The 129774-nt window shown below is 39.7% G+C and overlaps 11 protein-coding genes across 18 annotated transcripts; 5 read left to right on the forward strand and 6 right to left on the reverse strand.

Annotated features, from left to right (window-relative positions):
* Nucleotides 1-5186: 5186 nt before the first annotated feature.
* On the forward strand, nucleotides 5187-21948 carry LOC128300765 (coatomer subunit beta'). Of its 2 annotated transcripts, none has more exons than XM_053036953.1 (15): nucleotides 5187-5291; nucleotides 14777-15128; nucleotides 15231-15741; nucleotides 15883-16016; nucleotides 17456-17555; nucleotides 17676-17875; nucleotides 18314-18416; nucleotides 18500-18647; nucleotides 18731-18900; nucleotides 18980-19383; nucleotides 19773-19929; nucleotides 20000-20201; nucleotides 20262-20393; nucleotides 20504-20722; nucleotides 20800-21948. In XM_053036953.1, the coding sequence occupies exons 1-15, from the start codon at nucleotides 5187-5189 to the stop codon at nucleotides 20836-20838; spliced, it is 2976 nt and encodes a 991-aa protein (XP_052892913.1). In that variant the 3' UTR covers nucleotides 20839-21948. The 2 variants fall into 2 exon arrangements, with proteins under 2 accessions (XP_052892913.1, XP_052892914.1); XM_053036954.1 differs by lacking the exon at nucleotides 5187-5291 and adding an exon at nucleotides 13710-13799.
* Nucleotides 21949-25890: 3942 nt separating this feature from the next.
* Nucleotides 25891-28277, forward strand: LOC128303696 (small glutamine-rich tetratricopeptide repeat-containing protein alpha-like). Its single transcript, XM_053040742.1, has 4 exons — nucleotides 25891-26017; nucleotides 26099-26638; nucleotides 26716-26845; nucleotides 26936-28277. The coding sequence occupies exons 1-4, from the start codon at nucleotides 26015-26017 to the stop codon at nucleotides 27049-27051; spliced, it is 789 nt and encodes a 262-aa protein (XP_052896702.1). The 5' UTR covers nucleotides 25891-26014; the 3' UTR covers nucleotides 27052-28277.
* A 467-nt stretch (nucleotides 28278-28744) lies between these two features.
* Nucleotides 28745-61336, forward strand: LOC128305199 (RNA polymerase II elongation factor Ell). Of its 4 annotated transcripts, none has more exons than XM_053042538.1 (12): nucleotides 28745-28769; nucleotides 32959-34129; nucleotides 44228-44502; nucleotides 47096-47605; nucleotides 47695-47765; nucleotides 47850-48006; nucleotides 48094-48306; nucleotides 48981-49115; nucleotides 49985-50173; nucleotides 50646-50820; nucleotides 50906-50979; nucleotides 51063-61336. In XM_053042538.1, the coding sequence occupies exons 2-12, from the start codon at nucleotides 33998-34000 to the stop codon at nucleotides 51163-51165; spliced, it is 2034 nt and encodes a 677-aa protein (XP_052898498.1). In that variant the 5' UTR covers nucleotides 28745-28769; nucleotides 32959-33997; the 3' UTR covers nucleotides 51166-61336. The 4 variants fall into 4 exon arrangements, with proteins under 4 accessions (XP_052898498.1, XP_052898496.1, XP_052898497.1 ...); XM_053042536.1 differs by lacking the exon at nucleotides 28745-28769 and adding an exon at nucleotides 29042-29135; XM_053042537.1 differs by lacking the exon at nucleotides 28745-28769 and adding an exon at nucleotides 29075-29205.
* Nucleotides 61337-62711: 1375 nt separating this feature from the next.
* Nucleotides 62712-64054, reverse strand: LOC128304606 (phospholipase A1-like). Its single transcript, XM_053041812.1, has 2 exons — nucleotides 63994-64054; nucleotides 62712-63927 (listed from the first exon to the last, which is right to left on the reverse strand). Exons 1-2 carry the CDS (start codon nucleotides 64052-64054, stop codon nucleotides 62780-62782), a joined length of 1209 nt encoding a protein of 402 aa, XP_052897772.1. The 3' UTR covers nucleotides 62712-62779.
* A 9073-nt stretch (nucleotides 64055-73127) lies between these two features.
* Nucleotides 73128-74402, reverse strand: LOC128303015 (phospholipase A1-like). Its single transcript, XM_053039867.1, has 2 exons — nucleotides 74342-74402; nucleotides 73128-74275 (listed from the first exon to the last, which is right to left on the reverse strand). Exons 1-2 carry the CDS (start codon nucleotides 74400-74402, stop codon nucleotides 73128-73130), a joined length of 1209 nt encoding a protein of 402 aa, XP_052895827.1.
* Nucleotides 74403-75726: 1324 nt separating this feature from the next.
* Nucleotides 75727-87682, forward strand: LOC128300886 (high mobility group protein 20A). 2 transcript variants are annotated; one of them, XM_053037124.1, is made up of 3 exons: nucleotides 75727-75863; nucleotides 86414-86680; nucleotides 86740-87682. In XM_053037124.1, the coding sequence occupies exons 2-3, from the start codon at nucleotides 86425-86427 to the stop codon at nucleotides 87474-87476; spliced, it is 993 nt and encodes a 330-aa protein (XP_052893084.1). In that variant the 5' UTR covers nucleotides 75727-75863; nucleotides 86414-86424; the 3' UTR covers nucleotides 87477-87682. The 2 variants fall into 2 exon arrangements, with proteins under 2 accessions (XP_052893084.1, XP_052893083.1); XM_053037123.1 differs by lacking the exon at nucleotides 75727-75863 and having other exon boundaries at nucleotides 86376-86680; nucleotides 86740-87680.
* LOC128300884 (ornithine aminotransferase, mitochondrial) lies at nucleotides 76871-82012 on the reverse strand. Of its 2 annotated transcripts, none has more exons than XM_053037119.1 (3): nucleotides 81225-82012; nucleotides 78211-78499; nucleotides 76871-78136 (listed from the first exon to the last, which is right to left on the reverse strand). In XM_053037119.1, the coding sequence occupies exons 1-3, from the start codon at nucleotides 81394-81396 to the stop codon at nucleotides 77152-77154; spliced, it is 1446 nt and encodes a 481-aa protein (XP_052893079.1). In that variant the 5' UTR covers nucleotides 81397-82012; the 3' UTR covers nucleotides 76871-77151. The 2 variants fall into 2 exon arrangements, with proteins under 2 accessions (XP_052893079.1, XP_052893080.1); XM_053037120.1 differs by lacking the exon at nucleotides 81225-82012 and adding an exon at nucleotides 78811-78896.
* On the reverse strand, nucleotides 82429-85991 carry LOC128300885 (stAR-related lipid transfer protein 7, mitochondrial). 2 transcript variants are annotated; one of them, XR_008287339.1, is made up of 6 exons: nucleotides 85432-85991; nucleotides 84745-85084; nucleotides 84508-84674; nucleotides 83954-84425; nucleotides 83572-83697; nucleotides 83173-83307 (listed from the first exon to the last, which is right to left on the reverse strand). XR_008287339.1 is itself a non-coding variant. In XM_053037121.1 (5 exons), the coding sequence occupies exons 1-5, from the start codon at nucleotides 85657-85659 to the stop codon at nucleotides 83102-83104; spliced, it is 1413 nt and encodes a 470-aa protein (XP_052893081.1). In that variant the 5' UTR covers nucleotides 85660-85991; the 3' UTR covers nucleotides 82429-83101. The 2 variants fall into 2 exon arrangements, 1 of the variants encoding a protein (XP_052893081.1); XM_053037121.1 differs by lacking the exon at nucleotides 83572-83697 and having other exon boundaries at nucleotides 82429-83307.
* Nucleotides 87579-88130, reverse strand: LOC128300887 (ATP synthase membrane subunit K, mitochondrial-like). The gene is made up of 3 exons (XM_053037125.1): nucleotides 88028-88130; nucleotides 87865-87946; nucleotides 87579-87781 (listed from the first exon to the last, which is right to left on the reverse strand). The coding sequence occupies exons 2-3, from the start codon at nucleotides 87943-87945 to the stop codon at nucleotides 87710-87712; spliced, it is 153 nt and encodes a 50-aa protein (XP_052893085.1). The 5' UTR covers nucleotide 87946; nucleotides 88028-88130; the 3' UTR covers nucleotides 87579-87709.
* Nucleotides 88131-116205: 28075 nt separating this feature from the next.
* On the forward strand, nucleotides 116206-116814 carry LOC128303016 (peritrophin-1-like). The gene has a single exon (XM_053039868.1). The coding sequence runs from the start codon at nucleotides 116206-116208 to the stop codon at nucleotides 116812-116814; it is 609 nt and encodes a 202-aa protein (XP_052895828.1).
* Nucleotides 116815-117798: 984 nt separating this feature from the next.
* Nucleotides 117799-118407, reverse strand: LOC128303017 (peritrophin-1-like). The gene has a single exon (XM_053039870.1). The coding sequence runs from the start codon at nucleotides 118405-118407 to the stop codon at nucleotides 117799-117801; it is 609 nt and encodes a 202-aa protein (XP_052895830.1).
* Nucleotides 118408-129774: the final 11367 nt, after the last annotated feature.

A 129774-nucleotide genomic window follows, 5' to 3' on the forward strand; every position in this document is an offset into this window, starting at 1 on the left:
CTGCTACCGACGCCAGCGAGTTGATGGGTTTGTTTGTACGATTCCGATTAGTTTCGCTGGTGTACGGACCGGGTACTGTGCCATCATGGTACGGGAAAATGATAACAAAAAAGTTCGTTTGGCAAAGGTTACGCACTAGTTTCTGCATCCGTGAAGTATGTAACGAGCAAGCCGGTTGTCAGGTTTTTCTTGTTAGGTATGCATTATTTTAGTAATAATATTTTACAATGGCATTGTTACTCCGGCCGTGGCATTGGCGGAATTCCGAAATAAGAAGGAGACTAATACAAATATTCTAATTATGTGTGTAATAATATAAAAATAGTTAAAACTTAAGTTTTTCTCAGTCGGAATTCCATTAACGGATCACAAAAACAGACTTAAGGTGTGTTCCACTAAGTATCTGGCCACTATATTCTATTATTACTCAACATTGGATGGAGATAGATGTAGTCTTTAATAAGTTTACTAGCTTATATTTATTTTTATCACAGAATAAACTGGTTGGAAACGACAGTGAACAGATGAATTCTTGTAATGAACGTTCACCCCGAGGTCTTGGTACCAATTAGACAACACTTGTCCATAGTGACAATGAACCATGCCTAATGCTTAAAGTTCTTGTACACACAGTAATAATAGCAAACAAACAGAGTCGTAAAACTCATTCTCCGAAGGGGACATTTCTTCCAGCAGACCATCATCTCGAATAGTATATGAGCATTCTGAACTTCTGAACAAGGGAACCAAATGTTCCTAGATAACCACGTCATGCTATTTTGAAGAGTTAGATAAATCGCTTGATTACACTAACAATAGTTTTTTTCATGATCACCAAAGGAAAAAACCGAAAAATTAACAAAAATCGTTCATCTGATATAATTGCTACTTCGGCAGATTAAGACATCACCAGATGTCAGTCAGTTTTAGCAAAGAATTTCTGTTTAAACTGTTGTGGAGCATCAATTTTTACCTCTTACCTGACTACGAACTTCCTAACGCAATCCTTCCGGGCAATATCCAAAAATCCTTGATATCCAGTTGAATCGCATTGATCGAGGTCTTGACACTCAATATCACCATCTCTCAATTGTTTCTAGCTCTTGGAAGCTATATTTATATAGAACGTTTACCGTAAACTTTCAAGAAAAAAATAGGCATACTTGGCAAATCAAATGTATGCTCAAACTTAATGAATTCACGGTGTATACTCCAGTGACTCCACTGTAGACTGCAATTAATGTACTAAGAATTCGTTCGTTGATTCTTGATTATGGACTAACAGGCATTATCCCTTGGAAAATGGTAATGTGCTTGCTCTTTTTGAATGAAGTTCTATAAGGGTAATGTTCAATCGTAAGATCGGTCTTTCAATTCTTCAGTTCAGTGTTGCCGGAATATGTCAAATTTCCTTTAGAACTGTCATTTCCGATCTGCACGGATAATCAGACTCCCGGATAATCGGAGCTGAACTGTAGCATGTTATAATAAGAATAGGTTTTCCTTTTTTTCTCTCAATTTTTTAGACGTAATTGATCTGCTGTAATGATCTGTGATTTTTTTTCCTTTGGCATTGACGGTACTGTTCCAATCCCTTTACAAAATTCCGAGTTCAATTTTCTCCATTTCCTAAAAAAAATCCCAACACAAATTCGAACCAGCAAGTAGAAAACAATCGTCCACCTCGTTACTCGTGGGTTGCGATATTTTGCGGCAAAACGCGCATTGTGCAGTGAAACAATGGTGACAATGCGCTCAACAAGCAGCGCGCTTGCACCGCACCGGGAAAAGTGCATTGTAAAACTTTCCATTCAATTCCGGGTGTCAATCGGCACAAAATTGGCGCGTGCAATAATGTCAACCGAAAATACACATACACACATGCGCGGGGGCTTAGCTTTAATCGGGGGCCCGTGTATCTGGTGGCCAGCAGTAGCGGGGGGGTTGATTGTTATTTTTGTCACCATCGTCTCAACAGGACGGTTGGGCGGATTATGGATCATTTTTATTGCACTCACCTTGGTACCTTTTCCTGGTGCGCCCATCTGGACGTACCAGAATGTCATCCATTAGGTAATGAATTGAAAATTGTGCGGTACATTAATTGTGAAACGATTCTATAGATCGTCGATGTGTGCAGTCAGATTGGTGTTTAATCACTATCAAAGCAGCCTCATTACTCAAATGGGTGCGAGTTTTTAGAACATAATTTCACCTGTTTCTGATAAGATGTTGCACTAGCGATCAAAGTCAATCACTTGAACAGGCGATCGAGAGGCTGGACCACTAGAGAAAGAGATATATTTATGTAAATGAAACACATAATGCCCTATCTTCCACTTCACACTGAAGCACCATTGAATGCTACTCAGCACCGAATTACAAGTATTATTTGTCGGCAAACAAAACAAAAATTCGCTACAACCCATAACAGTTGCGAGGGGGAATAAAGTCAACAAGATGTTTCCCCTGTTTTTGCTTGCCATTTATAAGATAGGAACCGTGTCTGCCGCACTGTTTTCGTTAGCGGAAGGCTAGAAGAAACAATTCTGCTCCCACACCCTAATCGGGCCACGCGAGCGACTGCCATCGTGTCCGTAATGCAGGGTGCATGTTTTGGTACACGCTGTAATAAACACATTTGGTTGAGTTGATTACAGCAACCGGAGCAAAGCGGGACCGTCGGTATGGTACGACATTAATAAAGACATTTGTTTCTGGTCCCATTCGGTTGGGGGGGGGGGGGACTCACGCGACAGATTGCCTATGGTGGTCATCGGTTGGAAAAAGTTCATATATATATGCCAACGTGCTTGCCACTTGCCATCCTCCGGGCCACATGGCTGAGCTTAATTACCATAAATTAAAAATTGATAATTCTTATGCCTTTTTGTGTGGGGCTGCAAGTCTAAGGGACTCTTGGTGGGTAAAAGCATTTATTTATCATCGTGTCATGTTACCATGTTTTGACATTTTTAACATGCATTTTAATGAAGATATTTTAACATTGTGTCAACAAGCTATACGAGGGAGAATTAGTGTGAATTAGATTGAATTAAAAAGGAGTTGAAATACAGGGGAATGTTAGGCATATCTAATTCAGCTTCATGAATCTGGATGAATCTTTTAACTGTGTGAAAACACTCTGAATCTTTATCTCTGAATGAATCTGAATCTCTATTCTGAAGATCCATGAATCATCTAAAATTCATGAATCATTCAAGATTAATGACCTCCACAGAGCTTGTCCGCTTTAGATTCTTTCATCCCCTTCCCCACCTCCCGCTCTTCGGTTGCCAAACTACATTTAAGGGGCATGATCTAACCTGAGGATTCATGAATCTTTTGAGAGTCAATACCTGACTCCAATGGCTCCTCGCTAAGAATTAATATGATACATTATTTTTAAATGATTCATTAAGCACAACACTAGTCTAAAAGTCATTTTGTATCGTTTATCTTCACAAACAAGATCTAAGGTTCCGTATTCCATAAATCGATCCAATTCTCATACAGTTCGTGGAACCTTTAAGTAGTGTAAACAATGTTCTAAAAATGTTTTTAAGGGCAATAAAGCGAAAAAAACAGTTCCCCATACTCCGATTAGATTGAATCAGTTCAAAATAAGAAGATTTCATCAAATTCCATCTCAACCACTTGACGGACATACACGAGTTCCTCAATCGCACAATGAGAATCTTCAAATCAGGTTCAAGTATATTAACCACTCGACGAGGGAAGAAAGGCCCAAAGGAGAGTAAATTAAAAATGAATAATATCATCCAACTGTTTATTTGGCAAAAACAACTCACACCGCCACGCGGGGGAAAAAATTCAAGTCCCACCCGATTGCAGCGTTTGCTTCTTCCCACCTTAGACTTCCCTTAAAACCGTTACTAATTGAATTTGCATACGGTTCCACAGCCACTTCGACAGTCGGATGGTACATTCCACGCCGGGTTCCCAAACGTCAACCTTTATGCTCGGGCAACCGTGTTTTTTGGGAGCAAATGTTCTAGCGTCGCACCATCACCCTTCCTAACCGACGTGGGCCCTACCGGTCTGGCATCTTTCATTCGAAAAGGGTACACCGGGAGTGTTTTCCCGGGATTTAGGCATCGCTCAAGCCGTACGCACTCACTGCGCTATCCGCCAGCCAGTTGACGGAGCGGGGGGAGACCCGGTTTGATATCGATTTCGGTGGACATGATGCGTAACGGTTGTTGGTCCTGCGCCGTCGGTCCATCCCGTAGCAGTTAGTTGGGTTAGGGTGCTGCAGCAGCACACCACACAAAACAACCCAGCACCGGGATTGCTAGTGCTGCTTAAAGCACACACACACACACACACGCAAACATATATAAAATTCTGGCATTCGATTCTGCCGCCTGTGAAACTGAGGCTGCGAAATTCGTTTCCGCAAATCATACGACCAACGCTGCACGCCACAAACGCCACCATAAATTCCACACATTCTCCGAAAGGTTGTACTCCGCGGTAGAATAGGGGATGGAATGGACAAATGTCCTTTCGCGCGGTGTTTTCCCTTCACTAACGTTGTACTTCTTACAGTTGGAAAATGCTGACTTTAAAACTATTATGACATTTGGATGAATTATTACCTTCTAACCCTGGTTGGCGGTCGGTGAAGAATAGCATTGTAAATTTACATCTACTCTTCGACTGCTATTGCGTATTGCAATTTCTTACCCAATCTTCAGCTGCAAATGCTTTTGCTATTCTTTCGATGGCATTTTGTGTTGCGTATTCTTTTTCTCGGCTCTCCAAATCCTCGATTTCTTTCGCGTAAAAGTCGCATCAACACGTTGCCGCCGCAAGATTTATCGATTTCCTTAAAGCGAAGCGTGTGCGCGACGACCTCCCGGAAGAAGGTGTCGTCTAAATGAAGGCAATATTTTAACCAACTTTTACGTGCGAGCTCGTGTGGCTGTAGTGATTTAATGGCAATAGACTACCCAGTTAAATGGTGGATCATTATATTACAACGATTGGATCAAAATCGATTTGCAAAAAGCTTAAAAAATGTTTGTTTTTTTTTTGTTGTACTAAATAATTTCAGGTGTTCTCGTTCGATGTTACAGAGTTTGAATAGACGGGATTCAACTACAGAAGCGGGTTTTTCGAAATCATCTCTACTGGTAAAACTGTGAAGCGTACTAAACATCATGGGACATTTGAGAAACAAGCAGCGCCGAAATCAGGCAAAAGAGGCAGCATTACAGCGAGAGGAACGATTGCGGCGGTTGGAAGAAATGGATCTGGAAAATATGGTAAGTTGCAGTTTGCAGTTTGCAGTACCATTTTATAAAAGCGTAATTAGTAGAATTCTTGACTGCAGCCTAAGAGGTCTTATTTAGTACAAATAGTACTAAATTTTTAGCATTTTTTCTCAGTGCTCTTTTACCTGAGGAATCGTTTATATTTCGCATTGTTTGATTTTATGTACAATTAGTTGGAGTCCTAAGTAAAGTGAATCGATTAAGTTGAGAAATAGTCCTGTAGTATGATACCCGACCTCGCTAGTACTAAAAAAAATACTTAGTACCTATTTTGTATTTTGACCTTCTGGAAGCAGTCCTTTAAGAGTCACTCACAGTGAGATGCAACCAAACCAACTCACTCACGTAGATTAGGAGTTTCATATACGATTAACAATCACAACCGAATGTTATTTCTTCACGATGCTAAGTAAGTTACTAATCACCGTGAACAGCCGACGCGCTTTGAGTCACAAAACCTATCCAGAGTTCCCAGATATTCAAAATAATTCATTATCTGGTATGGTTTAACTAACTCATTCATACTGATTCAATTAACCTCACTAATTGAAACAGAACACATCCACGAAGAGGTGTACTAAAAATCAGACAATCTTACTGATAAGCTGACAATCATAATTTTACTGTACAATGTCCAATCCTGCTTAGATTAAGTGTTATAATTCAAATAGCCTTTATTGATAGCTGCAGCTGCACACAATCAACACTCCGGGACACTTGATTTTGTGTGTATTGAAAGACTCGGTTCGCTTTAACGTACAACGCAACAATCGCCGAACAAAAGGATAGGCCACGTGCCCTGTGACGGTTGTAGATTTGTGGCGTGCTCGTTGCGTTTGCTGCAATATGGTTCCCCTTTTCGCTAGATAATACTTTCCACCGAGATCCACAAGAACTGCAACGGTTTAATGGTGAAAGTATAAAGACAGAATCCTATCGTCACCTGACATTTATGCAACACGGTACACGGTGTTGCCGCCGATTGTTTTGTTATTCACAACACCTTTTACGCTTCGAGGCCTACTTCGTTACTTCGTCGAGTTCTAGTGGGTGAAAAGATTTACGATTCTTTTGTGCAGAGGGAGTTTGAGTTCTATTCTTCGGTTCTTTATAAGCATGGAGTCGGGACACTCGCAATATAACACGTGTGTTAGAGATAAGGTAGTGATAGTAATTATCGCACCAAACTAACAACGTGAAGATCGTGTGGGCAAAAGTTCGTTCATTTTCAATTGGGTTCGCATTTCAATTTAGCTTCAATCCTACTACCTTCATTTAACTATCTACACCACGTGAATTATCCTGCCACTCAACGAGCAATCCGAGTGAGCAAATTAAATCATTTGTTTTTATTGTGCTAACTTATCACATTACACCGGTGAAGCCGAAGTTCGCACACATCGGAGCCCATTAGAACCGACCGTCCCTGACGGGCGAGTGGGAACCTCCCTCCTCCTTAGAGGTCGCCTCACCGGGCCGGAAAACTTCCGGAAAACAGGGAACAGAGGTTGCGCTACGCGGTAAAGGCGTTCATTGCCTCACACCACCAAGTCAAGTGCTGCAACCTGAGAATCTTTCACACCGTGTGGCGTGGGCACTTCTCGGATTTCATCGGATTGGTGTTTTTGTTTGTGCCCGCAAGGGGGATCAGACCGATTCAGCTATCCGATCCGGCACGGTCGCGCGGGTGGTTTTTGCGGTGGCAAAACCCTACCAGAATCACGCATTCTTCGCAATATGCTCGTCCGTAAGGCGAGCAGTAACTCTGGAGGTTTTCTTTTGTTTTTCCCTGCCGTACACAAATTGAAAATAGCTGTTTCCACAGGTGATTTTTGTGTACGGGCCCCCTTTTGTTTCCTGGGATATGTGTGGGATAGGTTGTGGTTCTCCGTTGTCGTAAATCGAGGGGTTAAACCAGTACGGTACCCACCTCACATGATGTGAGCCAGTTTTTAGTACAAGCGATTTGTAGAGACATTTGCTGTACAAGGACGATGGGATAAAGTTCTCAAATAACACTCAACTTGGTGGTGTAATGCCAGGCGGTGTAGATACGGAAGTTGGCCACAATCGTTCGTGGTGGTAATGGATTCCCATTTGAATTCGATTACCGAGACCTAGTGGGAGGAAGGATTTGTTTATAGACGCACAGCAGAAAAATGGATTCTTTTAACTAAAACCTGCGATTAATTTTCCGGGTAGAATAACTGAAGCACTTTGCTATGGACGATACCACTTCCACTGATACTACTTTCATGCTCCCGCGATAACTAACCGAACTCGACTCGGTTAAGGTTAGTCAATGTGAGGGGACAGTACAAAAAGACAGCTACCATGGTGACGCTTAGACACAGTGCGACACACAGGAACAGGAATTTCTTTTTGTGCCCGAAAACAGGCAAAACCAGCCAGAAGGACGTAAGCGAAATCGGATAAATGTGTGCCTTGATCTAATCTTGATTGTGCCGCCAATTGACAAGGCAGGGCGGCAAATGAGCGATGAGCAGGGATGCCGCACACTGCCGAGGGGATGGCCGCAGGGCTGGTATCAATTTGCGTTAATACGATTTATCAGCGGACAGCGCTGCAGGAGGGTACAGTGGCGCACAGCACGATAACGGCCGCAGGCGATGGCCTTTTTGGATAGTGTTAGAAAAGCCGTCAGCAGGCGAGGAACAATGCGGATGATCGTGAAGGACCGATAAGCGAATGGTTTCCTGCAGCAGGAGTAAAGTGTTACAAATGGTTTAGACAACAACAAAAAAAGATAGATAAGAGTGTCTCATGTTTGATGAATTTGCTACTGTATTCCTGTAAAAATGTGTGAGAGAGTTAGTTTGCTATAAAAATTGTTGTACTAAAATACTACTGCTGTACTAAGTAGTGTGTTTTCCTTAGAATAATTCATAAAGACGCAGTCAAAGTATCAAACTTCAAACGTGTTTTCGGATGCTACGTGGAAGTTCATGCAATCGCCCACAAAAGTAGTTGCCAGGATCGTATGGTTACGACACGGAATAAACAAATACTGCAGGTTAAATAGCGGTATCTTCCCGGGTGCCCTCCACCAACTGCGTGTTACTGACAGATAATTCTGAATAGCTTACACAAGTTTTCTTTTGTTAAAACCACACCGCACGCACACAGCAAAGCGCATGCAAAAGGATGCCATGACTTTTGCAGGGTTACTGTATCGACCAGGTTTGAGGTTATCCGTATGAAACCACGTGGCACACCCAAAGGGGGTCACGTGCCGACGATCAACACCTTCACCCAGGAATCAGAAATCCCAGCAGTGCATGTTGCTACTGACAGGAACACGCCACCTTACCCCGAGTGGTATCACCCATCCAAGCGGCCTGTTTTTTCTCTGTCGGTGCTCTTTTTTTCCCAACAGCATATGCCGCCCATGTCCGATGCTGATGCGGCAGATCTAAATCAAACGAACAAAGAAACACGAACGAACGACAATGGCCGTCAACGTTGCTTTCGGGGGATGTAATGTTTTCGACTTTATTTAATTAGTTTCATCGACGAAACCTACAGCCGGCTATCGGGCTATTGTCGATTCTTTCATGTTCTATGTTTTCTATGTGCTCAGTAGTCCTGAGCGAGTGTAAAACATGAGGAACCCTAACGGAAATTGGGTAGATCTGTTCCCTTAGTGCGACTGCAGTGATTATAGTGTTTGTTTGTTTGTGTTTTTTTCTGTTCCAAATGTTTTGTGATACTAATTGGATTGGGGCAGAGAACATCATCCATCTTTAACTTAGTTCATCTGTAATATGAACTTTTATCGTGATCTGTTTTAATTCTACTTAGAATATCATACGAAACAAAACCAAAAGCCAACAAGAGAGAAACACTACAGAGTTATTCACACAAACTACTGCTGGGTGTGTGTGGAAAACATTCCATTGAGGCTGAAAATGGATAACGGTAGCATTCCTTGGATTCCCAGTTGCTCAACACGACCAGTGTCAATATTGATAGCCACACACTCGCTCTCTGTGCGGCTCACCAAGGGGGGGGGGACCTACATCCAACGTATGCGTGTGATGTCAGACGAGTTACGGTTGGGGTAAGGTATTGAATTCCACACTAATGCGAATATTTCAGCTTTACTCAGGCAGAACGCTTTCGTCGGCCCCTTTTTCCGATAATTGGCATTGGCATCGTGTAATGCATTTACAATTTAAATGGCGTCTTGTACTACATCATGGACGCCTTTTATGGCAACATACGAGCGATACGAGCCTTAAAGGTTGATTGCATCTGCGTACTGTCCGGAAACTATCGACGGTTTATTCTGTGATATATTGATCGTCTAACTGCTGAGGTTTGATGGCAGTGGGAAATACAAATTCAGCACTTTAGACCTTAGTATTGTTCCTCGTCTTCATTATATATTGCAATGCAATGTTAGTGATTGATACTATGTTAGACGTGGTATTCCAGTAACTCAAACACAGTCTGTGTCACAGCTAGATACGTAAGAAAAGGATACCCTCTGTTTCTCTGTTTGAAAGATTCATGAATCAAAACAGTTGCATGATCTCCAGCTGTCTGGAACCTGTTCCTCCTCCTCCAATTCTACCCAACTACCATGGGCCCAACTACTATTCCTCTTCCAGGGACCACTGCTCTTCTGATGACTCCTCACTTCAGATCCATATGAATGGCTGTTTTTAAGAACGAAATGTTTTTTGCTGTACGTTTCATACATTGCAATGCAGTAATTGGACTCCTCTGTCTAGCAGAGTCTTATAACAGAGACCTATTAGGGTTAAGACTTACAAAATCAAGAAGAGACTATTGGACTTTAAAGATATCAAGATCTTCAGGAATAAATAGCTAAAGTTAATAGCTTATAGCAATGTCAGCTCTTAAGACTTTTAGGTATCTTCCAGAATGTTACCCAGAAATTAACATCCTTATAGCTATTATTTAATGATTGTGTCCTAAAGTTTGTATCAAACTTCCTTAAAACAACAAGAATGCAATAGGTGGCACAAGGAAACAAATGAGAATTCAAATTAGAAAAAGGATATAATCTTCACCAACTTCATTGCAAACTTTAAACTTGGCGTCAACGTCACTATCAGACCAACAGGCGCCACACACCACCTTTAATGCATTAAACACACCCGAACAACAATGGAACCAGCGCCGAGATTGCGTGCTGTTCTTGCCCAAAATTACATTATTAAACAATCTTAAACCCTTTCCTCCCTCCACGGATACAACACGCTGCAACACACCTTTTGCGAAACGAGAGTTTCGCACTGCACCTGTCAACAATGTGGCAAGCTTACCGCGCTGCCCTCAGGGAACATGGCCACTGCTGCGCGACAAGCGGGCGAAGCGGGCCCATTGTCGGTTCGCAAAGAAGCCCGGGCTCGGGCTACGGATTGCTGCATTCGCAATGGGTTGCCCACCAAACGGGAAGGGTTTTGCTGTTACCCATTATGTACCGGGGGCGAACAATGTAAAATCGATTATGCTGCAGCAACATTGTTACGACCGGCGGTTGCGAAACGTTCCGTCAGGCGAGCGAGTTTGCAAATTTAACAATGCCATTGTCGTTCATTGGTCCGACTTCTTCCGTACTGTCCACCGACCCTCGGCCACCATTCGTTCCTGGTTTGGGGATCAATGTATGTTTTTTTTTTCTTACTTCTCGTCTTCAGTTCGTTCTTTGTCAACCACACTCTTCAATCCGGGGTGCCGTTTCTCTACCGAAACTGGCACGGAAAGCGCCTCGCGAAGAATCACCGACAAGGATCCTCAAGTGTCAACACTTGAGGTTGGGTTGGTTGTTTTTTTTCTTACAGTGAACAGAAAGCACCATCAAACAACCGAAACAACAGGACACGCTTAGCATGGCTGCTCACAATACGTGAAAAGCGTTCTCCTGGTACCGTTTGCAGTCCGCGAAGTTCGCGTTTTCGGAAGGTGGTATATTTTTTTTCGTCTCCATTTGGACCATCCGGCATGCCCTTTAACCGGAAGTTGCTGTGTGGCGGCTTTTAACAAGCTGCTTAATTGGAAAAGTTCCAACAAAATCGGGGCGAAAGTCGTATATTCCTTTCGCCTCCGCTTGCCACCTTTACCTTTTAGCATCAAACCTGATCTTTCTATCCGATCCGGTCGGGATAGCAAAAGCAGCAAGCAGTAAAGTTTCCGTGTCTATCGCACGGGGAAAGACGCTAAGTGTCCCATCTTTCTTCGTTCTTTTGTTGGCGCTTTTTTTCTCTCTTTGTTGTAACAGGATGCATTCGGGCGCTGGTTTGGCGCTGGCAGCAACGCCAGCAAAGGGTCGATACTTTAACGGTAAAATGGCGATAAATTTCATTAAAGTGACACTAAATTACCGGACGGTGGCCGGAAAATCTGAAGTACCGCCGCGTCCTGTCTGAATTTAGTTGGTTTGGTTTTGCTGTGTATAATGGAATTGCAACATTTTTTTAAAATACATTAAAATTAACGATTTATTACAAAGCCCAGCAGTGAGATGTGTTTTACGCGGAAGAGTAAACAAGTACTCATGTGATGCTAGATGATATCAGCTATAACTTTACTTGACGAACTTAACATCAAAAGTACACCAAATGAAGTAGTTCTCCAATTGCTCCAACGTTTTAATGTTTTAAAGAAACTTTTTAAAGCCATTCTATAACACCAACTATACGTTCTTCCGTAAAAGATCACAAACCGATCAACTGCAAACCGATCATCTGATCACCATCGTAACAGCGTAAATGTTCCAGAATTCGTACAGGTCGCAGCATCCATTGCCACCTGCAGCGTTGCAGTACTGCAACTGTACGAACGTTTATCCCGCTGAGTCGTCAGCAAAGGTCTTTATCGTTTGGTGGCGTTCTTTTTCTCTCTCTCAGATCTTTTAAACATACTTTCAATACAAAGGGGGAACGCACATAATGGACAGTAAAAGATACAATTAAGCAAAAATCTTTCTCATAAGCCGTAGGATCGCGTTCCAGGCCACGTCGCCTGTCAACGTGTCAATTTTGCACCGAGAAGTAAGGGAAGAGATACAAAAAAATCATTAAAAAAATATTATTTTGATATCATAAGCAAACCTGCTACCAAAAAAAACCTGTCCTCTCACAGGGAGGGACACACAGCGCTCAGTAGGTGCAGCTGTATGCAATTATTGCGCTTCGTTCTTTCGTTCATTTACTGTCCCAAATTTTGATTTAATAAATGATGTTGCATTTATCCCGTCCCATTCGAAAAGGGCTCTTACTAGCGCAGAAGGTTTATAATTACTGAAAAATGTAATGAAAAGGAACGACATGTCGGAGAACAGCACATCACCAATGGTTAGAATGTAGGAAAGATCTAATGATCAGTTGTCGGTTGTCAACACCGGCCCAATGGACCGGGCTGACAGAGTGTCAGAGACTCCAGCAGGAGACACCTCCCGGTCTCGAGGTCCATAGTGCGATTTATTACGTGCGGGACACACGAGAACATTTCAATTCCCATGATGTTACCTCTCGATCCAACGCCTCCAACCAATGTCCAACGTCTCCATCAGCACTGACAGGCACGGTTCGAGTGGTCGCAAAAGAATGAACAGCACGCAGAGATATCAAATAACCGTTCGCCGTAATGTCTTGTTATTTGCCTGAGGTTTTCAAACGAAAGCGAATTTCACGTCAGTTATCGGTATTGCCAGTGTCAGTACCACCCAACGTGACAATCGATACGTATTCGGACAGCTTCTAAAGCGTCTTGCGTTAACATTCTTGCATGCATTACGTAGATTTTCTTTTTTTTGCAGTTAAGCAAGCATTGGCCTAATTACAAGAATAAAACACTGAAGCTTCGAGAAACGATCATATCGGGGAAGGATTCAACAAAAAAGATTTATTAAAGAATAATGTGTAATATACTTTACTAAATACAATATCTAATGAGTAAAAATCTTCAAAAATTTGCCCAAAATACCAACAAACTTGCGTTAAATTGCGTCTGGATTTTCCTGAACCTAAATTTAATTTCTAATAAAATGATTCTATTTGACGTTTTCTGGGTTGGTAAAAATTCTGGTAAATCTTTGATTCCGACATGAGTTGCAAATGGCAGAGATGCAATTCCCGTGCAATCTCAAAATCACTATTTAATGCATAAGTAACGAGCTTCTATTCCGTTACAATTTCAAATTCAAATAAATTTCGAACTTCGAACAACCATACGGGGAAAAAGAAGGCGGAGTCAAGTCGTTCGAAAATCCAAACTACGGGCAAATAAACTCTACTTCATGACCAAAATGCACTGTGAGAGTGCTAGTTGGCCATAAACGGGACAATGTTCCGCGCTGACATGTGTCACATCGTCATTCTTGGAAATGTCATTCATAGATGTCATCATACCTAGCCACGTCGAAACTGTGTTTTCATGTTGGTGCTGAATTTTGTTGAAAATCTTGTGTTAAACTGTTCGTGAACGTAGTACGATTATCCGAAAATGGTTAGTAAGCTTCTGGCGGATCGATTGTTGCACAATTTGCACGATTTTGTGTTTCTTTTACAATGATACTCCAACCCAACCCAACCCGGTGACTTACACAATGAAAGAGGCCCGAATGGATGGCTGCAAAAGTGGCAAAGATTGCTTCGTTGATCTAATGTACTCCTACGTGTGATTTGAATGAAAATGTGCCACTATTCGTATTAACACGACCAATCTAGTGTGCCACAATGTGTAATGTGCGTGTACAATTTGGTGACCGTCCGGTACCATTCCATCCGAATCAAAAAATGACCTCAAAACTGAAGACATCGTCATCACTTTTGCCGGAACATGCTCCCTGAATTATGTTGTTGTCGAGTGTGATAAGTGATGTGGAAATATGTTGGATTCCGTCAACCATCCGATGGACTCTTTTCCGATGCTGTTTATATGCTAGTGCTTTTCTGTATGTTTACGGTGTACGGGTGGACAGATGGGCTTGGGCGAAGAGTCTCAAACATACAGAATGACAGTGAAAATCATAATTACGTGGTCACTATTAGTTCATACGTTCGGCTAAAATTATCATTGCGTCGAGGATTGTTGTAAAATCTTTTCTAATAGTTTTAAAAACGTTATGCCGTTGTTAAGAAACACTCACAATTCAGAATACATCAATGACGTGTTATCGTTATGAGTAAATGCACCGTCGGCACTTTTTTATTTAACTCGTCCTGGTTGAATATGTGGCATTTTTTAATCTTACGTGCATTGCACTGTAGAAAACTACTTTGATTAGCAAAACTATCAATTCATACTTTGCCACAAGTCTTTATGTTATTTCGCTGACGAACTAAATTTATACCGAAATCTTTAGTGAGAATATTGTACATTTGCAGACAATCAACACACGCTCATAAATTAAGCTTTTGATTAAACATACTTTTCCTGTTCTTTTTGCCTTCTTTTCCACACAAATACACTAACGTACATAGCCACTAAGGTTGGACATCAAAAGAAGGCTAACGTCGCGGTCGGACCGAGTAAAATCGGTCGATTTGCACCCGACGGAACCATGGATGCTATGCGCCCTGTACAATGGCCACGTACACGTGATGAACTACGAAAACCAGCAGCTGGTAAAAGATTTCGAAGTCTGTGATCTGCCGGTACGGTGCGCCCGTTTTGTAGCCCGCAAGAATTGGATCCTTACCGGTTCCGACGACATGCAGGTGCGCGTGTTCAATTACAACACCCTCGAGAAGGTGCACTCGTTCGAGGCTCACACCGATTACGTCCGATGCATTGCGGTCCACCCAACGCAGCCGCTTATACTTACATGCAGTGGTAAGTAAAATTTCGACCACCTTCGTACGAAAAACTGTGTGAAAGAATGCCGGTAAACAATGTGTTTTAAAACGCGTCGGATTTTCGTTTCCATTTTTGCAGATGACATGTTGGTGAAGCTGTGGAACTGGGAAAAGGTGTGGGCGGTACAGCGCGTCTTCGAGGGCCACACGCACTACGTCATGCAGGTCGTGTTTAACCCGAAAGACAACAACACATTCGCCAGTGCATCGCTGGATCGTACGGTGAAAGTGTGGCAGCTGGGATCGAACGTACCAAACTTCACGCTCGAAGGCCACGAGAAGGGTGTAAACTGTGTGGATTATTATCATGGTGGTGATAAACCGTATCTCATTTCGGGGGCTGACGATCGGCTGGTCAAAATCTGGGACTACCAGAACAAAACCTGTGTCCAAACGCTCGAAGGGCACGCACAGAACGTTTCAGCCGTTTACTTCCATCCGGAACTTCCGATTCTGCTCACGGGTTCGGAGGATGGTACAATCCGGATTTGGCATTCGGGCACTTACCGGCTAGAAACGTCGCTAAATTATGGCTTTGAACGGGTGTGGACGATTGCTTGCATGCGTGGCACAAACAACGTGGCATTAGGGTATGTTGTAACGCTTTTCTTTATATTCGCAGTTATATATTTTCTTCAATCTGCCCTTGTGTGTGCATTTAAACTACACATCTCAATGCTAAATCTAATTGTAACACTCCTGGCATCATCCTCTTTTCCCGTGTTGTATAGCTACGACGAAGGTTCCATCATTATAAAGGTTGGCCGCGAGGAACCCGCCATGTCGATGGATGTGAACGGCGGCAAAATCGTATGGGCTAGACACTCCGAAATGCAGCAAGTTAATCTAAAAGCACTCCCAGAAGGTAAGTGGTGAAAGATTGAGCGTAAGGGCGACGGCGATGTTTCCCGTTCGCGCGGTGTTGCCGTACAAAACGGGGTCTAGGGGTAAAGGTGAAATAACGCATAACGATAAAAGATTCCAGCAGCATATATTTGTACCATTCTTCTTCATCTCATGTACGATGTAGAAAATGCACTTTTGTGTTTTATTTTGTGTGGAGATGATATCCGGAAGTAACAATCAGACATCAGAACTGAGGATATGTCGCCCTTAGTATTCCCCTCCCTGTTCGAAAAACGGAACTCATCTCCATTAGAATGATTAAACACCCAACTCTCCCCCCTGTCCTTATGACGTACGCGAATCGAGTGCAAAAGGGTTGAACTCGCGTGCGAGAGGTCAGAACGGCAGGTTTTTTTCACTATACACCAGCCATTCCCTGACACTTCTTTGCCTCCAGCATACCCTTTATGGTGCCATTGTGTGTCGAACGGAAATGCAAGTGCTTGTGCATTTTAGAAGTTAAGTTTCCAAATGCTTCACATCTCATTAGCGTAATTAATGTGGGATTTTATGCAATTTTTTACATTTGCAAGCATTTTCAAAACAAGGAACTACTTTATTGGAAGGAACCATTTTTTTTTATATTAGGTTCAGATATTTAATTTTTTAGCGTTTTTTCGTACTAGTTCCCTGTCAACTAGTAGTAAATTAGAAATTGTTGTGTCTATCGGTCTAATTTGTAACAGTTAATTAAACTGAGCAAACAATTTCAGGTCAGAGCTTTATTCGAAATGCAGTTAAGGAATAAAAAAAAAAGTTGAATAATTAGTAACAGTGAAGAAGTACCTGGAAAAGATGATATTTTACTATGCTAAAAGTGTCAGTAAAGGCCAGTCGCATGTGAGCGTATCCCGGGAATGTCTTGCTACTTTTTTACGACTGGTCTTTTCATCGTAGATCGTCACCCCTGGTAAAGGCACTCAGATGCAACCGAATATACTTTTTAGGGCAATCGCCCCCTAAATCACGTGAAAGTATAACCAAGCTAATTTCTTTCCATTTCCTTTTCCTAAAGTTCTGGCCAACCAGTGTAAGACCTATGTTTGTTTCTGGAAGGCTTAGGAATCAAGTAAAAAAAATTCCTCAGGCAAACATGACGATCCGATTTGAACTAAATAACGTTATTTCTAACATTAATAAACTTGTTACTCAAATTGTTAATCAAACTGCATTGAAAGTGGATTGCAAAAGGAAACGAAAGTGCAATGGAAATCAGAGTGCGATATCTAGAACAATCACAGTTCGATGCTAATGTTGCGAATGAATAATTCAAAACACATTCTTAGCCTGACAAACGTCCAAAACATCAGATATAGAGCATAGGAAGATGCTTTAATCGATTACGTTGAATTCATTTTCATTCTCCCTTTTTCGCTTCTTCCTTCGTCACTAAAACAGGAACGGAAATCAAGGACGGTGAACGGCTGCCGGTAGCGGTTAAGGACATGGGTGCATGCGAAATTTATCCACAAACAATTGCCCACAACCCTAACGGAAGGTAATGCTTCGGGATTTCTCTTCTCCCCTTCTGATTAGCACGCATCTTTCAGTATCTCAAGCACGGGAACTTCACATTTAACCGCACCGTTCTGTGTCTGTCTGCTCATTCGTTCAACAGGTTCGTGGTGGTGTGTGGTGACGGTGAATACATCATCTACACGTCGATGGCCCTACGCAATAAAGCATTCGGTTCCGCGCAGGAGTTTGTGTGGGCATCGGAAAACAGCGAGTATGCCGTGCGTGAATCGAGCGGCACGGTGAAGCTGTTCCGTAACTTTAAGGAACGCAAAAGCTTTACCCCGGACTACGGTGCAGAAGGTAAGCCACGAACGCCGGTTTCACGGTAAAAAAACATCCACGTACACTAAATTTAACGAGGGCAAGACCACATTGAAATTGGAGAGTAAAGAATGTTCTTTATAGCAGATAACACCAAACACAAAACAAAAAGCCATACATTCTTCGCTTGCCGTTTTTCTAAAGCGATCTATTTTCTACTCTTTCCCCCTTTTCATCGCTGCGAATTCTCTTGTCTATTGTACTATGCTACTGTTGTAAAAACCCCGTAATTAACTGTTCCACAGAAGGTACATTCATATATGAGATTCTTTTAACTCTAAAAAGAGCAAATTCTTTGTTGTTTTTTGCATGGTATTTTGTTGTTTCTTATCGTTGTAGTAGGTTTGTTTTCATCGTGTTGCTACAACCATGTAACTTAATTTTTGTTATTATATTCCCCCTCTTAAACACCTCTAGGTATCTTTGGTGGGCAGTTGCTTGGTGTGAAAACTTCGTCCGGATTAACGTTTTATGATTGGGAAAATCTGGAGCTAATCAGACGAATCGAAGTTCAGCCAAGGTATGTGTATAAAGGAAAGCATTAACAAACAACCCTTTCAAGCGAAATCTTGTAACGTTTTTTTTTTACCAACTTACCTTCAGACACGTATTTTGGAACGAAGCCGGCACGCTGGTGTGCTTGGCCACCGAAGATTCATATTTCATACTGAAGGTTGACATCGGCATGATTCAAAACGCTTTAGCTACAAAGCAACAGCTAAATGAAGATGGTATCGAAGAAGCTTTCGATGTACGTATTGCGTGTATAAGCGTCAAAATAGTAGTGCAAAGAAATATATTACTAAATGGCTTACAACCTTTCATCTCCAAAAGGTTCTGGGCGAAGTGAACGAACTGGTGCGTACCGGGCTCTGGGTGGGCGATTGTTTCATCTACACCAACTCTGTAAACCGTATCAACTACTACGTTGGCGGTGAAATCGTCACTGTTTCGCATCTCGATCGGACCATGTATCTGCTTGGTTACGTGCCGAAAGATAACAGGTAATGTGGTGTTTTTCAAACAATTAATTATATTTGAATGTTTCAATAACTCTGTACTCTTAATTTTCCTTTCTACCAGGCTATATCTGGGTGACAAAGAGTTGAACGTGACCAGCTTTGCCCTGCTGCTGTCCGTACTCGAATACCAGACAGCTGTTATGCGACGCGACTTTGAAACGGCGGACCGTGTATTGCCGACCATCCCCAAGGAACATCGTACCCGAGTGGCCCACTTCCTGGAGATGCAAGGATTCCGCCAGCAGGCGCTACAGGTCTCGATCGACCCGGAGCATCGGTTCGAGCTGGCACTGAAAATAGGCGATCTGGATACGGCCCTAGTGCTGGCCCGTGAATCCGACAGCCCACAGAAATGGAGTCAGCTCGCCGGTATTGCCACCAGCAAGAACAAGTTCGATCTCGTAAAGGAATGTTTGACGAATGCAAACGATTACGGAGGTCTCCTGCTGCTGGCAACCAGCACGGGTAAGCATTTTCATTGCAAATCAAACTGTGGGGCTTTCAAAATGATTGTATTCATTAGTACAAACCGGGGGAATATTTTGTTGTCTTCGGCAATGGTTCGTAGCGTGCAATAAATTGTCCTGATGAGAAATCAAGAAGGTGGCAAGATAAAAGGATAAAACATTGTCGCTCCATATTGCATGCCTTGGTGCGCTCGCGAAAACGATAATGCTAATAATATACAGCACATAAACTGTAATCAAGTTCGACGGTGGGGCATTGTTGTGTCGATTGTTTCTAATGCGGAACCAAACGGATGCCAATCGCTTGCCGATATTTAGTACTGACGGTGGATTATACGTGTATTTAACATTCCCCTTTCTTGTTTTGCTACCGTTTAATACCCACAGGCGATTCGGACATGCTGCGGAATCTGGGCGAAAATGGTGTCACGCAGGGCAAGTTTAACATTTCCTTCCTGTCCATGTTTTTGCTCGGTGATTTAGAGAAATGTCTAGAAATTCTGATCCAAACCAATCGGATACCGGAAGCTGCATTCTTTGCTCGGTGAGTAAATGCGACGGTTTCCTGCTTTAAACAGAGTTACTCAACATTTGTTCTCGTTTTCATACTGCAGGACGTACTTGCCAAGCAAAATTTCACACGTGCTCGACATTTGGCGTACCGAGCTGGCCAAAATCAATGAAAAGGCCGGCCAAAGCTTAGCCGATCCGCAACAGTATGAGAATCTGTTTCCTGGATTTTACGATTCGGTTAAAACACAACAATTTCTCCTACCGGAACGGAGCACCCTGCTACCCGCCAATGTCGCTACCAAAGTAATTATAAACTTTTATCATGTTTGGGAGTTTTTCTCAATTGTATATTCACTATTTCAGGTACCACTTAATATTGACCGCACACCTATCGATGAGATGAAAACGGCGGAAAATGAGGGAAAGTTTGATTATAATCCAAGTGCAAGCAGTGAAGCCATCGTAACGTTAACGAATGGAAATGTTAGCGATAGTGTAAGTAATGCGATACGATTACAGTTGTGCTGAATGAATCTTATCAATACGAAAACACATCGAATCAGAATATCCTTTACAATATATCGCTCTCTCTATCATTATTCCAGGCCCCATCGGTTTCAAAACATCCCGAACCAACCATGGTGAACAGCATCAACTCCTCGGACAGCAGTACCACACAACTACAACCTGCAAGTGTACCGTCGACGATAAATACCGGTGCGACGGTTGGCAATGTATCGGCTGCGCAAGTTAAACGGAAAAGTTCGCTCGATGACTTCGAGTCGGAAATAGAAGCGTTGATGGATGATAATATTGACACTTCGGTAAGTACGATCGTGTTAAGGGGGAAGAAATCCCCGAACCGAAAATGTATACTAATCACGCTTTCCTTTGATCACAGGATGTAAATATAGACGACGTAGAGTTGAGCGATGATTGAACGTACGGAGCCGGACATTCGCCTATCTCAATAGCAAAACGGCGGTCACACTGAGACAAGGAAGGTTTAGCAAAAGTATTGTTTTTTGTGTTTTTTTTTTTACTTCACGCCCGCGTCCGTAACGTGCAGGAGGAGATGCACTATTTCGGTGTTTTGCCGTTGCTGGAAACAAAAGATACTAGAGCGACAGAACCACAGGCCACAGCAGCAGCAGCACCATTCTCCGTTATATCTCGTTAACGATGGTATAAATAATTATTATATTCCATTATAAAGCATTGGTACATTTATGTTGAGTTAAACCGATCGAAGCCTCGATTAGCATTAAAAGGATGGAAATAAAACCAACAAATCATTGTTCGGGCATAATCGTACCACATACGACACGACTTTTTAGGGTAGTTAAACAAGAAACAAGACGACAAGAAATAACATTAAATTACAATAGTTTTCTCCTTCTTTTCTTGTGAGATTTTCGCCATGCCTCTTATTGCAATAACAGTTGCAAGACATAGTTGAATAGTTTTGCATGTTTGTCATCAAACATTCTTTACTTGCCACAAACGCGATAATTTTATAGAACAGTTATGTCGCTTGTCTCAACAAGAGCTTTACTTTTTTTTAGTTCTCAAGCCCACTAGGAAGAGCATTGTTTCATTTTGAAGAAACTGTTTGAAGAGAGTTGCTGCTATTGGTGAACATAAGTTCACTATGACCCAACCCATCCGCCCTTGGCATGTCGCTTTTGGGAAGTTTGTATCAAAACAATACAATGTGAAGAATATGGAAGATGTCATTTATTTTGCTCAGCACTAACAGTTCTGCTTATAGTTGCAACATTCCTGTGAAATTAAGTTTGTGGATGGAAGCATTTTTGGTTTTCTTTTGTCTGAAAATTTCCACATACCGTTCAGAGAAGTGGTTCTGAAATAGTTTTGTTTCTTCCATTTTTTTAAATTGTTAAGGCTAAAAGGGATGAAAATGTTATACTTTTTCTTGAGGGAATTTATGTAACCGGAACACACACAAACCGCTGCAAGTAAGTTTGTTCAACGCCCTCACTATATCGATATATATATATATAATAACAATTAATTATAAGTAAATATTATAAAACAGATTGTTTATTTATTACTTTTGTGAAAGAAATGTGTTTCTGATATATGGTTGTAAATTAAACAAAAATTTTCTTCTACTAGCTAATCGGCCCGGTTACAGGGCTATGCAACAGAATTCCGTTGTGTACGTAAACTCAAAGATGTTTTAAAAGAGGTTTTCTTCCCAATTGGTGCACGTTGTTAATTTTATTTCATTTAGTTTAGTCATTTGTCAAATTTCACATCGCCCGAGATGCCTTGGCTTGGATGTAGCTTTGGCTTTCGTAAATAAAACTATTCGGTAAAGCATATTCCAAGTCACATAGAGCTATTGCTGTTATTTTAGGTTTTTACAGACATTGAGCCTTAGCGGCTTTGTCTCTTAGTCTGAGATGGATTTGTCTGATCTGGACCTTATTGCATCGTGTTTTAGATATTTGGTCTTTGTAGTTTATTAGTCCCGAACCTTGGTCAGTTATCACGAAAGAAATGTATCGTACAAATATACGACACGTCCTGTTTGCGTTCAGCTCCCACCTGGACTGTGATGCTCATATGCGACATATCATTTTAACATGAATACTCCAAATTACCCTTAAGCAGTTCTTAAGAATCTTGCGTCAGATTATTCCCACTATCCCTTATCCTGCTTTTCACACGCACTGCACATAATTTCGTCGAAAGTCGACGTCTTTCACAATTGGAAAACTGCAACTGATTGCATATGTCTAAGGTCAAGTAGGTATTCCCATTCAGGTACCACTGGTTACACATGAGTTTTTCTGACTTCTTCTACCGATACAGTATATATGAGTCATACCTTTCCATTAACAGGCATATACATGTTTAGATTTCATACGGTACCATTTTTTCAGATGTGCCTGGTAATATACTTGGTAGCGGCACCATTCTACAGGACCGGTACAAATTTACATCCGAACCAATCCCTCGTTGCCAGGAACAACTATCCAGGTTAAGGTGAAATAAATTAAAAATAGCCCAGAATTAGCAGGCCTAGATCTCTTGATTTTCCACTCAGTATGTGTAATAGATTTTTGAAACACATGCGATCTTCAAAAAAAAATTACCCAAAATTTTAAATCTAGTATTTTTCTGCACCCGTATACTACATTAGTATATTCCTAGTAATCAGTGTACTAAAATAGTGTATTACCTAAGCTACAATAGTATAATATATACTAAAATAGCATATTCCGGGTGTACTTAAATAGCATGCCGTAAATAGTCAATTTTTGGTATATATGTTACTACATTAGTATATGCCTAGTACAGCAGATTAATGCTTTGATGCGTTGACTGTAGCATCATGATTAAAGGATTCCTGGAGAACTAATAGTTATTTGACTTGAACCTAGCGTAGTAGTATAGATTGCGTAAACCTTTAGTAGCGTATAGTATACCTATACCAGTATACCAATAGTGTAGTATACAATTTTACCATGTAAAATTAAGTCTGAGATAATATCGACAAAAACACGTTTATTTAATTGTTTATCTCTCCCTTGGTGTTGTTTACACGAGCTTGATGGTCTTCTTTTTTGTCTTCTTGTCTTTGTCTCGAGAAAACAACGCTACAGGTACCAAAATCAGCAATAGCAATGCACACAGGTGTTGGATTAAAATAGAAATGAAATGAAATACATGTACGTTTTGCAGGTAGCGTGTTTTAGCACTGCGTTTGCACGAGGCAAGCTTTTATTTGAAAGAAAAGAGTGCACTGCCCTATTACACAGGCAGGTATAATCATGATGCTGTATCTCTCCCACCGGGTCTGCAGGATTGCAAACATTGCAAACATAATATTATTCCATTTGTCCCTATTGGTCTTATTCTTGACGAAATGACTATTTGCGTGATCAATGCTATATCAATGCACACAGTTGTTGGCTTAAAATAGAAATTAAATGAAATAGAAATGAAATGAAAAATACATATACGTTTTACAGGTAGCGTGTTTTAGCACTGCGGTTGCACGAGGCAAGCTTTTATTTGAAAGAAAGGAGTGCACTGCCCTATTACACAGGCAGGTATAATCATGATGCTGTATCTCTTCCATCGGGCCTGCAGGATTGCAAACATTCTTATATAATATTATTCCATTTGTCCCTATTAGTCTTATTCTTGACGAAATGACTATTTGTGTAATCAATGCTATATCAATGCACACAGTTGTTGGCTTAAAATAGAAATGAAATGAAATAGAAATGAAATGAAATACATGTACGTTTTGCCGGTAGCGTGTTTTAGCACTGCGGTTGCACGAGGCAAGCTTTTATTTGAAAGAAAGGAGTGCACTGCCCTATTACACAGGCAGGTATAATCATGATGCTGTATCTCTTCCATCGGGCCTGCAGGATTGCAAACATTCTTTTATAATATTATTCCATTTGTCCCTATTGGTCTCATCCTAGACGAAATGACTATTTGTGTAATACAGGAACGATGACACACCTGTTTTACTTCAGTCTGCAAAACATTAAACATTTTCTAATCCTCGGTTAGTTGATAACACATCATGGATATGTTTCTAACCTATTGCCGATTCGATGCAGTTTTTCGAAGGAGAAAGGTTTTCCAGAAAGGTTCGAAGGAGAAAGTCAGATGGTAAAATGGCATCATCGGAAGCGTTTACCGTATATGAAACGATTCACAAATATCGCACTGTGTTTATCTCAACCATATAAACCATATAAAGAAAACACTTTTTCCGTGGCCGAGGTCAAAGGTGATAAATACAGGCACTCCCCGAGATACGCTGTTATACCGGACCGCTATAACCCGGGAAAAACCGCGTAACTCGAATTTACGCGTAAGTGTGCTATAAACCTGCTCAGCTATCAAATTTCCAAAAACCGCATATCTCCGAATCCGCGTATAAGAGGGTCCGCGTATCTCGTGGACTGCCTATACATCAAAACGATTACCAGGTTGCACACCATCAATTTGCACATTTTACGCGATTTGTTGATGCAGAAATACAACAGCAATACGTTTTCCACTTCATTACACCATTGTTGCTTTTCTTGCTCTACAGTCGTCTTCCAAACAACACAAACGCATAGGACATTTCAATAAAGCGCTAGAAACATTTGCACATTCAGCCATGCACAAGTTCAATTCTATAAATTGCTAGCTTGCATTAGGACTGTTATACGGTTTGTCTGGGGAATGATGACCGAAGGAAAAAAGCGTCGCAAAAACAGCTCAGAAAAAGCGGCACAAAAATAATTTTGTTGCGGCACAACTTTTTGTACAGCGGTTGATGTTTTGTGCCGCCATGACAGCTGGTCCTATGAGGTGTTATTAAGACGTCTTTCCGCGGTCTTTTCGTCCCCGAAAAGACCGCGGAAAGACGACTTTTCATGTGCCGCTTTGGAGCTTGGGTCATTAAAACACTGAACAGCTGATGCATTAATAGAATGAGAAGGCATATTGCGTTTCTTTCTCTTCCCAATTGCAATTCGATCTCACGCACACTTCCACAGCGAACCTCGCTTAACTGTGAACAAATGAACAAAGAGAGAGGCAGAGAGAAAGTGAGAAACGTACACAAATGCATCATACAATTTTTCGTTGTATTTTTTTTGAAGGGTTTATGTTCGCATTTGTCAAACGAAGTCCTAAAATTATCATTTTAATACCTGATTACCTGATCAAAGAAACCTGATTTAGAAATGCCAATGTATTTAAACAAAAATGTTCTTATCTTACGGAGCATTCACGCAAAATGCATACATTGAGCCTTTTCTGCATTATGCATGTAGTGGACAATTGCCGACCATGCCTACATTTAACGAAACAACTGTCAAACTCTCCCGCGAAACGACTGACGTTTCAACACACGCACACAACTGCGAATCGATCAACAAAAACATTGGTGTCGATTTTTTCTACGGCCAGCAAAAAAAAGGTTCTATCTAGAATGACTTGCTGTGTATGCGGGTAAATTGTTAGTTTTACAACTTAGATAGTTTTAACAATTAAACTGCCGTGTAGCAACAGTGCATGGATTGGAGAGCAAAGATCTTTACATACATTGAAACGTTTGCGTAAAAACAATGGTAAGTTTAGCAAAAGCACGGATGTGATGTGTGATTTGTTGCCAGTGTTGACAATATCATGGTTTATTTCCGCCTTTGTAGGCACAAGCCAAAAGCACCGGTGAGAAGACGACACCATCCGAAAAGGAGACGGGCAAAAGCAACCTTAATCTTACGGCCGACGAACTGAAAGAGGAAGGCAACCGGTGTGTGAAGGCGGGCAGTTTTACGGAAGCGATTCTGCACTACACCCATGCCATCAAGCTCAGCCCAGCCGATGCCATACTGTACAGCAATCGATCGTTGGCGTTCTGTAAGCAGCAACAGTACTATTATGCAAATGAGGACGCCGATAAGGCGATCGCGTTGAACCCGGCCTGGGCGAAAGGGTACTACCGGAAGGCGGAAGTTAGCATGGGTGTGGGTCAGTACGAAACGGCGTTGCTTTCGTACGGAAAGGCGCTACAGCTTCAGCCGCAAGACATGGGTATCATTCAGGCAGCCCGGAAAGCTGCCACATTAGGCAATGCCGAACGGGAGAAGGAGAAACGGTCGCCCTTCATTGGTAGCGCCATCGGTTGTGTTGTCGGTTTGTGCATCGTGTTGGCCGACATGTTACTAACGGAAAATCCGACCATTAAGGTAAGGGCTTGATTGCGCGGGCGTTAAACAAATCATCCAAAAAATTTAAGTGATTCTGATTCCATTTTTTCTTCCAGTACACTTCGTTAATGGTGTTCATCATAATGGTAATCACTAGCATGGGGTTCGGAATAGCAAAACTAGTTTGGTACTACAAAAAACTGCAACGGAAAGGTTTGCTTGATCCGCCCATCGATTTACTAGAAGGTACCTTTGGTTTTCCATTAAACTAAATATATCAAAATTTCCATTGATTGTTGTACTGTTCATGGTTTGAATGTTCTGATTTGATTTTAGATTTTCAAAAGCAAAAGGAAACTGAAGATGCACCACCAACGGGAGAACAACGCCACGAACGAAATCGATATACAAAAGCTCAAGCAAGACAGCGCTTGAAAAAGGCGAAAACATAAGTGACCTTTTTTATTGTGGACATTCGCTGGTGTGGTGCATGGTGAACGGCTTTTCCTCCTAATTTCTATCTCTATATCCTTGTGTATTTGATTATCGTATCGCGCTACACTACATACCATATTGTGTTGTACGATGTTAGCTCACGCACGTGGTTCTACTGCTTCCACCATATTTTGGAACACATAAGACGATTGGAACACACAATCGAACAATCGAGAAATCAGTCGCAAGAACATTATTTCGTACATGGCGACACGACAGGGGAGTTTAAAGCTGTTAAAGGTAGTTTCATACCTAATAGACTTAAGTTGGTTCTGTGGCGTAAATTTTACATGACTGACTGTTACGGTTCAGTCAAGATGGTCGGTCGTATTGCTACGTTTTGAATTACCAACGCTACTATTCAATTTGGGAGTATTGAGGCTTAATTAGAATACCACATTTGGTTGTTGTTAGAATATTATAATTCCACTTTTTTTGCACTTGCAACGATACACCAAAAAGCATCTTCTGTTACTATTTCTACCGCTAAATGCGAATATATCCAGTGCTAGTTTAGACAAAGGTATTCATATACAGTCTTTCCCCGAGTTACGCGAATAATGCGTGTCAGAGCAATTCCCTTCATAATATCGTTTATATTTGTATTCAGAGGTCGATTTCTTCTTTTCACTGTACAAAGCGCATTAATAATTGATATTTTTACGTTTATTTCGACAATAAGGTTTACCAAAATTAAAGTTTATAATATGAAAATGAAACGAGTTTTTAGGAAAATTTAAAAATTGACGTATACACAATTTAATTTCACATACATTTAATTTTACTTGAATTTGCGTAACTCGGGAAATGACTGTACACCTTTTCCATTTAAGAACCGAAGTCGACCGTTCCGATCCGATGCATCGATAGGACATTTCAGAATAATTTATGATGAATCTTATTTGAGCTAGAAGTAACGAAAACACATTCTAGAAACATTACGTCGACGCATATAAATCAAAATAAAATAACTAAACTTATTAGTGGGAAATTAGTGGTGCATATTCGCAACGAGAAGAAATAGTATTGCTTCGTTTAAATTTGAAACGGATTTAACAGAAAATTGACCAATTTCATTAAATAATTTTAGATTGTTAACCGTTTCGGAAAGGTGCAAAGGCTTTTGAGTAGTTCCTCAGGCTTGTCAGCACCGTTGCGCGCATCTCAACATTAATGCTGTTTTAGGTGCTGATCATTGGCTTAAGATAGGTGAAATTTTGAACGACTTCAAACTACCGGAACACATTTGCAGAGAAATAACGATACATTTGTTCGAACGAAGCAGTGCATTTCAATTTGAACAGCGACCGGATCAAATATGTCAAGTGTGACATTTCCGCCGGCTACATCCATACAGTTGGGTTAAAAAAATCGCGCAAGATATGAATTGTCTGAACGTATTTATCTAGTTTTTGTTGGAATAAAATAGTAGTGATTTCATTTTAGCTGAGCATTAAGCTTACTATGCAAAAGAAATTCGAAAATGGTGAAACATACAACGTTGTGCAAAAGAAAAGAGATTTATTTCTATCATCATGCATTGATATGTGACACATTGTTTAGATTTGAACGTGCAATGTTTTTGCGTCCGGTACTGTACTTGTCAAGTGACAAGGTGTCAAAAAGGTTTCATTTTAAAATTGTTTTCACAGGAAGTTTGGTGAACACTTTCAAGGTACTTTTCCATTAGTTATCACACACAAAGCAACAAACGCAGCGTGTGCAATCTAAGCCACAAGAATTAAGCAATTAAGAATGCCAAAAAGGAAGTGGGAAACATTTTCGTGAAACAAACAAGAAGATAATTCATTTTGAAAGGTGTCTACCGAAGGTATGTAGGTGAGTTTGGACGGCAGTGTCAGGATCGCTCTCACCTTTTTCGACGTATTCGTTCGTTGTTGCTTCGCCATCGTCGTCGTCGTCACCAGAAAAGCGAGAAAGTGTGTGTGGCCTCATTGTGTGTAGCGGAGTGGATTCGAGTGCGCGAAAGCAGTGAACCAGCAGTGGCGTGAAAATCCATTACAAAACCTTATCAGGAAGGGTTAGTGTGGTATTTTTCCTTTTGCTTAGTGTGGCCCATTCTGCATCCCATCTGCCTCAATCCAATTCAAGTGAGTTTGCATGGGACAAATGGGCAAGTTGCAAATTGCCACAGCATTGGAGCGGTATGCACGGGACAAATAGTGGAGTGGTGTGTGGTGAGCAATAGCAGCCCCCCCGGTGGATAAGATTAACAACCATCCTTCAACAGGCTGCCGTAGAGTTTGGGGTCGTGCAAAATGGACAAAGAGTGGTAGCAGGCAAACAACTAGTGGAACGCACAGCCAACTTTGGTACGAGGGAAATTAGTAGCTAGACACGTTCCTGCTGTCATTGGCCCTTGGATTGCAGCAGAGTTTTTGGGCCAGTCTGGTTGCGAAGGGAACTAGCATGAGGGCGAAGTGTGTGTGATGTAAGAGTGACAGAGAGAAAGGAGGCGGACACAGTGAAGTGATCGCGAAGGACGGTGTAACGGTGTGCGGCGGGGGCCGTACCAGAAACACGGAGCGGGGATCACTCTAGACAGTGAAGAGTTTTCGTGGCAGACGGTTCATACAAACACACACACGTATAGACATACAGACACATTAGGAAGTTTAATTGGAAAAGCGAGGAAATCCGTCAGGTATCGTTTATTTGTGTCGTCCCATTCGATCCCAGTGTGCCTTGTCGCCAACTGGTTCCGAAACCAGACGAGAAAGATCTTTTTTTTGCTAGTCCATTTTTTTTCTTCACCCGCTCATGTGTGCGTGCGTGTCCGATGGAAGTCCACTGGGTTTTTTTTCTGTCCTATCGTTGTAGTCGCGCTGTCGTTTGCTTTTGGGTCGGACGGTTTCGGTCCGTTGGTTTGGTGTGTTTAGTACGTATGGATTGGCGAGTAGCTGTGGGTTTTTTTTCGTTCATGCATTTAAACGAATGCGCAAATATGCGAGCTCAACATGTGTGTGCACACACCAGGAGGATCGACCGTGTGCGCGGTTGTGTGTAGTTGTGCATCACAGCACGGTGTACCACCACACTACCAGCCTCAATCAGTGTGACCTGCAGGTTACATTATATTTTCCCCCTTTTTTTTAGCCCTGTATCGCAATTCTATTCTTGCTGTGGTCCCGGCAAAGTCACAAAGATTTCCCAAAAAAAAAAGTTATAAAGTAAAGGGAAGATAAAAGCAAAAAGGTAAATCCATTGCACCCATATGGATGCGAAGCTGATTTCCGTTCACGGGGTTCGCTGACAGCATGTGTCTGCAGTGGATGTGTGTGTGTGTGTATGTATGTATGAGTGTGTGTGAAAACAATGAACTGACCCCTAAAATATACACAAACCGGCCATCAAACGGACAGTTTTCGGGTCCCTGTCCAAGGCTGGATTTCCATTAAAACAAATAGAAAGACTTTGCTTTCCAACTTATCACAAGAAGGGCCAACAAGTAGAAGAAGCGTTTAAACTACCTTTTACTGTAGCCCCTGTGAGCATGTGTGGCAAAATGCAAACTCTTTGCATGTGTGTGCGCGCACCGCGTTTGATTATGCGACGTAATGTTTCGACATACCGCTGCAGCGCCCTTGCGACGAGAGTGCGCCTTCGATCAACAAAGGGAAGAAAAATATTGACGTTTGAACGTCGGCAGAAAATTGTTTTTCCAGCCAGCTGGGGCTCAGTTCGTGCTGGGGGAGGGGGAACGATTTGGGGATGTTCTTGAAAATCTTCTTACATCTTCGCGGAAGATATACGATGGGGACGATTTGTTTATTTGCACAGCGAAATCTGGCCCAGCATATATTTACCCGTACGTACATCTGGTTTAATGTATAAAGCGCAGTTAAGAAAATATTCTACCGTATCATGAAAAAAAAAACTACGGTGCCGGTATTCTACCACGTTCAAAAACGGAGTAGGTCAAGGTGAGATGGTTGCCTTTTTTCTTGCTTTCTGTGCGTGCAGAATGCAATAGTTTGCTACGATGTCGCTTACAAGTGGTTTAAATTTAAACTCGTGCATCCATTCGCACGACTACTTGGTGTGCGAAAAATGAAACTCATAACTGACAATGAAACATGTTAGTTGGGGAATTCTTTTTCAGAGTCGAATTTTATGGTTTAATCACTAATGTCTTTGTTAAGGTATTACATTTTACTGCAAGGTATGTGGGTCCTCTAACGAAAAATGCCTAAAAAGCAGTCCTTCTTTTGTCGTTTCTAGTAGTGATGTGTCTAATGAACCAATCGAATGAAAATTGAACACGAGTGATTCCGCATGTATAAACATATTTAGTTCAGAATTTACGAGAATACCCTATACATGAGGATTATCTTTATATATCCTTTGAGGATTCATCTCAATCTTAGAGGATTTTCGATTCTTCCGAATAGAGATTCGGAGTGTTTGATTCAGTTCTGAATCTTTATCGGATTCACACACGCATGAACATAATCAAATTGCAATTGCAACATATTGAGCCCCCGCCAACTCGACGAACTGAACTGACAGTTCAACAAATCGCAACTGATATCAACGAGGAGAAAGTGGTCAAATAGCTTCAGAGAAAATAGCTTCACATAAGAATTCAAAACCCTCCAGACGAGAGACCTGTCCCTTTGCTCTGCTGCTGCCTGCTGAAGCTCATCTATTGCGAAACATTGATGTTGGCCACACAATAATATGACCAACAGTAAGAATCTCCTCTCCCCCCATACTTTCTTCCTCCTCCCCCCTCCCAACACCCTCTCCATTTACCTTAACGGGATTGATCACAGGAGGCTTTGGTACGTGTGTGTGTATGTATGGGTTTTCGTCGTTGTTTCATAGGAAGGAGGAAAACCGGATTCAGTTAGTGCATTCCGTTTGCGTAGTAGTAGTCCGAGAGTGAGAGACCCACCGAGAGCACTCGACTGTGGGTCGACAGTTGGTTGATTGTGCCGTCCTCTGCTGAAGCGTAGGACCGTGCTTGTGTGTTGCTAAAGGATAGTTGACCGTACTGAGGTTTGCTTGTGAAGTCAAATAATAGAACTAGATTTAAAAAAAGCGTCTTGCATATATATATGCCAATTTTATAAAGCTTTTTTGGGGCCAACTGTGAATTATATTTAGTCGGGGGGTCGGAAAATCGGTCTCTGCGCGTGTGTGTGTGTGTGAGAAAACGTCATCGACGGTAGGAAATAATAACCGCAAAACCACCGTGTGTGTGCCCCCTTCCCCTCGAGTGTCCGTTAGTTGTTGAAGAAATCTTGTTTTTGCGTACGCCGTGCAGCTTTTACGTATATGCATATGCCACCACACAGCACCTCCGTACCACCGGAGTGTAGGTGCGCGCACGCGCTTTGCTTTGTAAGTGTGTGTGCGCGCGCGGTGCGCGTGCTGTCTCGCGGGGTGGGATTGTGTGCGTACGCGCGGGTTCGTGCGGGGTTGCGTGCGTGCACACAGGCGAGCGGTCGCGGTGCTGTTTTTTTGCGTGTCTCTCCGGTGGCGCCCACGGACGCGCGTGTGTGTGAACGAGAGCCGATGGTGTGAGCGAGAGCGAATGATAAAGGAGCAATCGAAGCATGTTGGAGGGGAAAAGAAAAAAGATAAAAAGAAGAAATATTTCATTGAAAATTTAACGTGGCAAAATCGGCTCCAAACTGTGAAAGAGAAGGAGAGAGCGAGAGAGAAGGAAACAAAAAAAGAGTGTGGTTTGTGATCGAGTGTTTGGTTGGGGTTTCGCGGGCGCGAGGCGTTTGGAAAAGGAGCCACCAAAGTAACGGCCACCAGACGCAAAAACAGCACCACAACTTGATCATTCTCTCTCTCTCTCTTTCTCTCCCGTCCCCCTTTTCTACGTACAGGCTCTCTTGTGAAGGTGGCCCAGTAAAATTGATCTAAATAACGACGAATAATCGGAGGCGCAATATTGGCGAATGCCACAGGCTGCTGCATTAGAACGAAACGCGGGGCCTCCCGATTGTGTGTGTGTGTGTGTGTGAGTGATTGGCAAAAAAACACAATCATCGAGCAGCAGAAAAGAAAGTGAAAAGAAGTTGTGATCCAAGTGTGATCGAAAAACGGGCAGCGCCAGTACAAACGCATCGCGGTAGAATACAGATTGCTGGTGCTGCTGCTGTGTGGCTCGCTACTGAGTTGTCACGTAGCCGCTTTCCGTTGCGTGTACGACACGCAGGAGCGACAAGTGAATTTCGCTGCGAAGTAACAGCGCGTGCCACAGTGTGCCGCCCGTGACTGCAGTGTGTGCCGCGCGTGTGTGTGTGTGGTTTTTTTTTTCTCGCTGTTGCTAAAAAGTGTGTGTGCGTGTGGCGTTGTGAGAGCAGCAGTGTTACACTACCAATTGTTGTTGTTGTTTGGCTGTGCCAGTGTGTGTGTGCGTGAGTGTGGTGCTCCAACCAAGTGGAAGGGGTGGTGTGGAGACTGAAGGTTTTGGCTGCTTCTCGACATAAACGGTGGTTGTTTTGCAACAACAACAACAAACCAGTAGCAGCAACAACAGTGATTGCTGCTACCTTGCATTGCTCACTCTATATATACACACACACGCGCGCGCGCGCGCAAGCAATCGTACATACACGTGCGCGTATTCACCGTTCTCTTTGGTGTGCCTGCAAGGTTGTCCAAGTGTGTGGTGCGGGCGGGGTAGTGCAACAATTTGACTGCAGAAGGGGTGCAGAACGGCGGTGGAGTCTGGCATTGCCACGAGCCGTACCCTAGTCTCGCGCTCCTGCCTTCAAACACCTCCGAAACGCACACCTGTGTGTGCCACCAGTGCCATCTCCGCCACCAGCGCCAGCACCATTCGGTTCCATCTGGTTATCAGTTGGGCCCAGAGCGCCGCAAGCAGCAACATCATCCCCCTTCCGTCACTGCGTTGCCAAGATGGCTGCACTGTGCGCTGGGAGCTACGGATTGTCACAGCAAGGCAGCCTGAACGATGAGAACAAGGAGCTGATTTTCGTCAAGCTGACCGATTCGGCGCTGCGAGCGATCGAGGAATTTCAACGCAACCAGGTAAGTGCACTGTTTTATCCTTGCTGGTGCAACTGAATTGCCACAGGACGGACAGCTCCATCTGTTGCGCCGTATGTATGGGCGCGTGTATAGTGTGATGCTATCGAGGCTAAGGTTTCCCCCAATGAGTCAGCGGTACAGAGTGGACAAAGTTCCCGGAGTGGAACATAGTGATCCGTATTTGTAGTATTTTTGCATTAAAGTTTATACCTACTCTATCATGAAGCTATCTAAAAATTGAGCCCTTAAAACCCCGGGATTCTAAAGCTAATAAATCTCAAAAGGAGGTTTATAGTCCCCGTAGAGTTTGACCAATGAAAGGAACAACTTTGAGCGATAATATTTCATAAAGTACTCTGCGGTGATTCTTAATTAACTTTTAATTAACTATCGACAGATCGTTATCGAATGGAAATGCTTCACAATTCATCAGACTAGACTCGACTGGGGATTCGATTCAGATTCTTCTCTATATTCGATTACGGATTTAACTTCGGATACAACGTCGACTTTGGTTTGGCTTGGGAACTCCAGAAATGAGTTCGGAGTAATCGGATTTATTTTTGAGGTTTAATCCAGGTTTCATACGCGTATAAGTCAAAGGGGTTTTGTGGAATTTTGCGAGAAAGAGGTCCCTAAATATGGCAAGATAAAGTAGATATTCTATACATCTCTATGTTTGACATGCGGAAATGGAAAGATATTCTTAGAATAGAGTTGCCCCTCATATTTACAAGTTGTCTAATAATTTATTATAAAGCTTGTATTCAAATCATCATGCAGTTTTCAGGACCTTAAACGTCACATAATTTTTTGATAAATAATAGCTTGCTCACCTGAAGTTCTTGCTACAGTTTCAAACATAACTTCAACAAAACATTTAATTGAGCATAGTAACAAGAATCTAGCATTTTACATAAAAAAATGTGGTTTTTGAAGATTTTTCTCCAATAAAAGGTATTATAAAGACTGTTATAATAAGAAAACTCATAAGAAGAAGCGTTTTTAATGTCCATTTTATCTCCTTGCTACATGAGTTTCGTTTAGATCTCCAAGTGTTGGTTTCAGTGCCCTATGGGTTAAGGAATTCGTATCATTGCCCTAAAAACTACAGAAATGTATTGCCATCTACTGTACAATAGTCGCACAACCCAACGCGTCAACGCAACGTAGTTTGAATGTTTGGTGGAATGAAAATAATTCGAGATGAAATTGTTTATCAAAAAACCAAACAAAACACCCCCAAGCAGTGTGATTTGCTAAACGTTCTTCACTACACGAAGTTCGGCAAAAACCGTGTTAAGATCGGGTTCTGGTTTTGCGATACGACGAGACCTGCTGTGAGGAGATCTCGATCATGCCACCGATCGTGCCGCTGCGGATCAGGTTTTGGTGTTTTGACATTTTAAAGCCAGTTTCGTCGTTAGTTAATTCAGGTCCATGATGGGGGCTGCGCCGCCAAGCCATGCGCTGCAGAAGATGTGTGGCTATTTTTTCTTTCTTTCCTCCTCCCAGAGGGCAGAGTTCTGACTTTAAGCGATTAAATCATCCAAGAAACCTACAATCAAAGAGCCTTCACGCCAAAGCATTGGTAGATGTGTGTGTGTGTGTGCGCAGTTTGTTTAGCCCTGCGACGGAATCTCTAAACCCTTGAATGGTTTAGCGTGTTGATTTGTTTTTATTACATCTTTACGATGTTGGTTGATGTAGCACAAGGGAATTTAACCCACTTGTTGATGTCCTGTATGTAGTGATGTCAATTTTTTCCCCTATATTTTTTTAGTTAGATACGCTCAGTTAATTTATATAACAAAATTCTAGCAAATCAGAAATCCTCAGGGCAAAGCATGCCCCTTGGATGTTTAAAGCGAAATGGAGTGGGGGGGGACTCATGGGTGGAGATTATAAATCTTGGATGATTCTTCATTGAATCTTGGAAGTAGAGATTCAGATTCATTCTTTCAGCTGAAGGATTCGTCCAGATTCATGATAGTTAATAGTTGAAGTTGATAATTGAGTACAAAGTGGTTTTATTTAGAGATTTCTTCGGAAAGTCATCTGAAGTCATGCATTATGATCGACCGTGTATAAACGATATATTGGACCCAACTATTGCAGATATTCGAGATATGCGGATCTCCTCTGCTGGCTATAATAATGTTACTTGGGGACACTACCAGTCCCAGGTATTCAAACATACTATCAATAGCATCGAAGCAGGACATGTCCACTTTGGTCCTATACACATTTAAACCAGAGCTTCACGATCAAAGCCTCGAGCACATGAAGGGTTTAGGTTTTGAATGTGGCACTGTGAGCGTAGTTTTTTGTTGCTGTTGTTGTTGTTGACATTCACCACTGACCGAGCCATCGGAATCTGACGGATTGTGTGGAAAATGAAAGTATACGAACCCAAGGCAAAGTGTGCACTGAAACCCATTCGGGGTTTGGTTTCGATTGAATACTACTGCACGGCCTCTTGTGCAGCTGACAGGTTCCGGGTTTCTTTTTTTTTCTCTCTCTCTCTCCTCTTCTTCTTCATTGGGTGCGGTACTCTACCCTCTGCAACCTGCCCTTGGGGGTGATAGTAGTATGCATTTTGAGACGGGGCTTCACATGAGGAGGTTGCGTAACTAAAGCTGCACAATAGCTGCGCATTCTCCTTCCCATCGATGACCTAAAGGTTTTCGTATTGGTTTATTATAATCGGATAATAGAAGATCAATCAGGCGTGGATCCGGGCTGATTATGGTTTAGTTCATTATTAGTGCATTGTGTAACAGTATGAATTTCCTAACAAAGGTGTGCACAATGAGCAGCACAATGCCCAGTGCAGCCTTCATAAAACCTTCGTTGTCCTTACAGCCCTTTCCATCTTGTGGGTCAAAAAAGGATTGCCATGAAATGGTGATACGGTTTTATTGATTTGCTTTATGTACTTGGAACTCTTAATATTATTACGTGTGGCGCACAGTGTGGTGCCATTGCTGCGAGTTGGTGGGATGTGTTTGAAACACACCGATTGAAAGGAAAGTTGGTTTTTTTTCCAACCCCAGAGCGGCAAGTATGTTTGTGGAAGATGATGTGATTGAGGTGTTGCTCCTTCTGCGCTGGGTCGCTTGGTTGGTGGTGGCCTAAATATTTGACACCGTTAGACCGTTGCCTGCTTCGCTTCTTTCGACTGGTCAGACGCACACAAAACGAGTCCATTGTAGCTCATACACACCGACGTGTATGTAGCGGGGGTAGTAAATGGTCTATCGTGTACCGACACTGGCATATTGGGCGGCCGCTTCTAGTGGCTCAGATGGTGGTAGTGTGGCGGCCGGTGCGTTGTCGACTGCTGGCCACCAAACGATACAACCTCGCATCATCAGCAAGGACCACCACTTCATCATTATCTTCAACATCATCGGCTTCATCGCCCAGCTACACAAGCGGGACACGATGGTCGAAGACTATTTTACTGGCCCCGAAAGGATTCTTTGCGGCCCACGCTATCCTGGGTCGGTTTAATACATTTTGTTTTCATTTAAAACATTGGTGTCTATTGCTGTTACAGTATCGGCAGTCGATCAATTGTAAGGTCGGTAAGAAATCTTCAATTAATCTACCATTTGGACAGGTTGAGTAAACTTCCATTATAATGTTAGACGACTCTTTTGATAAGGAATGTAATATTATAAATAATTTCTGGACTGTTAACATTCATCAGAAACGACAAGGTTTGCAAATCGATCGCAGTATTTGTTTTCTCTTTCAATAAAAATGGTCAAGGCACATTGTTTATAACTATTGGTTCGGCTTAATCTATGGTACAATTCGCATTAGTATCAAGTGATATCAGCGAAAGGGCACCTTAATTCGGATGTACTCGGCCAAGATCGCGCTATTAAAAGGTTTTATTTATCTAAACTGCAAGATCTTTCTAAAATGCAGTACTTAATAATTTGCCATAGCTAGTACAATTCGTCAGCATCCACAGATACGATATTACGAGAGAATTGAACTCAAGCAATCAAGTTTTCGTTTAACAATTGAGCGAACTTAAATTTTCTTAGAAATTCCTAAAGGATATTGCATTTCCACTGAACGCCAGACATAAATCTAAACTCTCACCCATGTGACTTTTAGTATTTGATAGAAATTTTAATTAAAACACCAGTATCAATACTCAAGTATCAGTTAAACCATCGCAATAACTCAATTTGGAAAGATTTGACATTGAACCGAACTGCAATGCTGGAATTGTTGCCAATGATTAAGTTTGTAAATGTAAAAATATTAACTATTGCATAATTTTACCATTTAGCTTACCAGAATATAACTTAAAATATCAGCTTTTCGACTCAATAAACTAATTTAAATCAATCTATATGTTTTCAACCAAATTTTAGCCAGAAGATTATGTAAAATATTATTAAGACATTAATTTGGTTTTCTAGGTACCTTCAGTTAGTAGTTTCTCTGTATGCTTTTTTGGCACGATCATCTGGCAGGAAGGATCATCACTCTCAGAACGAATCATTCATCTGACTAAACAGTGGAAGATACAAAACTTCATTTCAGATAAATTGATTGCACAATTATTGAGAGTTTGGATTGATTTAATTTAATGAGATAAAACTAATCCATTCCGGTAGAATACTGACGTTTGCATTCACATGTGGAATGGTAGAAATACCTGCAAAATCTGTCATTATATGCTGTAATGTAAGTGTGCACGTCATGCAAAATGAAAGTTCTGTGCTCCTCCAAACAGGTTCTTTCTCTAAAGTAGTACGATGCCTTTTTCCCGCCTCCTTCCTCCCTTCTTGTTGTCCAATCGCATCGCGAGATATTTTCTGGCTGGTGGACATATGAACCAAGTTTTGCTTCTCCATCATATTTTTGTTTTTATCGTTTTTGCTGCAAACGCGCTCTCAGAAGCTGCGGGGTGCGTTGAGTTGGCGCTTCGTATTGGGGCGCGCGTTTGGCAATGCAACAATGGTCGAGGTGAGGCACAAGCACACGGTCGTATCCGTTGGAATTTTGTCTGTGTGTGAAGGACGCAGCAGCAGCGTATGTTGGCCGAGGGACACATATCAGCGCTACCGCCGCGTACAAATGCACGCTGCTGCTGCGATGTGTGCATGCGTGTGTTGCATACTGCATTGTAATTGTAAAGCCCCGCACCAGTTTTAGGTGTGTGAGTGATCAGCTGTGTGTAATAGTGCTGCTGTTTACGTGCTCCGACCAAGCGAGCAAACGCACGAAACCACCATCGCTAGTTGGTGGTGACACTCGGCGATCGTCCGCGTTTGGATGGGTTTTGTATGACCGAGCCTGGATGACAAACCCGCCCCTGCAGGTCATTATGCATTAGATTTTGTTTGTGCGCGCGGTTTTATTTACTTTCAATTTGTGTGTCACGTTGTGACAGTGCACATTCATTCTGGCGTTTGCCGGATATAAGTCGCCTGTTGAACAACTCATGACGTATAAGGTTTGCGGATTCCAAAAAGATTCGGAGAGAATGAAAGTGTAGTTAGTTGACTGTACCCATTCCAACCCGGCGTATGGAATTTAATTCGCAAATATATTGTTTTTAATGCTTCATTCAATAAACTAAATGGCTCAGTTTTTATTTAATGATATCCGATGCCTTTAGTGCCAGGCACATTACGTGGGTTACTTTTGGGGGTCTTTATGTAGTGTTTTGTAGCAAAAGTTTGTGAAAATTGTACTCTAACAAAACAGTATCTAAAATGTAAAAACCGGTAATTTAACTTAGTCTACATTAATCAAAATTGTGATTAAATTATTAAAGATAAACTTAGAATTTTTGAACAAAATTTGAAGAAAACCAAGAAAAAGGAATATTTTTGTTTGAAAAAAATTAAATTCTGTTCATTAAATATTTCGCCAAATGAAAATAACGGTCTAGCCCCTTGTTTTGGGTATGCTATTTTATGCTATTTAGATTATAATACTTTCTAAAAGCTTTTTGCGTATACAACGAATACGATTTTTTTTATGTAAATTGACTTCTCCTATGCAGTTTGGTCATTTCGTTTCGTTTCGGTCATTTCGTTGTAAAATTTCGTGAATTCATATTTCTAAATATTGCTCTAATATTTTATCACTTTAAAAGTATTTTTATTATTTATAATTTATTTATTTATTCCATGATGACGGCTTTAGCCGTATTATCGCCGCATATTTTTATTATTAATTATATCTTTTGTTAGAATTTCATTTTTATTTTATTCATCAACTTAATATTGTATTCTCGAAGCAAAAGTATGGATGGAACATTTGTCTATCGTTTTCATACGATCCGCATAAATGTATGTCTGGCGTAAATACTGTACCAGAAGTATTACGGGATGAATCGAAAACGAGGCAATGCTCGACGATTTCTGCATCGCAACAATAGCCACCAGTTTGCGTAACACGTTCATCCAAACGGAGCAGCATAAAAGCATAAGGGGGCATATTGGTTTGGACGAATGAAAGCCTGAGCGTTTATCTCTCCTACTATCGGTTTCGATCGAACGGGTTTTTTTTCTGTTGTTGTTTTGGAAAGACGACAGGAGAAACAAGTCCAATCCCTTCCCCCTGACCTAGCGAGAGAATGAGGGAGAAAGACAGAGGAGGGAAGCAATTCCGACGATGAGTGGGAACATCTCACATTGCAACGCGCTGTTACACTGCAACACCACCCATCATCCCCCCCCTGAAAGGGGCGGAAAATGTGGCCAGGGCACCAGCACACACACGTACACACACAATAGGTTATGCTCTGGCTGCAGGAGTTTTGTGCATTTCGGGCCGGCAACGACGGCAGCCGAACAGCAGCACTTACGTTATGCTTCATTTGCTACAGCGTCTCGTGACGTAAGACGGTTGATTGTGCCGAAACGTGCTAGACTGTAAAAGTTCCACTTAAAAACATCGTACAACAAATCCCGCCGCAAAACCCACACACGTGTTTATTTTATGAATTCCCATTTCAATAGAAGCTATATTGAGCACTTCTGCATGCTCATTTGAAGTATATAATTAGAAAATCCTTCCAGTGCAGATTACTGCAAAAAAAACACAATCAAATGTAAGCAACTACGTCAATGAACGGGGGGATCTCCATGCGAACTCTGATTCCCGAGTGGCAAACAGGCAATGTTTTACAGCCACTGCTCGTGTGTCTCTTCCTTTTTTTTGCCGTTTGACACAATTGTTCAATAATACTGGAAATTGCCACCCGAAAGATGCCCGAAGCTCTCAAACACAGCAACAAGTCGGTTATTACCGAAAGGGATTCTTGTCATGCGTCATGATGGCGCGCGCTACGCCACACATCCTCGGTGTGTGAGGCCGCATGAATGTGATGACGTATGGGCTTAATGGTGACGCATATGTTTTTTTGTAGTTGTTGTTGTTGCTGATTCTGCCACATGCTGCCGGAGAGAAGATTTATTACGTATCATCATCCCACACCGTGATTTATTTGGATTAGTGTTGGATCTTGTCTGTTGGGCGTGTGTGAACACAACGAGGGAAGGCTTTGTTTAGTGTAGCTATAGTAGAAATAAAAAGATTCGTTTATCAAATGGTTAAATATTTCAACAAGACTTGGATGTAATATCGATTATTTATTATTATTATATTATTATCGATTTTCATATCGATTACCGTTGCTGTTTTGTTTTGCGAAATATTTAATAGATCGGAACTCTAGCGGGAGCGATTTTTTGATGTTTTTTCCTTAAATTTTAGATAAGTTTCCTGTCATGTTACGTTTGTTGTACGGACACATAAACTTGTAACGAAGAGGGATGATCTTAGGGCAGAAAAATCTTGTTAACAACATGCAACTTGTAAAACACTTGAAAACATGAGAGCAATATTAAGTTTTGAATTTGAAGTTTTGAGTCCTCGTTCCGGAATCTTCTAACTTTTCACCCTGTAACTTTGGTACGGAGTATCTCATGAACTTTGGGCAAGGTTTACAATAAAGTAAGAGCTCAATAGGACATTTTTAAAGGCAAAGACAGCTTGAATGAAACTTGCAGAGAGTAATCCTCAATATCATTATTTTTTTATTATAACAATTTGCACTTTGCTAAGTAGTTGTTCAACATTTTATAACAAAACGAAAACACCACGTTAAGGAATCCTACTGTGTGATTTTGTTTGCTTGACTTTGGAAACAACCAATAAAGCGTATTGTACTTTCTCCGGCATTAGAGAGTGTGTGTGCTTCATTTGTAGTTCCGTCCACCTGACTTTCCAATGTGTTTTTAATAGCTAATTTCATTCATGACGCAACTGCACATATTTGAATCGATAATTCAGTTAGGAGTGTGACGAGAATATGGATACTGAAGTGATTTTTATGGGTGTACGGTGTATGGGTTTAATTAATAACCTATTCAGCAAAACCAACTGCGATCTTGTGCGTGTGTGTAGTAATTGTATCATGAATCAGAGCAGTTACAGACGCTTTTAAGATGGAGTTTATATTTGATTTGTTCTTCAACGTGTAGCTCAGTTTATTTAATTTCTTTTTGTGAATTATCTGTAGCTGAATAGTCACGTTCCAGTAGTCTTTTGAACTCGTACTCGTGTACTCGTGTTCGACTTTTGATGTACTGAAGATCGTGAATCTCATCTGGTTTGGGCCGTGATTTTATTGAAGTCTATGAACCCTTCGAGATATCTCCTGATATCCCCTGTTTTAGAAATATCATACACGTGTGTTCCACAAGTAATTTATTTTAAATTAGTTTGTGAATAGTATTGAAGCCAAATCTTTAAGAAATCACTCCGATGCATAATGCAAACCGTTTACCGATACCGTACCAAGATAAAAATTAAGGAGAAAGATTAGAGAGAATAAAATATATTCTTACCAAATCATCTATTGGCCATGGATTTTGCGCACCACTACTACTAAAATCATGGCGTAATTAAAACCCAAATAATATCAACATATTGACATCCTCCAGTCAGTGTGGTGACAGCGTACCAATATTATGGTACCATCACGACATTGTGGTGCGCGCTGGATCTTGTGCAGGAAAAGAAAGCTTAGCACCAATTAGCACGGTGCTTTCAATTTCATTTGACCCGATTTGATTGGGTGTGGTATGCGAATGGAAAGTGATGCTGACGCTTGGTCTGTGCATTAAGTAACAATTGTTCGCTATTTGTCAATTTCGTCGCATAGCTCGCATAGTTTTAAGGACGTTTCTCGCCCTTTAAAGACCTGCCCGACTGTTGCACAGGTATATGGAGTGTGAAATAATAGCAGCAGAAAAAAGGAGTTACGAATACGCTATCAGAACAGCCAACTGTTTTGCGTACAGGGTAACTCATGCGTAACGCTATAATTTGCAACTTCGAGCAAATAAACATTTAATGCACGCGTCCGACGTACGGGAAGTTGGTTACGGTTTTGCTCTGAATGTCGGAAATAGGGCAAACTCAAACACACCACCCCCACCCTCCCCATTGCTTGTTTGTTTGCACTGACCGTACGGTTTTGCCGAATGAATATCGATGGTTGTGCTACTTTTTTGTTTACTACACTTGAGCTTCTCCGTGCGCTTATCGGCGTATCGTGTTAAACATCTGTGTGTGCGTGTGCACGTCATTTTCTAACTGAAGTAGTGAAGGCGCAAAGTATCGATAAGTGGGGAAGCGTTTATAGTACTTAACAATAACTTAACCCCAAATGATAACGATAACAGGCCCCGGTACACTGGGCTTCTTATCAGTGGAACAGAAACGGCTACCGCGATGACCGGCCATTGGTTAGTTAGGTTAAGATAAAAACTGTAAACTTACACAGCTTTGCACAACATCGCATAAGATTATGGTCGGGAATTGTTATGAAAAGCAATTTAAGTAAAATTAGACCAATAGTTAGAACATTATTTAACTTACAGAAGATCAATTTTATCAAAAGAGTTACCCAATGTAGATGAAATTTAACGTTTATTGGCACCATTCGCCGATATGCACTGTACAATTTGTATTTGTTTACACATTAATCTCCCCCTTTACTAAACGGTTTCTTTTTGTATTTGTTTTGTTTACCTTCTAATATTGCAGGCAAAATTAGGTACTTCCCACAACCCATCGATACAGTTTCTGCAGAATGGGCAAGGCTTTCTATCGTTTCCTTCCGGCGGCAACAATGTGCAGAAGTTTAACTTCTCCATTACCGACATCGACACCGGTTCGATTGAGTGCATTCAGCAGGCCCAGGGCCAGCTACAAAATATGGGCCATATTCCACACAAAATGCGGATACACGCGAACGACGATGTGTACGAAACGACGAGGCATCGACTGGCGGCCGCCGAAGAAAATCAAAAGAACAAATGGTATGTGTATTGTTACGTTGTTGTTAATTGTATTTTTTTAAAACATTTTTTTTTAGGAGAAAAGGTTTTAGCAGAGAAGAGTTTAGATACTAAGGATTACCCTAGATCCAGCTTGATTTCACAATTTCTAATGTGGTTTCGACGAATAGTTGATCAAATTTAAATTGCAAATTGCAGAACCTTTGATAAAAAATGCTGAGCATGCTGAACTAAATTTTGTTTGAGCCAAATTTCACATTATCGTTTATTTGTTAGTTTGAAAATGAGAATGAACGGCGGTGGTCTTATCGGAACAATGTTGGCAACATAAACATTCTCCACTAAAAGCACTTCATGTGTTAGTTATTCTGAAAGCGTGTAGATTGGTAATGGCAAATATTTGTTTACATAATGCAGACAACTCACTTTGTATGTGACTACTTGTAGTCAGTGGCCAAGAATAAAGTTACGCTTCGAATACTGTTAAGTTTACCTGTTACCAGCGTGGCTAGAATGAGGTTTTAACTTGCTTTACATCCCCGTGGTCTTTGATGCCCACACACCACCTTACAGAACTACTCTCTCCACTCCCTGATGTTTATTATGCAATATGCATTACGTAAAATGTCGCAAAGGTAAAATAACTTTCGCTATTCGGCACGCCGGTTGGTTGTGTGGGGCATCCCTACCGGGTGGGACCATTTTTCCTCCTCCACCCGGTTTGGTTCCTTCTTCCACCTTCATGCTCGGCATGCAGTACGCTTACTTGAACTCTGAAATATAATGCATAATGTCGAGTAGTTTTTCAAAGTGTGAAAAACTTCGCTCAAAACACACACACACACAAACAGGAGGGAACTACGGTAAAGGAAAAATGAATTAAAGTACCTTTCACCATGCGCTATTGGTGGTTGAGCTTGTTCCGAAGGCTCTATGTGCATCGAAGGGTGAGTGGTTAATGTTGGTGGTGTTTCTTCGCCGAGTTCGACACTCAACATCAAACAACAGTCCGCAGGAGTATTTCGAAAGCTCACGAGACCAAATGAAATAGAGAAACATACGCTTTTCATTTCTTTTTGTTTTCCTCTCGTGGCAATGGGTGGCAGCTGGCGGTAGCTTTGGTGGTACAGTGGATGATCGGTGGTCCAGCAGCATGCCTGCTTTGCCTACATGGGCTTTCAAACCGGAAATGTTTCGGGTTGGTGAACCATTCAATATTGAGATTGGGTTTATCGTGCATTTGTTGGTTGAGATAAAAAAAAAGATTATGAAGATAGGGTCTTGTAAAGCAATTATGTGATAGTATTGTTCATTGAGTATGTTGCATTTGCTGTGAAGCTGCCTGTTTAATTGACACTGTTGCTAAATTTACATAAATTATATGTCTATTCTATCACTGTCCCAACTTGATTTTAAGAGTCTAGAGGGAGGCAGAATTTTAGTAATAGACTTATAGTACTTCGTAATAATACTAAAGTGTAGAATATTAAAAATTAGTAAACAACGCTCGATCCGGTGTGGGTGTTGTTGAAGCGAAGGCATTTCCCACGAGCCATGATCAGTACCAAATCCTATCCAGGATCATGTCCTTGTATGTACAATATGACTATCCAGCTGAGAGGAAATGAAAGTCAAGCAAAGCCAGAAATGGCAGGCCTCCAAGATCTCCTGAGTTGACAGTGTCTCAAAGCAGAAGAAATCAAGGATATTTAAATAATAAGTGATCGCTAAATTTTTCTTGTTCATATTTGGCTGTCGATTCGAATGAAGTCCTTAACTCGTTAACACCTCATGATTCATCAAATATAAATGCATCTTTAGAGCTTCTTGCATATTGAAATGTTAATGAATTTTTAAGGAAGGCAATGATTGGAATGTCCCGCCAAAGCGGAATTATATGAATTTGACCCTTTTCAAAAGATTCATTAAGAAAAAGTCAGTTGAGAATGTAAAAACTCACATACACATGGCTTTACAGATTTGTACATTACAATTGAAGCTTCAATCCTATAAAAAATTCGATCTATTCTTTATTTTTGTCTATGTTACGCAATGCTTTTGTTTTTTGTTTTGCTAAATCGTTGTTTTGATTCGAGGTTACTGTGAAGGACCCTCGTGTTGTGTTCCTGCTCTCTGCCCTGGGTGAATCAGTATTGGCATGAAGCTTAACATAATGCGGTCGTCCTTCAGGTGCGACGAACGCGCACCAAGTTTTGGCGATGGGAAAGTAGCAAAAAAGCGTAAACCTCGCCAAAGTTCCTGCGAAGTAGGTCAATGCTAAAACGGGACTGGTTTAGTTGAATATTGCACATCAGGTTTCGTTTATTTATTTATTTTTTCTTCTGTGCAACTCAACTGTAACATTAACATCAAAATAAAATAACCGCTACCGAAAACGCAATGTTCGGATATGAAAGCATAATGTTTTACTGACCTTGCTTATTGATTGATAAGCATGTTCTGAATAATAAAGCGCTTTTATATGATTTAATTTTGATTAGTCTTAAATTAATTTTTTTAATGGAATGGAAATAGCATCTTTTTTCACATATTTTGTTTACTTTATTGTTGGGCATGTAATTAATGTTATCCTTCTTTTTTTCTCTCATTACAGCACTAGGGAAATCAAACCTAATCAAACCGATATTGGGCGTAAAGTGAAGTTAAAAAACCCAGCCATCCGTAACATTCCTAGTAGTAATGCAGCAATTGTAAACAAACGTGATTCTATCTATAGCAACAATACTGTGAATAAGTCATCCTCCGTAGCAGCAAGCCAGCTATCATCTAATAATAGTGTTAATAATTATAACAACTTAGCAACATCACCAAAACTAGTTAAAGCGAATGGTCTGCACCAGTCGTCCCAACAGCAACAGCCGCCTCAGCAGCAACAGCAACCGCAACAACAGCAGCAGCAGCAGCCGCTGCTGCAACAAAATAATCAATCGCAACAACCAACTCAGTTGCTTCCGGTGCAGCCAAAGCCCGGGTATCAACATACCGTGCACGATCCACCTCATACGCAGCAGCAACAGAAGCTGTCGGAAAATGGGAACGTCCAAAATAGGGTAGCTAATGGGCGCAAGACTGCAAATGCCGATTACATGAAGTGCAACATAAAGTAAGTGACTAATGACCCAACCACCTTAATTGTGGCGGTACCAATCCGACGGGATAGATCATTGCGTTTCTTCCCTCGTTTTCATACAGAGAGCGTCTCATCCACATGCTAGCATTGAAGCCATACAAGCGGCCGGAGTTGGTTGTGAAATTGCAGCAAGGTATGTTAGTTGCAGGATCATAAAGGATCATAAAGCGTGAACGTATTCTAAACTATACTCACTGTCACTTACTACTCCAACTAGATGGTGTGCGCAAGGAAGAGATGAAATGTACTCAGCAAATACTAAAAACCATATCCAGCAGTCGAGATGGTGTGCTTATACTACATCGGAATATTTGGAACGAGGTGCAGGACGATTGGCCTTTTTACTCGGAACAGGATCGACAGGCCGTGAAGCGGTACGGGCATTACTTTAGCGTCACGTGTGTGACAGACAAAACGGTGGAACAACGATAAAATTAACATGTTTCTGGGCTATCTTATAGGAGAAGGCCTCAAAATTTGACGCCTCCGCTTAGCTCCGATGGTGGCTCGTCGACTTCCGGTCAGAGCCCTTCCAGTACACACAACGGGAACAGTCCACAATCGGGTACCAAACGAACTGTTCTGGCCGGTAGTGAAGAAATCGGCTCAACACCCACATCCAAAAAGCAACGCATCAGTCATTACAAGAAAGATACCAATTCGGATCATACGAGGTAGGTGGTGGTTAAAAACAACGCCCTTGGGGGGGTCTATTATAGGGATCTCAAGAATTTATACCTCAAATATTCGAATTATGCTCGAAACTTTTGCTTCTGTTATGTGGAATAACCGTATCGCAGAAATCAAGGGTCGAGCAGCTGATTGGAAGATTGCCAAACATAAATTCACAGACTAATGTTGCTGGTCAGTTTGTATGGGAATCTTCTAGCCTTAAATTCCCCCAACGTCAAAACGTATACAAAAATAAGATTAGTTTAATGTATCATAGACCCCTTTATTAGTTAATTATGATGCGATAACTATCATTTCATCGTTTTTGCTTGTTGCCCTCTTTCGTGTTGTGCACAACGTATGGGGTTTCAGATTGTATCTAATTTTTCGTTCTATTTCACTACAAATTGTGCGTAAGGATAATTTAAAATTGTATAATTTTTTACTGTTGAAAAACTTCGCATAAGTTGAAGAAATCGCATAAGCTATACATTGGGATTTTCTTTCTTTTTTTCTTCTTCTGCTTCACTGCTGATACAATGCAAATGTGTGTAATGATGTGGTCTCTCGTCTCTACATGATCGCCACGTCCTCCTGCCTACTGTCTACTATCTTCCTCTTGCTGTCTCTTACACTGGGATCTTCTTGAACGTATCAAAATCGGTCTGTGTAGTAGGCGCGGCATTACAGATTCCAGAGACAGTAGTAATATGAATCCACGATCGAGGGAACAAGATGATCACAACAATCACCACCACCACAACCACCACCAACATCATCATCATTCCATACGTTCGTCGCACTATTACGGGTAATTATTGGTGTTGTACGACGGAGGAAAAGGGATCCCTTATCTCTTCTTGATCTGCGTACTCCGATCCTGACGGTCATTTCGAAACCGTTTGATTGTGTTTTTTTTTTCAATTATTCATATAATTTGTGCTGAATACCTTTTGTTTGTTGGTCTTTTGTTTTGGTGGTTTTGTTAAGTATGACAGTTTTATTGGGTCATTTCTACTCACATAAATGATGCTTTCTCATTTTGTTTTTGCGTTTATCGAAAATAATTCATTTCGGGTTTGGTTTAATTAAACATTATGAAGGTGTAAGGGGCTTACTTACTGACCGGGACGTTCTGCAACTATGCAGAGGTTATTCAAAGTTAAAGTTATTCGTAATTTAAGCAAAATAGAGATTAAAATAGTTTTAAGCCATATGTTCTACGAGTATCCCGTTCTCGAACGTTGGATACGTCCGCTTCTAACATTCTGCAATCGTAGGTGAACAACTGTTCGCAATGTGATTTGAAGCTTTTTGGGGCATTTTTGGTGTTTTTATACTATGCATGTGGAAACTATTTTCGAAATATTTCTACATTTACCATTTCGGTCTCAAATTAGTTCAACAAATTTTCGTTATTTTCGGTCATTTAATAGATAGAATTTTTTTTTTCATAAAGCAGGTTAACACGTAATGTTAGCCCATACGGCTGTTCTATTTCATCTGCTTAACGAAATCTAAACGATACATCAACCTGTTTCCGACATTACAGTTCATTATCACCCTTCGACAAACGTTCTCGACACAATCTTAGCGTTAAGATTGATATGTATATGCTTTTGTTTCTTTTTTCTTCTATTTATCCCTTTGGAAAAAAATACAACGGTTCGTTTCTGCTAGACCTAATCTAACGCCTAACGCCCAGGAAACGGAAGATGGTGTTAGTTTGAGTTACTCACTCGTATCGAACGATGTTGCCAAACGGATAGAATCGTCAGTGTGTGAGACGGAGGCAGAACGGGAACCATTCGATACCGGCTATCTGGACGGTGCGCAGCAGATGAACGGCGGGGGAGAAGATGATTTTGTGTAAGGCTTGTTCAATAGTGTCCTTCTCCAACTGTTGTCCAATTAAAATGAACACTTTCCAATTCCCTTCGAGTAAAAGGAAAATAATATTATTAGCTATGTTTTGTACCGCCTTCCAAACACTTTACATCTTTGACCATCTGCTGTTGTTTGTTGTTTTCATTTCACTGTTGATAAAACTCTCGATACCATCTACATGTAATACAAATTTAGCTTTATTTAAAATTGCTTAATATGGTGCAGTTTTACTGTAAATGTAGTTAACTAACTAACAAAGCATAGGTAATTACAGGACTGTGTTTTAATACATGTTTTATGTTACAATATACATTTCGGAAATTAATTACCGGCCAGCTAATAATCCGCATATGAAGTAGCTTTCTGTTTTTGGTGGATTGCGTGCAAATCTGTTCGAAAATGAGTGATGGGGTTCTGTAAAGCTATAGTGTGGTTCTTTGCTGTTGATTTTTAGGAACCAATTCACAAGGATAACATCAGTTGAGCAACGGCGTAGATACAAGACTGAATTTGACAACGAATACAAGGAATACCGGCGACTGCATGAAGTGTTAGAGAATGCTTCGAGGAAATTTGCTCAGTACGAAGATGATCTGCTCCACGAACCGAAAGATACGCAACGATACAAGGTACGCACGCAGCACAAAACGAACGAAATACCGGAGGAGAAGTGGACTCGTTTTAACGATGTGAATTTAAATTGTTCATTTACAGGAAATTCAAATGAAAATTTTGAAAGAATACGAGAAAAGTATTAAAAATGTTAAATTTCAACAGGACAAAGAGCGGTACGTAAAAAAAAACGATGCGTTTTCTAAAGTATTTATCTTGTTTCGTGGAATTAATGTAACACTTTTACGTACCATTGCAGGTTTAACTATCTACACAAGAAATTGTCCCATATCAAGCTACTCGTTCGTGATTACGATACTTCGTTAACGAACGGTTCGGGCAGGCCGCAGGAGAATTACTGACGATTGTTGAAACACATGAAGCGTTTGTATTTTATATGTTGAAAAAAAAAGACATTATTTATTTCGACGGGATCCAATCAGTCAATCTTCACCGCGCACTGTACCGCTAACCACACCTATTCGTGAATCTTCCGGAAGAGCAACCAATCAACCATTCATACAGCATCGGTTTTTTTCATAGTTTAGAAGCGTTAGATAAAAGCACAAGTTTGTTGAATTTTAAACTGTGTACTGCGAGTGTTCCGACGAATAATCCAAAATCAACAAATTCAGAACAGCATGTGCACTGTTCAAAAGGAGTTTGTATAATATTTGAATCGGTGCTAAAACCTTTAAATTTGGAACCTATTGTGCATGAACTGTTTTAGCATTTACGACTTAGCAGCTGCTTAATTCCACTTCAAGCAGTCATCCGTATGTCGATATATTGTCCCAATATGTCAACCGATACAAGTGCGTTATATTTTTCTAAAAGTTTTTTTTTATACTTCTGGTTTAATCAGGCAGAAAATCTTTTGTTTAATCACTTTACTGCTGACGCCTAATAATGGATGAGTGAAGAATCACAAGAACGTAGAAGATTGATGCCTCATGGAACACACATTGTTTACACCCATTTTCTTGTAGTGAGCAAAGCTACTATTGTAACTGGAACGGCCTTGTTTCGTATCGGTGGTATCTCTCTGTGGTGTGTGGACTGTTACGTTTAGCATACCGAGCTGGAAGACAATGTTTGCCATACTATACTACTTGGTTTATATGCACGGTAGTCAGTACTTTCCACGTGTCCACGTGTTTTGCCTATCCTGGAACCTGGAATGCATAATTCATTAAATAAATCACGCCTAGGTAAACTACGTAAACCTTTTGCCAAAATCTCGGAATCATCCATGTCATGAAAACAAAAATGCATATTGCTTTCAATGTGCAAATACAAAGAAAGCAGTTCAGATGAAATTGGATCGGAACGTTAATAATGTTTGAACCCCACCCTGACCTGAAGTTAGTGTGGCTTCAGTGTGGTGCGATCGTATAGGCCGGATTCGTATCTAGCTAGTGTCGGAGATTATCACTGGAACAAACAACCTCAGTGTGTGTATGTTGGAATGCACTTATCCACGTAGAGATACGTATGAAGCTATATAGTTATTACGCTCGATTGAGGTTGATCCTGTTTTATGCAGTGTACGCCGTGGTCGTAACTGCAGGAAGTGTTTAAAAGTAACGTAATTTATCAATTAAGTTCACAACATGCTAAAAAGTGAGAAGTGTTAGAAAGCAAAACTAGGAAACAAAAAAAGTATCTTAAATCTGCTGCGCAGCGGCGCTCATAAACAGGCTTGGGAATGTGTAAAAGGTTATTTAGTTAACTAGTGTTCCTTTTTGTTTGTTCCGTTAGTTAATTGGTTATTGATTGTTTAGCTGTAAGGATATAAAGCAACAAAGTGTGAACCGATGATGATGAACGAGTCAGATAAAGTGTACTCCACTACATAGTGAAGTGACAGTTCGCCACCGCTCGTGTTAGCAAAAGCACACACACACACAGTTACAGTTAGCAAATATTGATTTAGTAGTGCAGATTAAGCTGAAGGCATCGTAAACAAACGATTGTACATATTCAATGGCAGATACACGATAAGTGGAGTGTGCATATGTGCATTAGTAATACTTCTGGTAGTGATAACAATGAGTAAAAGTATCATGTGCGCAACACTATTGGCAAGTGGTGAGCCAGAAAAAAGGAACTTATTGTCTACCAAAAATCACAGAAAGGAGGAAACAATAATCTGCACGTAAAGCTGCCCAAAGCGCGCGCGCCATCCGTTCAATTTAATTCTAGTTTTGTTTCTTTTGCTTGTTTTTCTTGTTGTATATACATAGAAACAGATTTGTAGGGAGAAATGCTGAAGAATTTCAAAAAAAAAATTAAAACAAAAAAGAGATATTAGTGCCACACTCTGTAAACGAGGAAAAAATAATACGCATTACATGTAATTACACATCGACCCCCGCAATACATCGTTTCTATAAAACACACGAAGCAACACCCGTGCGCGCCAAACTCATGTTGAGAGTAATGTTTTGCATTAGATTGCCACAAGGAGGGGATTACTTAAACATCTTGCAGGAATTCTCCCTTTTTCCCCCCCACAACAAAAAACTACGCAGGAATAAGACCAGCAGCTGGCAAAATTATCTGGGCGTAGCAAAATTACTGGCCAAAATGTGTGTGTGCCATGGTTGATGTTGTGGCCAGAATCAGTTCAGAGAAGCGAGAAGCGATATGACATATTTAACATACGCGCAACAAGTTGTTTTTGTTACTGAGGAGAACAAAATTGTAAATCAAACCCGGGGGTTTTTAAGAGGAAAAACCAAGGCTACATCCAAAATTTTCACACAAAATCGTTCATCTAAACACTTGATAAACACCGCCTACGAATTAACGCTCCGACCAATATTATATTATCAGATAATTAGATTATCATCACACTTTGTTACCAACAGTTTTGAATTTAATTATATTTCTTTTTACGTTCAAAATTTTGTTGTTTTCTTCTTCTTGTTTTACTGATGAGGGCGTCCGGCAAGTTTGTTTAGTGGTTGGTGAAGCCATGTAAGTAAAGCTTAAAGCCCGTTAAAAGTGAACCACTTCATGACTCAACTGTGCAATGGTTAAATAATACGTTTTTCTGCGTTCTAATTGCTTTGCGGTTCGTATTATACGACAATTTTATTCAAACTGGCTTATTGTTTAATAATTTATTGTTCCGAAGGTTTTAATATATGTTTTTATTAGGTTTTCTTTCGTTTTCATTCACTTGATTCCGCCATTTTACTGCACAAAAATAGTAGATGAACAATTTTCTTTTTATCCTTTTGTTTCTATATGCGGAAGCGTATTGATTTGGTCGATTTGACAACGCTAATGACACTAGTTACACTAAAATGTTGCGTGCCACGTACAGTCAGCGAATGTTAGGCTAGAAAGACTTTGTCCTCTGTGTGAGGAAAGAAGCAAGGAACACAACACTACAGTTTGTTTTATTTAGAAATGAAATTAAGCTATGATATGGCAACGACTGAAAGACGAAAACAATGAATAGCTAATAAGATGTGAGAGAGGCGTGTGTGTTGCGTGAAAAAAAAAGAGAAGCGTTGCTAGAAAGGTACGAAAAATCGGCAATCAGACAATGCAAAACATTTCAATCAAAATGTAGCAACAATCGACCGTTGTAAGCACCGATCGAACTAACGTGGTGTGGCGAAAGTTGCAATACAAAATTGTCAAAAAGTTCTTTTTTTTTTGTTTTGTAAATTTGGGTTTCGGTTTAAATTGTCGTTAAAAAATAATGGGTGAATTTAGCATAAATTTTGCAACGTAAAAGAAAAACTCTACTACTATACACAAAGTGCCAAGAATGCTTGATTCTGGTTGGTAGCAAGACATTCCCTCCTTTCTATTTGTTCCGTCAGCTGTAACACGCGCCCGTTGCAGCGTTAAACAAGGAAAACAATTGCCACAGTTAAAAACATACATAATTTGCAACGATATACGAAGTGTTTCAATACAAAACACGTATGTGTGTGCGGACTGCAACAGTTAGGTAACACGGAACGAAGCAGACCAGACAAAAGATGAAGAAGAAACATACCGTGAGCGTCCACTACTTCAGTCTTCGTAAAAATCCTTCTGATCATGCGCGTCCGTATGTGTTGACCGTAAGGGGTTGGTAGTACTTTTAATACAATCACATTTAAAAAAAACTTCCTCCGTCTATGAATGCAGAACGCAAACGATATACGATTTACAAGAAGAAAAACATAAGGAGGATTTTAATAATCCGGCTCAAACGTCATGACACACAGCTTAACTGCAGCATTACGGTCCACGCAAACAAGAGATTTTACTTTCAGCGAAGCGAATATAATTTGTTAACGCATTTAGTCCTTCCTAGTTATCCGCCCGTTTGAATCCGTAAACCAGGAACCGATCATGAAGCCGATAGAAACGTAGCTCGTCCAGAACAGCGTAATACATTTAATGTCCACAACAACAACACCAGCTGTACGATTGTACAATGAAACAATGTACACGTACGGAGTGCAACGTATGGCATAGACTGTCACAACAATAAGCGCGTAGCACGGTTAGGCTCCAATTTAAATTGCAAACACACAACAGACTGATAATGAGAGAGGAGTACGGCGGGAAATAGCACGCGTGCGATCAATAACAGGCGTACAAAACCGAAGCAAAGTGCAAATTTGTTATCATCCACGTTAGCACGCGTAGCGCGTGAAAACAAAAAAAGTTGTGCCGAAAATTTTGAAATAACAAATCTTATTTAATCTTTCCTTCCAGTGCCGTATGTTGAAGTGAAACAAATTTTTGAGAGAACTCTGGCGTATGGCGAAGTAATTGCCACGAAATGAAACGTACGATCGGCTCACAATGAATGAGTTGTGACTTTTGGAAGCATCAGTAAGATTACCTAACAGAAATCCCCACGAGGGTGTTTTGATGTGCTTAAAAGCGTTCGAGCTAGGGAAAAACACGACGCAAAAGGAGTAAACTCAGCTTGTGGTCCACTAACGAAAACGGGACCGACGGTGTCGTGTGAAGGACAACTAGAACTGTTTAGCAACGAAAATGATGGATATCTTGCCAAAGAGAGCAATTTTACTGTAACAGTGATTTGTGAGGTGGAAATACTGGACGCGGAGATGTGGTAAGAGCATTTCAAAAATTTTACTTTATAAGCCGTACCAACGACAGTACCAATATGTATGTGGCTATAGTTGCAGATGATTGTAAAAGCATAACGATTTAACACTCGCAACGACCAGTTTGTGACTTTCTTCATTTCTATTCGATTACTACTGCTCCGGAACAGAAATTGCATTTGGAACTTCCTTATTACTAAACAAAAATGTTACTTGCAGGGACAATAATATAAACGAAGGATCGAAAAATTGTACATTGTCTTCGAATGTGTTGCGTTTTGTACGCACTCATGTTGTCAAACATTATAAGAAATCTTCTGAAACGCAAACGCACGCAAACCCCAATAGAAATCTGTTGTGCTTCCCTTAATTTTTGTTAGCAGAAATTGAATTCGACTTCCAAAGTTGCGCTACCGAATTACTTAAAAAAAATCCTCTTTTTCTTTTTATTACACGTGTTGTGCGCCTACAAATATCATGTATATTACGCGGGGTGCGACATATTACGACACCTAGCCTTTGATATACTTGCTTAGAACCCGAAACGTACGCTAACCATTCGGACCGAAACACGAAGCATGAGCAATAGAAAGCAATCGTAGTGCTTGGCAGAATTATATAGACAGAGAAGAAAGAGAAAGTGAGAGGAACTATATTTAAAGCAAAATCCGCTTCTTGATGTATACATGCATGCCTTTAACAAAACAAAACGCAAACACGTCAGTAAATCATAAAACAAAACAACAAAGAGAAAGAAAACCATAACAAGTCAAGAGAACTGATGCTACTTCTCATGAAATCGCGACTGTATCTAAAGGAACCGAAAACTGAGGCTGCACCATAATGGACTGCTCAGTAGACCGACAAAGTTGGCAATACGGTGTATCACTTGAGTCTTTGTAAATACTTCCTGTCAACTCTCCAGCAAATTGCCATCGCCAGTAGACACCTCAAACATATGGAATGGAAGATTGTGAAAACACACACACAAAACCGCGGTGCGCGAGCCATTACAAATCTTTGTTATTGCTTATTACACAATCGCACTGCAATATAGATTTTTTGCAGCTATTAAGGGGACCAAAAATTGGCTAAAAGTTACCAAAATTAGGAGACAGTACAGCACGTACTAACACAGAAAGGATGGCATTAAAACAGCAAAATAACCACAAACGAGAAGGTTTAAGATTTCATTCGAGCTGGTTCTCCAATGATGTTTGCTCCGTTAATCATTAAAAAAAGGCGACGTTAACGTTTATCTTTAGTAGGTGTTTGGTTATAAGTGTATGAGTTTCTTTGTTTTTGTTTTACTCTTACCGTGTCTTGGCATTCAAATGTTTAGCACAGTGCGAAAGGAAGTTCCGTGTTATTTTTTAATTTAAGTTCATTTGTTTCGATACACACAATGCCAGCTCATCGTCAAGATGTGGATTTGTGTGAAAGCAAGTAAACTAAAAGTGAAACCACAAATAGCAAAAGCATATAACATGCAAATCGAAATCAAATCAGTATAAATACTTAGTTTGAACAACAACACAACAAGTTAAACACTTGAAAAGCAATGAAAAGCCCTCTCCATTAACAAGAAAAAAATCAAATCCGACAAGAAAAAAGTATACAAACGATTGAAATGAAGTCCGTTTTACCACAAGTCAATATTCTCTGACCCCCTTTGGCGTGTTAGTGGTGGCATTCTCTTTTCTGCACAAAATGTAACCATGTTTGAAACAATGTCAATGTAGAATAACGTTTAAACAAACAAACTAAGCAAACACACAAAACACACATGTGTAAACTCAAAAATTGCACAACAACACAAAACCAAAAACACGAAGAAACAAATTGTTTTTTTAAACTGCAAAACAAATATATCAAAAGCAAAAAAGCATATGGATGAAAACAAGCAGCAGATTGTCAGAACAGTGAATGGAAAAAATACCCAGTAGGAAGTAGTGGGTGAAATATTTACGAAGCAAATATATTACACACGTCACTGTGTATATAGTGTAACAGCAACAGATTAAAAGAAGCAAAATCAAACAAGAAATAATTATTTTTAATATCACACAGACAAAAAATTAAGTAATCAAATGAAGTAAAACAAAGCAGTGCAGAAGAGAAGAGCCATATCTGCGAAAAAAAAAGTAGAATCCATGATGTATTAAAAGAATCAGCGACAAATGGCGCTATATCAAGAGCCTGTGAATCGTAGAAGGAGCAGAAATTTAAAAACAATTATCCCCTTGTAGGCAGCTAGCAAGCAAGTTATACCGGACATGTTGAAACAAAACCAAACACATCTCAAACAGCCTTTCTCTCATGCCAAGTTGTGAACCCCGCTTTCCTTAGATGAACCCCTAGAACCCCCGTAAAACCCCGATCTGTCTTAAGATTTAGAGTCTGCAGTTCGTGCAGTTAGGAACACAATGCGAGCCAAAGCCATGTCATTGTGTGCATGTTCACGTGTACACTCAAACTTACGTTGCATTCTCTTATAAATAGTTTGAAAATTTGTAAACATACACGCATAAGTATGCAAACAAAAGCACGTGATGTGTTGCTTACTAATTTCATGAATCTTTCGTTACCTTGCCAGAGGTTAAGCGCTCCTCCAGACCTAAACAGAAACACAACATGTTTAACGGTTTTTAGTTGTATATGTGATTATTAATGGGCGAATGTTGTTCGATTCAATCAAAACCCACCACCCCCGCCACCTCCACGTATGATGCGAATTTGCGATGCTCTCAATAATGATTTGTGACTAAAAAAGTGTACTTATTGAACAAAGCAATGAAGTTATACGCGCAAAGCCACATTTCATCTGCGTGTTGTGGGGAATTATAATGTGCGTCCACCATAGCACACACACAGACACAATCCCCACACCATTTGCCCTAAAATATCCAGCGCGACTCAGCATAATTCCGCAAACAGAAGGAAAAGTTCGTTTTGACAGTTGTGTGTAGTGTGTATGCCTAGTAGTAGCCATTGGAAAACGCGCGAAAGAAAAGTGTCATTATGTTTTACCCCAGCTAGTGGTTGATTTCAGATAGCACAGAGAAGTGCACCGATGTGGTGCCGGCTAGCAACAAAAAATGGAACAAGTAAGAAGTAGTAACACACAAGTGAAAAGGAGAAGAAGGAAAACAAATTAAAGACTGACTTATTTCTATAACAGTTTCTGTCCTCTCTGTAGGAACTTTGTTGCTAAGCATTGAGTTGTATTTTTTTGTTGTTGTCAAATAATTAGTTACAGTGTTTCCGTGCTCCAAGTTTCGTAGTTGAGAGGGGAATGATAATTCACTTGAGAGAATTAAATCTGAGTGAGTGAGCGAGTGAGTGACTCACGTAGCGCCTTGAAATTTAAATGTGGAAAATGAAACAAGTTAGGGAAGGCCCTTAACATGTATCGGCCCATTGCCCAACTGACTCATAGTGATATGAATCATGCGTGAGTTATTCAACTTTTGACAGGGTTGATTTGGAATTTAAATTATTAGATGAGATTAGCAACTCACTAATGCGTTGAATGTCTCATAAGTAGCCTAAATCGCTAAGAGTGAGCTGTTAGTAATCGCGAAGAATTAAATCCATTAAAATTACTCAAATATCTCCTGAGTGATTTCCGTCGCTAGGGGTGAGTAAATTCACAAAAGAGTTCATCTCACGTTGGAGATTTAAATTCATTCATTTTTTAATACCTAAACAGTATGCACCTCACTAGATGATAGTAGTGAGCAATTTCGATTTGTGTTTGTTGTGTTTCACTACTATTGTTTTGCGATTGGGAAAAACTTGGGCACGGTAGATTGTGGTAGAAAAAAGAAAGATCTTTTATGTTATTTTTACAAAAAGAAAAACACGCACCGATGAGGTTTGCGAAGAAACGATTTAAAAAAGTCAAAAATCTAAGGTTGTGTTTACTTAATCTAACTGTCATCGAGTTTTGAACTTTGAATATATACTCAGTGCTACTATACGAACATTTTTAAGTGGTATGACGTTTAGGCTCGTCCGAGAGGGATCAACACACTTGCGATTTCGAGGTAGTTGCGCATTTGTGGATTTTAAAATTGTTCGCGTATTGAGCGCGTGGTTTTTAGCCATTATTTGTTTCATTTTTTATCATCCTCCAATATTCTCGCATGATTTGAAGGATAAAATGACGGAAAATGTTAGCACACCCTTTCAGAACGTCATTTGCAAATTGCTAATAGTTGATCAACTCTCCCCCATGGCAAATGTATTGGAGAAAAGTTAACAAACCACGTGTGAGTGAATGAGTGAAACACAGTTCGGTTCAAAATGCGCGCGCGCCCATAAACGTACAGAAATGGCCTTTTGTTTTGCACCGGAGGCACACACCTTACGACTGAACTACTAGGAATATAGGAAACGTACCGAAAATGGCCGAAGAAGTAAGGCGGCAAAGAATTATTTCATCGTCTTGTATAGAAGGAATCTGCAACTGCATACCACTAACGGTCGCGAAAACGGAACCTTTTCGACCATTTCCATTGCTGCACGCCAAGGTTCTCTCAGTGGATTGGGAAAATTTGATCGTTTCGATCGTTGACGCCATTTAACAGGTGTGTCAACTGAAGAAGATGAAGGTTAAATTGAAAGGTAACCGCTGAACCAAAGCTCATGTTCTCCATCCTTTATGCGCCACCACTAACTGTCGGAATGAATACTACGAATATAACTCCCAATTGTGAAAAGCAACCAAAGCTTAACATCAATGAACGAAACACCACTAACGGTAATGGATTTTGAATCCGCACGAAACACATACACACACTCTCAAATGGAATGGATTGCCTTTTCTTAGTGTACACGTACCGCAGACACGTGTGCATCGGTGCAACACGTGTGTCACTCTCTTACACGGCGTCAGTGTTTGGCACCGGGCGTGAATCGATCACTTCCAACGAAGATTGCTTAATGACAGCGAAAAAGGGACGGGGCCAACCCGTACTCTCGCACACAAGGAAAGAAGAACAGAGTGTAATATGCATTTTTCAGTGAATTATGTAAACCAATCAAAATATCAAAAGTCTTGCTTACGATTAGTAAAACGGAATGAGCATAAATGAAAGTGTGACCGTACGCGTCCTAAACTGAATTCAAAAACACTACAAACATGATACTAAAATGCGCCCGTGCGCACATAGTTGTGAAGTACGAGTACGAGAACGAAAGATGAACAACAATTACACAGTGTAAGATTGCAAGTTGTATGTAAAGTAGTGAACGCAAGCAGAAAGAGAGAAACATCCATAAATGGGTACCGAATGGATGAACAATAAAATCATACAATCGATCATGATATGTAAAAAACAAACAGTACACAATACAACAAACAAACAAAAAAAAACATTTACAAAAACAAACAAGCAAGAGAAGAGCGAGTTAGAAGGAAAACGATCCACACAAACGCTGGATGTGAGGTGGATGGCGATCAAACGCTAAGCGTTTAAGTCTGACAATGTAACGGTTCTGTACGGTTGGATGATGTAATAATGATGATGATGATGATGCTATTACTACTACTCCTAATACTGCTACTACACAACAACAAACAACTACTACTATTACTATTACTTCAAAACCACTACTCTAGTTTTTAGCAGTAAGATGCAGCAAATCAGCAAAACTGAAACAAAACACACACAACAAAAAAAAATGAATGAAAGCAAGCGGAAGAAAGAGGTACAGAATTGTGCATATTTTTGGTGTAATTGATATTATATGAATATTATTATATATACATATACATGCATATATTATGTAAAAATTGAAAATATGTGAAAAAAAAACTTTGTTATATATCAAGCAGCATTCAAAAAATACAAAAAAAAAATGATTGAAGCAAACCCTTTTGTTTCATTTTTTTTTCGACGGTATCAAACACTGTCAGTAAATCATACGAGTGTGTACAATATAAGAACATTTATATAAGTATAAGTCTATGTCATTGTTTGTCAACATCTTAAAGCGTTCCCATAACCAGGTATGGGTTGTATGGTATCGTTTCACATGACGTTACATAGCTTGATTACTTGCACTCCAAAATAGTTAAGAGTGGGTAGATGTAACAATTGTTGCAAATAACAGGTTAAGTATGAATATTCCTGGAATCTACCAAGGATTGGACAGACTTCTTCTAAGACGTCAAAAATCCAACTGTAACGCAACAACGCATCTTAAGGATTAAAAGTGCCATATGAACAAGTACTAAGGGAGAGGCTCTCCTAGCATGAATAGAGCCCGAAAACTAAAGTATTAGTAGTCTAACTGGTTATGTGGACTATCTTTTACAATTTGTACCTACTCTGGCGGACCAGTTGGGTGATGGCTTCAACGCTATCACTCCATATTTCAACTTGGGACTAGCACGAAGCATGTGGACCACCCTACGCACCCTACTTGGGGCGTGTAGAATTGTCGTGTTTTCTCAAATATCCCTCTATAAATTCATTGGAGGCAAGATTTTGTTTTATTGCACACACTCTACGTTATACTCGTTGTCTCTGTAGGAACCGTACAGCAGGGAGACACAGTCACATCGAGATCATCATCATCGCCGTAACGCAGCGCGTTTCGTTGGTGCTACCATCCACTCCCAAAATATAGCGCAAATATGTGTAAGCAAACCAAACCTTGCTCCGGTGTAGATTGGGTCCGATAAGAATTGTTTGACCATCCCCATCGCTTCCAAGGGTAGAGTTATGAAGTGTGTGTGCTATGAGTTCACTTTCGGTAATGCAATCTGCCCAACAATGCAAAGGGCATGTAAACAATAAGCTACCACTGCAATCCGAGAATTGAACACGATCGGAACCCGGTAACGGTGAGGTGTATGATGCGTTTTCAGTCTTCAATTCTGCCACCTGCACCGTAACGTGATGAACAGTGCTAGCAGCGAGATGATCATGGACGTTGGCTTCACATCACCGACTCCGCTGCTACTGCGCAGGAATGGTTCGTTGGAGGCGGTCGCTATATAGTACACGCCGGCCGGTTTCGCCGATTTCCACACCAACCCGCCCAGCACGGTTCGATCGGTAGTGCAGGAAGGGCCAAGGTTCGTCAGGCCATCGCACCGCTGGGCGTAATAGTTGCGTATTTTGAGCGATTCCTTGAAGAAGTCTACCGATCGCGAATGGCTACAGGTAAAGCTGAGGCCACAGCCGGGTTGTCGCACGCCACCATTCGGGTAGTAGTCCGCCTGCCCGATATTGGTGAAGAACCCGAGCGCCTTGCCGTTCGTGTGAATAATCTCTACGTACTGGGCGTCGTCTGCCGAGAGCCGATCGTCCGGCTTCTTCAGCCGGAACAGGGGCGAAGCCGGATCCAGCCCGACGATGTAACCAATCTTGCCTGATCGTACCTTCTTGGCGGCAATGCCCGCAATATGTGCCCCAAGGCTGTGCCCGATGATGCCGATCTTATTGACGTCCTGGCCGTGTCCAACCACCAGGTTGTCGATCAGGGCGGCGACTAGTGCGGCAACCTTCGGCACACGGTACCGGGCGATCGGATAGAGCAAAGTGCTCGCTCCCTTTTCCCAATCCACCGCGATCACGTTCTTGTTTTCCTGTGCGAGCAGTGCTTTGGCGAGCGGATCAATCACCACAGACTCGGAGCTGCCGAGCCAACCGTGCACTAGGATCGCCGTCGGTAGGCCGCGTTTGAACCCGGCCTGCTCGATCGAGCTTAATCCGTTGAAGTGAAACTCGTACCGATTCTCGGTGGTGTTTGCCCGATACAGATAGCACTGGACGTACTTGTTGGCTTCGAAGTAGGTAGCGTTGCTTTGCAACTCCTGCACGTCCATCCGCGTCATCGTCACAAACTCGCCCACCTTGTTCGGTATCTGTACCGTTGGTACCGGTTCGCCAAAATCCGTCCGCATCACCATAGGCTGTGGAATAAGCGAATCACCACCGTTGTCTCGCTCGTACTCCATGTCATCCAGATCCGGATCGTTCACTTCCTGCTCCGCGGGGATGGACAAGGCTGCCACTGAAGAGATGTGACCGTTGTAAGAAGATTATTATAGCACATAACCCAGTTGTTGGTTACACTTACCATTCCGGCCTGTAATAGCTACCGCCGCTAACAGCAGCAGTAACGCTAAGGGAAGATCCATCATATTCACGGTGGACGATCGGAATCAAAGGATCGAAGGGTTTTTTTTTATAATGCCCACCTGATGACAGACCAGACGACCAAAGTATGACCTGTACGATCACTCTTCACGCGTTAACTAACGTTGCGTGACTCGAAGCTGTCGATCTTTAGGCGTCGTCGTCGCTTTATAAGTACGCGGAACGATAAGTGTCCTAACTGCAAGGGAGATCTGAACGCACCGTACAGATCTTTCGTTATTTTGGCTCCTTATCTCGTTCGTATAGTTCACTTCCGCGTACGTTACATTCCGTTCAAGCTGATACACGATTAGTGGGGTGTGCATATGTGCATCGATAATGCATCTGGTACTGATAACAATGAGTAAAAATTTCGTGAGTCTGACTCCTCAACAGCAGAGAGGGATGGAGTTGAGACGATAAGAGAGATTTTAAATTTTAATCTGGCCGGACTTCCGTCTATTTTTTGTAAGACAGTAGAAAGAGTCCAACCATTGTTGGTCATAATCTCTGAAAGTCATGAGACCGAAAGGTTTTTGAACTTCAGGAAAATTAATGTTATCATCGGTCACTTCAATATTAACTGGTTCATTATTGAAAAATCCGCTAAACTGAAAAGCTTGATGAAAGCAGTAAATATGAACAGTGGAGGATCAATCCCCTTGGAGGCCCAGGGCGGAATTATGAATGGGGCCTCTAATTTTAAAAACGATGAATTTGGGGGGCATTGAAGCCCTTGAAATGAGGCAAAACTAAAGGCGCAGTAAGAAGGGGCTCCTGAACTCACTTTGAATCATCATATTTGGAATGGGGGCCTATGTATACACCTTTTACTACTACACACATTTTTTGGGGCCTCCAACACGGCGAGACCCTAGGCGACCACCAACTCCGTCTACCGTTTGATCCGCCGTTGATCCCTTTTCGCAACTCAACCAAGAATCCGAAAAAAAAACTATTAAATAAACTTTTAATAAACACACAAAAACACTGTCCACAAAATACTTCATATAAACAGGTAAGTACGTAAAAGCGTTTAGAAGAAAGCGTTAGGCTTGATCAGCAGATGCTGATCGCGCCTCATAATTGCATGCGGTTTTGTACTGAATATACAGTTTGCATGAATATACCGACGAGCGGAGCTGAGCTGGTGTCCGAAGGACGTGGACACCGCTCAGTATACGACGATACGTATAAAGAGCAGTACAATAGATGTTAATATCACATATCATATATCACAGTCCGTTAGCTTCCAGTAACAGTAAGTGGATTGATTTTTGCTGTTTTGTCAAGGTAGTGTAGCGAATTCCCTCATGGTTTTTCTTCTTCTTGATGACAATCTTTGTTGGGGGACAACAGAGAGCAAAATGGAAAGAATTAATCACCGTTAGTGTTTAGTGTCCAGCTTTCAGGAGCAAGAGGAGCACACGATCATCTCAGTCGTCATTGCATATTATTTTTAAGCGCTTTTCCTTTCGTCGAAGTCTCTCCGCGTATGCGATCGGACACGCCAAAAGCGACCGGTTTTGTGATTTCTGACACCAAGAGAGCATCCACGAAAGGAGATAACATCAATCTGATCCGCACAAGGATCCGCCATGCTTGTACATGATACATCGATAACGCTTACACACGTTATCATGCGCTGTGATGCTATTGATCAATTAAAGATTGATCTACCATTGGCTATTAGTTACACATACTATCAAACAAGGGCCCTCTCCGGAGAGCGATCGATAGAGCAAATAGCTCAGGTACTGTGGCGAGAATCCTCCGTCTCATTTCATCCATCCAGTTCCTACAGTGCGTGTCATAACTAGACAGCAGGTAAGTTTTTTAATTATTAGGAGCAGGAAACATGGAGTGCCACTATTTCCGAAGACATTAAGTATTGCTTATTGTTCGGTTATTTCGCAATAATTATATCTCTTGTCGTCATGGAATGTCCGGGGGTTTGAAAGGATTCCATGTATAAATATATTCCATAAATATTCCACATTGTTATTTCCATAAAAATAAACTTGTGTACAGTTCTGGTACGCACTGTACTGTTTGGACGGACGGAAAGAGAAGAAAGATCAGTCGACGGATGAAGCGCTATGATCACTAGAGGGAAGGGTACAGCTAAATGAAATGCTACCACGTGGTACGGAAATTTGTGCTATCTCTTCGTTGATCATGCTCTCTTGGTGTTGGAAACCAAAAATTCCACCGTTTCTGGAGCGATTTCGACGGACGGAACGGCACAAAATACGAAAGAGATGCAGAATCCGTTTTGCCTTTTCCCCCACACTCTAATGCGTTTGATAGGAATGTGAAAGGAATGTTCTTTTATAAACCTTCTTAATTCTCACATTCCGGTCACCAAAGAAATTGAATTTATGGGTATATATGGGTATGTATGTGCCTTGCCTTGTAATCACTGACAACTATTTATGAAATTAAATAAATACAAAATAGGGTTTGTTGCTGCATGCTATTCAGTGCCAGTGCCAATCTTCTTATCCAAATTGCTGAGCACATTTGGATTGGGTAACATTACCAACCGGTTTGCTGCGCGTTCGACGTGTGTACCGGATGCTGTGCGCAGCGTCAAAACGCGAACTGTTCCGTCCTTGCCAGGATGTGCCGAAATAATACGCCCCATTGCCCACAAGGATGGGTGCAGGTTGTCTTCTTTGACGATCACCAGTTGGTTTTCTTTTAGGGATACTGATCGACCATTGTAATACTTGGCTCGCGCTTGCAATTGCTGTAAGCAAGTGAACCGTGACTCCTTTTATGCGTTCAGCCCGAATGTAGCAGCAAGCACCATACGCCACTTGTGATGCATCTGCGAAAATGTGTATCTGCACATTTGTAGCCGAGTGTTGTGAAGTGTAGCGCGGAATGCGTAAATCACGAAGTGATTCTAGTGAAGAGTGAAACCTCTACCATTCATGCTGTAAGTGCGATGGGAGTTCGCTATTCCAGTCCCTTGCCTTCCATCCTTTTTAAGCGACCATAGTTGCTGCATGAATAGTTTAGCGACGATTATCGTTGGACCCAGCATGCCGAGAGGGTCGAAGATCTTGGCTACAAAACTATCCGCTTTTCAATACCACTGTTGCAGATGGCAAAACACTCTAATGCGTTTGATAGGAATGTGACATCGACAGGCAGACGTCATTAATGCCATTATGCGAGAAAAAAAGCTGGCCGATTCCGGGGCATTTTTTTCCAACTTCAAATTTCGCCACGGGCCTATGTATACAACTACTACACACATTTCTTGGGGCCCCCAACACGGCGAGGCCCTAGGCCCTAGCCCGTTTGATCTCAGTAGGTGCAGGCCCTGGGTATACCGCTGCCACGGTATAGTGGTTTTTCGCCGTAGACAAGCTGATTTTGTCACTTGACAAATTTGTCAGCATTTTGTCTACTCTCGTGACTCCTATTTGCAGTAGGAAGATTTTAAAATGACCTACATTTCCAAACGGGCCAGATTAATGCCATAAAAATGGCGGAATTTCACTCTTATTTTTCAATTCCACTTGCAGCAGCATGCTTTTGTCCGATGGCTTTCTTTCTTCCTGTACCATTCATAATGCAGCCCATTATATGGCTGTGTTGAAACGTTGTCATGCACCTGTCAAGGTGTACATTTAGTAAGATCTATTCTTTAGGCGAATGGGCTGTAATTGTTCCGTGACTATGTGGAGCTTGTTGACAAAAGATCGTAGCTTCCAAGTCAGTTATAAAATGCAGTGATCTTCAGTGAGAAAGACTAGTTCTGTTCGGCTTATTGCGCAGTGTACGAAAGTGGTGAAAATGTGTTCCTCTTCTGTTCATGGATGTGGAGGAGACTCCATCGCTTTGGTGGCTGTGTTTTTGGGTGGATTGTTACTCTCCAGTGCTGTTGGGGATTTTCCTCCTAGTGACGGTGAATCGAAGAAGGCTATCGCTAAAATGTCCAACGAGCAGCAACTTCCCGTACCCGAACCTTTGCTTAACACGGAACCACCTTCGCCGTATGAGATGGTGGCACACTCGGGTTACAACAATCGTTTGCTCGTTCAGTTAAAAGGAACCTCTAGCGGGCAGAACCAAGAACGCGAAGGCAGCTCATCGTTTGTGACCACTTTGTTACCGACGATTCCCACACGGAAGCGTTCGTCGAATGATATGCCACGCCGGACTCGCTACTCACCTGCAACTGTAACGACGGAAGACGACCCCAATAGATCTTTGCTAACACCGGGACGTTACTACGATAGCTATGGCGAGTGGCATCATGGCGGGGACGACACAACACACTGGGGGACAAATCCGCACGGACCGACGCAGCTGTACTACAACCATGGCAACAGCGGAAAATGGGACTGGAAACCACACCCTCATTATCCCCATCAACAGCAACACCATAGCAACGTACTTGCGGAGATTTTGGAAACTACCGCACTGTATCCTCCCTATCATCATCACCAACAGCAGCAAGGGCTACTTGGACTGCAGCTTCTCGTACTGCTGCATCCCGTGCTGATGCTTGGCACGGTGTCATTTCTCGTATGTCTCATCAACGCCGTGTTGGGTTTGGTAGAGAAAGTCAAGCTGCCGCTTGTACGTGCGCAGAACGTGGATCGAATTGCTGCAGGAACCTCAACACCGGCTGGACTCCGTGATGGACGTGACGAACACACACTCGATCAGCTCTACCAGTACCTTAACGTCGCTATCGATCAGCAGCAGCCGCATCAGCGGGGGAATGATACCTTTGTTCAGAGAAGGTCTTGAATGGTTTGCATTGCTGATTAAATAATTGCGACTTCTGAAAGTGACGTAGTGAAGCTCTTTTCCACGTGGTTCATTTTATGTTTACGATTAAACACGACTTTCGAAGTTGCGCCTTCTACCGAACAGTAGCGATCGTGGATGCTCTTGGCAGGAAGTATCATTTGTGGTGTAAAATTCCGCTGTTATGAAATTCTACGGTATTTCCGATGTTACTCCACATCAAACTACAGATAAACAAAGCCTCTCGTTCTTGTTCAGCAGACAACACTTCGAAATTACCTTCGAAGTCTTAAATAAACAGTTATCGCAATGAGCAGTGGAGGATCAATCCCCTTGGAGGTAAAGGGCGGAATTATAAATGGGGCCTCTAATTTTAAAAACGATGAAAGCAAAGCTAAAGGCGCTGTACGAAGGGGCTCCTGAACTCACTTTTAATCATCCCACGGGAAGTTCGCGGTCAAATTTCGCCAGGGGCCTCTTGTGGTACCCTTCGTGGCCTCCTCTAGCATAAGGAGAGGGGGCCTATGTATATAACTTTTACTACTACACACATATTTTGGGGCCTCGAACACGGCGAGACCCTAGGCGACCATCTACTCCGTCTACCGTTTGATCCGCCGTTGATCCCTTTTCGCAACTCAACTACGAATCCGAAGATCAAACTATTAAACAAACTTTTAATAAACACACAAAAACACCGTCCACAAAATACTGCATATAAACACGTAAGTACGTAAAAGCGTTTAGAAGAAAGCGTTAGGCTTGATCAGCAGATGCTGATCGCGCCTCATAATTGCATGTGGTTTTGTACTGAATATACAGTTTGCATTAATATACCGACGAGCAGAGCTGAGCTGAGCTGGTGCCCGAGGGACGTGGACACCGCTCAGTATACGACGATACGGATAAAGAGCAGTACAATAGATGTTAATATCATATATCACATATATCAGCAGATTAACTCGCGGTACTGTTTGCCTCCACCACATGTTACGGAGCAAACGGAGCTTCCAGTAACAGTAAGTGGATTGATTTTTGCTGTTTTGTGAAGGAAATGTAGCGAATTCCCACATGGTTATTCTTCTTCTTGATGACAATCTCAAAGAAATTAAAGAAATTGAAAGAATTAATCACCGTTAGTGGTTAGTGTCCCGCTTACAAGAGCTAAAGGAGTCACGGTCATCTCAGTCGTCATTGCATATTATTTTTAAGCGCTTTTCCTTTCGTCGAAGTCTCTCCGCGTATGCGATCGGACACGCCAAAAGCGACCGGTTTTGTGATTTCTGACACCAAGAGAGCATCCACGAAAGGAGATAACATCAATCTGATCCGCACAAGGATCCGCCATGCTTGTACATGGTTGCTCACGTTATCATGCGCTGTGATGCTATTGATCAGTTAAAGATCTTCTACTATTGGCTATTAGTTACACATACTATCAAACAAGGGCCCTCTCCGGAGAGCGATCGATAGAGCAAATAGCTCAGGTACTGTGGGGAGAATCCTCCGTCTCATTTCATCCATCCAGTTCCTACAGTGCGTTTCATAACTCTACAGCAGGTAAGTTTTTTAATTATTAGGAGCAGGAAACATGGAGTGCCACTATTTCCGAAGATTATTCATTGCTTATTGTTCGATTATTTCGCAATAATTATATCTCTTGTCGTCGTGGAATGTCCGGGGGTTTGAAAGGATTCCATATATAAATATATTCCATAAATATTCCTCATTGTTATTTCCACAAAAATAAACTTGTGTACAGTCTTGTTACGCACTGTACTGTTTGGACGAACGGAAAGAGATGAAAGATCAGTTGACGGATCAAGCGCTATGATCAGTAGAGGGAAGGGTACAGTTAAATGAAATGATACCACGTGGTACGGAAATTTGTGCTATCTCTTCGTTGATCATGCTCTCTTGGTGTTGGAAACCAAAAATTCCACCGTTTCTGGAGCGATTTCGACGGACGGAACGGCACAAAATACGAAAGAGATGCAGAATCCGTTTTGCCTTTTCCCCCACACTCTAATGCGTTTGATAGGAATGTGAAAGGAATGTTCTTTTATAAACCTTAATTCTCACATTCCGGTCACCAAAGAAATTGAATTTATGGGTATATATGGGTATGTGCCTTGCCTTGTTATCATTTACAACTATGAAAGTAAATAAATACAAAATAGGGTTTGTTGCTGCATGCTATTCAGTGCCAGTGCCAATCTTCTTATCCAAATTGCTGAGCACATTTGGGTTGGGTAACATTACCAACCGGTTTGCTGCGCGTTCGACGTGTGTACCGGATGCTGTGCGCAGCGTCAAAACGCGAACTGTTCCGTCCTTGCCAGGATGTGCCGAAATAATGCAGGAAATCTCCCATGGTGATGGGAGAAAGCCTTCTCAGCCTCCTGATTAATGATGTATTCCTAAAGTCGACAGTGCTGCAAATGCGCAAGACTTTCGTCCCATCAAGGAGCCGTTTCGTAGTCAAGGAGCAATTGGTGCAATATCTGAATGGACACGAGAAACAATTGTCCGAACAAAGCAGATCACCATGCTTTAGGGTGTGCAGTGAAAACCCGAGTGCTTCGGGGAACGTGAATCTAATCAGTGGTGATAAAGGAGGAACGGTCACCATGAAGATCGGAGACAAAGAGTTGATCACCCTTTTTTGACACCGGAAACCAGTATAATCTTTTGACAGAAGGTGCTCAAAAGGCTATCGGTTGTTTAAGCGTCACAGCCACCGAAATGTGTTTTAACGGATTAACAGAGGGAAAGCGAACCGCAGCTTTGGGCGCAGTGAAATCGTAAGTGACAATCAATAACGACGATCATCTGGAAATAGGGATCTACAATCTACAGCCGAATCTACAATTTTCGGTTGAAACGATTTTCTCATAGTCTAGATCATTCTTTAGGATGAATATCAGATAGAGATCAGCACACACTTCTTACCGTGATGATCGGGTTTTTTTTTGTGATCTCAGTGATCAGTTGAAGGTAATGAATAGATTCGTTTTCTCCAAGTCCAACACATCTTTGTGCTTTGTGCTCGTTTGTATCGATTAATTGCCATCAAAGGTACGAACTGAAGTAACACAGTGTTCCCGTGGATTGAATAGTTAGACAATGGGCTTTACTGCTGCCGATTTGTAGCGTTGTTGCTGCCTGTATTCCCATGTACACTCTGCAATTCCCCAAATGATGCCCTTAATGGGGCCAGGCGTTGAACGGATGCTGATCACCAGCAGCCTTATCCCAGAACTCCAGAAGCTGCACAAAGCTTTTGCGTTTGCGTTTTATACGAAGCTGTTAAGAATTGTTGTCTTACTTGCAGAAAAATTGAAGCTCGGGATAAGCGACTGAAGGACAACGGTTCGCCGGTGAGAAGAGGCAAGATTGAAGAATTCTGCAGCGCTTCAAGTGAGTAAGTAAACGGATGATTTGCACATTATAATTGATTCTTATACATTAAAAAAATACCTTTAACAAGACAATGCAGTTCCACGTTAATGGTCCATCGGATAGAAGAACCGATCTCTTCATATCCAGAGAGGAATAGATCAAATGTTCTGCTGATCGCTGTAGTGTTGTTAATTGTGCTAAAAGCTGAGACATTTGTGATATTGATTAGTGATTGTTATCGACCATACGGTGATCTCTCTGAAGACTCAACCAGTTTAGAACTAGAATTTCTATTTTATATCTTTACCTGCGCGTGTAAACACCACTGCGCCATGCAAATTATTAACCCTCACTACTACGACCGACGACGGTTCCAATATAATTTATCCTAAAAATAACTACTCTACAGTTGCTTGCACCCTGCTTAGGGCGTGTAGAATTGTCTTTTTTTAAGTATCGCTCTGTAAATTCATTAGAGGCAAGATTTTGTTTTACTGCTACACACTCAACGTTACGTGTGTGTTACATCGAGATCATCATCGTCGTCGTAACGCAGTGTTGTCGCTGGTGCTACCATCCACTCCCAAAATACCTACAATATAGCGCATATATGAGTAAACAAACACATTTTTACAATCGTTGCCTATGTTTGCCTTGCTCCAGTGTAGATTGGGTCCGATAAGAATTGTTTGACCGTTTGGGTGCTTCGAACTCTCCAACTCGTCCCCATCGCTTCCAAGGGTAGAGTTATGAAGTGTGTGTGTGCTATGAGTTCACTTTCGGTAATGCAATCTGCCCAACAATGCAAAGGGCATGTAAACAATAAGCTACCACTGCAATCCGAGAATTGAACACGATCGGAACCCGGTAACGGTGAGGTGTATGATGCGTGTTCAGTCTTCAATTCTGCCACCTGCACCGTAACGTGATGAACAGTGCTAGCAGCGAGATGATCATGGACGTTGGCTTCACATCACCGACTCCGCTGCTACTGCGCAGGAATGGTTCGTTGGAGGCGGTCGCTATATAGTACACGCCGGCCGGTTTCGCCGATTTCCACACCAACCCACCCAGCACGGTTCGATCGGTAGTGCAGGAAGGGCCAAGGTTCGTCAGGCCATCGCACCGCTGGGCGTAATAGTTGCGTATTTTGAGCGATTCCTTGAAGAAGTCTACCGCTCGCGAATGGCTGCAGGTAAGGCTGAGGCCACAGCCGGGTTGTCGCACGCCACCATTCGGGTAGTAGTCCGCCTGCCCGATATTGCTGAAGAACCCGAGCGCCTTGCCGTTCGTGTGAATAATCTCCACGTACTGAGCGTCGTCTGCCGAGAGCCGATCGTCCGGCTTTTTCAGCCGGAACAGGGGCGAAGCCGGATCCAGCCCGACGATGTAACCAATCTTGCCTGATCGTACCTTCTTGGCGGCAATGCCCGCAATGTGTGCCCCAAGGCTGTGCCCGATGATGCCGATCTGATTGACGTCCTGGCCGAGTCCAACCACCAGGTTGTCGATCAGGGCGGCGACCAGTGCGGCAACCTTCGGCACACGGTACCGGGCGATCGGATAGAGCAAAGTGCTCGCTCCCTTTTCCCAATCCACCGCGATCACGTTCTTGTTTTCCTGTGCGAGCAGTGCTTTGGCGAGCGGATCAATCACCACAGACTCGGAGCTGCCGAGCCAACCGTGCACTAGGATCGCCGTCGGTAGGCCGCGTTTGAACCCGGCCTGCTCGATCGAGCTTAATCCGTTGAAGTGAAACTCGTACCGATTCTCGGTGGTGTTCGCCCGATACAGATAGCACTGGACGTACTTGGTGGCCTCGTAGTAGGTAGCGTTGCTTTTGCACTCTTGCACGTCCATCCGCGTCATCGTCACAAACTCGCCCACCTTGTTCGGTATCTGTACCGTTGGTACCGGTTCGCCAAGATCCGTCCGCATCACGACCGGCGGTGGAATAAGCGAATCACCACCGTTGTCTCGCTCGTACTCCATGTCATCCAGATCCGGATCGCTTGCTTCCTGCTCCGCGGGGATGGACAGGGCTGCCACTGAAGAGATGTGACCGTTGTGAGAAGATTATTACAGCACATAACCCAGTTGTTGGTTACACTTACCATTCCGGCCTGTAATAGCTACCGCCGCTAACAGCAGCAGTAACGCTAAGGGAAGATCCATCATATTCACGGTGAGCGTGCTTGATCAACGTGCTTCTTTTTATATAATGCGCACAACCGCAATGTAAATGGGAAGTGTCCGAAGATGATGCACCTGTACGATCACTCTCCGCGCGTTAACTAACGCTGCCGTTCGTCGTCAACGTGACTCGAAGCTGTCGATCTTTAGTCGTCGTCGTCGCTTACAACTGCGCGGAACGATAAGTGTCGCGAATGGGGCTGGGAGAACTGAACGCACCGTACAGATCTATCGTTCTTTTGGCTCTCATTCCTTATCTCGTTCGTATCGTTCGCCTACGTTACATTCCGTTCAAGCTGCGTTACGGGCAGTTCAGCCTGCGTTACAAGTCGTTGAACGTGCGTGATTCAATCTGTTAACAACTCTTTTAATTATACTTACTGTATATGCAGATAGATCATCCTGGGGATTAGTCACAGCAACTGCAGCATAACTTGACGTTCACTTAAGCTAACTGATCGAACTCTAGTCACAAAGTGTGGTCCAAGCAACTTATCAAGCAAGAGAATGTAAACTTTTTCTGGTCTTGTTTGGTGATCGTGGACTGAGATGAGTTTGCGTGCGCGATTCGCGCTCATGCTCTCGCGTACGTAGCGAAATTACTGAACATGCTGTGGCCGTGTGATGATGCGCTGTGTACACGTACCATCTTTACGATGTGTTGGTCCGAATGTGTTGCAGTGGGAATTTCCTGAATGTAAGATTTTCCTAGCATGATCTTGATTTGAATGGAAACTCCAAACCTGATGTTTACATTTTGCGTTGCTTTTTTCACCTTTTTTCTTATGAATTTTCCCACGTATATATTCAATATCAGCTTAGTTCACCTAGCCCTAAAAGTGTTACATTCTTTCTGATTAAACGAGCAATCGAGTGTGCTCTTCTTCTAGGTGTAACGACCTACTTGATTACGTTTGACCTAAACTGGGTTACTAGATGTGAAGTTTATCTCGTAGCTGGACAGCTAATGTTTTCCTCATCTTAAGCTCTCAGCATCACTGGAATTTGTCCTCGCTTAGTGCTGTGATCAGTGGCCCTTAACATTTGCTCGATCGAACTCCCACAGCCCTTCGAAAAGAGAGTATTCTCATGGAGCAATGATGGAGCGCACTGAGCAATGATATCACACATTCTTGGGAGTGTTCTGAAACGCTCTGCCCTTTCGGTTTATTATGGTGCTACAGGAATGCAGCAACGAACTCACACCTAGGGCAAAAGCTTCTATTGCCACTGATGATCACGGATGGCGTGGAAGTGGTAAATAGACAATAAGGAAGAAACCCTCCAGACGTTAGGTCATCGTGGTGTGTTAAGGATGCTTTCTAAGCGCGCGATGTGCTTTTGATGTGCTGCGTCTATAAAACGCTTTTTATTGTGCAGCGATTGACCGGAACGAAAGGCACACAGAAACCGGTTCCTCTGAACGGTTCCTTTCGGGAAGGGGTAAGTATTGTTTTATTATTCGCTATTTTCTGCACGCATTGCTCATTTTGCGTCCGTCTAATTATAGTACAGAGTTAGCCTCCTCTAGCCCCAATTAATGGCATTCCAGCTTTTTGAGATGTTTTATGAACGTCAATGACATTGTGTGACGGGGCATAGAGTAAGCAGCGATAAATCATCGTTTCCCGGGATGGCTGGTCTTAAGGAATACAACATGAAGATTCTTTTGCACGTAAACCCGGGCATCGAACGATCAGAGCTAAGAGATCAGTCTAATAAAGTTTAGATCTTGGATTGAATTTAATATTTCGGCCACATTTCTTCACATAGCACAATACAATTTCTTATCATGTTTATTTCTTCGGGAAGTATTGAAGAATGATGCTCTCTCTCTCTCTTTTCTTGACTGGTTCACAGTTGGGCACGTTGTGTTGACATGGCTTTGTCACCAATGCGGTCCAACGCTGCTCTTTTCCACCCCTGGTTGCGTCCAAGCTCCGGCAGGTCTAGCTCCACTTAATCCAGCCAACGAGGTCACTACGCTCCTCTATGCCTCTGACCGAACGAGTCGTTGACCTTCCTGGTAGGGCATGAGTCCAGTATCCTACTCACGTGCCGCAGCTATCGTATCCTTCCGGACTTAGGAATCGTCAGAATGTCTGAGATAGTCCGTAGCACCCGCCACTCGAAAATGGCGTTCTTCGCCATTGTTGTTTGTTGGAGGTTTCTGGATTTTAGGAGTTTGTGGAGCCTCATAATAATGCGCTTCCGGATTTCGATGGTTGGGTTTTTAACCAAAGTTACGATCGTACCAAGGTAGTAGATCGTCTTCGTCAACCAATAAACTGTTCCCCAGGCAAGCCCTTTCACGGTCAGAGCCTCCGACAAGCAAGTACTTTGTCTTGATCGTCGCATTGATCCTCAATCCAATGTTTAAAGCTTCACGATTTAGTCAGGTGCACGCTTGGCACACCGCCGCAGATTTTCGATCGATAATGTCGATCTTATCCGGGAGGCCAAGGAATTGAAGTGATTGGGTGAAAATTGTGCATCGGATGTGAAGAATGATGTTGCTGGTGATGAATAGTCGGCTGTTTTTTTTTCAGTACTTTGCAAATTAAAAACCAAGTTGCATCTTTTATTACAATTTGCTTGATTATGATACGAACTTACAGACTATAGAAAATATCATACGTTTTCCACACTCGCTCCGTTTCTACCGGTAATTTTTATAACCAATCAATGGATCTCACCGATCAATCGCTACAACAGTTCATAACATAACTGGCTAGTTTTTCACAAACGACATAATGGTGGACTTGATGATGTGCAAACACTCCTCCAGCTGCCGCTCGTTGATGGTCAGGGGTGGCGCAAAGCGTATAATATCTCCGTGCGTAGGCTTTGCGATCAGTCCATTTTCCTTCAGCCGCACGCACACTTCCCATGCGTCAAAGTTTGGATTGATAACGATCGCATTCAGCAATCCTTTCCCGCGCACGATCGATACGACGTCAGTGGGCAGCTCACGCAACGATCGGCGCAACAGCTCGCCCATACGGTCGGCATTTTCGGACAGCTTTTCCTCTACCAGCACCTGGAGTGCGGCGATCGCTACCTTGCAACCGAGCGGGTTGCCACCGTACGTCGAACCGTGCTCACCGGGTTGAATGCAGAGCATCACCTGATCATTGGCAAGGACGGCTGACACCGGATAAACACCGCCCGACAGAGCTTTGCCAAGGATGAGAATGTCCGGTTTAACATCCTCGTGGTCGACGGCCAGCATACGACCGGTACGGGCCAAACCCGTCTGGACCTCGTCCGCAATAAACAGCACGTTGTACTTCGTGCATAGTTCACGCACGGTACGCAAATACCCATCGTCCGGTACGACGACACCAGCCTCACCTTGAATCGGTTCGACCATAAACGCACACACGTGCGGATCCTGCAAGGCTTTCTCGAGTGCCGCCGTATCGTTGTACGGTACCAGCTCGAAGCCCGGCATGAATGGGCCAAAACCGGCGTAGCTGCTCGGATCGTTCGATGACGATACGGCGGCCAACGTGCGGCCCCAGAAGTTACCCTCAGCGAATACGATTTTCGCCTTGTTCTCGGGTATCTGCTTCACCTTGTAGCCCCACTTGCGCGCCAGCTTGCAGGCCGTCTCACCGCCCTCCACGCCAGTATTCATCGGCAGTACCTTATCGTACCCGAACAGGTTCGTCACAAACTCTTCGTACTCACCGAGCACGTTCGAGTAGAAAGCTCTGGAAGGGAAGGAAGAAAAGCGATTTAAATGACCACATTTAGCGCGACCGGGTAACGACTCTGCAGCTCTTACCTCGAAGTAAGCGTCAACACTTGCGCCTGTTCCGTCAGTGCCTGCACGATCTTCGGATGACAGTGGCCCTGATTGACGGCGGAATAAGCGCTTAGAAAGTCGTAGTACCGTTTGCCTTCCACGTCCCAAACGTAAACACCTTCGCCGCGGGCCAACGCTACCGGCAGCGGATGATAGTTGTGCGCACCGAACTTATCCTCCCGATCGAACACGGCCTGAGATTTTGGTTGTGCCTTCAGCTGGGTTGCCGCATGGCCGTATCCGTTCTGTGCCATTTCGGTGATTTTTGCTGCAATGCCAAAGTAATGGTACTCATTAAACCTTTTACGACGACACTGCAGTGTGTGGTGGGTCTCGCGATTGCCGATCGATAACAAACTAAACCGCGAGTGTGATTGTGGAAGGATCGTTTAATTTGAGGAGATGTCTCTCCGTATTGGGCTAATCTTTTCCTTTTGGACTGATAATAAATCTCACGATAAAGCTTAATGCACTTCGTATGGGACACTCCTCGTTAAGTTGTACACTGACTCGCACAAACTTGCCCTACATTGAAGACGCAATCAACTGCACTTAAGCTCCCGCGTATAAAGCACCTACCCGGGATTCGGCTTGCAGCTGGAGTAAATGCGACAACCACACGAGACTTCGGTTATGAACTATTCGCAACCAAGGGCAAATCAATTAGTGTGCAAAGTTGATAAGACTATTACTGCCAGCTTTTACCCAGCTACGACACATCCATCGGTTAAAGATGATCGTACATGAGCAGATACATATTTGTATTCAAGATCAACGCCAGAGGCAGTAGTGTGCGTTTGTTCACCAAGGGCCAAAGTATACAGGGAGAGTAAAACAGTTTGCACATGCGTTAATCGCACAAATTCTACAGTCCTTTTTTATGTGTGAAGCTGCTCACGCATTTCTCTTCTATTTTTTTTTTAAATAAAACTGTTGTGTCTTTTATAAATAGATTCGGGAACGAAAATATGTTAAAAAAAAAACGATTAAGACAACAAACAAGAGAACCAGCGCAAATATATTATTGCTATTGTGATAATTTCTTTACTTTTTGTTTCCTCCTCATGTACTGTACCCCTTACGTTCGTAAAGCACTGAAAATTGTTTGTTGTGTATAGGGCACATGAAGCGGCTTTAATCATGCTCAGCTATATCCATTTGATAAGCAAATTTGTTCAATCCTTAGAAAGACAATCGTTGTCCAGGATAAGTGGTACGCAAACTACTTCAAGTGCAGTGCCAAATATATATCGGAATTCCCATTTGAGCTTATTTTGAACCACCGATCTAATTGAAATTCAGTTACCTTCATTTGTTTGACATAAAATCAGGCAGCTAATGGTACAACTTCTCAGATTGTTATACAAACATGGAAATCCCAAAGAATTCAGAAAGTCTGATAGACTAGTCACTTATGACCGGTTTAGACAAGTTTTGTGAGAAGTGTCATTAATATGAATCTTTAGCGAGGAGTTATTCAAATCAGGAATCATCAATGAATCCTCAATGATTCAAAGATCCTCTTTTAAAATGCCTTGTACTTTTATTTATGTTTGTATGAGTGCGCTTTATCTACTACTTGAGGGTTTATATGGATAATCTAAAATATATAAAAGTGTTAGAAGTAGATGAAACAGTACAGTAAGTCATCTTTTCATCAGCAAAACGAAATTCCAGAAGTTTGTCCAGAAGACACTTGGAATTCAAGTTCTTGCTGTATACTATATGCATTTATTGTGCTTTTCGATTCTAGATCATCATACAAAACACAAGTGAGCTTAATTTTATATAACTTTGGAACTTATTTGAGGTGGAATTTTAGACAACCCAAAACAAAAAATAAATAGATAGAACTTTAAAGGAAATGGTATCAAATATTCAAAATCTTTGAGTAATCGATGTACCACGCAACAATTCAACTAGAAAGATTAGAAGTGTATATTCCTTCTTTTAAAGAAAAGCAAAGCTAAAACACATACAGTTGTTTAAATATAGACATGTAGACAATTTAAACTATTGATAAGCAATATGTGTGTTCGATGCTCGTCAATCTCAGCCCATTGCCACAAGATTCTAACTTAGCTGAACACAAGAAACAGCAAGACGCAGCGATAAGCAAACTGATACAATACAACTCTAATTGCGTATTTTAGAGTATTTTATAAAACAGAAAAATCCAGCTCTTTCTGCACTATCAAATCCAGCATGTAAGGGGTCACACCCCTTAGGGCAGTTTGAACGCAATTAAATTGGATCGGGCAAGTGCGTGCAAACCTTTGCCTTTACAGACGTCATCACAGATGTCTGGGATGATGGCGTGTCCCGCAAGGGTCAAAGCAAGTATATTTTTCTCCGTTTAATAACGTTATCGCAAAAGGTACCCGATTCCGGCACTATTGTTACCACGTGCTGGGAAGGCCGTCGTATCAAGGTGCTGATTTTCCGTCAAAAATCAATTTAATACGCGACACACGTCCGCTCTTGCAGGGTAGCCAATAATCTCCGGCTGGTCCAGGGACGTCACTGGCATAGAAATGGACCAGCGTGGGTTCAGTGCCGATTCGTGTGTGTTTTTTTTGTATCAACAGTGCAGTGCGAAGAACACTGAAACGTTGATAAGCAACTGTGCGAAAATCAATTCGCGGGGGTCCTTCGCTATAAATACCTTTTGAGAGATAATGGTCCAGCGCAGCCTTGCCAGATTAGTGAAGGATGTTTTGCGAAAGGGGAACAAGTTGTTGATGTCGGTGCTTGGAAGGAGGATTTAAAAAAGGGCCCTGATTATTAATCTAATGGGTGCGCTCTCATTGCTGATGCATTATAACTGCGACTGATCAATTGCGATTTTAAATATCTTTCCGTGCACAAAGCAGATGAAATCGATCACCACACATTTATGAACGGCCAAAACCGGTTCCGGCAAATCGTAAAGAACTCGTTTTCTGGATCTGTGTCTGCTTAAGGGAATAATACTAACACCAACCAATACTTACCGAATCCATGCTTGCTGCGATCAGCCAGCAGAGGACGATTGTTGAACGAAATTGGCCGTGCCGAAGACGAACTTTGTCGCAATTGGCTTTGTTTCGTTGAGAATACTGGCAACACCTGCAGTTTATCAAACTGCTTGACCAGCAGGTCCGATTTGCTTATTTGGCGCAGCATTCTTTGCACGAGTCGTATATTCCTTTCACACCGACGAACTGTCAGACACTACCGATGCACACTGGATGATCTTTTTTTTTTCCTCCGTTGCTTGGTTACGCACACCAAAGCGCAAATCCACTAGATGACAGTTTCACTGTCCGAATAGAACTGAGCGTTCCGCGCAATTGCGGTGTCTACCATATGTACAAAGCCGGGCCTCCGAATTTCTAGTCCCACAACCACGCTATCAGTTCTAGGCGGGGTGATAGGGTGCGATGATCTGCCGTTCGGCCGCAAAAACACTAGGTAGCCAAACTTATCGCACACCGCACCGATGACTGATTACCCTTTTGTACGTCAGCGAACGGCAAAGGAATCTTAACTGCATCGGCCGATGGAACTTACCGCCGGGGCGTGTGGCTTCCTTCATCACTTAAGCTTCACATTGCATTGATAGCATTGTTGCCACACGCCTCACTTTTGCTGCTTCCGTTTGTACCTGTGCACGCACCTTGTCTGATCGATGGTATGACGATTTGTGTGTTGGGTACCCGTAATTGGGTTGCTGCGTTGTTGCTTAGCGACAGAGTGTACGACTTCTGATAACCGGGCAACTGTTTGCCGCGACGGTGACGCATAGATCGTCTATCATCGTATAAACATGTTCGTTGTTCACAAAACGTTCTAAGCCCAAAATACGCACTCAGGGTAATGATTTAGCAAACATTGACTACCGTTCAAATTATTGTGGGCCGGTAAACGCATTGGTCTTTCTAGGTAATATTTCGCTACACGTATTTGTTGAATCTTTCTTAAAAAATTAGATATACTACTCAAAAAAACATTTACGACGGACAATTGCGAATGACAAGTTATACTGCATTACTCTTGCAGAATGTTGCCTCCATAAAAATATATAATAAGCCACTTAAACATGTGAAAACAAAAATTTTCACTAATTACATTAATAAACATTTTGTTTGTAACAAGTTTAATCAAAAATTTCGGAACCAGAGACATAAAACAAAAAAAAAACCCACGGTTCGTTTGAGTTGATTGGTTGAACTATTATAAAGTTTAACAGATAAGAACACGCCACTAGAACGGTACCGAAGCATTCCCTAAGTATTCTAACGATATAGTGTAGAAAGATGAAGATGCGAACGTTACCTTACCGCCTAATCCTAACACAATCGGACTTCTTTTTTACAATTACGAACTGTTGTTCAAACCCTAATAAAACATAACAATTGCACTTATCAACATTATACTGACTGGGTTAGAGAACCAAACCAAAACACAATTTAAAAGAGTAAAACACAACGTTTGCACAACTGTTGCAAAACGACCGATCGGTTAAAGGTAGTATTGCATTGGATTTGTTGCTGTTTCTACCGTTTTTTTTCCTACTTAACTTAATCGGCTGAGCAAACGTATAAACGGGCAAACTTGAGGTATTTTACGAGCATCACTACTACTTAGTCGCCTTAGCTAATGGGTGATAAACTGTTTGCTTATTATTTTGCTATGTTTTGTCGAGCACCTTACGAAAACATTGTCGAACACGTTTTCATTCATTTGCTTGAATGTGGACTTTGGGCTTTCCTGTATACGCGCGCACGCTGCTAGGAATATTTTTAATAGATTGATTTGGTTTTGTATGTGTCTCCGGCATAATCGAACCACGCTGCTCTAAACCGGATTGGGTGCGGTTTGGTACTGTTCAAATGAAGTAAATATACGAATATAGGTAACTCCACCAGGATAATTTCTTTACCGGTGCACTTTCCTCTGGTTGACTGTCGCTGGAGTCTTTCGCACCATTACTCGAACTGTTGCCCTTTTCGTTCTGTGGCTCAATATTCGTCTTTGCAGTCGCTGAAGCAAGAGCACGAGACGCTGGTTTGGCTTCGACATAAGCACCGTTCACTGCAGATAAATAAAGAAGAGAATTGTTAGGAAAGAAAATGGGAATAGATAAAAATCCAACCTCCAAAATCGAGAAAGTATCTAATGATGATCACCAAACATTGAGTGAACAATTAATTCAAATATAGACTTCAACCGGAAGCGCAAAACATTGAAAGGGAACATGAAATTTTACAGTGACCCCGAACTAACAATCAATGTGCTGTAACCTAAAGTATGTGTTCTGATACTAAAGTGACATCTTTTGCAACCTTCAATTATTACCTCACGTTCGTTGACTATTTCTTCCTGGCCGGGAAAACTATTTCCTTTATTCATAATAGTAGTTAGCAACAGTTTATTTTATTTTAAATAATATATAGCGCCAAAATTTTAACTTTTTCTCTACCACTAATGGGCGGAATGAATGGTACAATATTGTTGTATATACAATGATTTGTAATTGGAACATACGTACAGGAATGCCAGCACCATTAATGGAATGTCCCCAAATGTAAAAACATGCCATGGCAATGGAAGAGAGAAAGAAAAATACGAATATTCATTTTACATACGAGCAAAGGAATTGATTAGACACATCGTAAAGGCATTACAGTCACCAGCCCGATCGAATAAAAAACACAAAAAAAGGAAACACAGTACGTACCTTGCTGTAGACTAGATTCTTCCTCTTGCTTTTGTGCCTCGTGAAAATCTTCCGTACTGTAACCCAGCAGCGTATCCGGCGGATACTCAAAGCCTGGATCCTTATGCTTATCCCAAAACTCGATAATGCGTGTCTCATTTTGGCGCTTCGCCTTCGCATAGTTCACCGTCGCTTGGTGCAGTTGGTGTAGAAAGTCGGGCATTTGCTTTTTGGCCACCCACGTGGTAATGTACTTCGGTATCGATAATCCCGGATTATCGAAGTACGTCAGCACGAAGGATACGCCTGGCTTGTTGAAGGCAGTCGTCGGTTTAATCACCATGTAGCTCCAGTACTCGTGGACACGCTGCGTGTGCGGTTTCGTCGGACACTTTGGATGTTCCACGCTTTTGTTAACGATCATTATCACACGCCGGCTGCGATCGATAAAGAAGCGCCTGTTGTACACGTAATCACGGTTGGCAAAAAGTTTCTGCTTGAGAAACGGGGAGAAAAGATAACACATTATTAGCGTTCGAAGGCCGATATTAGACATGTGCTGCACGACGACGTACTGGCCATAAAGCTTCCCAGTAGATGATGTGACTGTTGGATCCTTTGGCTGAGTCTTCGTCTATCACCTCCAAATTGACGGCAGTATTGTCCCACTTTTTCCGATACTCGACATCGATTTGCACGTGGAGAAAATCTTCCGCCGTCACGTCGGGATATTCCACGTAAACTGCAAATGGTAATAATGATGCTGAGAAATGGTTTCTACTTGGATCGTACCGATCATATGATCGGCGTACCTTTGTAGGCAAACAGTCCTGGCTTAATTTCCTGACGCCACGTTATCATGCGCTTCTGTTCAATGTACGGTTCCCAGGCGGTGTACACGCTCGGTTCGGCCGACAACATTTCGGTCACATTCTTAGGGCAGCAGCAGTAGTTGATGCCTTCGACGCGAGAATCAATTTGCTTCCGTTTCTCGCACCGCTTGCAGTAGATTGTTTCCAGCTGCAGACGCTCCAGAAATTGAAAGTCATCCATGTGTTCCTGGACCGATTCCAGCTCGATCCGTTCACGTTCCCAGTCGAAGGTGAGCAGTGCCGCGGACGACAGTATGAACCCTTTGGCATGCCGATGTACCTACAAAAGCACAGAACGCGCGCGTCGTAAAAAGATGTACGTCAGTAAGGATGCAATGTAAAAGTGCATTTCTATCCGTAAACAGCGCTTGTTTTGCTAGCCATCGGAAATACATGATTAGGCGGGTGTTGCTGCTTTGTGGTCGGCTAAAAATAAATCCTATCGCAATTCGCTCGAACCCCACCGCATCATCACACAACACCAACTATCGCGAGCTGATATACCGTTATCTTGCTGATTTCCTTTTTCGGGGGTCCTGGTTATAAATTCGTCGCTAGTGTGTGTCCTGTTACATAAACCAAATTGGCTTCCTCTCGGGATGGCGCCGTCACCTGGGGGGGCCTTACCTGTCCACGGAAACGCCGCAGCAATTCACGTAGCGCGCGTTCCTCCCAGATCTTGGCGTAGTGGGCAAATATCTGTTGGCTTCTTCGCAACTGCTGGGCAAACAGGAATTCACACTGCGTTGTCCACAGACGTAATATGCTGGCCGATTGATCTTTCACATTTTTACGCAAATACTTATTGAACTTCCGCAGGGCTAGCGTACTATTCGGGAGCAGCTTCATAGCCATCGTTCTCTTGTGTTGGCAGCACGCGAGTCGGAGCCAACGAACCGGACACTTTTACACTTATTGCGTTAATGGTTCTAACTAATACGGTAGCAACCACGGACCATGGTTCTGTAGCGGAGAGAACGAATGGCGAATCGAAATTAATTGACGGTGCAAAAATATCGCCGGGCCTGTATGAGTGATGGATTGTGTTTGGTGTTTGCTACTTGTCGAAATCCACTGCGACAACACGTTACCACAGCGCCAAGCACTAACGAGAATGCTAAGTTTGTACAGGGAAGTTAAAAATGTAAAATAATATTTGTTTAGTGTTGAGCCCAATGGATTTTCAAAAACTTTCGCTGCTGTAATGTTTTTTTTTGTATTTTGTGATGCAACGACTTTGACAGATGGAAAACATATGGCTTTCAAACTGCAATGCAATCGGCACTCATTAGGCACCGAGAACTGCATCGGTTTTATTGGAACGAAAATAAATGAACTAGAACCCTGTTCTCGTACAGTTTGAGTAGCTTATTATTTTTTGTGAATATTTGTTCAGAATTGCTGAATTAATAGAGGTTAACGTAGAGTAAGCGAAGCACAGGACTTGCACAGAGTGAAGAACAAGAACGCCTCTTATAAACGTTCGCCTCAAAATGCATTGAAACGTCAAAAGTGTGCTTGGACTGTGTTTATTGATTGCAACAATACATTACAAAAAAAAAAAAACACCACACACCGTCGAAAAATAGTATTTTGGCTTGATTTTCAGTATCGCTTTCGATGGAAAAAGAAAAACCTGAAGAATCGACATTGAGCATTAAACCAGAAGCAGCTGATGTGAGCGATACGGTGAAGGAACCACCAGCAGCGGAACCAGTTAAAAATGAGGAAAAAGTTCCCGATCCGATTCCGAATGCGGTCCCTTCCGGTAGTGGAACCAAGGCACCGACAGCGAAACAGTCGACACCGAAAACCACAAAAAAAAAACGGCAAAAACCACCGAAGGACGCAAACGCTCCGAAACATCCGCTTACTGGTAAGCACGATTAGGAATTATCGCACAAACATATTTCGGTTCTCATTTTCTTTCTTCAGGCTATGTTCGTTACATGAACGAGAATCGGGAAAGTGTGCGGCAAAAAAATCCAACTCTAACGCCCATTGAGATTACGAAAATTATGGCAGAAGAATGGTCCAAGTTGCCGGAAGATCGAAAGAAACCATACCTAGAAGCGGCCGAAGTGGACAAGGAACGGTACAACAAGGAGATATCGGAATACAAACTGAACAATGAGGCGAAAGCTAAAGCATTGCAGAACGAGGCACAAGTAGCGAAGAAGGAAGTAGCGGAACCCAAAGTAACCATACCGGCCATTCCGTATGTTAATGGGAAAGTGGAGCCGAAAGTGTCACGCCAAGGGGATTATGATATACCCATTTTTACTGAAGATTTTCTTGACCATAACAAAGTCGTCGATTCGGAGTTGCGTACGTTACGCAAATCGAACATAGATTATGAGCAACAGAACTCCGTGCTGGAGAAGCACGTTGAAAACATGGAAAATGGTATTCTAAAGCTGGACAGTGAAACGAGCAGTCTAGATGCGCGGAATGTCGTGCTGGAGAGCTATCTACTAAAGTTGCGCACCACACTGGCTAGTGCTCTGCAGGGATTGCCCATCTCCAGCGATTGTCCCGGTGCTACAGTAGACAATATTGATCAGTATTTGGAGAATTTGCATCAGATGGCAGACTCTAGCACGCAAGGTCACACATTGAACAAAGCGAAAGACATTATTCGTAAGTTAGATCTACAGAACCTCACGCTTTAAGGAGCAATAATGCAGAAGGATGTGGTGGATGCCAAGAGCTGACAATCCGGTCTCATTTCTCTCTAGTCCAGTTAGCATCCGAAAGTATCCGGCCCAAGTCCGTTTACATGTAAATTAAGCACCGGAACACGAATTTCTAGGTTTTACTTGACTGTTGCATAATGTATTTCACCATCGGGTGCACTTCACGAAGTAATCCTATAACCGAGCGTAAACATCTACACAGGCGCCCCTTACTTCTTGCTCGGCTTCAGTGAGAAGTACAAAATCAGCAGTCCAATGGATGCATAGGTGGCTTTCGCGACCTGTTTCAGACACGTGCGAAAAGAAAAGAACAATACGTTAATGTTAGCAGGTGAAGTTTTAGCGGCAGATGCGCGGTATTTACATTTGCACGGCCCCGCATAGTCTCGCCATTGAAGTAACGGGAGAGTCCGGTAAGTTTGCTTTCATCACCACCGCCAGCCATTCTGAAAACGATGCAATTGGAAGTGCGTTTAGTGGCAGTGTACGGATATGTTTAACTGGAAAAAAGTATTATAATAACGTACTTGAGTTATGTAACTTTCACTGTTTATACCAAAAACGAATCGGGAAACAGAGACCGATCTACGGAGAGTGATTGAAAATGTGTGTGAATTGACATGTCGCATGTCATTTTGACAAATGTCATCTTTGCATGTAGATTAAGACCAAAGCATTTTCGACCATAGTGCATTATGCAGAAGGGTGTGTTGAAGGGTGGTTTGAATGGCTTGTTGAAAAATTGTTGTAAAATAAAAAAACGTGGATATATGTTTTGCTTGAAATCCTCATCGCCTGCATCATAACGGAATCCAATTAAACATCTGCAACCCTTCGAGTATTGGTCTACCAATTCTGTTTTGCTTGAGGGGCATTACTATCCCGCTGTTGGATAGTTTGGTGGAACGGTCCGACAAACCAGCTGTTTTCAGATTTCCGATACCAGCAGAGCATGTTTTTCAAGAGGTGACATCTGCAGCTTGGGATAAATTTGCCTATCACTATTGCAAATCCGTAAGAGCAATCGCTAGTGTAAATTAGGCGTGGCATAAATTTTTGGTGAGTTCTTTGTCTCGATTGACACGGAAAAAGGCATCCTCCTGCATTGGATGCTCTCCTGGTATCAGAGCATGACAAACTGGTCATTTTTGGTGAGTTCTCTGTTTCGATCGACACGGAAAAAGCATCCTCCTGCATTGGATGCATCCTCCTGATGCTGTTGTCCGTCTCGATCGAGACAGAGAACTCGCCAAAATTTACCAGTTTGTCATGTTCTGATACCTGTAGAGCATCCAATGCAGGAGGATGCTGTTTCTGTGTCGATCGAAATCGCGCCAAAAATGACTAGTTTGTCAAGCCCTGATACCAGGAGAGCTTCCAATGCAGGAGCATGCTTTTTCCGTGTCGATCGAGACAGAAACGCGCCAAAAAAGACCAGTTTTTCAAAATCTGATACCAGAAAAGCATCCAATGCAGGTCCGAAAACTCCGAAAATTGTGTGGTTTTTTATCGAAATCAGGTCAAACTTTTAATGGTCTAGGACGCGAAATAAAGAAGTTACAGGCGTTTAAAGAAAAAAAAGAATTTTGTAAAAATTTTGACCCTAAAAACTTGAAAAAAGTCCAAAAATTGTATGGTTTTCTATTGAAATCTGGTCAAACTTTGAAGGGTCTAGGACGCGAAATAAAGAAGTTACAGGCGTTTAAAGAAAAAAAAAATTTGTAAAAATTTTGACCCTAAAAACTTGAAAAAAGTCCGAAAATTGTATGGTTTTCTATTGAAATCAGGTCAAACTTTGAAGGGTCTAGGACGCGAAATAAAGAAGTTACAGGCGTTTAAAGAAAAAAAAAATTTTGCAAAAATTTTGACCCTAAAAACTTGAAAAAAGTCCGAAAATTGTATGGTTTTCTATTGAAATCAGGTCAAACTTTGAAGGGTCTAGGACGCGAAATAAAGAAGTTACAGGCGTTTAAAGGAAAAAAAAATTTTGTAAAAATTTTGACCCTGAAAACTTGAAAAAACTCCGAAAATTGTATGGTTTTCTATTGAAATCAGGTCAAACTTTGAAGGGTCTAGGACGCGAAATAAAGAAGTTACAGGCGTTTAAAGAAAAAAAAAAATTTTGTAAAAATTTTGACCCTAAAAACTTGAAAAAAGTCCGAAAATTGTATGGTTTTCTATTGAAATCAGGTCAAACTTTGAAGGGTCTAGGACGCGAAATAAAGAAGTTACAGGCGTTTAAAGAAAAAAAATTTTTGTAAAAATTTTGACCCTGAAAACTTGAAAAAAGTCCGAAAATTGTATGGTTTTCTATTGAAATCAGGTCAAACTTTGAAGGGTCTAGGACGCGAAATAAAGAAGTTACAGGCGTTTAAAGAAAAAAAAGAATTTTGTAAAAATTTTGACCCTAAAAACTTGAAAAAAGTCCAAAAATTGTATGGTTTTCTATTGAAATCTGGTCAAACTTTGAAGGGTCTAGGACGCGAAATAAAGAAGTTACAGGCGTTTAAAGAAAAAAAAATTTTTGTAAAAATTTTGACCCTAAAAACTTGAAAAAAGTCCGAAAATTGTATGGTTTTCTATTGAAATCAGGTCAAACTTTGAAGGGTCTAGGATGCGAAATAAAGAAGTTACAGGCGTTTAAAGAAAAGAGCATTTTTAAAAAACCTTGACCCTAAAAACTTGAAAAAAGTCCGAAAATTGTATGGTTTTCTATTGAAATCAGGTCAAAGTTTGAAGGGTCTAGGACGCGAAATAAAGAAGTTACAGGCGTTTAAAGAAAAAAAAAATTTGTAAAAATTTTGACCCTAAAAACTTGAAAAAAGTCCGAAAATTGTATGGTTTTCTATTGAAATCAGGTCAAACTTTGAAGGGTCTAGGACGCGAAATAAAGAAGTTACAGGCGTTTAAAGAAAAAAAAAAATTTGTTAAAAATTTTGACCCTGAAAACTTGAAAAAAGTCCGAAAATTGTATGGTTTTCTATTGAAATCAGGTCAAACTTTGAAGGGTCTAGGACGCGAAATAATGAAGTTACAGGCGTTTAAAGGAAAAAAAAATTTTGTAAAAATTTTGACCCTAAAAGCTTGAAAAAAGTCCGAAAATTGTATGGTTTTCTATTGAAATCAGGTCAAACTTTGAAGGGTCTAGGACGCGAAATAAAGAAGTTACAGGCGTTTAAAGAAAAAAAAAAAATTTGTTAAAAATTTTGACCCTGAAAACTTGAAAAAAGTCCGAAAATTGTATGGTTTTCTATTGAAATCAGGTCAAAGTTTGAAGGGTCTAGGACGCGAAATAAAGAAGTTACAGGCGTTTAAAGAAAAAAAAAAATTTTGTAAAAATTTTGACCCTAAAAACTTGAAAAAAGTCCGAAAATTGTATGGTTTTCTATTGAAATCAGGTCAAACTTTGAAGGGTCTAGGACGCGAAATAAAGAAGTTACAGGCGTTTAAAGAAAAAAAATTTTTGTAAAAATTTTGACCCTGAAAACTTGAAAAAAGTCCGAAAATTGTATGGTTTTCTATTGAAATCAGGTCAAACTTTGAAGGGTCTAGGACGCGAAATAAAGAAGTTACAGGCGTTTAAAGAAAAAAAAAATTTGTAAAAATTTTGACCCTAAAAACTTGAAAAAAGTCCAAAAATTGTATGGTTTTTTATTGAAATCAGGTCAAACTTTGAAGGGTCTAGGACGCGAAATAAAGAAGTTACAGGCGTTTAAAGAAAAAAAAATTTTTGTAAAAATTTTGACCCTAAAAACTTGAAAAAAGTCCGAAAATTGTATGGTTTTCTATTGAAATCAGGTCAAACTTTGAAGGGTCTAGGACGCGAAATAAAGAAGTTACAGGCGTTTAAAGAAAAAAAAAAATTTGTAAAAATTTTGACCCTAAAAACTTGAAAAAAGTCCGAAAATTGTATGGTTTTCTATTGAAATCAGGTCAAACTTTGAAGGGTCTAGGACGCGAAATAAAGAAGTTACAGGCGTTTAAAGAAAAAAAAATTTTTGGAAAAATTTTGACCCTAAAAACTTGAAAAAAGTCCGAAAATTGTATGGTTTTCTATTGAAATCAGGTCAAACTTTGAAGGGTCTAGGACGCGAAATAAAGAAGTTACAGGCGTTTAAAGAAAAAAAAAATTTTTGTAAAAATTTTGACCCTGAAAACTTGAAAAAAGTCCGAAAATTGTATGGTTTTTTATTGAAATCAGGTCAAAGTTTGAAGGGTCTAGGACGCGAAATAAAGAAGTTACAGGCGTTTAAAGAAAAAAAAAAATTTTGTAAAAATTTTGACCCTAAAAACTTGAAAAAAGTCCGAAAATTGTATGGTTTTCTATTGAAATCAGGTCAAACTTTGAAGGGTCTAGGACGCGAAATAAAGAAGTTACAGGCGTTTAAAGAAAAAAAAAAATTTGTTAAAAATTTTGACCCTGAAAACTTGAAAAAAGTCCGAAAATTGTATGGTTTTCTATTGAAATCAGGTCAAAGTTTGAAGGGTCTAGGACGCGAAATAAAGAAGTTACAGGCGTTTAAAGAAAAAAAAAAATTTTGTAAAAATTTTGACCCTAAAAGCTTGAAAAAAGTCCGAAAATTGTATGGTTTTCTATTGAAATCAGGTCAAACTTTGAAGGGTCTAGGACGCGAAATAAAGAAGTTACAGGCGTTTAAAGAAAAAAAATTTTGTAAAAATTTTGAACCTAAAAACTTGAAAAAAGTCCGAAAATTGTATGGTTTTCTATTGAAATCAGGTCAAACTTTGAAGGGTCTAGGACGCGAAATAAAGAAGTTACAGGCGTTGAAAGAAAAAAAAAATTTTTGTAAAAATTTTGACCCTAAAAACTTGAAAAAAGTCCGAAAATTGTATGGTTTTCTATTGAAATCAGGTCAAACTTTGAAGGGTCTAGGACGCGAAATAAAGAAGTTACAGGCGTTTAAAGAAAAAAAAAATTTTGTAAAAATTTTGACCCTGAAAACTTGAAAAAAGTCCGAAAATTGTATGGTTTTCTATTGAAATCAGGTCAAACTTTGAAGGGTCTAGGACGCGAAATAAAGAAGTTACAGGCGTTTAAAGAAAAGAAAAAATTTTTGTAAAAATTTTGACCCTAAAAACTTGAAAAAAGTCCGAAAATTGTATGGTTTTCTATTGAAATCAGGTCAAACTTTGAAGGGTCTAGGACGCGAAATAAAGAAGTTACAGGCGTTTAAAGAAAAAAAAAAATTTGTAAAAATTTTGACCCCAAAAACTTGAAAAAAGTCCGAAAATTGTATGGTTTTCTATTGAAATCAGGTCAAACTTTGAAGGGTCTAGGACGCGAAATAAAGAAGTTACAGGCGTTTAAAAAAAAAAAAAAATTTTGTAAAAATTTTGACTCTAAAAACTTGAAAAAAGTCCGAAAATTGTATGGTTTTCTATTGAAATCAGGTCAAACTTTGAAGGGTCTAGGACGCGAAATAAAGAAGTTACAGGCGTTTAAAGAAAAAAAAAAATTTTGTAAAAATTTTGACCCTAAAAACTTGAAAACAGTCCGAAAATTGTATGGTTTTCTATTGAAATCAGGTCAAACTTTGAAGGGTCTAGGACGCGAAATAAAGAAGTTACAGGCGTTTAAAGAAAAAAAAAAATTTTGTAAAAATTTTGACTCTAAAAACTTGAAAAAAGTCCGAAAATTGTTTGGTTTTCTTTTGAAATCAGGTCAAACTTTGAAGGGTCTAGGACGCGAAATAAAGAAGTTACAGGCGTTTAAAGAAAAAACAAATTTTTGTAAAAATTTTGACCCTAAAAACTTGAAAAAAGTCCGAAAATTGTATGGTTTTCTATTGAAATCAGGTCAAACTTTGAAGGGTCTAGGACGCGATATAAAGAAGTTACAGGCGTTTAAAGAAAAAAAAAATTTTGACCCTGAAAACTTGAAAAAAGTCCGAAAATTGTATGGTTTTCTATTGAAATCAGGTCAAACTTTGAAGGGTCTAGGACGCGAAATAAAGAAGTTACAGGCGTTTAAAGAAAAAAAATTTTTGTAAAAATTTTGACCCTGAAAACTTGAAAAAAGTCCGAAAAGTCGCGTCCTAGACCCTTCAAAGTTTGACCTGATTTCAATAGAAAACCATACAATTTTCGGACTTTTTTCAAGTTTTTAGGGTCAAAATTTTTACAAAAAATTTTTTTTCTTTAAACGCCTGTAACTTCTTTATTTCGCGTCCTAGACCCTTCAAAGTTTGACCTGATTTCAATAGAAAACCATACAATTTTCGGACTTTTTTCAAGTTTTTAGGGTCAAAATTTTTACAAAATTTTTTTTTTCTTTAAACGCCTGTAACTTCTTTATTTCGCGTCCTAGACCCTTCAAAGTTTGACCTGATTTCAATAGAAAACCATACAATTTTCGGACTTTTTTCAAGTTTTTAGGGTCAAAATTTTTACAAAAATATTTTTTTTCTTTAAACGCCTGTAACTTCTTTATTTCGCGTCCTAGACCCTTCAAAGTTTGACCTGATTTCAATAGAAAACCATACAATTTTCGGACTTTTTTCAAGTTTTTAGGGTCAAAATTTTTACAAAAAATTTTTTTTTCTTTAAACGCCTGTAACTTCTTTATTTCGCGTCCTAGACCCTTCAAACTTTGACCTGATTTCAATAGAAAACCATACAATTTTCGGACTTTTTTCAAGTTTTTAGGGTCAAAATTTTTACAAAAATTTTTTTTTCTTTAAACGCCTGTAATTTCTTTATTTCGCGTCCTAGACCCTTCAAAGTTTGACCTGATTTCAATAGAAAACCATACAATTTTCGGACTTTTTTCAAGTTTTTAGGGTCAAAATTTTTACAAAATTTTTTTTTTTCTTTAAACGCCTGTAACTTCTTTATTTCGCGTCCTAGACCCTTCAAAGTTTGACCTGATTTCAATAGAAAACCATACAATTTTCGGACTTTTTTCAAGTTTTTAGGGTCAAAATTTTTACAAAAATTTTTTTTTTCTTTAAACGCCTGTAACTTCTTTATTTCGCGTCCTAGACCCTTCAAAGTTTGACCTGATTTCAATAGAAAACCATACAATTTTCGGACTTTTTTCAAGTTTTTAGGGTCAAAATTTTTACAAAATTTTTTTTTTCTTTAAACGCCTGTAACTTCTTTATTTCGCGTCCTAGACCCTTCAAACTTTGACCTGATTTCAATAGAAAACCATACAATTTTCGGACTTTTTTCAAGTTTTTAGGGTCAAAATTTTTACAAAAATATTTTTTTTCTTTAAACGCCTGTAACTTCTTTATTTCGCGTCCTAGACCCTTCAAACTTTGACCTGATTTCAATAGAAAACCATACAATTTTCGGACTTTTTTCATGTTTTTAGGGTCAAAATTTTTACAAAATTTTTTTTTTCTTTAAACGCCTGTAACTTCTTTATTTCGCGTCCTAGACCCTTCAAAGTTTGACCTGATTTCAATAGAAAACCATACAATTTTCGGACTTTTTTCAAGTTTTTAGGGTCAAAATTTTTACAAAAATTTTTTTTTCTTTAAACGCCTGTAACTTCTTTATTTCGCGTCCTAGACCCTTCAAAGTTTGACCTGATTTCAATAGAAAACCATACAATTTTCGGACTTTTTTCAAGTTTTTAGGGTCAAAATTTTTACAAATTTTTTTTTTTCTTTAAACGCCTGTAACTTCTTTATTTCGCGTCCTAGACCCTTCAAAATTTGACCTGATTTCAATAGAAAACCATACAATTTTCGGACTTTTTTCAAGTTTCTAGGGTCAAAATTTTTACAAAAATTTTTTTTTCTTTAAACGCCTGTAACTTCTTTATTTCGCGTCCTAGACCCTTCAAACTTTGACCTGATTTCAATAGAAAACCATACAATTTTCGGACTTTTTTCATGTGTTTAGGGTCAAAATTTTTACAAAATTTTTTTTTCTTTAAACGCCTGTAACTTCTTTATTTCGCGTCCTAGACCCTTCAAAGTTTGACCTGATTTCAATAGAAAACCATACAATTTTCGGACTTTTTTCAAGTTTTTAGGGTCAAAATTTTTACAAAATTTTTTTTTTTCTTTAAACGCCTGTAACTTCTTTATTTCGCGTCCTAGACCCTTCAAAGTTTGACCTGATTTCAATAGAAAACCATACAATTTTCGGACTTTTTTCAAGTTTTTAGGGTCAAAATTTTTACAAAAATTTTTTTTTCTTTAAACGCCTGTAATTTCTTTATTTCGCGTCCTAGACCCTTCAAACTTTGACCTGATTTCAATAGAAAACCATACAATTTTCGGACTTTTTTCATGTGTTTAGGGTCAAAATTTTTACAAATTTTTTTTTTCTTTAAACGCCTGTAAATTCTTTATTTCGCATCCTAGACCCTTCAAAGTTTGACCTGATTTCAATAGAAAACCATACAATTTTCGGACTTTTTTCAAGTTTTTAGGGTCAAAATTTTTACAAAATTTTTTTTTTCTTTAAACGCCTGTAACTTCTTTATTTCGCGTCCTAGACCCTTCAAAGTTTGACCTGATTTCAATAGAAAACCATACAATTTTCGGACTTTTTTCAAGTTTTTAGGGTCAAAATTTTTACAAAAATATTTTTTTTCTTTAAACGCCTGTAACTTCTTTATTTCGCGTCCTAGACCCTTCAAAGTTTGACCTGATTTCAATAGAAAACCATACAATTTTCGGACTTTTTTCAAGTTTTTAGGGTCAAAATTTTTACAAAATTTTTTTTTTCTTTAAACGCCTGTAACTTCTTTATTTCGCGTCCTAGACCCTTCAAAGTTTGACCTGATTTCAATAGAAAACCATACAATTTTCGGACTTTTTTCAAGTTTTTAGGGTCAAAATTTTTACAAAAATATTTTTTTTCTTTAAACGCCTGTAACTTCTTTATTTCGCGTCCTAGACCCTTCAAAGTTTGACCTGTTTTCAATAGAAAACCATACAATTTTCGGACTTTTTTCAAGTTTTTAGGGTCAAAATTTTTACAAAAATATTTTTTTTCTTTAAACGCCTGTAACTTCTTTATTTCGCGTCCTAGACCCTTCAAAGTTTGACCTGATTTCAATAGAAAACCATACAATTTTCGGACTTTTTCAAGTGTTTAGGGTCAAAATTTTTACAAAATTTTTTTTTTCTTTAAACGCCTGTAACTTCTTTATTTCGCGTCCTAGACCCTTCAAAGTTTGACCTGATTTCAATAGAAAACCATACAATTTTCGGACTTTTTTCAAGTTTTTAGGGTCAAAATTTTTACAAAGATATTTTTTTTCTTTAAACGCCTGTAACTTCTTTATTTCGCGTCCTAGACCCTTCAAACTTTGACCTGATTTCAATAGAAAACCATACAATTTTCGGATTTTTTCAAGTTTTTAGGGTCAATTTTTTTACAAAAAATTTTTTTTTCTTTAAACGCCTGTAACTTCTTTATTTCGCGTCCTAGACCCTTCAAAGTTTGACCTGATTTCAATAGAAAACCATACAATTTTCGGACTTTTTTCAAGTTTTTAGGGTCAAAATTTTTACAAAAATTTTTTTTTCTTTAAACGCCTGTAACTTCTTTATTTCGCGTCCTAGACCCTTCAAACTTTGACCTGATTTCAATAGAAAACCATACAATTTTCGGACTTTTTTCAAGTTTTTAGGGTCAAAATTTTTACAAAAATTTTTTTTTTCTTTAAACGCCTGTAACTTCTTTATTTCGCGTCCTAGACCCTTCAAACTTTGACCTGATTTCAATAGAAAACCATACAATTTTCGGGCTTTTTTCAAGTTTTTAGGGTCAAAATTTTTACAAAAATATTTTTTTTCTTTAAACCCTGACCTTGACCTGATTTCAATAGAAAACCATACAATTTTCGGACTTTTTTCAAGTTTTTAGGGTCAAAATTTTTACAAAAATTTTTTTTTCTTTAAACGCCTGTAACTTCTTTATTTCGCGTCCTAGACCCTTCAAAGTTTGACCTGATTTCAATAGAAAACCATACAATTTTCGGACTTTTTTCAAGTTTTTAGGGTCAAAATTTTTACAAAAATATTTTTTTTCTTTAAACGCCTGTAACTTCTTTATTTCGCGTCCTAGACCCTTCAAAGTTTGACCTGATTTCAATAGAAAACCATACAATTTTCGAACTTTTTTCAAGTTTTTAGGGTCAAAATTTTTACAAAAATATTTTTTTTCTTTAAACGCCTGTAACTTCTTTATTTCGCGTCCTAGACCCTTCAAAGTTTGACCTGATTTCAATAGAAAACCATACAATTTTCGGACTTTTTTCAAGTTTTTAGGGTCAAAATTTTTACAAATTTTTTTTTTCTTTAAACGCCTGTAACTTCTTTATTTCGCGTCCTAGACCCTTCAAAGTTTGACCTGATTTCAATAGAAAACCATACAATTTTCGGACTTTTTTCAAGTTTTTAGGGTCAAAATTTTTACAAAATTTTTTTTTTCTTTAAACGCCTGTAACTTCTTTATTTCGCGTCCTAGACCCTTCAAAGTTTGACCTGATTTCAATAGAAAACCATACAATTTTCGGACTTTTTTCAAGTTTTTAGGGTCAAAATTTTTACAAAAATTTTTTTTTCTTTAAACGCCTGTAACTTCTTTATTTCGCGTCCTAGACCCTTCAAAGTTTGACCTGATTTCAATAGAAAACCATACAATTTTCGGACTTTTTTCAAGTTTTTAGGGTCAAAATTTTTACAAAAATATTTTTTTTCTTTAAACGCCTGTAACTTCTTTATTTCGCGTCCTAGACCCTTCAAACTTTGACCTGATTTCAATAGAAAACCATACAATTTTCGGACTTTTTTCATGTTTTTAGGGTCAAAATTTTTACAAAATTTTTTTTTTCTTTAAACGCCTGTAACTTCTTTATTTCGCGTCCTAGACCCTTCAAAGTTTGACCTGATTTCAATAGAAAACCATACAATTTTCGGACTTTTTTCAAGTTTTTAGGGTCAAAATTTTTACAAAAATTTTTTTTTCTTTAAACGCCTGTAACTTCTTTATTTCGCGTCCTAGACCCTTCAAAGTTTGACCTGATTTCAATAGAAAACCATACAATTTTCGGACTTTTTCAAGTGTTTAGGGTCAAAATTTTTACAAAATTTTTTTTTTCTTTAAACGCCTGTAACTTCTTTATTTCGCGTCCTAGACCCTTCAAAGTTTGACCTGATTTCAATAGAAAACCATACAATTTTCGGACTTTTTTCAAGTTTTTAGGGTCAAAATTTTTACAAAATTTTTTTTTTTCTTTAAACGCCTGTAACTTCTTTATTTCGCGTCCTAGACCCTTCAAAGTTTGACCTGATTTCAATAGAAAACCATACAATTTTCGGATTTTTTCAAGTTTTTAGGGTCAATTTTTTTACAAAAAATTTTTTTTTCTTTAAACGCCTGTAACTTCTTTATTTCGCGTCCTAGACCCTTCAAAGTTTGACCTGATTTCAATAGAAAACCATACAATTTTCGGACTTTTTTCAAGTTTTTAGGGTCAAAATTTTTACAAAAATTTTTTTTTCTTTAAACGCCTGTAACTTCTTTATTTCGCGTCCTAGACCCTTCAAACTTTGACCTGATTTCAATAGAAAACCATACAATTTTCGGACTTTTTTCAAGTTTTTAGGGTCAAAATTTTTACAAAAATTTTTTTTTTCTTTAAACGCCTGTAACTTCTTTATTTCGCGTCCTAGACCCTTCAAACTTTGACCTGATTTCAATAGAAAACCATACAATTTTCGGGCTTTTTTCAAGTTTTTAGGGTCAAAATTTTTACAAAAATATTTTTTTTCTTTAAACCCTGACCTTGACCTGATTTCAATAGAAAACCATACAATTTTCGGACTTTTTTCAAGTTTTTAGGGTCAAAATTTTTACAAAATTTTTTTTTTCTTTAAACGCCTGTAACTTCTTTATTTCGCGTCCTAGACCCTTCAAAGTTTGACCTGATTTCAATAGAAAACCATACAATTTTCGGACTTTTTTCAAGTTTTTAGGGTCAAAATTTTTACAAAAATATTTTTTTTCTTTAAACGCCTGTAACTTCTTTATTTCGCGTCCTAGACCCTTCAAAGTTTGACCTGATTTCAATAGAAAACCATACAATTTTCGAACTTTTTTCAAGTTTTTAGGGTCAAAATTTTTACAAAAATATTTTTTTTCTTTAAACGCCTGTAACTTCTTTATTTCGCGTCCTAGACCCTTCAAAGTTTGACCTGATTTCAATAGAAAACCATACAATTTTCGGACTTTTTTCAAGTTTTTAGGGTCAAAATTTTTACAAATTTTTTTTTTCTTTAAACGCCTGTAACTTCTTTATTTCGCGTCCTAGACCCTTCAAAGTTTGACCTGATTTCAATAGAAAACCATACAATTTTCGGACTTTTTTCAAGTTTTTAGGGTCAAAATTTTTACAAAATTTTTTTTTTCTTTAAACGCCTGTAACTTCTTTATTTCGCGTCCTAGACCCTTCAAAGTTTGACCTGATTTCAATAGAAAACCATACAATTTTCGGACTTTTTTCAAGTTTTTAGGGTCAAAATTTTTACAAAAATTTTTTTTTCTTTAAACGCCTGTAACTTCTTTATTTCGCGTCCTAGACCCTTCAAAGTTTGACCTGATTTCAATAGAAAACCATACAATTTTCGGACTTTTTTCAAGTTTTTAGGGTCAAAATTTTTACAAAAATATTTTTTTTCTTTAAACGCCTGTAACTTCTTTATTTCGCGTCCTAGACCCTTCAAACTTTGACCTGATTTCAATAGAAAACCATACAATTTTCGGACTTTTTTCAAGTTTTTAGGGTCAAAATTTTTACAAAATTTTTTTTTTCTTTAAACGCCTGTAACTTCTTTATTTCGCGTCCTAGACCCTTCAAAATTTGACCTGATTTCAATAGAAAACCATACAATTTTCGGACTTTTTTCAAGTTTTTAGGGTCAAAATTTTTACAAAATTTTTTTTTTCTTTAAAGGCCTGTAACTTCTTTATTTCGCGTCCTAGACCCTTCAAACTTTGACCTGATTTCAATAGAAAACCATACAATTTTCGGACTTTTTTCAAGTTTTTAGGGTCAAAATTTTTACAAAAATTTTTTTTTTCTTTAAACGCCTGTAACTTCTTTATTTCGCGTCCTAGACCCTTCAAAGTTTGACCTGATTTCAATAGAAAACCATACAATTTTCGGACTTTTTTCAAGTTTTTAGGGTCAAAATTTTTACAAAAATTTTTTTTTCTTTAAACGCCTGTAACTTCTTTATTTCGCGTCCTAGACCCTTCAAAGTTTGACCTGATTTCAATAGAAAACCATACAATTTTCGGACTTTTTTCAAGTTTTTAGGGTCAAAATTTTTACAAAAATATTTTTTTTCTTTAAACGCCTGTAACTTCTTTATTTCGCGTCCTAGACCCTTCAAACTTTGACCTGATTTCAATAGAAAACCATACAATTTTCGGACTTTTTTCAAGTTTCTAGGGTCAAAATTTTTACAAAAATATTTTTTTTCTTTAAACGCCTGTAACTTCTTTATTTCGCGTCCTAGACCCTTCAAACTTTGACCTGATTTCAATAGAAAACCATACAATTTTCGGACTTTTTTCATGTTTTTAGGGTCAAAATTTTTACAAAAATTTTTTTTTCTTTAAACGCCTGTAACTTCTTTATTTCGCGTCCTAGACCCTTCAAAGTTTGACCTGATTTCAATAGAAAACCATACAATTTTCGGACTTTTTTCAAGTTTTTAGGGTCAAAATTTTTACAAAATTTTTTTTTTTCTTTAAACGCCTGTAACTTCTTTATTTCGCGTCCTAGACCCTTCAAAGTTTGACCTGATTTCAATAGAAAACCATACAATTTTCGGACTTTTTTCAAGTTTTTAGGGTCAAAATTTTTACAAAAATATTTTTTTTCTTTAAACGCCTGTAACTTCTTTATTTCGCGTCCTAGACCCTTCAAACTTTGACCTGATTTCAATAGAAAACCATACAATTTTCGGACTTTTTTCATGTTTTTAGGGTCAAAATTTTTACAAAATTTTTTTTTTCTTTAAACGCCTGTAACTTCTTTATTTCGCGTCCTAGACCCTTCAAAGTTTGACCTGATTTCAATAGAAAACCATACAATTTTCGGACTTTTTTCAAGTTTTTAGGGTCAAAATTTTTACAAAAATTTTTTTTTCTTTAAACGCCTGTAACTTCTTTATTTCGCGTCCTAGACCCTTCAAAGTTTGACCTGATTTCAATAGAAAACCATACAATTTTCGGACTTTTTTCAAGTTTTTAGGGTCAAAATTTTTACAAAAATTTTTTTTTCTTTAAACGCCTGTAACTTCTTTATTTCGCGTCCTAGACCCTTCAAACTTTGACCTGATTTCAATAGAAAACCATACAATTTTCGGACTTTTTTCAAGTTTTTAGGGTCAAAATTTAAAAAAAAATTTTTTTTTCTTTAAACGCCTGTAACTTCTTTATTTCGCGTCCTAGACCCTTCAAAATTTGACCTGATTTCAATTGAAAACCATACAATTTTCGGACTTTTTTCAAGTTTTTAGGGTCAAAATTTTTACAAAAATTTTTTTTTCTTTAAACGCCTGTAACTTCTTTATTTCGCGTCCTAGACCCTTCAAAGTTTGACCTGATTTCAATAGAAAACCATACAATTTTCGGACTTTTTTCAAGTTTTTAGGGTCAAAATTTTTACAAAAATATTTTTTTCCTTTAAACGCCTGTAACTTCTTTATTTCGCGTCCTAGACCCTTCAAAGTTTGACCTGATTTCAATAGAAAACCATACAATTTTCGGACTTTTTTCAAGTTTTTAGGGTCAAAATTTTTACAAAAATTTTTTTTTCTTTAAACGCCTGTAACTTCTTTATTTCGCGTCCTAGACCCTTCAAAGTTTGACCTGATTTCAATAGAAAACCATACAATTTTCGGACTTTTTTCAAGTTTTTAGGGTCAAAATTTTTACAAAAATATTTTTTTTCTTTAAACGCCTGTAACTTCTTTATTTCGCGTCCTAGACCCTTCAAAGTTTGACCTGATTTCAATAGAAAACCATACAATTTTCGGACTTTTTTCAAGTTTTTAGGGTCAAAATTTTTACAAAATTTTTTTTTTCTTTAAACGCCTGTAACTTCTTTATTTCGCGTCCTAGACCCTTCAAAGTTTGACCTGATTTCAATAGAAAACCATACAATTTTCGGACTTTTTTCAAGTTTTTAGGGTCAAAATTTTTACAAAAATATTTTTTTTCTTTAAACGCCTGTAACTTCTTTATTTCGCGTCCTAGACCCTTCAAAGTTTGACCTGATTTCAATAGAAAACCATACAATTTTCGGACTTTTTTCAAGTTTTTAGGGTCAAACTTTTTACAAAAATTTTTTTTTTCTTTAAACGCCTGTAACTTCTTTATTTCGCGTCCTAGACCCTTCAAACTTTGACCTGATTTCAATAGAAAACCATACAATTTTCGGACTTTTTTCAAGTTTTTAGGGTCAAAATTTTTTAAATTTTTTTTTTTCTTTAAACGCCTGTAACTTCTTTATTTCGCGTCCTAGACCCTTCAAAGTTTGACCTGATTTCAATAGAAAACCATACAATTTTCGGACTTTTTTCAAGTTTTTAGGGTCAAAATTTTTACAAAAATATTTTTTTTCTTTAAACGCCTGTAACTTCTTTATTTCGCGTCCTAGACCCTTCAAACTTTGACCTGATTTCAATAGAAAACCATACAATTTTCGGACTTTTTTCAAGTTTCTAGGGTCAAAATTTTTACAAAAATATTTTTTTTCTTTAAACGCCTGTAACTTCTTTATTTCGCGTCCTAGACCCTTCAAAGTTTGACCTGATTTCAATAGAAAACCATACAATTTTCGGACTTTTTTCAAGTTTTTAGGGTCAAAATTTTTACAAAAATATTTTTTTTCTTTAAACGCCTGTAACTTCTTTATTTCGCGTCCTAGACCCTTCAAACTTTGACCTGATTTCAATAGAAAACCATACAATTTTCGGACTTTTTTCAAGTTTCTAGGGTCAAAATTTTTACAAAAATATTTTTTTTCTTTAAACGCCTGTAACTTCTTTATTTCGCGTCCTAGACCCTTCAAACTTTGACCTGATTTCAATAGAAAACCATACAATTTTCGGACTTTTTTCATGTTTTTAGGGTCAAAATTTTTACAAAAATTTTTTTTTCTTTAAACGCCTGTAACTTCTTTATTTCGCGTCCTAGACCCTTCAAAGTTTGACCTGATTTCAATAGAAAACCATACAATTTTCGGACTTTTTTCAAGTTTTTAGGGTCAAAATTTTTACAAAATTTTTTTTTTCTTTAAACGCCTGTAACTTCTTTATTTCGCGTCCTAGACCCTTCAAAGTTTGACCTGATTTCAATAGAAAACCATACAATTTTCGGACTTTTTTCAAGTTTTTAGGGTCAAAATTTTTACAAAAATATTTTTTTTCTTTAAACGCCTGTAACTTCTTTATTTCGCGTCCTAGACCCTTCAAACTTTGACCTGATTTCAATAGAAAACCATACAATTTTCGGACTTTTTTCATGTTTTTAGGGTCAAAATTTTTACAAAATTTTTTTTTTCTTTAAACGCCTGTAACTTCTTTATTTCGCGTCCTAGACCCTTCAAAGTTTGACCTGATTTCAATAGAAAACCATACAATTTTCGGACTTTTTTCAAGTTTTTAGGGTCAAAATTTTTACAAAAATTTTTTTTTCTTTAAACGCCTGTAACTTCTTTATTTCGCGTCCTAGACCCTTCAAAGTTTGACCTGATTTCAATAGAAAACCATACAATTTTCGGACTTTTTTCAAGTTTTTAGGGTCAAAATTTTTACAAAAATTTTTTTTTCTTTAAACGCCTGTAACTTCTTTATTTCGCGTCCTAGACCCTTCAAAGTTTGACCTGATTTCAATAGAAAACCATACAATTTTCGGACTTTTTTCAAGTTTTTAGGGTCAAAATTTAAAAAAAAATTTTTTTTTTCTTTAAACGCCTGTAACTTCTTTATTTCGCGTCCTAGACCCTTCAAAATTTGACCTGATTTCAATTGAAAACCATACAATTTTCGGACTTTTTTCAAGTTTTTAGGGTCAAAATTTTTACAAAAATTTTTTTTTCTTTAAACGCCTGTAACTTCTTTATTTCGCGTCCTAGACCCTTCAAAGTTTGACCTGATTTCAATAGAAAACCATACAATTTTCGGACTTTTTTCAAGTTTTTAGGGTCAAAATTTTTACAAAATTTTTTTTTTCTTTAAACGCCTGTAACTTCTTTATTTCGCGTCCTAGACCCTTCAAACTTTGACCTGATTTCAATAGAAAACCATACAATTTTCGGACTTTTTTCAAGTTTTTAGGGTCAAAATTTTTACAAAAATATTTTTTTTCTTTAAACGCCTGTAACTTCTTTATTTCGCGTCCTAGACCCTTCAAAGTTTGACCTGATTTCAATAGAAAACCATACAATTTTCGGACTTTTTTCAAGTTTTTAGGGTCAAAATTTTTACAAAATTTTTTTTTTCTTTAAACGCCTGTAACTTCTTTATTTCGCGTCCTAGACCCTTCAAAGTTTGACCTGATTTCAATAGAAAACCATACAATTTTCGAACTTTTTTCAAGTTTTTAGGGTCAAAATTTTTACAAAAATTTTTTTTTTCTTTAAACGCCTGTAACTTCTTTATTTCGCGTCCTAGACCCTTCAAAGTTTGACCTGATTTCAATAGAAAACCATACAATTTTCGGACTTTTTTCAAGTTTTTAGGGTCAAACTTTTTACAAAAATTTTTTTTTTCTTTAAACGCCTGTAACTTCTTTATTTCGCGTCCTAGACCCTTCAAACTTTGACCTGATTTCAATAGAAAACCATACAATTTTCGGACTTTTTTCAAGTTTTTAGGGTCAAAATTTTTTAAATTTTTTTTTTTTCTTTAAACGCCTGTAACTTCTTTATTTCGCGTCCTAGACCCTTCAAACTTTGACCTGATTTCAATAGAAAACCATACAATTTTCGGACTTTTTTCAAGTTTTTAGGGTCAAAATTTTTACAAAAATTTTTTTTTTCTTTAAACGCCTGTAACTTCTTTATTTCGCGTCCTAGACCCTTCAAAGTTTGACCTGATTTCAATAGAAAACCATACAATTTTCGGACTTTTTTCAAGTTTTTAGGGTCAAAATTTTTACAAAAATATTTTTTTTCTTTAAACGCCTGTAACTTCTTTATTTCGCGTCCTAGACCCTTCAAAGTTTGACCTGATTTCAATAGAAAACCATACAATTTTCGGACTTTTTTCAAGTTTTTAGGGTCAAAATTTTTACAAAAATATTTTTTTTCTTTAAACGCCTGTAACTTCTTTATTTCGCGTCCTAGACCCTTCAAACTTTGACCTGATTTCAATAGAAAACCATACAATTTTCGGACTTTTTTCAAGTTTTTAGGGTCAAAATTTTTACAAAAATATTTTTTTTCTTTAAACGCCTGTAACTTCTTTATTTCGCGTCCTAGACCCTTCAAACTTTGACCTGATTTCAATAGAAAACCATACAATTTTCGGACTTTTTTCAAGTTTTTAGGGTCAAAATTTTTACAAATTTTTTTTTTTCTTTAAACGCCTGTAACTTCTTTATTTCGCGTCCTAGACCCTTCAAAGTTTGACCTGATTTCAATAGAAAACCATACAATTTTCGGACTTTTTTCAAGTTTTTAGGGTCAAAATTTTTACAAAAATTTTTTTTTCTTTAAACGCCTGTAACTTCTTTATTTCGCGTCCTAGACCCTTCAAACTTTGACCTGATTTCAATAGAAAACCATACAATTTTCGGACTTTTTTCAAGTTTTTAGGGTCAAAATTTTTACAAAATTCTTTTTTTTCTTTAAACGCCTGTAACTTCTTTATTTCGCGTCCTAGACCCTTCAAACTTTGACCTGATTTCAATAGAAAACCATACAATTTTCGGACTTTTTTCAAGTTTTTAGGGTCAAAATTTTTACAAAAATATTTTTTTTCTTTAAACGCCTGTAACTTCTTTATTTCGCGTCCTAGACCCTTGAAAGTTTGACCTGATTTCAATAGAAAACCATACAATTTTCGGACTTTTTTCAAGTTTTTAGGGTCAAAATTTTTACAAATTTTTTTTTTTCTTTAAACGCCTGTAACTTCTTTATTTCGCGTCCTAGACCCTTCAAAGTTTGACCTGATTTCAATAGAAAACCATACAATTTTCGGACTTTTTTCAAGTTTTTAGGGTCAAAATTTTTACAAAAATTTTTTTTTTCTTTAAACGCCTGTAACTTCTTTATTTCGCGTCCTAGACCCTTCAAAGTTTGACCTGATTTCAATAGAAAACCATACAATTTTCGGACTTTTTTCAAGTTTTTAGGGTCAAAATTTTTACAAAATTTTTTTTTTTCTTTAAACGCCTGTAACTTCTTTATTTCGCGTCCTAGACCCTTCAAAGTTTGACCTGATTTCAATAGAAAACCATAAAATTTTCGGACTTTTTTCAAGTTTTTAGGGTCAAAATTTTTACAAAAATATTTTTTTTCTTTAAACGCCTGTAACTTCTTTATTTCGCGTCCTAGACCCTTCAAACTTTGACCTGATTTCAATAGAAAACCATACAATTTTCGGACTTTTTTCAAGTTTTTAGGGTCAAAATTTTTACAAAAATTTTTTTTTCTTTAAACGCCTGTAACTTCTTTATTTCGCGTCCTAGACCCTTCAAAGTTTGACCTGATTTCAATAGAAAACCATACAATTTTCGGACTTTTTTCAAGTTTTTAGGGTCAAAATTTTTACAAAAATTTTTTTTTCTTTAAACGCCTGTAACTTCTTTATTTCGCGTCCTAGACCCTTCAAAGTTTGACCTGATTTCAATAGAAAACCATACAATTTTCGGACTTTTTTCAAGTTTTTAGGGTCAAAATTTTTACAAAATTTTTTTTTTCTTTAAACGCCTGTAACTTCTTTATTTCGCGTCCTAGACCCTTCAAAGTTTGACCTGATTTCAATAGAAAACCATACAATTTTCGGACTTTTTTCAAGTTTTTAGAGTCAAAATTTTTACAAAAATATTTTTTTTCTTTAAACGCCTGTAACTTCTTTATTTCGCGTCCTAGACCCTTCAAAGTTTGACCTGATTTCAATAGAAAACCATACAATTTTCGGACTTTTTTCAAGTTTTTAGGGTCAAAATTTTTACAAAAATTTTTTTTTCTTTAAACGCCTGTAACTTCTTTATTTCGCGTCCTAGACCCTTCAAAGTTTGACCTGATTTCAATAGAAAACCATACAATTTTCGGACTTTTTTCAAGTTTTTAGGGTCAAAATTTTTACAAAAATTTTATTTTCTTTAAACGCCTGTAACTTCTTTATTTCGCGTCCTAGACCCTTCAAAGTTTGACCTGATTTCAATAGAAAACCATAAAATTTTCGGACTTTTTTCAAGTTTTTAGGGTCAAAATTTTTACAAAAATATTTTTTTTCTTTAAACGCCTGTAACTTCTTTATTTCGCGTCCTAGACCCTTCAAACTTTGACCTGATTTCAATAGAAAACCATACAATTTTCGGACTTTTTTCAAGTTTTTAGGGTCAAAATTTTTACAAAAATTTTTTTTTCTTTAAACGCCTGTAACTTCTTTATTTCGCGTCCTAGACCCTTCAAACTTTGACCTGATTTCAATAGAAAACCATACAATTTTCGGACTTTTTTCAAGTTTTTAGGGTCAAAATTTTTACAAAAATTTTATTTTCTTTAAACGCCTGTAACTTCTTTATTTCGCGTCCTAGACCCTTCAAAGTTTGACCTGATTTCAATAGAAAACCATAAAATTTTCGGACTTTTTTCAAGTTTTTAGGGTCAAAATTTTTACAAAAATATTTTTTTTCTTTAAACGCCTGTAACTTCTTTATTTCGCGTCCTAGACCCTTCAAACTTTGACCTGATTTCAATAGAAAACCATACAATTTTCGGACTTTTTTCATGTTTTTAGGGTCAAAATTTTTACAAAAATTTTTTTTTCTTTAAACGCCTGTAACTTCTTTATTTCGCGTCCTAGACCCTTCAAAGTTTGACCTGATTTCAATAGAAAACCATACAATTTTCGGACTTTTTTCATGTTTTTAGGGTCAAAATTTTTACAAATTTTTTTTTTCCTTTAAACGCCTGTAACTTCTTTATTTCGCGTCCTAGACCCTTCAAACTTTGACCTGATTTCAATAGAAAACCATGCAATTTTCGGACTTTTTTCAAGTTTTTAGGGTCAAAATTTTTACAAAAATTTTTTTTTCTTGAAACGCCTGTAACTTCTTTATTTCGCGTCCTAGACCCTTCAAAGTTTGACCTGATTTCAATAGAAAACCATACAATTTTCGGACTTTTTTCAAGTTTTTAGGGTCAAGGTTTTTTAAAAATGCTCTTTTCTTTAAACGCCTGTAACTTCTTTATTTCGTGTCCTAGACCCTTCAAACTTTGACCTGATTTCAATAGAAAACCATACAATTTTCGGACTTTTTTCAAGTTTTTAGGGTCAAAATTTTTACAAAATTTTTTTTTTCTTTAAACGCCTGTAACTTCTTTATTTCGCGTCCTAGACCCTTCAAAGTTTGACCTGATTTCAATAGAAAACCATACAAATTTCGGACTTTTTTCATGTTTTTAGGGTCAAAATTTTTACAAAAATTTTTTTTTTCTTTAAACGCCTGTAACTTCTTTATTTCGCGTCCTAGACCCTTCAAAGTTTGACCTGATTTCAATAGAAAACCATACAATTTTCGGACTTTTTTCAAGTTTTTAGGGTCAAAATTTTTACAAAAATTTTTTTTTCTTTAAACGCCTGTAACTTCTTTATTTCGCGTCCTAGACCCTTCAAAGTTTGACCTGATTTCAATAGAAAACCATACAATTTTCGGACTTTTTTCAAGTTTTCAGGGTCAAAATTTTTACAAAATTTTTTTTTTTCTTTAAATGCCTGTAACTTCTTTATTTCGCGTCCTAGACCCTTCAAAATTTGACCTGATTTCAATAGAAAACCATACAATTTTCGGACTTTTTTCAAGTTTTTAGGGTCAAAATTTTTACAAAAATTTTTTTTTCTTTAAACGCCTGTAACTTCTTTATTTCGCGTCCTAGACCCTTCAAAGTTTGACCTGATTTCAATAGAAAACCATACAATTTTCGGACTTTTTTCAAGTTTTTAGGGTCAAAATTTTTACAAAAATTTTTTTTTTCTTTAAACGCCTGTAACTTCTTTATTTCGCGTCCTAGACCCTTCAAAGTTTGACCTGATTTCAATAGAAAACCATACAATTTTCGGACTTTTTTCAAGTTTTTAGGGTCAAAATTTTTACAAAAATTTTTTTTTTCTTTAAACGCCTGTAACTTCTTTATTTCGCGTCCTAGACCCTTCAATAGAAAACCATACAATTTTCGGACATTTTTCAAGTTTTTAGGGTCAAAATTTTTACAAAAATTTTTTTTTTCTTTAAACGCCTGTAACTTCTTTATTTCGCGTCCTAGACCCTTCAAAGTTTGACCTGATTTCAATAGAAAACCATACAATTTTCGGACTTTTTTCAAGTTTTTAGGGTCAAAATTTTTACAAAAATATTTTTTTTCTTTAAACGCCTGTAACTTCTTTATTTCGCGTCCTAGACCCTTCAAACTTTGACCTGATTTCAATAGAAAACCATACAATTTTCGGACTTTTTTCAAGTTTTTAGGGTCAAAATTTTTACAAAATTTTTTTTTTCTTTAAACGCCTGTAACTTCTTTATTTCGCGTCCTAGACCCTTCAAAGTTTGACCTGATTTCAATAGAAAACCATACAATTTTCGGACTTTTTTCAAGTTTTTAGGGTCAAAATTTTTACAAAAATTTTTTTTTTCTTTAAACGCCTGTAACTTTTTTATTTCGCGTCCTAGACCCTTCAAAGTTTGACCTGATTTCAATAGAAAACCATACAATTTTCGGACTTTTTTCAAGTTTTTAGGGTCAAAATTTTTACAAAAATATTTTTTTTCTTTAAACGCCTGTAACTTCTTTATTTCGCGTCCTAGACCCTTCAAACTTTGACCTGATTTCAATAGAAAACCATACAATTTTCGGACTTTTTTCAAGTTTTTAGGGTCAAAATTTTTACAAAAATTTTTTTTTTCTTTAAACGCCTGTAACTTCTTTATTTCGCGTCCTAGACCCTTCAAAGTTTGACCTGATTTCAATAGAAAACCATACAATTTTCGGACTTTTTTCAAGTTTTTAGGGTCAAAATTTTTACAAAAATATTTTTTTTCTTTAAACGCCTGTAACTTCTTTATTACGCGTCCTAGACCCTTCAAACTTTGACCTGATTTCAATAGAAAACCATACAATTTTCGGACTTTTTTCAAGTTTTTAGGGTCAAAATTTTTACAAATTTTTTTTTTCTTTAAACGCCTGTAACTTCTTTATTTCGCGTCCTAGACCCTTCAAACTTTGACCTCATTTCAATAGAAAACCATACAATTTTCGGACTTTTTTCAAGTTTTTAGGGTCAAAATTTTTACAAAAATTTTTTTTTTCTTTAAACGCCTGTAACTTCTTTATTTCGCGTCCTAGACCCTTCAAACTTTGACCTGATTTCAATAGAAAACCATACAATTTTCGGACTTTTTTCAAGTTTTTAGGGTCAAAATTTTTACAAAAATTTTTTTTTTCTTTAAACGCCTGTAACTTCTTTATTTCGCGTCCTAGACCCTTCAAAGTTTGACCTGATTTCAATAGAAAACCATACAATTTTCGGACTTTTTTCAAGTTTTTAGGGTCAAAATTTTTACAATTTTTTTTTTCTTTAAACGCCTGTAACTTCTTTATTTCGCGTCCTAGACCCTTCAAACTTTGACCTGATTTCAATAGAAAACCATACAATTTTCGGACTTTTTTCAAGTTTTTAGGGTCAAAATTTTTACAAAATTTTTTTTTTCTTTAAACGCCTGTAACTTCTTTATTTCGCGTCCTAGACCCTTCAAACTTTGACCTGATTTCAATAGAAAACCATACAATTTTCGGACTTTTTTCAAGTTTTTAGGGTCAAAATTTTTACAAAAAATTTTTTTTCTTTAAACGCCTGTAACTTCTTTATTTCACGTCCTAGACCCTTCAAAGTTTGACCTGATTTCAATAGAAAATCATACAATTTTCGGACTTTTTTCAAGTTTTTAGGGTCAAAATTTTTACAAAATTTTTTTTTTTCTTTGAACGCCTGTAACTTCTTTATTTCGCGTCCTAGACCCTTCAAAGTTTGACCTGATTTCAATAGAAAACCATACAATTTTCGGACTTTTTTCAAGCTTTCAGGGTCAAAATTTTTACAAAAATATTTTTTTTCTTTAAACGCCTGTAACTTCTTTATTTCGCGTCCTAGACCCTTCAAAGTTTGACCTGATTTCAATAGAAAACCATACAATTTTCGGACTTTTTTCAAGTTTTTAGGGTCAAAATTTTTACAAAAATTTTTTTTTCTTTGAACGCCTGTAACTTCTTTATTTCGCGTCCTAGACCCTTCAAAGTTTGACCTGATTTCAATAGAAAACCATACAATTTTCGGACTTTTTTCATGTTTTTAGGGTCAAAATTTTTACAAAATTTTTTTTTCTTTAAACGCCTGTAACTTCTTTATTTCGCGTCCTAGACCCTTCAAAGTTTGACCTGATTTCAATAGAAAACCATACAATTTTCGGACTTTTTTCATGTTTTTAGGGTCAAAATTTTTACAAATTTTTTTTTTCCTTTAAACGCCTGTAACTTCTTTATTTCGCGTCCTAGACCCTTCAAACTTTGACCTGATTTCAATAGAAAACCATACAATTTTCGGACTTTTTTCAAGTTTTTAGGGTCAAAATTTTTACAAATTTTTTTTTTTTCTTTAAACGCTTGTAACTTCTTTATATCGCGTCCTAGACCCTTCAAACTTTGACCTGATTTCAATAGAAAACCATACAATTTTCGGGCTTTTTTCAAGTTTTTAGGGTCATAATTTAAAAAAAAAATTAATTTTTTTCTTTGAACGCCTGTAACTTCTTTATTTCGCGTCCTAGACCCTTCAAAGTTTGACCTGATTTCAATAGAAAACCATACAATTTTCGGACTTTTTTCAAGTTTTAGGGTAAAAATTTTTACAAAATTTTTTTTTTCTTTAAACGCCTGTAACTTCTTTATTTCGCGTCCTAGACCCTTCAAAGTTTGACCTGATTTCAATAGAAAACCATACAATTTTCGGACTTTTTTCAAGCTTTCAGGGTCAAAATTTTTACAAAAATTTTTTTTTCTTTAAACGCCTGTAACTTCTTTATTTCGCGTCCTAGACCCTTCAAAGTTTGACCTGATTTCAATAGAAAACCATACAATTTTCGGACTTTTTTCAAGTTTTTAGGGTCAAAATTTTTACAAAATTTTTTTTTTCTTTAAACGCCTGTAACTTCTTTATTTCGCGTCCTAGACCCTTCAAAGTTTGACCTGATTTCAATAGAAAACCATACAATTTTCGGACTTTTTTCAAGTTTTTAGGGTCAAAATTTTTACAAATTTTTTTTTCTTTTAACGCCTGAAACTTCTTTATTTCGCGTCCTAGACCCTTCAAAGTTTGACCCGATTTCAATAGAAAACCATACAATTTTCGGACTTTTTTCAAGTTTTTAGGGTCAAAATTTTTACAAAATTTTTTTTTTTCTTAAAACGCCTGTAACTTCTTTATTTCGCGTCCTAGACCCTTCAAACTTTGACCTGATTTCAATAGAAAACCATACAATTTTCGGACTTTTTTCAAGTTTTTAGGGTCAAAATTTTTACAAAAAAATTTTTTTTTCTTTAAACGCCTGTAACTTCTTTATTTCGCGTCCTAGACCCTTCAAAGTTTGACCTGATTTCAATAGAAAACCATACAATTTTCGGACTTTTTTCATGTTTTTAGGGTCAAAATTTTTACAAATTTTTTTTTTCCTTTAAACGCCTGTAACTTCTTTATTTCGCGTCCTAGACCCTTCAAAGTTTGACCTGATTTCAATAGAAAACCATACAATTTTCGGACTTTTTTCATGTTTTTAGGGTCAAAATTTTTACAAACATTTTTTTTTTCTTTAAACGCCTGTAACTTCTTTATTTCGCGTCCTAGACCCTTCAAAGTTTGACCTGATTTCAATAGAAACCCATACAATTTTCGGACTTTTTTCAAGTTTTTAGGGTCATAATTTAAAAAAAAATTAATTTTTTTCTTTGAACGCCTGTAACTTCTTTATTTCGCGTCCTAGACCCTTCAAAGTTTGACCTGATTTCAATAGAAAACCATACAATTTTCGGACTTTTTTCAAGTTTTAGGGTAAAAATTTTTACAAAATTTTTTTTTTCTTTAAACGCCTGTAACTTCTTTATTTCGCGTCCTAGACCCTTCAAAGTTTGACCTGATTTCAATAGAAAACCATACAATTTTCGGACTTTTTTCAAGTTTTTAGGGTCAAAATTTTTACAAAAATTTTTTTTTCTTTAAACGCCTGTAACTTCTTTATTTCGCGTCCTAGACCCTTCAAAGTTTGACCTGATTTCAATAGAAAACCATACAATTTTCGGACTTTTTTCAAGTTTTTAGGGTCAAAATTTTTACAAACATTTTTTTTCTTTAAACGCCTGTAACTTCTTTATTTCGCGTCCTAGACCCTTCAAAGTTTGACCTGATTTCAATAGAAAACCATACAATTTTCGGACTTTTTTCAAGTTTTTAGGGTCAAAATTTTTACAATTTTTTTTTTCTTTAAACGCCTGTAACTTCTTTATTTCGCGTCCTAGACCCTTCAAAGTTTGACCTGTATGTGCTAATTATTTGTAATGTCTTACGGCTCCAATAAGTTATTCAAAAGGCTATCAATAAAAGCAAACGACAGGCTACAATTCATATGACTCTAAATATTTCTCCTAAATATTTCAAATTTTTCAATTGGTTCCCATTGCACTCATCGATACGCATTTATTGGACTCGGAAATGCATTAACATACAATGAGATTAGAAGTTATCACACCATTTCACAATGGGTCATTCGATTGGCCAATTATCGCGAATGGCGAAACCTTCCGGCATTACGAATCGTCTATTAATAGCTTAATACACTGATACCACTGGTGATTGCGAATGAAAATCAGGTGCTGTAAATGTGAGTCAACATTTTCATTGATATCACAAAGTTCACTGTTTAATGGCTTCCTGTACATAGAGATTAGTTAGGAAAGAAATCTGCTCGTTGTTGCGATGATTGGAATGGAATTGGAATGAATGAGTCGGAATGTGAGAGGGGCCCTTAATTGTGTTGAACAGATAGAAAAATACTACAAAGATTACATTCACACAAAATTCTTTATAGTTTCAATAATTCTAGTCAATGTTTCAGGAGTCAACTAACAGGACCACCTACTACACCTATATACGACACTCACGTAGACTCACTCCAAATACAAAGTGGCATTCCTCCGGAAGGACACAGATTGCAAGTTGATGAAATTCATTACGGTGTTACGCAACTTATGGTGATTCATTTTCTCCCAGCAAAAGCAAGAAGCATGTTAAAACACACGGACGACATTGTTACGCTCCCACTATTAGCATATGCATTAACGCAAACCATTATTGCCAATAATCCATCTGTGCATGTTTCGTCTCCTGCAAAAGCCACACACACAGTGCAACCTGTACATCAGCCAGAAGCTTCAAAACATGCCCGGGACGGCCGGGATTTCGTACGCTGTCGTGACTCTCGCCGTACAAGAACAATTAACGTTCCAGCTGGCTGGCTCGGCAGTTTCGTGTAAGTGCAGCTCAAGCTTCGGCTGACGATGACACGGGGGGCATGATCAGGTCGAAGAAAGTTTAGGTAGGATTATTCAATTATTAAAATGACATTCCCCATCACGTCCTTCGTCCTTACACACACACACACACACACACACACACACACAAAGGATGCCAGATGCCCGCATTACGTCCCGTTAAGTTTGCATATGACCCAGAGCAGGCGCTATTACAACACACTCGTGCTCCGATTGGGTCGGGTGTAAGAAACAATTGAGCTTCCCGAGCCCCGCACAGTGAAAGTTTTTTGAAATTCCACCGGCAGCCCTCACCACACGGGACAACATGCTTCAATGCAGGGCAGCCACATTGTTCTCGTACCGCACGGACACACGGTTCGTACGTAGCTTAAAGTTTGAATGTTTAATTCACTCCACTGCGAACGGTTCGCCTGCAAGCCGTTACGAGTCCCGGTCCATTACTGAAGCTGGTACGGATAGCACGCGCTTAGCAGATGCTCGTCACCGATGCAGCGCGTTGGCCATGCGAAACTTTAATTTTTGAATGATTTGTTTTTGCTTCCTTCGAAACAACTGCACAAATCTGCCCGCAGAACACGAATTCACGCTTGTTTATCGAAGGAATAACGAACAATCATTGCACTCATTGGGTGACTCGTAAGTGCTAGAATTATGTTTAAAATAGGCGATAAGATTAAAGAACGAGCACGGATTACGTTACGATGCAGCTTTTGTCACATGCTTGGGCGCTAGTGATAAACGTTGGTGAATTGAGAGCGATCCAGATATATATATATATATATGAAGGCTCCACTGACCACAATTCATTCCAGTATTGCCAAGAAGTCGAGCTCAAATTCGTAGCAAAGCAAAACAACCACCAAGCAAACAATGAGCATTCAAACACTGCTGCTTATTTCGATCGTGGCCACGATGGGCTGGCTGGAAGTAATCGGTGACCCAATTGGAGAAGTGTCCAGTCCGTGTGTTGGAGTGCCAGATGATTATTTTGTACGCGATCTAACCGATTGTCAAGGCTATCACTACTGTTTCAACGGTACCATATCGAGCAACAAGTGTCCCGGCGATTACTACTTCAACGAGCTAAAGCAGATATGTGACTACCAGGACAAAGTGATGTGCCACGTTTGTTCGGAAAAGACGGGTGTACAGATTTCGCCACATCCACAAAACTGCAACCAATTCATCACCTGCTCTGAGGGAGCATCGTTCGTCAGTCAGTGTGCCGAAGGGTATGCGTTTGATCGTCAGAAGAAGGTTTGCAATCCCGCCGAACGCGTCAACTGCGAACAGGAACTCTGCCCGAAGGAGGATGATCCGAACGAGATCGTGTTCCTGCCAGGAGTAGAGCGTTGCGACGAGTACTTCATCTGCCGGGCAGGAACAGCCATCCAAGCGCTCTGTGCGCCGGGACTTTACTGGGACGCGGACAAGAAACGGTGCGATTTGATGGCGAACGTTAGCTGTACTTTGTACTGAAAGCAAGCAAAAAAGTTGTAATTCTCGAAATTTTTATCCATAATGAACCAAAGCTTCTTAGTGTACCGCAGTGATGGAGATACTAAATTTCAAATGGTAGTATTATTATTTATAAATAAAACATTTCGTAAACATTAAAACAAATGTTGTTGTGTTGTTGATGATAAAGCTGTTGTAAGATTACTCTTACTTACTTAGAATACCAACAGTACTTCTCATGCCATATTCATGCCAACTCCATAACTGGGGCTAACTGTATAATGCCACTGAGGCCATTTGGAATACATGACTTGGAGCAGTACGAAATTCAGCGGCGGATCAAACGATAGGCGGAGTAGGCGGTCGCCTAGGGCCTCGCCGTGTTGGGGGCCCCAAAACATTTGTGCCGATTATGCGATTTTTGGAAATTCAATAACAGAGTTAATTTATAACACAAAATTTAATTACAAAGGTAAAAAATTGATCAAAAATATCTTCCTAGGTTATATAAAACATTTGTTTCTATGTGATATATTAAATGCAGTGAAGAATATCGACTTTGATACTTTAAATTATAAACGAAATTGCACTAGGATTTCCGAATGTATAGTACCAGGAGAGCATCCACGGAAGAGGTAGCACCTAGTACAGCAATTTTGGTCGAAAAGCGCCGAAAGGTATGCAATGTTTAAACACTAACTTTCCCGTTGGTCGAGAAAAGTACAGGCAGTTCTCGAGATACGCGGATTCAGAGATAAGCGATTTTTGGTAGTAGCGTTATGGATCTCCTTAGCGCATACAAACGTTTATATATAGATTAAATTACATTTATTTATACTTGATCAGTTAACAGCAACTGTACGAAAAGTGTAGTAGTAGTGTCAATTAGAGCTAACAAAACTTCTAAAAATACCATGCATCACACCTCACATACTTCTAGCAAGCAAAAATCCTTCAGTTATTTATTGCTTATTGCATTAGGATTACTGATACGGTTTGAAGGGTTTAGTACAAAGTACAGCTAACGTTCGCCATCAAATCGCACCGTTTCTTGTCCGCGTCCCAGTAAAGTCCCGGCGCACAGAGCGCTTGGATGGCTGTTCCTGCCCGGCAGATGAAGTACTCGTCGCAACGCTCTACTCCTGGCAGGAACACGATCTCGTTCGGATCATCCTCCTTCGGGCAGAGTTCCTGTTCGCAGTTGACGCGTTCGGCGGGATTGCAAACCTTCTTCTGACGATCAAACGCATACCCTTCGGCACACTGACTGACGAACGATGCTCCCTCAGAGCAGGTGATGAATTGGTTGCAGTTTTGTGGATGTGGCGAAATCTGTACACCCGTCTTTTCCGAACAAACGTGGCACATCACTTTGTCTTGGTAGTCACACAGCTGTTCCAGCTCGTTGTAGTAGAAATCTCCGGGGCACTTATTGGTCGTTGTGGTTTCATTGCGGCAGTAGTGATAGGATTTGCAGTCGTTTAGATCACGTACGAAATAACCATCCAGCACTCCAACACAAAGGTTGGACACCTCTCCAATTGGGTCACCGATTACTTCCAGCCAGCCCATCGTGGCCACGAGCGATATAAGCAACAGTGTTTGAATGCTCATTGTCTGTCTGTCTGGTAACTTTCCCGATGCGAAAATTGCGTTCCACTTTTTGACAATACTGAATGAACTGTGTTCGATTGACCCTTAATATATAGAGATGTTTTGATCGTGCTCAATCGCGACCGCGGTTTATCGCAGGCACAATTCCTGTGGCAAAAGTTGCATCGTAACGTAATCCGCAATTTCGCACTAATCTAATCGCTTAACACTGTAGACATAATTTTATCAATTACATGGGAAGGAACCGTGGCACATAGTTGTATGTACTTGTCAAGCATACAACCTTCCCTCACGGCGAGAGCAACGTTAAATCATTCACAATTCAACGTCCAAATTGCCCGTATGCCATGAGCCAGTGCTAAGCCATCCACATTAGTTTACAATTGCAGAGTGATCGTGATTGCTATTCGTTTGATAGCGAGGTGTACTTTATTAATCACCCAAGTACCAATTGTAACGCGTTTCTTTACTACCTCCAAAACTGGCTAAAATCTCCCAAAATAACACGTTTCTTGAGCTATTATAAGCATTATGTTTTACCGAAACGGTAACCTAAGGACGTGTATTATTTTTCCATATCTGACACCGATTAGAAGACATGATCAACAGCTGAAAGTTAAGTATTTTTTATCTACGCTATCCAAAGCTCATGTTTTATAGCTTATAAACTTAGATACTTAGAACCAATTCTTTCGCCACAGGTTCTTTGGGATGATTCTTCACAGTTTACAGTTTCCTATCTAAAACTCGGTTCCATGTTCCAAGATTTTCCACTATATGATCGGTCCGTACGAAAGCATCGCCTACTTAGATGTACCATGTACAAACAATATCTTTATAATTATTATTATATTATTAGTAGTATATTTACATCTTTTTTCCACTCTACATATTAATGATTAACGACTATTGTTAAGAGATCGTGAACGAATTCTCCATGCATAGCCTATTTCTAGGTTACATATGGACAAACAGTTGTCGAAATCACCGTGTTGCACACCGTATTAACCGTTACGCCGCTTCCGCCATTCAGGACGCATGATGACCGTGGCGACCTCTGTCGGGAACTTGAATGATGTGCAAAACAAAGCTCCGCCTTGTGGAAGACTATTGACCGCTCCTACTAATATCGAACGCAAACGTGACTAACCTGTAGAATATTATAAAGAATCATACTTACTTACTTACTTACTTACTTACTTATCCGACGCTACAACCACCTCACGTTCTTAGCGTGCTGCAGGAGTCCTCTAAACCGGTCACGTTCGAGCGCCGTCGTCAGCTTATCCCGGCCTTTCTGGCGGACGCATAAATGCCATCACACCACCACAAATTTGGATGTGGACGACTTTAAAGAATTTTACAGACTGCGTGGTCTGGTGTCATTTTCATAGTATGATCTGCCCACCGAAGTAGTGATGGGAAAAATCACTCCCATGTGGGATTCGATCCGACCGATCCGGATCCGCCTTGGGATCGATCCTCCGAATCCGATCCGAATCCTACTAGATTTTTTTATGACCACAAAAAAACTCTTTGCTTTGTAAACAAAGAAAATGCATAGTGGATATGTTAATACGACATTTTTTTCTTGAATTAAAAAAGTGGGTTCACAATTGAGCTATTGTAAAACAAAAAAAAAAGGAAAATTAAATTTATTTATTTTTATTCATTATTTAAAAATACATATTTTTTAATTCATTATTTTCAGTATCGATTTCAGTATTACTCAACATTCATGAGACTATCATTTTTCAGCATCAGCAGATTATCAGCATATCACAATTTTATCAAAAAAAAATTATCCAATTATTTCTATGTCTTCCTTGTTTAAATTATGCTTTGGAAAAAATATTTCATTCATGTTTTGGGGAGCAGCCTATTTCTTCTGTCCGTGTAAATATGTCCTGCCTTAGAGAAAATACGTTCACATGCAACAGAATAAAAAGGCAATAAATCACAAAATATCCGCATCCGAAAACAATCCCTACCACAATCCCACATTCCAATCATGACAGATCCGGATCCGGGATCTGGACTCTTGTTTTGGATTTCGATCCCGGGTTCTCGTATTGACGAATCCGGATCCTGAAGGATCCGAATCCGGACTCTTGTTTTGGATTTCGATCCCGGATTCCCGTCATGACAGATCCGGATCGAAAAGGATTGTTTGGGATTCCAATCCAGAGGATCCTGAAATTAGGATCGTATCCGGATTCATCCAATGAAGGATCCAATCCCAGAATCCGATCCGATCCGATCCGCCCAACACTACACCGAAGCCTGGCGATTCTGATTCGCTGTACGTTGTCTCACAGAAACTATCTTTATCAACAGATTTCATTAGCCCATATCAAATTACGTCAGTGGAAGATCAATACCCTTGGAGTCCCAAGGCAGAATTTTTAAAGGGGGGCCTATAATTTTGCTACGGCATTATCGGTGTTAGGGAGGTGTACTTCAAACATGATTTAACAACACCAGCAAAGTCTCGGAAAGAAAGCTCCCTTGCGTACACATTGGAGTTCTGTTGTGCAGCCCTGTAAACGGGCCGTTAAGCTAGTCTTTATATAAACGTTTGTATGCGCTAAGGAGAACTATAACGCCACTACTTGGATCACATTTTCTACGATTTACGTACATTTACGCTAGTGTAAGGAAGATGGATGAAACGGAAAGCATCCTTCATCTCGCTCAAACTTTCCGTCGGCTGGTAGGAAATTCCATACAAACTAATTGTTTTGAGATTGCCGATACCAGGAAAGCATCCACGGAAGAGGTAGCACCTAGTACAGCAATTTTGGTCGAAAAGCGCCGAAAGGCATGCAATGTTTAAACACTAACTTTCCATACATACCTTTCGGCGGTTTTCGAGCAAAATTTCTGTACTAGGTGCTACCTTTCCGTGGATGCTCTCCTGGTACTATACATTCGGAAACTGGTAGTTTTCGAAGAAATTTTTCTCGACCAACGGGAAAGTTAGTGTTTAAACATTGCATACCTTTCGGCAATTGCATGCTAGCTATGTCGTAGTACACTGACAGATTGTGTCGGTTATAACATCATTACTAGCTTGCAAACTTGCAAAAATTGTAACAATCGAAATACTAAACACAATACTCCACCACAATACTGTTCCGAAACACGCAGGCAGGACATTTTCACGGTTCAATCGATGAGAAAAAACAATACCAAACGACGAGTATCTCAAAGGCAATTGCTGGGGGATATTACGGAAGTGAAAACAGGCTTAAGTAGCATATGTGTAATGACGTATTGGAATGTTAAAATTAAGTGATACTCCTGTCACACGAATGATTTTGGTGCCCCACATAAAAAACCACGAAGATACGTTGCAAATATCAGTGGCACTACGCATGTAATCTCGCATGCTGTTGAATACTACAAGCTTGTAAATAGGCTTTCATCACGTTCTATTTTCGTACTGTGAGTAGTTTACAGTCCTCCCAGATAACGCCACAACCAGGAAAGCTAGATTGATTAGCCGCTCTGCTTATCAACCCGTTTTGTTTAGGTCAATAAATTAATAGCTTTTCAACTTTTACAACATGGCTGTTATTTGTTTTTTTTTTGGGGGGGGGGGCAGTGTGTAATTTTCCCGATGTGTACTCGAAAGCAACAGGCTTACTCCGGATGATTTATTGGCTTGAAATAGTACGTGCCGCGTTTAGAAGGAAGCATTTCCTGTTGGACCCGTTTATCTGGCGTGGTATGGGTGATTAGAATGAAATTTCCTCCATTTAATACGTTTAGTAAAATTTGTAGGAGTAAGGAGTTGTAAAACAGCAACACGGCAATGGCTGTTCCTAACGAAATTAAATGGGAGTTGTGTTGTTACGTTGTTAAGTAAAGGGAAGGATGCTGGCATTAACACATGTGTATAATCGCTTTGAGCTATTAGAGTCGAACCGATAGTTCGTTGAAAATGTAGACCATATAGTTGTACCCAACAACAACTAATTCAGTTTGATAGTATTGTTCTACGTTGCATCATTGGCCAGTGAATATTTCGGATGGCTATCGATATTTCGAAGGATATAAGGAATTGGTAATAAGGAAGATGGTAAAAATATACTAAACTTGCTGTAATTAGAACTCAACTAGACAAGTCCTTTACTAATCTTTGAAAGATCTTGATGATCAATTTACTTTGACTTTCGTTTATATAGGAATACATTGTTGAACACCAGCCACCGGTGTCAAGCTCCAGAAGTGTCAAACCTCCAACGTTTTAAAACGTTGCATATTCTTAACAATTTTAACTCAACAGACACTACATCAGGTAGTGATGTAGGAATACTGATACTGATAACATAAAACAGATTCTGATAGTGCAAAACTGAACCTTCAAAACGTTTAAATATGAGTGTACCAATGTGCAGTATTAATGCATAGGTTAGGTTTAATTCAATCGAGTAACGCAATCCTTGCACTTTTAAACCCAATATGTACTATCCACACAGCAGCAGTAACAGCAGCGTAAACAGCAGCGGTGGTTGTGTGTGTGCTCTTATTAGTAAACCACTGCTTTCTGGGAACCAATTTTCTGCCACAGCAGTGACCTTCACATTTTCCCAAGCACTATGTTTTCCAGGCGGCTATTCATATGTTGCAATTCCTTTTCTTCGCAAACGGGCCCGCTCGTTGATGGAATGGCAACAAATGGTAAAGAAACGCTTCCACTCCTGCCTGGTGGTCCTGCCATCTGAACCCGGGGCAACCCCTCTTGGGGCATAGCCAAACAAGCCATTCATTTGGGATACGAAAGAGTTATTATGGTTAGGTGGCATTCCGCGCTCAAGAGTGCATTGTTAGACACATACGCGTAAAAGCAGCATGACACCCAGAGGGTTTTTTTTTTTGTTGGAGGCACGGATAAAAGGACCCGGTGGAACAGAATGGACTACTAACGCGCCGAACATGAGGCTTACGAAGCGTAAAAACACATAAAATACAATAACAACCACATGTGGTTAGTCATCCCCGTCTTTTTTTTTTGTTGCTGTTGCTTACTGTACCTCCTTTTTCTTGCTACTAGAAAGTTGTCCTGCCGGAAACGGGTCCTGCCGGTGAGCGTAGCGGTTTGGGGTGGATCTTACTTGTCGATTTTAAGCGAAGACGTCAACAAAAACAAACTCCCCTGTTTTTTTCTCCTTTTGTTTGGGTGGTGAGTCGGCGCATTGCCACTAGCATGGGGAAGACTGAAAACTGCATTCTTAACTCCAAATCCTCCGATACCGTGTCCTGTGTGTTCGCGGCGTATCAGTTGTGACGTTCCCTTTTGCGAACGACGTACACCGGAGCGGAATGATGTTCGATTGTACTCACGATGGTGGGCCAACATGTGGTTTCGGTGTGGCGTGACAGTAACACCACAACCATACCGCGATGAATGCATCAATCGGTAGCATTCAGTGCAGAATCCGGTCCGTGAAATGGAGAGCAATTTTACTTTGGCTGTCGTCGGTTTGATTAATCCTTCAAACATTCTCGACAACCATACCAGCACGTGAGCTACTACATTAACATTCCGCCATTACGACGGATGCTGGCGGACTCTCCCACCACCGAGGTGCGGGAGATCCGTTACGCGTGCGAAGCCATCCTCTTCCATATCCTTTGCGTCCTTTTTCCTTCCTTTTTTTTTCATCGTTTGGCATTACTGCGAAGGACTGGAAAATGTACGATAAACGAAAAGGACGCCACTGGAACGATACCACATCCTGTAATGCTTCATCATAACGCTAGTGTTGTGAAGCTGTTTGGCAGGGCGGGATATGCGGTACCCGCTTATCGTGAAAATTTCGCTTATCGTCGTGTGCTTCGTGTCCCTCGGGCTATTTTAATGCATTTTCCTTGAGACTAAGACACCGAAGCTTAATCTGTGGCTACAATGTACGCCCTCCACGCCCCTGGCGGAGTCCGCTGGAAACAACAAGAGGATAGACTACCATTACAAGGGGAGTTTTTGTCTTTAATCAGGCGGTTGGTCGCGTGACTAACAATTCAAGTGGCACGTTTAAGACCATTCTTGCCTGGCAAAACCAGTGCAACAGCGCAAGCGGGTGTCTTTTATTCACGGGCGACATACTTCAACGGACCGTTTGTTGAATGACTCTACTTTTGGGGCGAAAAAACAGGACAACTTGTTTCCACTGCACGTACTTTTGCTTATTTATGTTTGCTTTATTTAAGTTGCCCATTCTGCCACCTTTCTGGCCAAGCAGGGTAAGCGGATTGTGAAAGAAGTTAAGTAAAAAATAATGATTCACTTGTCTGTCTGTCTTGTCGATACTGTGTCATAACAGTGATGCTGTGTTGAATTTTTAACATACTCCTTAAGGCAATTCCCACAAACGAAACGTTTGCGGAGCAAACCTGAAATGCAAAAGTAACGGAATATTTCATCCTTTTTTAATAATTTAAACTTTTTCTTTTTTCGCAATCGTCGTTTTTTTTTTGTCGTGATACATATCGCTGGCAGAAATTGCCTTAAAGCGTCAGTTGAATGTTCTAGACAGCATGGCACAGCCTTGACAAGACAGACAGACAGGTGGCATCGACAAGGCAGAAATTCTAATTTTTAGGCTAACGATGGGTGTGCATCAAAGAAATATAGCCTGAAAAGCAAGTAAGATGATAGTATTGACAGTATTGAAAATGGCGCGTGAAACAACATGTTTCAGACATTTTGTATTATTGTACGAATACTTTGCATGAAAAAAATGACGAAGGATACAAAAACATTGAGCATTGGACTAAAAGATGTAAATTCTTTTATTGATTATTCGCCAGTTACTTGCCAGGCTCTTGATGTGCTTTCGTTGTAGCCCACACTGTTAGGTGTGCTGTTGAAAGAGTTAAGTCTTGAGTTCATGACAGTTAGTCTATCACTTTGGGAAACCCAATTAAATTAATTAATCTAAGCATTACCAAGCGAAAGCGATCAAGAACCCTTGGGGCATATATACCTTCATGAATTCCTCAATCCCGACAACTTTTTTTTATCGACACAACACCCTCAAAGGGCCTGCCACTTCCGGCTTTCTTTGACTTTAATTATCCGTAGCTGGGACAAGACTCAAGCTTGAAACAGCAAGAATTGCGTTAAGAACCAATATGACAAAGACGTAATAGCTACTTGTTGAAGACTCAGCACGTGATAGGGCTGTTGCGACAAGCAACAGCGTTCTTTCAATAACGTAAAACACTAATGCACAAACATAATAAAAACGCACAAACAGGACTTCTTTTAGCACACTTTATTTGTGGAGCTAAAAAATCACGTCCTCGTTCGTCGGGTTAGCTTTATCGATTCCGCTACTCCTGGTCGTTGATCTTTTTACTTCGGGCGTGCTCGGCTCGATCGGTTGCTCCGCTCGAAGTGGCGCCCTCTACAGCCAAACGGTCGATACCAGTTGTCACGTTTGAATCGACCGTTGAATAATATTCAACACTGCCCCCAGTGTTTGTAAACAACAAACACTTTCGTTGGTCGATACGTCATCACTAGCTGACAGCTGGTTATCCGATTGTTTTGCTGCTGCGGCTGCTACTGCTATTGTTGTTTTTGCCACGTACGCTTCGAACACTAACCACTTTTATAACCAACCGGTGATGTACCAGGAGTGCACGACTGACGTCTCCGTTCACCGCTGTGAACGTAGTCAGGATAATATCGGCAGAATCACATGCGATGGCAAACTTGTTCCACGTTTCCAGCATTCGCTTGCGAACAACCGCACTTCACTAATACTTTCTTCTTTTGGAGTCCTTCCAACGAAGCCACACGAAGGGTCGATGTCCTATCAGAAACCGCTACGCGAAGGGTGCGATCAGGAAGTAACAAGTTGTTATTGCCAAGGAACGTAGACCCGAGGAAAAGGCTTTGTTTTGAAATTGTTGCCGGCGACGAGATGATGGTGATCGCTTTTCCTTTGGCTTAGTATTGTCTTCCACTGAGACAGAAGACAACGTTGTTGCGACGGTGTATTAACACCGTTTATTGAACACATTTACATCAAACAGCAATTGGAACGCTTCATGCTGCTGGATATGTAGGTGTGTGTGATGCGGAAAGAGATAACTCTTCCGCGATTGTCGTTTGGCTCTAGATCGACCAATGTGACTCCGAATTTCCTTAGGAGCCGCCACACGAAACCGAATTACCTCAGGTTATTCGATGCGACACTCACGGTTGAAACTAGCGCGAATCCGAATTGCACAGGATTCTTTTTCATGACGCGTTTGGTTTTAACTGCGGCACACTTCTGCGAATGTCACTTTGGCGGAAGGTCAACCGATGTGACTCTGAATTGCCTCAAGAGCCGCCACGCGAGCCCGAATTGCCTCAGGTTGCTCGATAGGGCACTACACGGTTGAACCTAAACGCATATCCGATTTCCTCAGGATACTTTCTAGCGACACTGTTCACTTGAACACGAATCCGATTTTTTTAGAATCCTCGCTTGTGGCACCGAGCAAAGACGCGTTAAGCTAACGAGTTACGAGTGATTTTTTAGAATGTTGCGACAAGCAACAGCGTTCTTTCAATAACGTAAAACACTAATGCACAAACATAATAAAAACGCACAAACATTACTTCTTTTAGCACACTTTATTTGTGGAGCTAAAAAATCACGTCCTCGTTCGTCGGGTTAGCTTTATCGATTCCGCTACTCCTGGTCGTTGATCTTTTTACTTCGGGCGTGCTCGGCTCGATCGGTTGCTCCGCTCGAAGTGGCGCCCTCTACAGCCAAACGGTCGATACCAGTTGTCACGTTTGAATCGACCGTTGAATAATATTCAACAAGGGCCCAATTCCATAATCCAAAGACGGATTGTGCAGGGAGATCATGCATACTAGGGGCTTCACCGCCTGTTGGCATCCAGAGGAATTCTTCACCGCACGAAATGTGAGATATTATCGCACCTTAATTCGCTCGGTGTCTTCCTTTATAGACACTAGTCTTGGACCATCCGTACAGAGGATGCAAGCGCTTTAGGCGTGTTTGAGCGACGCATCCTCGGGACCATCTTTGTTGGTGTATTTGAGAAGGGCGTGGAAGAGAAGGATGAACTACGAGCTTGTTGAGCTATACAGTGAACTAGACATCCGGACGTTGGCAAATGATGAGAATCCCGGATTCATACCCCACCAAGCAGGTGTTCTACAGCGACCCTCAGTTCGCCGTGAGCCGGAGCTCCAGCACATGGATGGAAAGTCGCATACAGTCTACCAGAGTCAAGTATCGTGGAAAACAATTGTCGAGCGGGCCACGACGACGAGCTCCATCTAGAGCAGACCATCGAGAGAAAAAATCCTTTCCAGGACATGAGAACTTCACATCGAAAGAACGTAAGGGTCAAATTATTCAGATGGGAATTGTTGGTACCCGATCTGTAGTTACTACTACTGACGACACTTTTGGGACTAACCTCTTCAGTTGGTCGGGAATTTCTAAGCAATTAAACTGAAGCTGTTTATTTGATCCAAATATTTAAAATGCCAGAAAGTTACAAGGTCACACAAACGAGGTCGATTATTTTTAATGTTCCCGCTAATCACGTAAAAAGCTCTGCAAATCATTAAACAATGAGCTGAAAAACTTTGCAGAACAGCTAGTGGAAGCTCCGTTCGCATGTTGTGTATCGAATTCTAACTTCGACAGTCCCGGCAACTTTTGTGTACATATTTAATGTTGGATGTAAGCAAAATTCTAATGTAAAATGATTCTTTTTTTTGTCTACCAACGAACCAGAAAACCTATCACAGAAAAGAGCCAGGCGATGGGGAGGTTAAGCATGTATCGCTGTGTTCCGTTCCGCTTGATAACCTCCTACTACCCCCAAAAGAGGATATGGTCAACTTTACAGCTAGATCAAAGCATAAAATCTAACCTTACGAGAATTGGCAAGCATCAACCCCCAACCGCCAGTACAAGCCAAACTCTTGCGGCAATAGGTTAAAATTATTCGCGGGGTAATGGATAAACTTTAGCCCCCGGGCGCACTAGGCTGGGTACTGGATGTTGGACGAAAGTGTAGACCGCGTGTCTGTGCGTGCATAAGCAGAAGAATGGACAGCGTGAAGTTCCCGCGGCTATTGGCTTTGTTGTCAGTCTTTTTTTTTTGTTTGTTCTTCCATCGTAAGAGGTCGGGATCAAACGAAGATAGACAGGACACGTGCAACTTTTGAGCAAAATGTTTTGCGTTTTTACTACACCCCAAACCTTATCCAACATCGCGGGGCCTGGTGCGATTTTTTCCGCCCAAAGAGACGACCGATACACCGGTATTCTTCTGTCACAGTCAAAGTCACCGGGGAAGATCCGTACGGGTAAAGCAAATCAAGCAATAAATGGGGAATGGGACAAATCCCCTCGAAAAAAAAACGGCACGGGTCGCTGACATGTGGAAGCGACCCTGTCAGATCAAAGCGTTCCGTTGAATGAGTCGGAACGCTAATATCGAAATTGGAAAGGGATTCTCCAAACGGGCATCGCTTTCCGTACGGAATCGTAATGGTTTTGCCGAATTTGTTTTGCCCAACACGAGCCATCTGCCACACGGAACGCAAAATCAAATCAAATAATGCAAAATCTCGAACCCCAAGCTTTTCGATGGCCCAAGCTTTAGCTGCGAAACGGGATGCTTGAGGATTGATAGAATGAATGTCGATAATCCCGTTGTCGTGACCGGGGGGTTCGCTAGACGGTTTATTCTGTAAAGTGAACTCCGCCACGCCAGCCATAGTACTCGGTTGGTAAACATATCGTTGAAGAATGTTAAAACATCGCAACAAGCTATATAAGGGTCATGTATCGCTGATCTACTACTCTTCCCCTTTCTTCCGGTGGCCGTGAACTGCATCATGTCGTTGGGATTGCAAAGCGTTGTATGTTTTGGTTTATAGGATAAACATGATTTACATCGTTGCATAATGTCGAGCTACACACCCAGCGGCGGATCAAACGGTAGGCGGAGTAGGCGGTCGCCTAGGGCCTCGCCGTGTTGGGGGCCCCAATAAATTTGTGCCTATTGTGCGATTTTTGAAAATTTTAAAACAAAGTTAAATTATAGTAAAAAAAATTTATTTACAAGGTAGAAAATTGATCAAAAATATCTTTCTTGGTTATATAAAACATTTTTTTCTATGTGATAAATTAAATGCAGAGAAGAATATCGACTTTGTGACTTTAAAGTACAAACGAAATTGCACCAGGACCAGGACACTAACTTTCCCGTTGGTCGTGAAAAATTTCTTCGAAAACTACCTGTTTCCGAATGTATAATACCAGGAGAGCATGCACGGAAGAGGTAGCACCTAGTACAGCAATTTTGGTC

This window comes from Anopheles moucheti, chromosome 3 (assembly GCF_943734755.1).
Source record: "Anopheles moucheti chromosome 3, idAnoMoucSN_F20_07, whole genome shotgun sequence".
Classification (NCBI taxonomy): domain Eukaryota; kingdom Metazoa; phylum Arthropoda; class Insecta; order Diptera; family Culicidae; genus Anopheles; species Anopheles moucheti.

What these genes read in the sequence shown, in the direction of transcription:
- LOC128300765 (XM_053036953.1), top strand. Translation starts at nt 5,187, where the DNA reads ATGGGACATTTGAGAAACAAGCAGCGCCGAAATCAGGCAAAAGAGGCA. An exon ending in GCCCACAACCCTAACGGAAG is followed by an intron (nt 17,556 to 17,675) that starts GTAATGCTTCGG and finishes TTCGTTCAACAG; the next exon opens with GTTCGTGGTGGTGTGTGGTG. An exon ending in GCTGCTGGCAACCAGCACGG is followed by an intron (nt 19,384 to 19,772) that starts GTAAGCATTTTC and finishes TAATACCCACAG; the next exon opens with GCGATTCGGACATGCTGCGG.
- LOC128303696 (XM_053040742.1), top strand. An exon ending in CGGAAAATCCGACCATTAAG is followed by an intron (nt 26,639 to 26,715) that starts GTAAGGGCTTGA and finishes TTTTTCTTCCAG; the next exon opens with TACACTTCGTTAATGGTGTT. An exon ending in GCCCATCGATTTACTAGAAG is followed by an intron (nt 26,846 to 26,935) that starts GTACCTTTGGTT and finishes ATTTGATTTTAG; the next exon opens with ATTTTCAAAAGCAAAAGGAA.
- LOC128305199 (XM_053042538.1), top strand. Translation starts at nt 33,998, where the DNA reads ATGGCTGCACTGTGCGCTGGGAGCTACGGATTGTCACAGCAAGGCAGC. An exon ending in AGGAATTTCAACGCAACCAG is followed by an intron (nt 34,130 to 44,227) that starts GTAAGTGCACTG and finishes CTAATATTGCAG; the next exon opens with GCAAAATTAGGTACTTCCCA. An exon ending in GGTTGTGAAATTGCAGCAAG is followed by an intron (nt 47,766 to 47,849) that starts GTATGTTAGTTG and finishes TACTCCAACTAG; the next exon opens with ATGGTGTGCGCAAGGAAGAG.
- LOC128304606 (XM_053041812.1), bottom strand. Translation starts at nt 64,054, where the DNA reads ATGGATCTTCCCTTAGCGTTACTGCTGCTGTTAGCGGCGGTAGCTATT. An exon ending in AGCTATTACAGGCCGGAATG is followed by an intron (nt 63,928 to 63,993) that starts GTAAGTGTAACC and finishes ACATCTCTTCAG; the next exon opens with TGGCAGCCTTGTCCATCCCC.
- LOC128303015 (XM_053039867.1), bottom strand. Translation starts at nt 74,402, where the DNA reads ATGGATCTTCCCTTAGCGTTACTGCTGCTGTTAGCGGCGGTAGCTATT. An exon ending in AGCTATTACAGGCCGGAATG is followed by an intron (nt 74,276 to 74,341) that starts GTAAGTGTAACC and finishes ACATCTCTTCAG; the next exon opens with TGGCAGCCCTGTCCATCCCC.
- LOC128300884 (XM_053037119.1), bottom strand. Translation starts at nt 81,396, where the DNA reads ATGCTGCGCCAAATAAGCAAATCGGACCTGCTGGTCAAGCAGTTTGAT. An exon ending in TCGCAGCAAGCATGGATTCG is followed by an intron (nt 78,500 to 81,224) that starts GTAAGTATTGGT and finishes TTGGCATTGCAG; the next exon opens with CAAAAATCACCGAAATGGCA. An exon ending in GTGTTGACGCTTACTTCGAG is followed by an intron (nt 78,137 to 78,210) that starts GTAAGAGCTGCA and finishes CTTCCCTTCCAG; the next exon opens with AGCTTTCTACTCGAACGTGC.
- LOC128300885 (XM_053037121.1), bottom strand. Translation starts at nt 85,659, where the DNA reads ATGGCTATGAAGCTGCTCCCGAATAGTACGCTAGCCCTGCGGAAGTTC. An exon ending in ACTGGGAAGCTTTATGGCCA is followed by an intron (nt 84,426 to 84,507) that starts GTACGTCGTCGT and finishes TTTCTCAAGCAG; the next exon opens with AAACTTTTTGCCAACCGTGA. An exon ending in AGAATCTAGTCTACAGCAAG is followed by an intron (nt 83,308 to 83,953) that starts GTACGTACTGTG and finishes ATTTATCTGCAG; the next exon opens with TGAACGGTGCTTATGTCGAA.
- LOC128300886 (XM_053037124.1), top strand. Translation starts at nt 86,425, where the DNA reads ATGGAAAAAGAAAAACCTGAAGAATCGACATTGAGCATTAAACCAGAA. An exon ending in TCCGAAACATCCGCTTACTG is followed by an intron (nt 86,681 to 86,739) that starts GTAAGCACGATT and finishes TTCTTTCTTCAG; the next exon opens with GCTATGTTCGTTACATGAAC.
- LOC128300887 (XM_053037125.1), bottom strand. Translation starts at nt 87,945, where the DNA reads ATGGCTGGCGGTGGTGATGAAAGCAAACTTACCGGACTCTCCCGTTAC. An exon ending in CTATGCGGGGCCGTGCAAAT is followed by an intron (nt 87,782 to 87,864) that starts GTAAATACCGCG and finishes TGTCTGAAACAG; the next exon opens with GTCGCGAAAGCCACCTATGC.
- LOC128303016 (XM_053039868.1), top strand. Translation starts at nt 116,206, where the DNA reads ATGAGCATTCAAACACTGCTGCTTATTTCGATCGTGGCCACGATGGGC.
- LOC128303017 (XM_053039870.1), bottom strand. Translation starts at nt 118,407, where the DNA reads ATGAGCATTCAAACACTGTTGCTTATATCGCTCGTGGCCACGATGGGC.